At 36.8% G+C, this 144,179-nt stretch overlaps 1 non-coding gene across 1 annotated transcript; it reads left to right on the top strand.

The window, feature by feature from the left end:
- Nucleotides 1-9,861: 9,861 nt before the first annotated feature.
- On the top strand, nucleotides 9,862-9,968 carry LOC141716256 (small nucleolar RNA R71). The gene has a single exon (XR_012572973.1). It is a non-coding gene; the product is annotated as a small nucleolar RNA R71 (small nucleolar RNA).
- Nucleotides 9,969-144,179: the final 134,211 nt, after the last annotated feature.

Below are 144,179 nucleotides of genomic sequence, written 5' to 3'. Positions count from 1 at the left end.
ACACTTCAGAATCTCTTCTAAGAGACAAAACTGCTGTTAATAGCCTGCCTTCTCAAGCTGGTGAGCCATCTGAAGAATTTGGAGCAAATTCTAATGATGATGACTCTAATTCTTTGGATGGGAGCATGAACTTAGGGGGAGATGCAGGCCCAAGTTTTGTTCCAAATCTACCTGAATGGGCATGGGCAAAGGAATCTACACCAGGGCAGTTTGGTGTAGCTTTGGTCAAGTAAGTAATGAGTATTCACAAGGCCCTTCAGGAGACTACAGATGCTGGTACAAAGGCTATTCTTTAAGCTCATCTAGACTCTCTGCATCTCTTGCAGTTGCAGCATATCAGACAAAATTTAAGTGTGGATGAACTCAAGCAGGATATTGCTGATCTGAAATCCTACAATGCTGAGAAGCTGGATTCAGTTATGCCTTATGGTACTATGCAAGATTTGTTGGTGAGATTGAGGAGAGAATCTGATGCTGACAAGAGGCTGGCCAGGTTGGAAAACAGAGTTCAAATTATTGAAGACTCTATGGTCACCATTCTTCAGAATCAACAATCTCAAACAAATCTACTAATGCAGCTGGCAAAAGCACAAGGCTTGACCCCTATCCTTGATGATACCAAAAAGGGGGAGAATAAAAGGGAAGGGGAAGGAGAGCCATCAACAACAGTTCAAATATCTAAAGTGCTAGTTCCTGCCATCACCACTTCTCCAACTCTTCAAATCAAAGGAAAGCTTGATGGAATTGATCTAATCCAGATAGCAGCAGCTGAGATGAAAGTCAAAGAGCAAAGGAAGAAAATTGATGAAAGGATGCAACAAATCTTTGGTTCTACAACTTTTAAATCACAATCTGTGAAGCATATCACAAAGGTGGAGCCAATCATTATAGAGCTCAAGCCAGTTAGGAGGAATAAGGATGGAGAAACTTCTTCCAAGAATCTGAAACCTATGGTTATCAAGCCCAACAACAGATCCAATAAGGACTCTACAAAGAACCCTCTAATCCTTGCTCAGCTGAAAGAAGTGGATTTTCCTCTTCCAAAGCCTGATGAAGACAAGATTTTGGGTGATAATATCATGAAGCACAAGGAGACCAAGGATGTGGTTGAAAGGATGAACATGGCTATTATCTTTAGAGAGGGAAAGAGTATATGTGTGATACAAGGACATCCTAAATTCTCAATAGCCAAGAGGGAAGAAGCCAGAAGGTTGAAGGAAGAAGCTAAAAAGCTAAAGGCTGACAAAAGAGCACAAGCAAAGCTTGAAAAACAGCTAAAGTCAAGTCAAGTTGAAGAAAAGAAAGAAATTGAAGACAAGAGTGAAGATGTGGGTATGGGGGACATGATTAGTGATGATGTGGAAGAAAGAAGTAAGGAAAGAAAGGAATGGCAGAAAGGGAATAGAAAGAAGGCCAATGCAAAAAGAAAGATGATGGTAGATGAGACTGAAGAAACCCAATCAAAATCCAAACCACTACCTTCTATTCCTGAACCCATTGTGCCTGACCCCTTCATAAACATCCATGGTGAAACAATCACTCCTAAGGAGGAACCAATTGATTGGGACACCATCAAATTGCCCACTTTCTTAACCACTTCTCCACCATCAAAGAAACAGAAAAGGAAAATTAAATCAACACCTCCTCTAACCTCAATCAAATTCACTCAGAAACCTAAGCCTAAGCCACAAGCCTCAAAGGATGATTATGTTCACATTTGTGACATAAAGGAATTTTCAGACATTGAACTCTATCTGGATGAGCTGGAGGAAGTAAGGGGAATAGATGCCTACAGACAGCTTCCAGAAAGACTAGTGTTCAAATATAAAGGAAGTGGGGAAAGGACTTGACCTCTCTACAGGATTTTGAATGAAGGCTACTCTACCTTGGTTAGAGTTTACTCAGCCATAAAAAGGGATTCTGGCTTTATCAGGACTGCCAAGACTGAGATTCTCAACAAGATTGCCAGCATAAGGAAGAATTGGTGGGAGCCCAATGCCTTGCCTAGAACATTACTCATCCAAGAAAGAGGAATTACAGTTCATAAATCACCTCACTGATTGATGGAGTTTAGAGACAATAAAGGAGTCAGAAGATTTTTCAGACTTGAAGATCAGCTCAAGATTGCCAGTAATGAAACTCTCAAGGATATGCAATCTAAGTTGGACATCAATGAAGAAGATGAAGCTGAGTTCTACAGACAACTCTAACTCCAAATGGAGGAGAATGACAGGAGGCTAGGAAAGAAAACAAGGGGTCAAAGGAAAAGAAATTAATCTGCTCAAGTTAAAGGAGCACCCTTGGAAATAATGTAATTCTTCAATTCCATCTCAGCATACACATTTTTGCAGCACTTTTGAATTTATGCTTTATTACAGTTCATATGCTTATTAAGTGTTTTATTATCATCAAGTTAAACCCAAATTTATGCCTACAATTCTAGTAGACATAAATAGGGGGAGATTGTTAGGAATATGTGTATTAGTTTGATGATAAGTTAAATAAAACACTTAAGTAGAAATCTAGTGTTTGTAGCCTCAACGGATAAGACCATCTTGGCTATCCGTTGAAGGAGTAGCTTTACTTAGAAATGAGTTTAGTATTGTAGCACATTTCAGTCTCTGTATTTATGTTGTACTTCTTAGATGTTGTGGGAAATTATCAGTCATGTTGACTACTAGTGGATATACAAATAGGAGGGCTAATTGTAAATATTTCATGCCTTGTAATTTTGTATAAGTGAAATAGCATCAACTGATATTAAAGGCCTTCAACGGATGAGAAACAAAGCTTCAACGGATGTCTCTAAAGCTTCAACGGATAACATCCATCAACGGATGAGTGTTTCAACGGATAATGCTTCAACTGCTAATGCATCAACGGATAAAAGTTTCAACGGATGCCTATTTCAAATAGCAGTTGATAGTGACAATTCATAAGCTGACAGAGGCACATGGGTTGACAGAGACAAACTGGAATGTGGAAGCCTTTAGGAGGAATCAAGAAAATGCAGCATTTCCATTCTGGTGCAAACAAGGAAGTATTCAAAGATTCACAGTCAAACCTAAATTGCATTGGATAGAGAAATGAAGAAGAAATATGTGAAGAACCTTTTAATTGTATTTTACAGTTTTGTCTTCACTTGTAAACTTGGTGATATATAAACCAAGTAGCAGCTAGTAATTAGATGTGAATTTTCCAGAGCTGTTTAGAAAAATCCAGAGAGAAAATCATCTAGTTTGTACTAGGAAGCAGCTGTGATTTGATTCTTTGAATCACAGATTTTTTGAAATAACACATCTCTGGTGGAACAACAAATCCACCAGAAAAGTTTTTAAGTCTGTTGTGTTCTTTACATTTGTGTTTGAATATATATATGTCTGTATTAGCTCAAAGTAATTCACACACACTTGCTCATCAAAACACATAGACTAGAAACTGCTCAAAACTTGAAAAAGTTTTGAGTTTTACATTTAACCCCCCTTCTGTAAAACTCATTGTTAGTTCACTGGGAATAACAGACGCCTATACTGCGCCATGCTCATACCAACTCCAACATCTGCTCCTACTTCCTCCTGCTCCTGTTGCGATGGACCGACCTCTTTACCCAACTGAGATCTCCAAACTGTTCTGCTCGTCTGAGCTGCCCCAGCAGCTAGTCTCTCACCAGGCAGATGGTCAAAAGAATACCCAAGTTCCTTCAAATCAAGCTTGCCTCCATCCCACTCTTGCATCATCAATAAAGTGGTGATATCAATCGGAGCACTCAAAATATAGAGTTGCTCGTGTGCTAGCTAATGAACACCAACTGCCACACACAACTTCGTCATAATGGACGCATAGGGTATAGAACCCGTAGTACTCCCTGGAAAAAATCTCAGAATCCCTAGGTGAATTACCATACCAAGGTCCACATAGCCCCCCTGCAGAATACCCCACAACAACCGTGCACGCTCCACAGTAACATCATGCACGTGAGAAGATGGCATGATGTTAGCACAAATAAAAGAATTTCGTGTTCATGCACGAAGCAGGGATCGTGGAGTAATCAGTTATGCCCCTCTTGAACTTCCAGTGAGTCTCAGGCACACACAGAGTAGCAACTATCAAATCCAAATTAAACTCCTCTGGAGTCTTCTCGTTCCAAATATCCTGCCCGAGCTTCCTCGCGGGCTGATCAATCACCCTCTTTATCGCCTCTGTACTGTACTCCACTGTCATCCCCTAACCACAGTGAAACCATTCTTCTCTGGCTTCGCATTAACATAAAACTCACGAACCACACTCATGGGCACAACAATGGGTGCCTCGCAAAAAATAACCCAGCCCATCTCCAAGATCATCTCCAACAACTTATCATATTTCCCTGATGGCAGAAAACCACGCTCATTGGCTATAGGCTTCGAGAGAAGCCTCCTATACTCCTCTTCATCCTCGGGAGTTGAAAACCTTGGCCTCACACCACCTGCACTCGAAGAATCAGTGGTGCTGCCATTTACTTATGTTCGCTGTCTTTTGGGTACCATTGAGATTGAATAAGAGAGAATAAAAGATAAGTGTTTGAGAGAGAATTGCGTTTGAGAATTTGAGAAGTGATGGAGAAGTTTATGTATAAGTGTATGTATATATAGGAGGTTGGGAGAGAATTAGATTTAGAATAGAAGTGGGAATTGATTATGGGAATAGTGGGAATAATGGGTTTGATTTGGAGAGGGAATAATGGGTTTGATTTGGAGAGGGAATTTTGAGATGTGGAAGAGTAAAATTCGGGTAGAAATTGATTTTTGGAATAGGTCCCCGATTTTCTCTTTTCCCAATTTTTTTTTCAGAATCAGAGAGTAGTGCAGTCGCGCGCTACCTCAGCGCGGCCGAGCCGTGCTTCTGCCTTTTCAGCGCGGTCGCCCCGTTAGGCAGCGCGGGCGCGCTCTGTTTCTGGAAAAATGGCGCGACCGCCCCGCTTCCTCAGCGCGGGCGCGCCGTACTCCTGTAGTTGGCCTCAATTTTTTTTTGATTTTTTTATGCTTTTCTCCTTTCTTTCTTCTTCCTCTATCTACTAATGTAAAACAAACTTGGGTTGCCTCCCAAGAAGCGCTTGTTTTACGTCATTAGCTTGGCATAGAAATGCAAGATCAAACGGACAATAAAACGGTACTAACCACCTCGCGGTTTACCGTGTCACCATAGTAATGCTTCAACCTCTGATCATTTACCTTGAATGCTTGGCCCAGATCATTCTCAAAAATCTCCACCGCTCCATGTGGAAACACAGTTTTGACAACAAACGACCCTGACCTCCTTGACTTCAACTTTCCAGGAAAAAGATGGAGACGAGAGTTAAACAAAAGAACTTATTGCCCCGACACAAATGATTTGAGCACTAGACCCCTATCGTGCCACCTCTTGACTTTCTCCTTATACATTTTGTTGTTTTCATACGCTTAAAGTCAAAACTCGTCGAGTTCATTCAATTGAAGCATTCTCTTCTTACCAGCTGCATCCAAATCAAGATTCAACTTTTTCAAAGCCCAATACGCTTTATGCTCGAGCTCCACCAGCAAATGACACCCCTTACCATAAACCAACTGAAATGGTGACATTCCCAACGGAGTCTTGTATGCTATTCTGTACGCCCAAACAGCTTCATCAAGCTTCAAAGACCAATCTTTTCTCGACGGACTCACAACTTTCTCTAAGATGCGCTTGATCTCTCTGTTAGATACCTTAGTTTGACCATTTTTCTGAGGATGATAAGCCGTAGCAATGCTATGATTCACATTATACCTTTGCATCATGGCAGTGAATTTGTGATTGTAAAAATGCGACCCCTTATCACTGATTATGACTCTTGGAGTTCCAAATCTTGTGAATATCTACTTGTGAAGAAAATTAAGCACTACCATCGCATCGTTCTTTGGCAACGCCTTGACTTCAACCCATTTCGAAACATAATCAACCGCCAAAAAGATATACTGATTGTTACAAGATGAAATAAATGGCCCCATGAAGTCAATTCCCCAAACATCGAAGACTTCAACCCTGAGAAACACATTAAGAGGCATCTCATCCCTCTTGGACATATTACCCACACGTTGACATCGATCACATTTCAAAATAAACTGATGAGCATCTTTAAACAAAGTCGGCCAAACGAAACCTGTTTGAAGAATACGAGATGTTGTCTTTTCTCCACCATAATGTCCTCCATAAGCTGTTGAGTGGCAATCTCAGAAGATCCCCCCCGTTTCACTGTAAGGTACATCTCCTGATGATTTGGCCAGCTCCTTATCGAAAATGAAACTGGCTCATCCCATATATATAACTTCACTTCATGCAGAAACTTCTTCCTTTGAGTGGAATTCAAATCTGGAGGCATAACGTTACTCACAAGGTACTTCACAATGTCGGTGAACCATGATTTTTCTGCTTGCACTCCAAATAATTGCTCATCGAGAAAAGATTCGTTAATCAAAGGCTTATCTTGTGAAGTAGCCATTGGGTCCACTAAACGTGAGAGATGATCGGTGACTTGATTTTCAGTCCCTATTCTGTCCTTGATTTCTAATTTAAACTCCTGAAGTAAAAGAACCCATCGAATCAATCTAGGTTTCGAGTCCTTCTTCAAAATGAGATAAAGGATGGCAGCGTGTTCAGTGAAAACCGTCACCTTCATCCCAAGCAGATAAGATTGAAATTTCTCAAAACCATAAATAATAGTCAAAAGTTCTTTCTCAGTAGTGGTGTAGTTCAGTTGAGCACCATTAAGAGTCTTACTAGCATAGTAGACTACATGAAATATGTTGTTCTTTCTTTGCCCAAGAACTGCTCCAACTGTATAGTCACTTGCATCACACATCATTTCAAACGGTTCAGACCAATCATGTACAATTATGATAGGTGCCATAATTAAACTCTTCTTTAATGTCTCAAATACGGCAAGGCACTCGTCATTAAACTTGAAAGGAACATCTTTCTCTAGAAAATTGCACAATGGCTTCGAAATCTTAGAGCAGTCCTTGATAAAATGCCTATAGAAACCCGCATGACCAAGAAAACTGCGAATTCCCTTTACAGAAATTGGTGGAGGAAGTTTTTCAATAACCCCCACCTTGGCTTTGTCCACCTCAAGACCCTTACTAGAAACCTTGTGACCCAGAATGATGCCTTGGCGCGCCATAAAATGACATTTATTCCAATTGAGAACCAAATTGGTCTCAACGCACCTTTTCAGCACTAACCCGAGATTGTGCAAGCATTCATCATAAGAAGTTCCAAAGACCGAGAAATCGTCCATGAACACTTCTACATTATTTTCAATCATATCATAGAAGATAGCCATCATATCTCTAAAAAGTAGTTGATGCTCCACATAGTCCAAAAGAAACTCTTCGGAATGCAAAAGTACCAAAAGGACATGTGAATGTAGTCTTCTCTTGATCTTCTGGAGCGATACAAATCTAATTATATCCCGAATAGCCATCCAGAAGACAGTAGTACTCATGCCCAGCCAATCTATCAAGCATCTGATCAATGAAAGGAAGAGGGAAGTGATCCTTCCTTGTGGCCTTGTTCAGCTTCCTATAATCCATGCAAACTCTCCACCCCGTGACTGTTCGTGTAGGAATAAGCTCATTCTTCTCATTTGCTACCACAGTGATACTAACTTTCTTTGGCACACACTGAACTGGGCTCACCCATGAACTGTCAGAAATAGGATAGATGATCCCTGCATCTAGCCACTTGAGGATTTCCTTCTTCATGACCTCTTTTATGATCAGATTTAGCCTTCTCCGTTGCTCAACAGTAGGCTTGCTTCCTTCCTCTAGCAGAATTTTGTGCATGCAATAAGAAGGGTTGATTCCCTTGATATCTGCTATAGTCCAACCAATTTCCGATTTGAATTCTCTAAGAATTCTCAAAAGTTTCTCCTCATCGCTACCTGAAAGGTCAGATGCAATAATAACGATAAAAGTAGATGCATCACCTAAAAATGCATATCTCAAATGTTCAGGTAAAGGCTTAAGCTCAAGATTAGGAGCTTCCTCAATAGATGGCTTGAGGCGCTTTGGAGAACTTTTCAGCACCTCCAATCCAAGAGATTCAAAAGGCATATCCATCTTTCGTTTCCAGGGAGAAGCATTCAAATATTGCAAGTGCTCTTCACCTTCGTCATCTTCACTATCAGAATTCCCCAACAAGGCCTTTTCTAATTCATCGGACCTTAGCAATCGATCAAGTTCAGAATTAATCACATAATCGACCAACTCCACCTTAAAACACTCCTCATTTTCCGTAGGGAATTTCATAGCATTGAACACATTAAAAGTTACATCCCGATCCAGTGCTCGCATGGTGAGCTCACCTTTCTGCACATCTATCAAGGTTCGGCCAGTAGCCAAGAAAGGTCTTCCCAAGATTATGGGAATCTTCTTATCCTCCTCGAAATCAAGAATTACAAAATCAGCAGGAAAGATGAGTTTGTCCACCTTGATCAAAACATCCTCCACAATACCTCGTGGATATCTAATAGAATAATCGGCCAACTGCAAGATCATATAAGTAGGCTTTGAATCCGGTAAGTCCAACTTCTTGAAGATTAACAGGGGCATCAGATTGATGCTAGCTCCCAAGTCACATAAGCATTTGTCAAATGACAATTTTCCAATGGTGCAAGGAATAGTGAAGCTTCCAGGATCTTTAAGCTTCAAAGGCAATTTCTGTTGCAGCACAGCACTGCATTCCTCCGTGAGAGCAATAATCTCTAAGTCATCATGCTTCACCTTCTTAGAGAGAATACCTTTCATGAACTTCACGTAGCTAGGCATTTGTTCAAGAGCTTCAGCGAAAGGTATGTTGATATGAAGTTTCTTGAACACCTCCAGAAACTTCTCAAATTGCTTATCCAGCTTTTTCTTCTTCAGCCTCTTAGGAAAAGGAGGTGGAGGATAGATCTGTTTATCCCCTGTATTACCCTCAGGAGGAGTGTGCTCAACAATAGTTTTCCTTGGTTCCAATTCTGCTTCCTTCTGCACTTCTTCTTCTTCAGCCTCAACTTCAGATTCTGGAGTCTTAGTTTTTTCAGGATTTGCAACCTTACCAGACCTCAATGTAATTTCCTTAACATGATCCTTAGCTTCCTTCTTGCCTGACACTTCAGTTTCGCTAGGAAGCATGCCAGGTTGACGATTCAGTAATGCATTAGCAATCTTCCCAATCTGATTCTTCAAGGTCTTGATAGAAACAACTTTGCTTTTGCACATGAGCCTCAACTCCTCCAATTCAAATTTTTCATTAGCTTACGGTAGCTGCTGAAGTTGAAGTTGTTTCGTAGGGGCATATTGCGATTGTTAAAAATCAGGAAGATTATACTACTTTGCTGTGTATGGTTGATAAGATTGTTGTACCGCATTCTGATTGTTGCTCCAGCTGAAGTTAGGATGATTGCAGTTATTGGGATGATAAATGGCTGGAGCTTGCTGCTGTGATCTCTAAAAGTTGCTTACAAATTGAGCTAATTCGCTAGAAATAGCACACTGCTTAGTTTCATGTTCCCCCGCACAAAGTTCACAAACACTAGTGATTTGATTAACTCCATAATTAGCCAAAGAGTCCACTTTCATCGTCAAAGCTTGAAGTTGAGCAGCTATAGCAGTAGCTGTATCCACTTCCAGAATTCCTGCTACCTTGCCTTGCAACATTCTTTATGTAGGATTCTGGTATTCATTAGCTGCCATTAGCTCAATCAACTCATAAGCTTTATTATAGCTTTTGGTCCATAAGGCTCCACCAGACGCTATATCGAGCATAGGTCTAGACTGTGCGCCCAAACCATTATAGAAACAGTTTATAATCATCCAATCAGGCATGCCATGTTGTGGGAACTTTCTTAGCATCTCCTTATATCGATCCCAAGCCTCACACAGAGATTCTCTAGTTTGCTGTGCAAACTGAGTAAGAGCATTCCTGATTGCAGTAGTCTTCGCCATAGGAAAGAATTTAGTGATAAACTTTTGAGCAAGATCCTCCTATTTGGTGATAGAACCTGGTGGTAGAGAATGTAACCAACACTTTGCTTTATCCCTTAGAGAGAATGGGAAGAATCGCAACTTGATAGCATCTTCAGTCACCCCATTAAACTTGAAAGTGTCACAGATCTCGATGAAATCCCTGATGTGCATGTTGGGGTCTTCTGTAGGAGAATCCCCAAACTGAAATGATTCTGTATCATCTGAATCGTTCTTGACTTGATCTCAAAAGTGTTAGCCGAGATGGCTGATCTGATAATGCTTGACTAAATATCATTGATCTTAGGCTGAAAATAGTCCATCAAAGCCTTATGAATTTCTGCTTGATCTCCCATCACTACTAACACTGGTTCCTCGATTTTCTTCTTCTTCTTCTTCTTCTTCTTCTTCTTCTTCTTCTTCTTCTTCTTCTTCTTCTTCTTCTTCTTCTTCTTCTTCTTCTTCTTCTTCTTCTTCTTCTTCTTCTTCTTCTTCTTCTTCTTCTTCTTCTTCTTCTTCTTCTTCTTCTTCTTCTTCTTCTTCTTCTTCTTCTTCTTCTTCTTCTTCTTCTTCTTCTTCTTCTTCTTCTTCTTCTTCTTCTTCTTCTTCTTCTTCTTCTTCTTCTTCTTCTTCTTCTTCTTCTTCTTCTTCTTCTTCTTCTTCTTCTTCTTCTTCTTCTTCTTCTTCTTCTTCTTCTTCTTCTTCTTCTTCTACTTTCTCTTCGTACTCAAAAACTTCCCTTCGAATCACTACAGCTTTTTCCTCGGCTTGATCCAGAGTTCTCTTACGAGCCCGCGAACGCGTATGCATACACGCTCTCTAGAGTACTTGAAACACGACAAGAAAAAGAGTGGTAAGTAACAATGTCCGAGTCAATGAACTTTAACGATCACTGATGACAAACATATAAACTAAAAGTTAACACCGAATCCCCGACAGCGGCGCCAAAAACTTGTTAGTCGCTAAACACGCGCTCATAATTCACGCAAGTATACGCGTTCGCAAGTAATATAGAATTATTTTTAGTTCGTTCCCACAGAGACTGGTTTAGGTTAACTTTGTGATTTATGAACTTATGCAACAATGATATGGCTATTATTCAATGCTAAGACGAATAACAATTTGAGTTTTGATTATACTACGATTAACTATTGAGAATTATACTAGAGAACTTTAACCAAAAAGTTTAAAGAGAGTTGAATAATATATAACACAAACATGGGATTCTAAATTCATTAAATACTTCATTCAATAGCCTTTTTGTTCTTAACCTTAGCATGTAGTGGTGATGACACTAATTAGATAACACGAAACTGCTAAATGCCAACTTTCGTTGCATGAATAACATACTACCAGACATCCACAAAAGAGATAGAAGCTGAATAGACACCAATTATATTGAGACCCTATATGTCTATAGAATTTGACAACATAATGGCTTAATGCACAAGTTATCTATCGTGATTACATAGGGCAAGTAAGATGGTTAAAATTACCTATGAATCATGCATAATAATAACACATGAACCTATGCTAGCATGGCAAGTTCTAAATCCTTAAATTCACTATCGCTTCATTAAAGATTAACACACTATCTTATAAGTTCGCGACGCTCAGAAGACGAATAAGCACAACCAATACTAAGTTATCATACAATCACCACACACTAAGGCATCAAAATAATTTTACTAAAGAAATCCATAAATAAATCCGCTAGAACCCCACGATAACGATTAGCCCATATTTGGACTCATCATCAACGTGGGTTTCGATGAAAGCATGGTTTAACAAACGTAGTCTTTATACTAAATAAATAATAAACCTAGTACAAAACAAGAGTATAGGTTCACGAATAAGAAAACTAGCATCCAAAGTTACAACTTAGAACAAAAAATCACAAGTATAAAACTAGATCTTCTTAGCCTTCGTCGGATTGTGCTATACGGTCTTCTTACGCCTTCTCCTTAGCTTTGGTACGTCTCTCCTTGAAAAATGACCTTTATTTATCTATATATAAAAGCCCATGCATAGTAGAAGTCCATCCAATTAAAAGCCTACAAGAATCAGGATTTTGAATTTACGACCTGGCGCGGGCGCGTGCTTGACCAGCGCGGGCGTGCTGTGTCTCTGTTCCTCGGGCGCGGGCGCGCGCTATGACATCGCGGGTGCGCCAGCCTTCTATAAAAAACTTCTTTTCTTCTTTTCTTGCTGCAATGAGTTGGTATTCACGATCATTTATTCCTTGGACACCATCCTAACACCATATTAGCATCAAATCAATGCTAATTCACCTGAATTCTGAATTAATGCCTGAAATACAAAAACAATCGAAAACTTGTTAAAACAGCAATAACTTGAGCACAAAAACACCAATTCAAAGCTTAATGGAGCGTTATAAAGTGTCATAAATGCCACTCAACAGCTACCAACTGAGAAAATGAAGAATTTAGCTCTGCACTCTTCAGTTAGCAAGCTGAAATCAGATGAGGACTCATAATCAGATGAATAAGTGGCTCTCACATCCAGGAAAATCAAGAAGCTGACTGAAAAGAAGAACATAATGAAGAGAGATAAGGGAAAAGCTTTTGGTGTAAAGAAAGATTCAAAGGTAAACATAGGTTATGAATACGGCAAGAAATGGCACTTCAAAAGAGATTGTTACAAGCTGAAAAACAAGTCAAAGCAGCCTAAACAACAAGCTGATTTCAGAGACAAGACAAAATCTAAGGCACTTCTGACTTGGAGTGTTGATGAAGATTCAGATTCTGACAAGTTAAGTGAAGAGATGCTTAACTTAGCTCTTGTTGGACTTGAAGAATCATGTGAAACCGATTACAATGGCTAAGACTCAAGTAGTGAGGTAAACTCTATTAGTTCTAAAATATATAATGATAATTTTTCTTTAAATGAACTAACCATGCAGGATAAAGCTAGTCAATCAATGGACATGATTAGGATGTTGGAGGGAAAATGGATTCATGCGGACATCCAACCCACCTTCCCGGATGCTAATGGAGGCGTCAATGCCATGGCAAACCACTTCATTGGTGCAGATGGAGGGATTGTAATAACCCAATTTTTGAAATTTTTTGAAACCCTGATAAATAGTAACTTTTTGCTGATTGTGCTGATTAAGGAAAATTGCCAGACCATAATATATAGGAGTACTGTTATGGAAATTCTGAGATCGTATTAGTATTTTATAAAGTAAATAAGTGTATGTAAAGGTCGTCAGAATTCGAATTCGAACACTTTGATTTTTCCAGAAAATCCACCAGATGCCGAAGAATTAAGTATAAGGTAACATGATTAAAAAGAATTCAATTCAAGGATTATAAAAGAGGATTATTAAAGGAATATAAGATATTAAGAAAGGTTCAGGAAAGCCCAAGTAATAAGATCGTGGATATGATCCCTCAAACGATCAACGAGAACGAGAGTTAAGCGAACCGTAAAACAAATAAGCGACAAAGATTCAAGCTTGTACAAGAAGCAAGGGAATTAAACAAGTGGACTAGAAATAAGGTGACATCATCAAACCACTACATAATGACAAGTGGCAAGGGAATGAAGTAAGCATGATGATGTAAGCGAGTTAAGTAGATATTTTGCAAGGATCATTTGCGGCCAAGTAATTTAACCTTGATTAAACCAAGGTCAAGGTTAACCAAGGCCAAATCACCACATAATTAATAAAGTAAGAACAAGAAGCGTTTACCTCCCCCATTTCTTCAAGCAAAGCTCTCGGCTTCTTTTTAGCAAAAATGAAGTCCAAGCTCCACTCCTTGTTATTTATCAAGGTAATTATCCTAGCTTCTTGATGGTTAGATACATACTCCATAGGATTTTGAGCTTCTAATTATATTCCTAGATTTTTCTATAATTCATCCCAAAAGATGATGAATAGTAACTTTTAAGAACTAATTTTGATTTCTTGATTTTATTTGGAAGTTTAAGGTTGTATAAGCAAAGATCAAGGTTCTCCTAAGCATTCCAAGCCCTTGTATTGTGTTACTAGGATCCAAGAAGGTATAACAAAGCTTCCAACCTTTAGTTTAAGTCATAAACTTTTATGATATTAGATTGTAATTGGATGATGTGTTAAATGGTGTACTTTGGAGGAGTTGTTTTGATTATTAGCATGAATTGATCGTCTGATTATGATTAGTATTAAAAGTTATGAGTCTTGAATGTTTTGACTTTGAAAATTGGTGGATTAGGTTATGGTATGATATTGGTGGATGAATGGGTTTATTGGTTTTGTTGGATGGTTGAATGGTTGTTTAGTGAGGTTGAAAATTTGTAAATCGTTAGGTTATAGCCGTCGTAATGCCCGATTTTCTTTAAACTATTTTGTGATTAACTTTCGGTAAAGAACACCCACTGTTATAACCTCACCACTTCCATGATAAGATAGTTTATAATTTAAGCTTTGTTTTGATATGTGGCTTGTTTTGATCCGATTTACGGTTCAGGAGAAATAATTGTTTTAAGTAACGACGTTTAGCGAACGAACCCTTATCCCTCGAGTAACTTTGAGACCATGTTTAAGGCCATTAAAAGACTAATAGAACATGAAACAATTATGTAAAATTGATTAGATAGTTTCTAAAGTCCTCGCGAAAGAGTCGCCTTAAAACGTTTAACGGTTAATTTTACAAAAATGGTGGAGCCGAGGGTACGCGAGCGACTTATATGAATCCTCAAGCGTAGAAGCGAGCGTTAGGGTATGCATGAGTAAAGTTTAGTTTCTTAAGTGACCGAGGATTCATTCCGGCTTATGTTGTTGTTCATAGGTTACCAAACCCACTCTAAGCTTAAGTCTACTCAGGAACGCTCATGCAAGTTTTCTAACCGTATTACTGTTATTGTGACGTATTATATATGCGCGTTATCTTGCGATAATTGCATGAATATTGTTAGTAAAATCTTGTGATATATATATATATATATATATGCATGTATGTTTTTCAAAGCATGATATATATATGCATGAATGTTTTAAAATCTTGATATTTCATTATCAATACAATTGCTTATACACTGCATAATACCTATGATAGAGAGAGGCAAAAATTGCGTATACCCTTAGTATAGGGGACCCAAAGTTGAACATTTTTCTAAACTGGGATTTCTGAGTATATTATATATATAGTTTTCTATAACTATTAATCAAATAAGGTTTATTCGATGTTTTGAATAATAATCAAACATTATTTTCGATTATCCAGATAAAGATTTTACTTATCTTTTGTCAATTAATATTCATTTCAAGTATTAGTTTCAAAACTTTTACTTCATTTATTTTTATAAAATCTATTCTTTATTGGAATATTATTAAAAGAATAATATTTAGATATTTTTATAATATTTTGGAACTGATTTATTTTATTAATCATCCTTACTTCAAATATTTTCAAAAATGTTTTTGAGTCTTCAAAATGATTTTAAAAGTTAGAGCGGATCCCAAAACCCGTTTTCAAATTTAAGATCCTCCTTTTGAAGGGGACTTAAATACTCGCTCAGAAATTTCAGGGATTCGGCTCTGTGATATATTTTTATATTCGTAACAGAGTTGCTGATTTGATAATAGTGTCTTTGATTACTTGCCCAGCGTTCGGGAAGTAAGCCCGATCAAAATGCGTCGACATAAGTTAAATGGGCTCAGGGGCAGTCCATCAATGCGTAAGAGGCCGGGTGACGGTCCAGCATAAGGTCCTAATGTGGCCAGGGTGATGACCAAAGGAGAATTCATCCATTTACTAGTAGAGAAGTAACATGATTAATATCTTTACCTGATCAACAAGGTATTGTGATTTATGCCAAGGTTTTCCTCCTCTCAAAATTATTGGGTAATACAACTCTGTTTATACTTTTCATAACAGAGGTTTTCAAGGAGTGTATGAAAGATATATATATATATATATATATATATATATATGCACACACATATATATATATGGACATAATGAAGTATCTCGTAATTTCATTTGTTTTAAATGATATTTCAAAGATTGATTCTATACAAGTCTTATTTTATATCTTCGTCTATGTGAAGAACTTTAGGAACTAATTATACTCTGAACAGTGGTAGTTCAAGTAGTATTCAGGAAAGATATAAGTATATTGGAGTATTTTGTAACTTCATCTTTTAAACTTATATCTAGTAAATGATTATCATATGCATAAAAAGATTTTCAGAAAATTATCAATAAAAATACTTTGCACTAGCGAACAAACTATATATACATATTTTGAAAGTATATATATTGAGTATTTTGCGACTTCGTTGCGTTAAGATATAAACTTGGTTCATTTTTGCTTGACCAAGACTTTCATAAATACTATGAGTATTCTCATATATTTTAATCTTAGTATACATGTTATTTTGGTGAGTTGTTTTGCTCACCCTTGCTTCATTTTTCATCACACAACAACAACTAGGCGAGATGAACATGATCAAGCTCTCAATTCACAAACAGATTGGAAATATTCCGCAGCTTGATGTAGGCGTTGATGCCGCTATGGCCGAGGTAGGAGCTACCAATAGGCTAGGCTTTCAACTTTGATGTACCAGATTCATGTATATCTATGAATTTTGAGGTGTAATTTATGTATATCTGTGAATCTGGTACATAGATATTTGTGTATATCTATGTACCAGATTTATGTATATCTATGAATTTATGTACCAATAGGCTAGGCTTTCAACTTTAATGGTAAAAAACATGGGAATTTATTCAGAAACCCTTTTTAGGTGTAATAACTTATGATTTGTGAATTATATGATTTGTACTATTTTCGAATTTCATCTTTGAGACTATAATGTGTTGTGGAGTGAGTATTACATTGGGGTCACAGTATGTACTTGTTTATTTAATTAAAGTAAAGTGTTATGCATGGAAATAAAGATCGTGATAACACGGATCCCCGACCCCGGATTTGGGGTGGTTACAGAAATGGTATCAGAACTAAGCATTGTAAACCTTAGAGATGATGCGACGTTATACTAATAAGTTCACTAAGATAATAAGAACTCTTGCCAAGTTCATAGTTGGACTACCTAACATAGTACTGACGGTTAAAACCCTTACGGGAACCCTTATAAATATCATGATAGTAACATAGTTTGTTATCATATACGGTAGCGGAGCACTGAACCTTGAGGTTGGGGAGAAACACCATGATGATGTTTTATTACATATTCGAGATCATATAGTGGATCCGATGGAGTATGTGACGCCCTCCAAACCCGGGTCAGAATTTTGGGGTTCATAACCCACATATAATATATAAACCTGTATATAAAATATTAGAAGCAATGACCCTGCTTTACACAACCACGGATCGCAATAGGTTAAAGTATGAAAATAAGCCACAACCTTAACTTTTATTACATCGTACCAAATCCCAAATAGTTTAACTTACAACTTATAGTGAAACTATTCTTACAATCTCGCATTACTCAACTAAAATATAAAGCTCCTACTAGCTCGATCCAACTCAACCTGGAATCCTAGCTCACACACTGGACTGGGAATCCTCGCTACCAACAACTTCCTTTTTAACTATAAAATCATATAAAAGATTAGCAAGAGTGAGCTAACTAGCTCAGCAAGTCATGATAGCAATAATTGAGGTTAAACAGTGATCAAATGAAATGATTCAGGGGAATCAAGTTTCTTGTTAAACAACCATTAGAATTGGATATTCATTTTAAATTTTAAAACCAAGGTTATGCTGCTGTGCAGTCACGCACTAACCCCGAGCAAGGCACATGGCTCTGCTCTATAAACTGGATCCAAGGCACACATTGGCCTAATTCGACCACGAATCTGGTCTGACCACGAATCTGGTCATATAAAGAAAACTTTCCAATTCTAAAACAATTCAATATGATAAACATCGTAACTCAATAGAACAGAATCATGATTAACATTGATAAAACATTTATCTCAGAATATAAAGCAATTCATGAGTATCACCAGGGTTTATCAAGGTATATATAAAGAATGGCTTCAAGCCAGTTGAAGAATCAGGTATAAGATGAACAATGGTTCAATGATTATACAAGGTGTGGATCTTTGATGTCATAAGGTATTATAGGGTATATAAATTTCTGTATGTTCAAGTAATTCTGTTTCAGTGTTTGGTATATGGTGTATATGTATTTGTGGGGTGGCATCATATTTGTATGGTTTAATCTCTAGGAAATCAATAATCGATGGTTTACAAAGAATAAGGCTTACATCTCAAAGATCAATTGATGTGATTAGGGTTCAAAGTTGAATGTTTTGAAACACTTGCTGTATAAAACAGAATTATTTTGTATACTAGCAACATGTTACGAGAAAGTTCAGAAATACTTGAAATATATCTCGAGAAAGGTTAAAAGTACTTGCCTTATCACAAATGATTTCCAATTTCACTTGCACTTGTCTAACAATTTTATTCAACCACCACTTGTCTACCTTTTCTATTTCTCGCTTCTATTCACTGATCACTTGCTTCCTTTTCTACGCATCGGTTCTATTTTCTGATCACTTACTTCCTTTTTCTATGTCTCGCTTACTCTGCTAGGCATCATAATTATGTATCAATACTCAATCTCATATTACTCTAATCCTCACATAGACGTCATAAACTTTTATCTACCCTTCGTTTCACCCAAATCCGATTTATGGATTACAAGTTATGACTAAAATAATCAAATGATGAACAAATAGGCATCTCACACATATAATCACATCATGCACATCCACTGGCATGTACTCATATTTCCGTCTCAATCATTTTATTACAAAATATTAAAACAGACAATATAAGCTTCTAATCTCGTCTGAATCCGAATTACAAATTAGAAGATACGATTAAACCAGTCTTCTGACTCATTTATCAGCATATAATTCATATAACATGTAGACACTTATTCTACGTATCACATAACTCATATATCATATGACTCGATTTGTCATAACATTTGACTCTGTATGTTTAGAACTGAAATCGAGTCAAAACGCAACTCTTGGATATTTGTGCGACTCAGAATTGTTTACAAAATCAAGCGACCTTTCGATACGAAAGATTTTATGTCTCAAAAGTATTTTTAGTACAAGCAGAATATTTTTCTGAGTCTATACGCGTTCGTTTCGTATTAAACAGATAAATGGTCTATTTATTACAAATAAAATAAGAATAATTCAATTAATAATAATATTAATTAAATTTTATATACCTTTATATAATTTTTAAAAGCTAAAAATGATTTTTAATTCATTATTTGGCTTAATTATAAATAATTAAATTTTATTTAACCATTTACATATAAAATTAATTGATAAAATGAATTAATCAATTAATTAAATCAATAAATAATTAATTACAATAAATTATAAATAATTAAATCAAATTTTGAATTTTTGGAAATAATAAAGAAAATAATTTTCTGAATTTAAAATAATTGAGTTAATTATTTAAAAATAATTAACCAAATTATTTTGAATTAAAAATAAATTTATGGAATATAAAATAAATTTTTAATTTATTTTCTGAAAATAAATCACAGAAACATAATTCAGAAAATGAAACTGGGTTGTTATGGATCAAAGCTGGGTCAAATCCCGGGTTGTGAAGAACACAACCGGGTCTGAAGATCCGGCCGCCCTTCCCAGTTTCCGGCGAGACGGTTTATCACCGATCAGCCTTAATCGAGGCCAACATGGATTGTCTGACCTGATTTCTGTTGCTAGAACCATTTCAATTCTTCCCAGAACAGCATACTAACAATCCAACATACTAATCAGGCATAGACTCTCGATTTCCGGCCAAGAACAAAACAAAACCGGTCAAACTCCGGTGAACTTCGATTCGACAGAGATAGACACCAACTCGTATGATTAATATGGAAAAATGAATCTGGAATCCTCTACAATCTATTAGAACCATTAACTTCATCAAACAATTAATAGAAATTCAAATCCCAAATTCAATTAAGAACATTCAAACCCTAATTTCTAATTTCGAAAATCAAACACAGATTTCTCTATGCTATGGAGCTCAAAAATCAACATACAATATACCAAATTGACTAGAAATGAATTCTCTACAACATGCAATCATCAAATCACATAAACATCATCAAAATCAAAAATCCCTAATTTAAACCAATTAAATTCGAATTTAATAAAATACATAGAGAATTACTTGATGTTTTTCACTTGTATAGATTGTAGAACTTGATTGTACTCGTCAAGAGCTTCGATTCGACTACTTGCACGCCAAAATCGGAGTCCGATAACGCCTTCAAATCCTTGTTCGATTATGACGAATGCGGCGAATAATACTATTTTCTCTGGATAATTATCTAATTCTACTGTTTGTTTATGATTATCTGTACAAAATAAGATACTGTATTGGCTATTTATATTTACGGAATATTGGTACCTCGTTGGATCATATTGGATATAAAAATAGAATACTTAATCATTAAGTATTAATAATACTGATCAAATTCATTATCGGTTTTAGGATGATTATCAAAACCAAGCTTTTTGTAAATACAGTCTTGGTCTCAGCGCTTTGGTTACACAAATTACGAGAAGATAATATAATAGTTTAATAAAAAATATCCCGTTTCTCGAAAATACGGGTTTTATCGATTTACCGAAACGAATATTGTATCGAAATTTTGCGCCGGGACCCGCACGGGTAAAACCGTACTTCGGATCGAAAAAGTTAAAACACGGAAAATGCTCGAAATAATCAAAATAGGTTAGAAAAGAGTTTTTCCGATACTTCCGGGTTGTAAAAACGTAAAAATGATTGAAGTCGGTCGAAACCTTCTATACAAAATAATTTATAAATACTCAGAAAATAATTTATTAAATCCATAAATCCTTTATAAAATCATATAACAACATAAAAATTAATATAAAAATATCAAAATTATCTATACTTTATTTTGAACATATAAAAATTAAAATACTCAAATTTTATCACATTTAACATCCAAACACAAATACCAATAAACAGATAATTCACCAAAATTCACATAATAATCACAACATATTTATTTATTGATTAAAAATAATTACACGATATATCCCGGATATTACAGAGTACTCTAACGAGGGACCAAATGAGATTCATATTGAGAATGGGGCACAACGGATAGTGAGGGCAGATAGAGTGGGGCCTTCCATGACACCAATTATTCCAGTATCAGACCCTCTCCAGGAGGTTCCCGTAGACATCCATAAGGTTCCACCAGTTCCTATTCCCTCCCCTGTACAGAGCCCAACACCTACCGAGGAAATGCCTCCTTTATCTCCTACACCGTCGTCACCTGATATTATGCTCGGTTATCCAGTTGAATCTCCCGGGTCTGCACCACCTGTACCCCATGGACTTCTAAATCCAACCATTCAGGGTTCTCTTATTGCCTATTATCATATGACTTTGGGTGGCCTGTCTGAGGCCTATAATGTTAGAAGTGATCTGTTGGATTGACTTACTGCACCAAGGAGTGAGGGCGGGGTACTTCCGTCAGGCTTAGATTATAGCATGGACAGGATTGAGGCTACCGCCCGAATTACAGATAGAGGCCATCTTGAAGGTCATATCGACCCAACTCTACTTGAGACTATCCTAAACCCCATCACCTCTTTGATGGAACAGGTTAAGGATTTTGTTCATGCCCGCATTCCTTGATCCACAGAAGTGTGCAGAGTCAAGGAGATCAGACAAGCATTTTCATTCAGCACAGTAGTGTACAGAGTTAAAGAGATCAGATAAGGATTTTCATTCGGCACCACTTTTGGAGGATTAGCCTAGTTATGAATGATTAGTCTAGATTCACTAGATGATTTCCAGAAGTAGTACTTTTGGGGTAGATCATATCTGATGATGTAATTCTCTTCTATGCATTTAGTTGTTGTACTCTCGAACCAATGGTTATGTATATAATTGTTTTTTTCAGTTCAGATCAGTTTTTTTGCGATAAGATCGCAAGTTTATTCATAATGTTGATTGCACTGTTAACACTCAAGAGTGTCTAGAAGTATATAAAAACTGGGGAATTCATATATTCCCGACTATGTAAGGATTGTACGAGAGAAAGACTTAAGAAAAGTAAGTAAAACCAATATAAAGAGATTCTCAAAATTTTCCAAGCATTATGCCCCCACAAGGAATGAGTTTAGTGAAAGAGATATATCCTAAGTCCAATCATGTATGAGGATTTAGGAATAACTTTTATGTAATATGTTTTGATTTCATTGATATTAATAAAAGGCTTATTTTGTTTTTATTGCGGGCTCTATCTATTTAAATATTTAAATAAGATATATCACAGTTTAGAGTAAAGCTTTTTATGGATTGTGATGAGATCATAATAATGAGACCTAAAAGATGATAACTCTAAACTTAAATAGTTCCTGGTCGTAGGATTACTAACTGGTAATTAATAATCCGCAAAGATCGGTACATACTATGCTTGCTTCATTATGAAGGATGTCTGTTCTCATAGACATTTGTGTGGTGATACTATAGCTAGTATGTAGGTGCTTATTATAGAATAAGTTCACTGAACATGACTCACACAGCTGAACAACTGATGGAGTTCACTCACGTGTCAGCAGTTGTTCACATAGTGATAGTTGTACAAGTATCCTTAGACTTGAGGTCATCATAGTCATCTTGTGTACACTGAACTATGCTTTGGTTTAGTTCTTAGTCTCAAGGGACAATTATAAGGGCTCTACTGGGTATAGAAATTTATACACGAAGATAGTGTATGATCAATAAAGGATTTACCCCTTCCAGTGTAGGAAGAGAATGTTCAATGCTGATCCACTTATGTTAGTTCAGGAATCTCTGGCCAGAGTGAATGAAATTAGAAAGGAGTTTCTAATTTACATTAAATAGAACTAAGCATAGTGAATGGGAAAGCAAGTGATTAAATAAGATAGGCTTGATACAAGTTCCATGCCTTGTATTTAATCGTGACATTGCAGGGTAGAAGGAATTAATTGTAAGGTAACTACTCACTGAATAGGTTCTTGGTATTCTAAGCAGTGAATTCGTATTATCCGGATAGTCGCGATATGCTGAGAAGTATCCCTCATGATGTAGAATAAATATGATTAATTAATTAATCATATTTAATGAATTAGAGAATTTATATAAATAATGATAAAATAGTTTTATTATTATTTATTTCTACTACCGGCTTAATATTGAACCTACAGGGTCACACCATAAAAGAGAATGATTTAATGGTGGAGGAATTAATTAATAATGGCTGATAATTATTTATTTCCAAATTTAATAATTGATTAAATGAGATTTAATTGATTATAAATTAATTAAGAAAAGGTTCTTAATATTATTAATTAAGAATTTAATTTTTGGAAATTAAATCAAGTGAGAGAATTATTTCTAAAGAGTTTAGAAAAAGGATTAATAAATAAAAGGTGTTTTAATTATTAGTGAGAATAATAAAGGGTTAATAATAATAATATTTTATGGGAAAATTTTCAACTGAAAATTTTGCCTATAAATATACTATTATAAACCCTATTTTTGCCTAAACCAAAAAGATTTACAAAACCCTAATTCTCTCCATCTCCTCCTCATTCATTACATCATTTTCTTGGTGGATACCGGTGGAGTACTTCACACTTGAGGAGTAGCTGCTAAGGATCTCCGTTCATCGTTCTTGGATAGCTATTAAAGACCTCCATATTTCCATTAACGTAAAGCTTCTTAAGGTAAACACACTGAACTACGAATTAAATATTATTTTTCGCATGGATCCTGCGGAGGGTTTCGGGTTTTAAGATAAATTTACGTTTTCGCTGCGTTTATGTGCTAAAAACCCTTCAATGGCATCAGAGCTACTTGCGAAAAGTTTTTAATTCGTTTATGTGTTTAACTGTTTTCGATATATGAGCATGTACGTGATTCGCCATGATTTGATGTTGATATAATATGCTTATATATGTAAGGTTTTGAATATATGATATTCATGTGAGTTGTATAATCATAAGATGATTATGTTGTGGCCCCCTCCAAACCCGGGTCAGAAGTTTGGGGTCCACACACATACCTTATTTATAACCTGCTTATAACAATACTAAAGATAATAATAATATGCAATGACCCTACTTACCAACTACCACGGATCGCAACAGGTTAAAGTATGCACACAAGCCAAACACACTAATATAATACATACCGATTAAATCCCAACCATTCAAACTCAAACTGAGTATTAAACATATTACAAACTTTTACAAATTTACATTATTCCAAAAGAAGCCTACTAGCTCAGCTTCAACAGCCTTAATCCCTAGCTCTCGCACTGGACTGGGGATCCTTGCTACCAACTGGTTCCTTCTTAACTGGAAAGAGTATAAACAACATCGCACAAATGAGCTAACTAGCTCAGCAAGTCACAATGACAAAATTGAGAATAATGATCATCAAGTGAATATGGTTATGATATCAAGTGAATAATGGATTATGATTTAGAATTGGATACTATATTTTTATTTTAAAACCAAGGTTAGGCTGCTGATCAGTCACGCACTAACCCCGAGCAAAGCACACAACATTGCTCTAACTACTGGATCCAAGGCACACATTGGCCTAACTTGACCATTATATGGCCTGACCACGAATCTGGTCCACAATTTTATAAAAACAATCCAATTCTAATATAATAACAAAATTAAACAATAATAAACAATAATCAGAATCATTAACAACAGTGAGTGTTTAACAATGAAAGGGTTTCAACCCTTGTGTGGATCAACAAGGTACTTTCAAGACTTGGATGTTGGGTAATGAAAGAATTGGATAACAAAGGAATCAATGTTTCAGGGTTTCAAGAATTTGGTCTTTAAAAGCATAAGATACCATGGGTTGAGTATATAATAATTCAGCTCAGTGTCTGGTATTTAGTTTGTATGTATTTGTGGAGTAGTATCGTAGATTTGTGGTTCGTGTTTGGGTATACAATAATCAATGGCTTAGAAAAAATATGGTTCATGGCTCAAGAACAATAACTGAAATCAGGGTTTAGGTTTCTGTGCTTCAAAGCACTTGCAATGTCAACAAGACTATCAAGTACTACAATATCTCGAGAAAGTTCAGAACACTTTCCTGGTATTAGCTTACTATCCTGCACTCGCTTCCAATCACAATCGTCTTACTTTTCAACTACCTGTTTCCCTTTCCTAAGTCTTGCCTCTTCTGCTCACATATGATAAACATCTATCAATCATCAACTCACAGAATTCTATTCAACACATACTTCTATCTACCCTTCGTTTCACCCAAATCCGATTAACGGATTGAAAGTTATGCAATAACCAAGTAAACACCGAATAAATAGACCGATAGTCAATCAACAAGTCACGTATAACACATAATACATCACGTAATCAATGACATATCATTTATAAAGAAGTCTCGGGTCATAAATATGCTTTCAGGTATTTAAAATGATTTTTAAAGTATATTTCAGAATTAATACGGGTCGCTTGGATCAAATTCGGGTTAATAAACAGGGTTCGGTTGGCCAATTCTGGCTCCGAAACAATTTTGTAATAATTATCGAGCCTTGGAAATAATTTAGAATAATATTTTAAAGCTCGAAACTATTTTTTGGAATTTTTAAATCATTTTTAAATAATTAAATCTAATTAAATATTTAATTAAAATCAATTAATAATTAATTAAATCAATTAATCAATTACTTTTTGAATTATTGACCAATTAATCAATTAAAAATCAACTGAAATTAATTAACTAATTAATTCAGATTTATTTTTGAATTAAAAATAATTTTCGGAATTAAAATACTAATTTTTAGAATTTCCAGAAATTAAAAATGAATTTTTATAATAAAAATAAATAGGAAATATTATTTATAAACATTTTATAAACAGGAATTTTATAAACATTTTTTAGAATTTTCAGAAATTAATACGGTTTCCGGCGAACATCGAAAACTTTCAAAACACAACTCCCTTCGATCCATTAATCCTCTGTTAACGAGCTATATACCAATCGATTGCAAATTTCATAAGGAACAAAACCCACTATAAATTAACAGCTAATAACCCTTGAATCAAAAACCCCCAAATTTCAATTGAAAACATTCATACGGGCTATAAACCCTAATTTTGAGATTCGAAAATTAAACCTACTTTTGAGCATGTTATTGAACTCCAAATCAGACGTATAATATATCAAAATCATCATGAAAACAAGCTCTACCACATGCAATCATCAAATCATACAAACAATCATCCGAACAAATATTCATATTTTTCATAAAATAATTCAAAAATAATTAAATTTATATAAAATCAACCTTTGATTCTGCAGTAAAACAGGTCCTGGAATCTGATAGTACTCCTTGAGACCTTCAAATTGGTTACTCCAACTTTTCAAACGGATTTCACTAACACCTTGAATTTGTGGTTTGATTCTCAGAAAGGTTTATGAATATATGATTTTTCTCTGTAAAATTATATAATTATCTGTCTGCAAATGATTTTGAAACGAAATAAAATACGGTAAAAGGCTATTTATATTTACGGGAAATTAGTATCCCGTTGGATCATTCCGGATATAAAACGGTACGTTTATTTGTAAAAACTGATCCAAACGGTATCGGTTTTCGGGATAATTATCCAAATCAGTACAATTTGTACTGCGGTCTTGGTCTCAGCGCCTGGTTACACGTATTACGAAGTGATAATTGTGATAGTTTAATAAAAAGCTCCCGTTTATCGAAAATACGGGTTTTATTGATTTACCGAAACGAATATTGTATCGAAAATATTGCGCTGGGACCCGCGCAGGACAAACCGTACACCGGATCGAAAAAGTCGAAACATGGAAAATGTTCGGAATATTACAATTAGGTTAGGAAGGAGTTCTCAGAAGAGTTTCGGGTTCCAAAAACGTAACAACGGTTGACGTTGGTTGGTTCTCGTTTTTATAAAATAGATTTTAAATACTCGGAAAAAGATTTTATAAATTTCATATGATTCATATAAATTCATAAATCAACATAATAATAATTAGGAAGATATGACAATTATCTATATTTTATTTTGGACATATAAAAATTGAAATACTCAATTAATACTATTTTTGAATATTCAAATACAAATAACACTTAACAATTAATTCACAGAATAGATACTGAACACACATAATAATTATTTAATAGCAAAAATAATTACACGATATATCCCGAATATTACATCCTTCCCCCCTTAAAAGGACTCTGTCCTCAGAATCTCTTAAGAAAACAGATGAGGGTACTTTTCTCTCATATCACTTTCTAACTCCCAGGTTGACTCTTCAACCTTTGGGTTTCTCCACAATACTCTTACTAACTTTACCACTTTATTCCTCAATACCTTCTCTCGCTCCTCTAGAATCTCTATCGGACTCTCTACATATGACAAATCTGCCTGAAGCTCTATTGGCTCATATTCTATTACATGCCTGGAGTCTGGATTATATTTCTTGAACATCGATACGTGAAAAATATTGTGAATGTGCTCCATGTGCGTTGGTAACGCCAACTCATAAGCTACTTTGCCAATGCGCTTTAAAATCTCAAAAGGTCCGACATATCTTGGGCTTAGCTTCCCTTTCTTCCCAAACCTCGTTAGTCCTTTCCATGGTGATACTTTCAATAATACCAAGCTCCCTTCTTCAAATTCCATGTCCTTCCTTGACTGGTCTGCATACTTTCTCTGACGATTTTGTGCGGCTAATAATCTCTTCTGGATAATTTCAACAACTTCCTTTGTCTGCTGCACCAATTCAGGTCCGAGTATTTTGCGTTCTCCTACTTCGTCCCAATATACTGGAGATCTACATTTGCGTCCATAAAGGGCTTCATAGGGTGGCATCCCAATGCTGGCGTGATAACTGTTGTTATAAGCAAACTCTACCAGGGATAAATGCTCGTCCCAACTTCCTTTGAAATCAATAGCACAAACACGTAACATGTCCTCGATTGTCTGGATCGTTCTTTCACTTTGGCCGTACTCATATTCAATCTTGTTCCCAAACATTCTTGAAAACTCTTCCAGAATCTTGAGTTAAACCTTGGATCTCGATCAGATACGATAGACACTGGAACTCCATGACGAACTACAATTTCTTTTAGGTACATATGGACCAACTTGTCGAACGAAAATCTTTCATTTATAGGCAGAAAATGAGCTGACTTGGTAAGTCTATCCACTATAACCCAAATGGCATCATGATTAGCCCTTGTCCTTGGTAATCCAACTATAAAATCCATGGTAATGTGTTCCCACTTCCATTCTAGAATCTCCAATGGCTGTAGCAATCCGCTTGGTCTCTGATGCTCTGCTTTAACCCTCTGACAGGTATAACATTTGCTAACCCATTCCTCAATTTCCCTCTTCATGTCTGGCCACCAATAATTCTTCTTTAAATCTCTAGACATCTTGGTACTTCCTGGATGGATGGAATACCTTGAATTATGTACCTCCTATAGAATTTCATTCTTTAACTCCGTCACCGGTGGAATCCAAATTCTAGATGAAAACCTCAGAATACCTTGGTCATCTTGTTGCGTGCATAATTCTTCACCTACCAAATGATTTATATCTTGATCCATTACCTCTTTCTGGCATTTCTTTATTTTCTCCCATAACTCCGGTTGGAAAATCATACTGTACACTTTTGCTTCCTCAGGCTTACAAATTCTAATCTCCAATTCTAATTTCTGAAATTCTTTATATATCTCTTCAGGTACGGATAACACATTTAACCTTTCCTTCCGACTTAACGCGTCTGCTACAACGTTCGCCTTACCGGGATGATAATTAATCGAGCAATCATAATCCTTGATCAATTCTAACCATCTCCTTTGCCTCATATTAAGTTCCTACTGGGTAAATATATACTTCAAACTTTTGTGATCCGTATAAATCTCACATTTCTCTCCATACAGATAATGTCTCCAAATCTTCAAAGCAAATACTATGGCTGCTAACTCCAAATCATGAGTAGGGTACTTCTGTTCGTGTGGTTTCAATTGCCTTGATGCATACGCAATCACCTTGTCGTGCTGCATAAGAACACATCCTAATCCTTTGTGAGAAGCATCACTATAAATTACGAAATTCCCTTGATCGCCTGGAAGTGACAAAACAGGTGCCGTGATTAATCATCGCTTCAATTCCTGAAAACTTTTCTCGCATTTGTTGTTCCATATAAACTTCTCATTCTTTCGTGTAAGCTTTGTTAATGGTGTGGCAATCCTTGAGAAATTTTGAACAAATCGACGATAATATCCCGCCAATCCTAGGAAACTTCTTACCTCGGTGGGTGTTCTCGGTCTTTCCCAATTCATAATTGTCTCGATCTTTGCCGGGTCCACTTTGATCCCTTCATTAGTAACTATGTGTCCTAAGAACTGAACCTCTTGTAACCAAAATTCACACTTCGAGAATTTAGCATACAACTTCTTTTTCCTTAAAATCTCCAAAGCTGTCCTTAAATGTTCCGCATGATCCTATTCTGTCTTTGAATAGATCAAAATATCGTCTATAAATACAATAACGAACTTGTCCAAATATTCCTTGAAAATTCTGTTCATCAGGTCCATAAATGCTGCTGGGGCGTTGGTCAATCCAAAAGACATTACTAGAAATTCATAATGTCCATACCTTGTTCAAAAAGCTGTCTTTGGTATATCTTCTGGCTTGATTTTCAGTTGATGATATCCCGATCTTAAATCGATCTTGGAGAAATACTTGGCTCCCTTCAATTGGTCAAACAAATCATCAATTCTAGGTAACAGATACTTATTCTTGATTGTAAGCTTGTTGAGCTCCCTATAGTCGATACATAGTCTCATGCTTCCATCTTTCTTCTTGACAAATAATATCGGTGCTCCCCACGGGGATACACTGGGTCTGATTACTCCTTTCTCTAACAACTCCTGCAACTGCTTCGCTAGCTCTTTCATCTTAACAGGCGCCATTCTGTACGGGGCCTTGGATACTGGTTCTGTTCCAGGTGTTAAGTTGATCGCAAATTCAATTTCCCTATCTGGAGGAAGTCTTGGAAATTCGTCGGGAAACACGTCTGGAAATTCATTCACAACTGGAATATCTTCAAGTTTTGCTAGCTCCTGACTCTTGTCAATCACGTATGCTATAAAATGCTTGCATCCTTACCGTAATAACTTCTTAGCTTGAATTATTGTTAAGAACTTCTTTACTTGCTTCTGTCCCTTGAACGTTACTATCTTTTCGTCAGGCGTCTTCACCATTACCTTCTTGTTTCGACAATCTATCTGGGCATCATGCCTAGATAACCAATCCATCCCTAATAAAATGTCAAATTCTCCTAACTTAAATGGTATCAAATCTACACAAAACTTACTACCAGAAATCTCAACCTCACAATTCCCACAAACTTGATTCACAGTTACACGTTCTTGATTTGCTAATTCCACAGTCATTATTTCATTTAAATACTCTACTGGATAATTTAACTTGCTAACAAAATCTTGTGAAACAAACGATCGAGTTGCTCCCGAATCTATTAACACTTTGGCACATAAAGAATTCACATTGAGCGTACCTGCCATGACATCTGTATCCTGGATAGCATCCTTCACTGACATGTCAAAAACTCTAGCCCTTGGAGCCTCATTTACTGCTGAGGTAGATCCCATAATCCTCAATGCATTACTGACTGTGGCTGATATCTTGCAATCCCTGGCCATATGTCCTGGCTTTCCATATTTGAAGCACGTAAATCCAATGGCTGGAACCTTTACTGCTGGATTTCGGATAGGCTGATCCTTATTTGCTGGCTCTCTAGCTGGCTGATTTCGGCACTCCCTCGAATAGTGCCCTTTCTGGTTGCATTTGAAACATACCACATTCAACTTGTTACAAACTCCTCCATGCTTCTTTACACAAACTTGACAATCTGGAAAAGTTAATCTCAACTGATTCGGCTGATTCACATTAGCTGGACGGTTGCCCTGGCCTCCGTCTCCTGCATTTTGTCTCCTGAAATTAAAATTTCTCCCTGGCTGGAACTTGCACTTCTTAAAGTTTGGAAACTTCCCTGGGTGTAACTGACCCTCACTTCCCTCAACCTTCCTTTTCTTGCTCTCTTTTTCCTTCTGTGACATCTCACTTTCGGTCTCCGCAATCATAGCCTTCTGTACAACCCCTGCATAGGTCTCCAACTCAAAAATAGCTACCTTCCCTCTGATCCATGGCTTCAAGCCTTGCTGGAATCTCTTAGCTTTCTTTCTATCAGTATCAACATACGACGGCACATACCTTGACAAATTTTCAAATTTACTCTCATAATCTGCCACCGACATAGTTGCTTACTTTAACTCTAAAAACTTCAGCTCCATCTGATCTTGAACAAACTGAGGAAAATACTTTTCTAGAAATAATTCCTTAAACCTCTCCCAAGTAATAACATCTGTACCTTCCAATGTCTTCACCATCTCCCACCAGTAGGTGGCCTCATTCTTCAAATAGTAACTTACAAACTCAACCTTCTGCTCCTCTTTCACTTTTACCAAGGCAAATGCCTTCTCTATTTCCTTTAACCACACATTTGCTTCAATTTGCTCTAAGGAACCCTTGAATTCTGGTGGGTTTACTGCCTGAAAAGTTTTGAAAGTTACCTAGGGATTGGTTTGTCTTTGTTGTTGTTGTGCCAGGTGAACTGTTTATTGGGCCAAGATTTGGAGAATCTGGGCTATTGCTGGGTCTATGGGTCCTGGGTTCATATTCTGGTTTGTCTCATCTTGGTTGTTATTGTTGTTGTTGGTTTCTTCATTCTGGGTGTGGGTGCGGGTATTTCTTCTGGGAGGCATTTTCTGTAAAGAATCAATCAATTTATTTAGCTTTTGAATCAAATCTTTGCATAAAGGAAAAGTTTTGTAAAACAGGAATATCTCTTTTTGAAAACAGTTGTAACTAAGTAAATTGCATGCTTCTTTACAGAATATAAACAGTTATGGAAAACAGGGTACATGGTATCACACGGTATACTGGTGCAATAAATAAGGTAAAGTAAAACAGGTGCGATAAAGTAAATGACAGTGCTGGAAAAGAAAAGGTACTGATATATAGATCAAAAGTTTTAGGTAGTACAAATGTAAAAACGCTTCGGAAGTAAAAGCAAAAGGGTACAACAACCTACTCACTAGTCAGTATCGCTAGTCTATAAATACAACTCAAAAGTCTACTGATACACACTACACACTACTGTACATACTATGCAACCATAACAACACTGCTTAACATCTCCGTCTCTGAGTTTCTGTCTCAACTCCAAGGAAACTCTGGTCCTACCAGCCTCTCAAAGTCCTCCATCAACTCAGTAGCCCAGCCCATCAGTGCATCAGGGCCTCTGCCATGTAGTGTAGCTCCATGTAGCCTAGCCTCAAGGACCCTCCGTGTCATATGAATCTCCTCTCGAAGCTCCCTCACACCACGATCCACATCTGTAGTCCTGATGATATGCTGTAACTCTCTGATCTGAGCCAACAAGGAATCACGCTCCAATAGAAGGGCCTCATACCGGTAATAAGGAACTGGGAGCAATGTAGTCTGGAAGGGGGCACTCGCAACTGAATACCTAATGGAATTTGAATCAGCTGGTGGGGGTCCTCTAACAGGTGGCCTCATGCCTGGAGGTGGAATAGCCTGCAGTGGTACGGGCTGCAACACCGGTGGAGGTAGAATAGCCAATGCTGGTGGAATAACAGGACGTGGATCCGATGCTGGTGCTCTAACTGAAGGCTCTGAGTGATCAGCTGATATAGGAATAAAAGACTCGGCCATCGCTGCTATATGAAATTATATCGCAATATAAGAATCTCAAACCACGACGCGAACTATACTAATACCGGTTATACCATAACACTCAACCTCTCGACGTTCTATCATCCTATGCCTTACTTCTAATCCTAACCCCCTACCCCGTCAACCTAGGCTTGTGTCAGTGACTTATAACCTGTAGCTCTGATACCAAAACTGTGGCGCCCTCCAAACCCGGGTCAGAAGTTTGGGGTCCACACACATACCTTATTTATAACCTGCTTATAACAATACTAAAGATAATAATAATATGCAATGATCCTACTTACCAACTACCACGGATCGCAATAGGTTAAAGTATGCACACAAGCCAAACACACTAATATAATACATACCGATTAAATCCCAACCATTTAAACTCAAACTGAGTATTAAACATATTACAAACTTTTACAAATTTACATTATTCCAAAAGAAGCCTACTAGCTCAGCTTCAACAGCCTTAATCCCTAGCTCTCGCACTGGACTGGGGATCCTTGCTACCAACTGGTTCCTTCTTAACTGGAAAGAGTATAAACAACATCGCACAAATGAGCTAACTAGCTCAGCAAGTCACAATGACAAAACTGAGAATAATGATCATCAAGTGAATATGGTTATGATATCAAGTGAACAATGGATTATGATTTAGAATTGGATACTATATTTTTATTTTAAAACCAAGGTTAGGCTGCTGATCAGTCACGCACTAACCCCGAGCAAAGCACACAACATTGCTCTAACTACTGGATCCAAGGCACACATTGGCCTAACTTGACCATTATATGGTCTGACCACAAATCTGGTCCACAATTTTATAAAAACAATCCAATTCTAACATAATAACAAAATTAAACAATAATAAACAATAATCAGAATCATTAACAACAGTGAGTGTTTAACAATGAAAGGGTTTCAACCCTTGTATGGATCAACAAGGTACTTTCAAGGCTTGGATGTTGGGTAATGAAAGAATTGGATAACAAAGGAATCAATGTTTCAGGTTTTCAAGAATTTGGTCTTTCAAAGCATAAGATACCATGGGTTGAGTATATAATAATTCAGCTCAGTGTCTGGTATTTAGTTTGTATGTATTTGTGGAGTAGTATCATAGATTTGTGGTTCGTGTTTGGGTATACAATAATCAATGGCTTAGAAAGAATATGGTTCATGGCTCAAGAACAATAACTGAAATCACGGTTTAGGTTTCTGTGCTTCAAAGCACTTGCAATGTCAACAAGACTATCAAGTACTACAATATCTCGAGAAAGTTCAGAACACTTGCCTGGTATTAGCTTACTATCCTGCACTCGCTTCCAATCACAATCGTCTTACTTCTCAACTACCTGTTTCCCTTTCCTACGTCTTGCCTCTTCTGCTCACATATGATAAACATCTATCAATCATCAACTCACAGGATTCTATTCAACACATACTTCTATCTACCCTTCGTTTCACCCAAATCCGATTAACGGATTGAAAATTATGCAATAACCAAGTAAATACCGAATATATAGACCGATAGTCAATCAACAAGTCACGTATAACACATAATACATCATGTAATCAATGACATATCATTTATAAAGAAGTCTTGGGTCATAAATATGCTTTCGGGTATTTAAAATTATTTTTAAAGTATTTTTCAGAATTAATACGGGCCATTGGATCAATTTTGGGTTAATAAACAGGGTTCGGTTGACCAATTCTGGCTTCGAAACAATTTTGTAATAATTATCGAGCCTGGGAAATAATTTAGAATAATATTTTAAAGCTCGAAACTATTTTTCGGAATTTTTAAATCATTTTTAAATAATTAAATCTAATTAAATAATAAATTAAAATCAATTAATAATTAATTAAATCAATTAATCAATTACTTTTTGAATTAATTGACCAATTAATCAATTAAAAATCAACTGAAATTAATTAACTAATTAATTCAGATTTATTTTTGAATTAAAAATAATTTTCGGAATTAAAATACTAATTTTTAGAAATTTCAGAAATTAAAAATGAATTTTTATAATAAAAATAAATAGGAAATATGATTTTTAAACATTTTATAAACATGAATCCTATTTTTGAAAACTTTACAACTACAGGGACTAAACTTCATCATCTACAAAACTACAGGGGCCTGTTTGGAATTTTGCCAGCCCAGCCGTCGACTCGCCGGAGTGTGGCCGGAGAACACGATTCCGGCCACCTCAGGCCACCAAACTGTCCAGATTAAATCTATAGGTTACCAACAACTTATTCATGCAATCAAAACTCAATAATCATATCTGTTCTGGCCGGAAATTGGCCAAGAACATCGCCGGTTTCCGGCGAACATCGAAAACTTTCAAAACACAACTCCCTTCGATCCATTAATCCTCTATTAACGAGCTATATACCAATCGATTGCAAATTTTATAAGGAACACAACCCACTATAAATTAACAGCTAATAACCCTTGAATCAAAAACCCCCAAATTTCAATTGAAAACATTCATACGGGCTATAAACCCTAATTTTGAGATTTGAAAATTAAACCTACTTTTGAGCATGTTATTGAACTCCAAATCAGACGTATAATATATCAAAATCATCAGGAAAACAAGCTCTACCACATGCAATCATCAAATCATACAAACAATCATCCGAACAAAAATTCATATTTTTCATAAAAATAATTCAAAAATAATTAAATTTATATAAAATCAACCTTTGATTCTGCAGTAAAACAGGTCCTGGAATCTGATAGTACTCCTTGAGACCTTCAAATTGGTTACTCCAACTTTCCAAACGGATTTCACTAACACCTTGAATTTGTGGTTTGATTCTCAGAAAGGTTTATGAATATATGATTTTTCTCTGTAAAATTATATAATTATCTGTCTGCAAATGATTTTGATACGAAATAAAATACGGTAAAAGGCTATTTATATTTACGGGAAATTAGTATCCCGTTGGATCATTCCGGATATAAAACGGTACGTTTATTTGTAAAAACTGATCCAAACGGTATCGGTTTTCGGGATAATTATCCAAATCAGTACAATTTGTACTGCGGTCTTGGTCTCAGCGCCTGGTTACACGTATTACGAAGTGATAATTGTGATAGTTTAATAAAAAGCTCCCGTTTATAAAAAATACGGGTTTTATTGATTTACCAAAACGAATATTGTATCGAAAATGTGCGCCGGGACCCGCGCAGGACAAACCCTACACCGGATCGAAAAAGTCGAAACATGGAAAATATTCGGAATATTACAATTAGGTTAGGAAGGAGTTCTCGGAAGAGTTTCGGGTTCCAAAAACCTAACAACGGTTGACGTCGGTTGGTTCCCGTTTTTATAAAATACATTTTAAATACTCGGAAAAAGATTTTATAAATTTCATATGATTCATATAAATTCATAAATCAAAATAATAATAATTAGGAAGATATGACAATTATCTATATTTTATTTTGGACATATAAAAATTGAAATACTCAATTAATACTATTTTTGAATATTCAAATACAAATAACACTTAACAATTAATTCACAGAATAGATACTGAACACACATAATAATTATTTAATAGCAAAAATAATTACACGATATATCCCGGATATTACATATGTAATCTGTATATATACTGATATATACATGATTTATGTTTGTTCTAATTATGAGAATCATATTAGATACGGATTCTGAATTGGCTGCTGCAGATTTGCTGAAATCTGGGTCTGGTGTCCGATTTACGCAAACGTATACACTATTCCATAGGTAAACGAGCGTCTGAACAAAACTAATAGTTAAAGCTATCAACGACTCGTCTGTAAGGCGTTTGACATCGTTTACTGCCCGTAAACAGTGATTCTTGTTTTTTTCTGATTTGATTCTGATTTTTCTGATTTTTGTCATATTTTCTTTTTATGATTAGATCATGGATAATATGATATGTTAAGATCAGATGATGTGTTTTAACATGCTTTTATGTGGTGTATGAGCATGGTGGATGGTTATGGCCTTTCGACCTTAGTGTAATGGTTTTGGTTTTGGTTTTAAATACGACTTGCATGTCGTCAATCTTTGTAATCATAAATCTCGGATGTAACTCGAGTTATTCTTGTAAGTTCATTAGATTAGTTTTACTTTCAATCATGTAATGTAATTGAAGACTCAAGAAGGCTATCCAATGGAGGTGATACAAAGAAGAAGACGAGACATACAAGAAGTCTAAACAAAGAAGAAGACTTATGTAATAAGTAGTTGTATTTATTTTCATCACCATATTAGATTGACCTTGATCTTTATCATGAGCTTGATAAAGATCACATAGGATAGGGCCATAACTAAACACATTTACTTTATTGCACTTTACATTTACTTGTTTATTTAAATATATATATGAGATATATGCCTATGTTTACCATGCGATGATAGATTTAGGTAAACTTAAATCAATATAAGGCGTGTTCTAGAAAATCTAGAATAGGAATCGTTTCTTGCCTTAACAATAAATATTATGAATACGATCATGAGATTCTTGTGTTTATGAAACACGTAATTGAATATGAATTTTCAATATTGAGAGAAAGGATGATTCTGTCAACAACAGATTTCTATCTGTAAAAAAGGGTTATTAAGTGACGCCTCTTGACAATGCTCCACCCGATCTGGGAATCATCTGATTATCGATTATTTATTTGAAATATTTAATTTAAAAGGAAGAATCTCTTTATAATATTATTATGATTGTAACATAATATAATCCCTCTAAAATTAAATAATATCAAGTAGTAATTGGCCAATGACACAACGGGCTTGTGTCGGTCAAAGCCTTCCAACATGGTAGAAAGTAGTTCTTATTTTTGAATCATTGTCGTTTCGTGCTACAGCCGAGGGCTTTGATTTCGAAATAAGAAATACTTGTCTATTACATAGAGATGTGTACATTGAATTAGAATCTAAAGGTCGGTACGTGCAACGGCCGTGGGCCGTTGGAGACTGATTCAATTGTACGAAATGTTGGGTTAGTGTAATAACCCCAAAATTTTTCAACTTTTTGTAACCCTTGTGAATAGTGTTTTAGCTGAATGAGAAAACTTTTCACGCCACACTATGTAGGGGTTCTGTTATGGATATTCTGGGATATTATTAGTACTCTATGAAGTATATAAGTGTATGTAAAGATCGTCAGAATCCAATTCCGAACACTTTGGTTTTTCCCGGAAATCCACAAGATACGGAGAGAATTGAGTATAAGGTAACAGGATAAAAAGGATTTAAATTAAAGGATTATAATAGAGGATCATAAAAAGGAATATAATGTATTGAGAAAGGTTAAGGGAACCTAAGTAATAAGATCCCGGGTGTGATCCTTCAAACGATAAACGAGAACGAAAGTTAAGCGAACCGTATAACAGATCAGCGGTCATTAGGCAAACGATTAGGAAGTTAATCAAAGGGATTAGCGGGAAGGATGTCATCCAACCAATAGAAAGAGGACAAGGAAGGAAGGATGACATCATGAGGATGAGGTAAGCATGACATGGGAAGGAAGGAGGTGTGGTTGAATAAGGACCACACAAATTCAAGGGCAAGGTAGTAATTTACTAAATCAAATACAAATCAAGCCAACCAAGCTAGCAAAATCATTTCATCAAAAAATCAAAAATAACCAAGGCATTTGTTCTTAGGAGCTCTCGGCTTTTTACATTTTAAAGGCATAGATTTTTCAAAAATCAAGATCCAAGCATCCTAAATTGGTAAGAAAATTCCCTAATCATCTTTATGCTTAGTTATGGCTATATCATGAGTTTAAGCCATTAATTCTTTCTCTAACTTCTTCATTTAATCAAGGAAGAAGACAATGAATAGTGTTTTCAAGTTTTTAACTTGAACTTTTTCTTGTTTTTCTTGAAGATCCAAGCTTTCCTAAGGCTTCTCAAAGCTTCTTAAGGCTTCTTAGCTCCACCCACCACTTCAAGGAAGGTATACCATTTCCAAACCCTAGGTTCATATATATTATAAGGTGATTTTGAGTAGTGGGTTGATATTGTATCTTGTTGTTATGATTTAGAGTTTGAGATTTGGTATGGTAGTGAATGGAATGGTAATTATTGTGGTTTTGATTTAAAAGAACTTAAGAATGATTAAAGTTAAGTTTAAGCATAAGTATGAAAGATTAAATTGAATTGGTTGGGGTGGTTATGATGTGATAAGGATGGAGGATGGTTGTATGTTGGATTTGAGGTTGATTTGGGTTGATTGTGGATGGTTTAAAAAATGGGAAATCGCGTAAACATAGCCGTCGTAACGTCCGATTTTCTTTGGACTGTTTTTGTGCATAGCATTAGGACCCGAGAACCCCCTGCTAGATTGTGACCACTGCCATGTTTAGATAGCTCATGTTACGAGCTTCGTTTTGATATGTAGTTCGTTCGATTCCGATTTACGGTTTAGGAGAAACGACCGTTTCAAGTAACGGCGTTTCGCGAACGAAACTTTTTCCCTCGCCTTACTTTGGAATGTAGGTTAAAGACCAAAAAGGGTTAATTAATGTGTGAAACATTTATGGTAAGTGTGTTAGGCAGTTGGTAAGTCATTCGCGAGGGAATCGCTTTAAAACTCGTAAAGGTTAAATTATTAAAAATGGTGGAGCCGAGGGTACCCGAGTGACTTAAGCAAATCGGTGAGCGCAAAACTAGCATTAGAGTCTAAGTTAGTTAAAGCATAGATAAGTGATTTTGGTTTAATTCCAACTTACTTGTTGTTTATAGGTTATCAGACTCGTCCCGAGCCTTTCTCACCCCCAAGTCGCTCAGGCAAGTATTCTATCCGATATACTGTTGTTGTGATGTATACATTTGTATATGCATGATCTTGCGATAAATGCCTATTGGTTATTTAGCAAACATTTGCGATATATTGTAGCATGTGATATGGTATATATGCATGCCTGTTTCATATTCTTGAAATATATATCTGTTGGTTCATTTGATAATACCTATGCTAGAGGATAGCGGTAACTTGCATATACCCTTAGTATAGGGACCCAAAGGTGAAAATATTTTCAAAAACCGGGAGTCGAGGATCCCGAGTAGATTTTATATATATGGATATGGATATATATATATATATTTATATATTTATATATATATGGTTATAGTTTTCCAAACTATTAATCGAATAAGGTTTATTCGATAACTTGAAACTTTATTTTATTATTGAATATTATTTCGAATATTATTCGAGGGCTTATGACTCTTTTATTTATTTATCTGAATATTATTTGAATATTCATTCGAGGACTTATGACTCTTTTATATTATTATGAATATTATTTGAATATTCATTTGAGGATCTATGACTCCGATTATGTGCTGTAATATATTCTTTATTTTATTAAAGAGTAAGGTGTTAATAATCAAACTTATTTTCGATTATTCAAATAAAGATAATACTTTCATATAAGTATATCTTTGGTTATTTAATGTTTATTTCAAGTATAAGTTTTAATACTTCTACTTCAATTATTTTTATAAAGATTATTCTTTATGGGAATATTATATTAAATAATAATATTCAGTCATTTTCTAAATATTTTGGGGACTGATTTACTTCATTAAATCAGCTTTACTCCAAACACTCTTTAAAGTGTTTTCGAGTCTTCAAAATGATTTTTAAAAGTCAGAGTGGATCCCAAAACTCTTTTTTTTATATTTAAGATCTTCCTTTTAAGGGGATTTAAATACTCGCTCAAAACCTGGGGAATCCGGCTCTGTGGTGTATTTTATATTCGCAATGAGGTTGCAGTTTTGGTAAATGAATTGATTACTTGCCCAACGTTCGGGAAGTAAGCCCATCTAATTGAGTCGGCATAAGCGACAGGACGGGGTACGGTCTATTATTGTGTATGTGGCTGGGTGGCAGTCCATCAACGCGTGAGGGGCCGGGTAACGGTCTAGCGCGAGGTCCTAATGCGGCCAGGGTGATGACCGGTGAGGAATTCATCCATCTACAGTAGAAAAGGTTACTTATTGGTATCTTTGCCTGATCAGCAAGATATCTGGTTTATGCCAAAGGTTTTCTTTTCCTTCCAAATTTATTGGATATTGCAACTCTGTTCATACTTTACATAACAGAGGTTCCAGGAAATGTTTTAGAGATATATATATGTGGATATATATATATATCGGGACTAAATAAAGTATCTCATAACTTTTTTTTCATTCAATAATATTTCAAAGATTGAATCTATTCAAGTCTCAACTTGTGGTCTCATCTATGGGATGTTTTTCTTAAAACTTATAATACTTTGAACGGTGGTAGTTTAAGTAGCTTTATAAATGATATAAGTGTGGTGAAGTATTGGTAACTTCATTCCTTGTTTTTACATTATATCTAGTAAGTAATTATCTTACACACGATAAAGATTCTAGTGAGTATCCATTTAGATACTTATATTATTGTTATCACTATGTATTATCTTGCGAGCTGTAAGGACTCACTCTTGCTTTATTTCTTCATCACACAACAACAGTTAGGAGAGATGGCCAGACTCCAGCAGACCCAGCGCAAGCGCGTGGGAAGCGCCCCGCGTCTTCCCGATGATGTTGTGGCTGCTATAGCTGCAGAGGTAGATCCATTGTAGTTCAGACCATCTACTTTTGAGAATCAAATTATGTATAATTATAACTTGTGGCAGATAATGGCAATTAACTGTAAATTATCAAGTAATCATTTTGGGTTGTAATAATTTTAAATTTTGGATTCAAAGACTTGTACTTATTTCAATTTCATCTCTGAGACTATAACGGGTTGTGGTGTGTGTTAGTGTGGGGTCACAGCATGAGGTTATTTATTATTAATTAAGTGAAGTGATATTGTGGAAAGAAAGACCGTGACAACCCGGATCCCCGACCCCGGATCTGGGGTTGTTACAGAAATGGTATCAGAGCCAAGCGTTATAAACCTCAGAGATGATGCGACGATATAATAATAAACTCACAAAGATAATAAGAACTCTTGCCAAGTTCATGGTCGGACTACTTAAAGTAGTGCTGACAGTTAAAACCCTTACGGGAACCCTTATAAGTATCATGATAGTAACTTAGCTCGTTTAATGTGTAGGCGCCTGAGATGGAGGACCCTGAGATGTTCGAGCGTGAGCATGATGAGGCACTGCTAGATGTTGAGGATCAGGAGGAGCCTGAGATGGAGGAGGATGAGGAGGACCCCTCAGAGGAGTCAGAGACGGAGGTCATTGCTATTTCAGATGAGGAGGACCCGGATGAGGTCCCAGTAGCTGAGGAGCGTGTTGGACCTATGGTAGTGTATGCTGGTATCCCTTTACCCACACTTCCGGTGGTCAGAGCCCCTACCCCTCCACCACTATCTTGGATTCCTGATGATGACAGCTCAGAGACCCATACTTCCGAGCCTAGGCAGACCGAGGAGGCACCCTCAGCGGCTCCGGATTCACCACCTCTTGACCCTGCCCACAGGCAGTCTTCGTTAGCTCATGGATATGTTCAGGATGTTTTGAGGACCCGAGTGGCCGTTGCCGAGGCCCGACTGGATGAGGCTAGGAGGGAGTTGGATGCAGAGAGGGCGGGTAGGCGTACCCGAGCTTATGAGACCAGGGCTTCTATACCCCGATCCTTGAGGAGGGAGCTTACGGGGATAGAGCTCACGTCCCGAGCGAGACTCAGATCTCTCCAGGGGGACAGGCATGGTAGGATCTCCAGGCGGCAGGCTGACTATATCTTCCGTCGTGCGATGGAAAGGGTTTGGGAGCTGACCCGCTCCGGTGTGTGATTCAGGATTGATGATGGAATAGTCTAGTTGTCTAGTTAGCCGAGGCCTTAGTAAGAGCCAATTTTCCGGGATAGTTGACTTGTATATAGCATCCCTTTTTCTGACTAGACAGATAGACTCTTGTGTATCACTTTTGGGATAGATGACTGTAGCACTGTTGTACTTTTGACCAGATCAAACTATGTATTCTCGCATTATGTATATATTTGTTTCCTTTCGGTTCAGTTCCATAGTGACGGGATCACTGTTTTATTATTATTATTACTGCACTTCGTATTAGAACTTTCTTAAAATAATAGAATTGTGATATACGTTCTCCCCATTATAAGAGCTGTGCAAGGCACAATGTTGTATATGATTGTGACCTAACGTTGAATTTTCCCAATAATTGTTTTTATTATTATCAGAATCATGCCGCCAAGAAAGATTGGAACTAGGGCGAACCCTGGGTCTGAGGACCAGGGAAGCCATAATCAGGACAATAGAAACCAAGAACACAGTGAAGAGGAAGATGAGGATTATGTGGAACAGGATGACTCCCTGTATGAAGAAGAAGAGGAAACATATGATGTTGAGGGATTTGAGATAGAGGCTGAAGAAGGAGAAACCGAGGTTGAGCAACCAGTACCAAACCCAGGCATGGATCCCATGGGTCAGTTTATGCAACTCCTAAGACAGAATTTGGAACGTCAACCCAACCCACCCCCTCAAGGAAGTAACAATGCAGTGGCAAACTCTTTCAGGGCTTTTAAGTCCCTTAAGCCCCCTGAGTTCCACGGATCAGCCGACCCAGTTGAGGCAAGGGCATGGTTAAAGGAAATGGAGAAATCTTTTGAGATTTTGAGTATCGATGAGGCACAGAAAACTGTATTTGCTACCTACCTTCTGAAAGGAGAAGCTAACTACTGGTGGGAGGCCAAGAAAAACATGGAGACAGATGCTATAATAACCTGGGAGAGATTTAGTCAGTTGTTTCTGGGAAAGTATTTCCCGAGGTTTATGGAAAACCAGATGGAGCTCAAGTTCTTGGAGCTAAAGCAGAATAACTTGTCTGTAGCAGAGTACGAAGCGAAATTTACTGAATTATCAAGGTTTGTGCCGGAGTTTGTAAGCACTGAGGAAAAGAAAGCTAGGAGGTTTCAGCAGGGACTGAAACCATGGATTCAGAATAGGGTGGCAATCCTTGAGCTTACGGACTATGCCACTCTGGTGCAAAAGGCAACGATTGTAGAAGTCGGAAGTGAACAGATGCAGAAGGAAAGAGAGAAGAAAGGAATAAAGAGGAAAAGTATGAGCATGGGTGGAGGTTCCGCAGGAAGGAGCTTCCCAACTAGATTTAATCGAGGAGCAGTGTCCCTACCAGGAAGGAACACTGGGTTTAAGCGACCAATGAGTGTGAGTGTGAGCCAGGGCGGTCAGAAGTCAAGAACGTCCTATTCCAACCAGTCTCGGCCCCCATTGCCAGCCTGTAACATATGTGGAAAGAATCACACTGGGGAGTGTAAGGAAAGGCCAGTAACCTGTTTTAAGTGCGGTCGGGAGGGCCACTATGCAAATAAGTGCCCATCATCAACCCCTACCGTCGTTCCAACCACCAATTGTCATCAGTGTGGACGCCCGGGTCATTGGAAGAAGGAATGCCCAATGAACAAACCAGCAGCTTCGGGAGCAAGCAGGGCTGCTTCTAATAAGCCACCTACTGCGAGGACTTTCAACATGACAGTCCAGGATGCTATGAAAGATTCAGATGTGATAGCAGGTACCCTTTCTCTAAATTCAGTCAGTGCAAATGTTTTATTTGATTCGGGAGCAACTAAATCTTTTATATCAAAGGACTTTGCGCGTAAGTTAAGACTTAAGGCTAAACCCTTGATAGAACCCTTACAAGTAGAAATAGCCAATCATGAAATTATTCCTGTTAACCAAATTCACCTCGCCTGTGAGATAGGCATAGGGGAGCAATCTTTCAGTGTTGATCTGATTCCTTTTAAATTAGGGGAGTTTGATGTGATTTTGGGGATGGACTGGCTATCTAGCAACGATGCTCAGATAGACTGTAAAGGGAAGAAAGTTAAGTTAAATATCCCCGGGAAGAAAGAAGTTATATTTAGAGGAAAGAGGCAGACGCAGAAATTTTTGACCATGGCTCAGGCCAAAAGGATGCTACGAAAAGGAAGTGAGGCCTACCTAGCCTATGTGGTGGACACGCAGAAGGAGGTGCCCAACTTACAAGATATTCCAGTAGTCAACGAATTTGAAGATGTATTCCCCCAAGACCTTCCGGGATTACCACCCGATAGAGTGATTGAATTTGCTATTGAGTTGGCCCCAGGGACGGCGCCAGTTTCAAAAGCACCTTACCGGTTAGCCCCGTTAGAAATGAAGGAATTAGCTATCCAATTGCAGGAACTCTTGGATAAGGGTATGATAAGACCCAGTGTGTCTCCGTGGGGAGCACCAGTTTTATTTGTTAAGAAGAAAGATGGGAGCATGAGGTTGTGCATAGACTATCGAGAGTTGAACAAGCTAACCATAAAGAACAGGTACCCATTACCTAGAATAGACGATCTGTTCGACCAGCTAAAGGATGCTGTTTATTTTTCCAAGATCGACCTGAGAACTGGATATCACCAACTAAAGATTAAACCTGAAGATATTTCCAAGACAGCGTTCCGTACCAGGTATGGGCATTATGAGTTCTTGGTAATGTCCTTTGGACTAACCAACGCCCCAGCGGCTTTCATGGATTTAATGAATAGAGTATTTAAGAAGTACTTGGACAAGTGTGTGATAGTTTTTATCGATGATATTTTGATCTACTCAAGGACTGAGGCAGAACATGCAGAGCATTTGAGGATAGCTCTAGGAATACTCAGAGAGGAGCAGTTATATGCCAAATTCTCGAAGTGTGAATTCTGGCGGAATGAAGTACAGTTTTTAGGACATGTGATCAATAAAGAAGGAGTATTGGTCGACCCCTCCAAGATAGAGGCGGTCTCAAATTGGGAAAGGCCAACCACACCCACAGAGGTGAGGAGTTTCATAGGATTAGCCGGCTACTATCGTAGATTTGTACAGGACTTTGCGAAGATCGCAGCCCCTTTGACACGATTTACTCGTAAGACAGAGAAGTTTGAATGGACAGAGAAATGCGAGAACAGTTTTCAGGAATTAAAGAAAAGGTTGATAACGGCTCCGGTATTGGCATTGCCGGATGGAAAAGGAGATTTTGTGATATATAGTGACGCGTCGCACAAAGGATTAGGATGTGTGCTTATGCAGCACGGTAAAGTTATCGCGTATGCATCGAGACAACTGAAGGAATACGAGATTAGATATCCTACTCATGACCTTGAGCTCGCGGCAATAGTATTTGCTTTAAAAATTTGGAGGCACTACTTGTATGGAGAGAAGTGCGAGATTTTCACAGACCATAAGAGCCTCAAGTACATATTTACGCAGAAAGAGCTCAACATGCGCCAGAGGAGATGGCTAGAACTAATCAAGGACTATGATTGTGAGATTCTCTATCATCCAGGGAAAGCCAATGTGGTGGCTGATGCCCTTAGTAGAAAGGAAAGACTCAGAATGATAACGACTTCGGAAGAGTTGATAAGGGATTTTGAGAAAATGGAAATAGAAGTAAAGGTAACCGGAACCGAAACTGAAAAGCTTTTTGAGATCTCAATGCAGCCAGAATTATTGGAAAAGATCAGATTATGCCAGGAGAAAACAATGAATGAAGACAGAGAGTCAATGACTGGAGAGGAGATCCATACTGAGAAAGATGATAAAGGGATAATGAGGTACTCCTACCGAATTTGGGTTCCGAATGTTCAAGAACTTAAAAATGAGATTTTGGATGAAAGCCATAGTTCAAGGTATTCCATTCACCCGGGAAGTACCAAGATGTATAGGGATTTGAAGGAATATTACTGGTGGCCCAACATGAAGAGGGACGTAGCAGAATGGGTAAACAAGTGTTTGACTTGCCAAAGAGTAAAGGCAGAGCACCAGAGACCCAGTGGACTTTTGCGACCCCTGGAGATTCCCGAATGGAAATGGGAACAGATAGCGATGGATTTTGTTGTAGGCTTGCCAAGGACGAAAGCCAATCACGACGCCATTTGGGTAATTATAGACCGACTGACAAAGTCAGCTCATTTCATTCCTATCAATGAGAGATACACAGTCAATAGACTGGTGGACATTTACCTTAAGGAAATAGTGACACGACATGGAGTCCCAGCGTCCATTGTCTCAGACCGAGACCCTAGGTTCAACTCCAGATTTTGGAGGAGCTTTCAGGAGTGTGCGGGGACTAAGTTAAATATGAGTACCGCGTACCATCCCCAAACGGATGGACAGAGTGAAAGGACCATCCAGACACTAGAGGATATGTTGAGAGTCTGTGCAATAGACCTTAAAGGAAGTTGGGATGATCACTTGCCGTTGATCGAGTTTTCTTATAACAATAGCTTTCATGCTAGCATCGGAATGCCGCCTTATGAGGCCCTGTATGGAAGAAGGTGTCGATCTCCCTTATACTGGGATGAAGTAGGAGAGCGGAAGATGCTCGGACCCGAAGTGGTCCAAAGGACCAAAGATATAGTGGATCTTATCAGAGGGCGACTTGTAGCAGCCCAAGACAGACAAAAGAAATATGCAGACCTAGCCCGAAAGGACAAGGAATATGAAGTAGGGGACTTAGTACTGTTGAAAGTATCCCCTTGGAAGGGATTAATGAGGTTCGGAAAGAAAAGAAAACTAAGCCCAAGATACATTGGACCTTTTGAGATATTAAGACGGATTGGAAAGTTAGCTTACGATCTAGCCCTACCCCCTAATTTGCAACAAGTTCATAATGTGTTCCATGTGTCAATGCTAAGGAGGTATCATCGGGATGCCAGGCACATAGTGGAGTATGAGCAGGTGGATATGCAGCCAGATCTAACTTACGTGGAGAAGCCAGTAAGGATTATGGATAAGAAGGAGCAGGTGCTTCGGAACAAAGTGATCAAGCTAGTCAGAGTACTATGGCAGAATCATAATGTGGAAGAATCAACTTGGGAACTAGAGAGCACAATGCTAGAAAAGTACCCCCATTTGTTTTCTGTTTGATTCCGGGACGGAATCCTTTTAAGGAGGGGAGACTGTAATAACCCCAAAAATTTTCAACTTTTTGTAACCCTTGTGAATAGTGTTTTAGCTGAATGAGAAAACTTTTCACGCCACACTATGTAGGGGTTCTGTTATGGATATTCTGGGATATTATTAGTACTCTATGAAGTATATAAGTGTATGTAAAGATCGTCAGAATCCAATTCCGAACACTTTGGTTTTTCCCGGAAATCCACAAGATACGGAGAGAATTGAGTATAAGGTAACAGGATAAAAAGGATTTAAATTAAAGGATTATAATAGAGGATCATAAAAAGGAATATAATGTATTGAGAAAGGTTAAGGGAACCTAAGTAATAAGATCCCGGGTGTGATCCTTCAAACGATAAACGAGAACGAAAGTTAAGCGAACCGTATAACAGATCAGCGGTCATTAGGCAAACGATTAGGAAGTTAATCAAAGGGATTAGCGGGAAGGATGTCATCCAACCAATAGAAAGAGGACAAGGAAGGAAGGATGACATCATGAGGATGAGGTAAGCATGACATGGGAAGGAAGGAGGTGTGGTTGAATAAGGACCACACAAATTCAAGGGCAAGGTAGTAATTTACTAAATCAAATACAAATCAAGCCAACCAAGCTAGCAAAATCATTTCATCAAAAAATCAAAAACAACCAAGGCATTTGTTCTTAGGAGCTCTCGGCTTTTTACATTTTAAAGGCATAGATTTTTCAAAAATCAAGATCCAAGCATCCTAAATTGGTAAGAAAATTCCCTAATCATCTTTATGCTTAGTTATGGCTATATCATGAGTTTAAGCCATTAATTCTTTCTCTAACTTCTTCATTTAATCAAGGAAGAAGACAATGAATAGTGTTTTCAAGTTTTTAACTTGAACTTTTTCTTGTTTTTCTTGAAGATCCAAGCTTTCCTAAGGCTTCTCAAAGCTTCTTAAGGCTTCTTAGCTCCACCCACCACTTCAAGGAAGGTATACCATTTCCAAACCCTAGGTTCATATATATTATAAGGTGATTTTGAGTAGTGGGTTGATATTGTATCTTGTTGTTATGATTTAGAGTTTGAGATTTGGTATGGTAGTGAATGGAATGGTAATTATTGTGGTTTTGATTTAAAAGAACTTAAGAATGATTAAAGTTAAGTTTAAGCATAAGTATGAAAGATTAAATTGAATTGGTTGGGGTGGTTATGATGTGATAAGGATGGAGGATGGTTGTATGTTGGATTTGAGGTTGATTTGGGTTGATTGTGGATGGTTTAAAAAATGGGAAATCGCGTAAACATAGCCGTCGTAACGTCCGATTTTCTTTGGACTGTTTTTGTGCATAGCATTAGGACCCGAGAACCCCCTGCTAGATTGTGACCACTGCCATGTTTAGATAGCTCATGTTACGAGCTTCGTTTTGATATGTAGTTCGTTCGATTCCGATTTACGGTTTAGGAGAAACGACCGTTTCAAGTAACGGCGTTTCGCGAACGAAACTTTTTCCCTCGCCGTACTTTGGAATGTAGGTTAAAGACCAAAAAGGGTTAATTAATGTGTGAAACATTTATGGTAAGTGTGTTAGGCAGTTGGTAAGTCATTCGCGAGGGAATCGCTTTAAAACTCGTAAAGGTTAAATTATTAAAAATGGTGGAGCCGAGGGTACCCGAGTGACTTAAGCAAATCGGTGAGCGCAAAACTAGCATTAGAGTCTAAGTTAGTTAAAGCATAGATTTACAAGTGATTTTGGTTTAATTCCAACTTACTTGTTGTTTATAGGTTATCAGACTCGTCCCGAGCCTTTCTCACCCCCAAGTCGCTCAGGCAAGTATTCTATCCGATATACTGTTGTTGTGATGTATACATTTGTATATGCATGATCTTGCGATAAATGCCTATTGGTTATTTAGCAAACTTTTGCGATATATTGTAGCATGTGATATGGTATATATGCATGCCTGTTTCATATTCTTGAAATATATATCTGTTGGTTCATTTGATAATACCTATGCTAGAGGATAGCGGTAACTTGCATATACCCTTAGTATAGGGACCCAAAGGTGAAAATATTTTCAAAAACCGGGAGTCGAGGATCCCGAGTAGATTTTATATATATGGATATGGATATATATATATATATATTTATATATTTATATATATATAGTTATAGTTTTCCAAACTATTAATCGAATAAGATTTATTCGATAACTTGAAACTTTATTTTATTATTGAATATTATTTCGAATATTATTCGAGGGCTTATGACTCTTTTATTTATTTATCTGAATATTATTTGAATATTCATTCGAGGACTTATGACTCTTTTATATTATTATGAATATTATTTGAATATTCATTTGAGGATCTATGACTCCGATTATGTGCTGTAATATATTCTTTATTTTATTAAAGAGTAAGATGTTAATAATCAAACTTATTTTCGATTATTCAAATAAAGATAATACTTTCATATAAGTATATCTTTGGTTATTTAATGTTTATTTCAAGTATAAGTTTTAATACTTCTACTTCAATTATTTTTATAAAGATTATTCTTTATGGGAATATTATATTAAATAATAATATTCAGTCATTTTCTAAATATTTTGGGGACTGATTTACTTCATTAAATCAGCTTTACTCCAAACACTCTTTAAAGTGTTTTCGAGTCTTCAAAATGATTTTTAAAAGTCAGAGTGGATCCCAAAACTCTTTTTTTTATATTTAAGATCTTCCTTTTAAGGGGATTTAAATACTCGCTCAAAACCTGGGGAATCCGGCTCTGTGGTGTATTTTATATTCGCAACGAGGTTGCAGTTTTGGTAAATGAATTGATTACTTGCCCAACGTTCAGGAAGTAAGCCCATCTAATTGAGTCGGCATAAGCGACAGGCCGGGGTACGGTCTATTATTGTGTAAGTGGCTGGGTGGCAGTCCATCAACGCGTGAGGGGCCGGGTAACGGTCTAGCGCGAGGTCCTAATGCGGCCAGGGTGATGACCGGTGAGGAATTCATCCATCTACAGTAGAAAAGGTTACTTATTGGTATCTTTGCCTGATCAGCAAGATATCTGGTTTATGCCAAAGGTTTTCTTTTCCTTCCAAATTTATTGGATATTGCAACTCTGTTCATACTTTACATAACAGAGGTTCCAGGAAATGTTTTAGAGATATATATATGTGGATATATATATCGGGACTAAATAAAGTATCTCATAACTTTTTTTTCATTCAATAATATTTCAAAGATTGAATCTATTCAAGTCTCAACTTGTGGTCTCATCTATGGGATGTTTTTCTTAAAACTTATAATACTTTGAACGGTGGTAGTTCAAGTAGCTTTATAAATGATATAAGTGTGGTGAAGTATTGGTAACTTCATTCCTTGTTTTTACATTATATCTAGTAAGTAATTATCTTACACACGATAAAGATTCTAGTGAGTATCCATTTAGATACTTATATTATTGTTATCACTATGTATTATCTTGCGAGCTGTAAGGCTCACTCTTGCTTTATTTCTTCATCACACAACAACAGTTAGGAGAGATGGCCAGACTCCAGCAGACCCAGCGCAAGCGCGTGGGAAGCGCCCCGCGTCTTCCCGATGATGTTGTGGCTGCTATAGCTGCAGAGGTAGATCCATTGTAGTTCAGACCATCTACTTTTGAGAATCAAATTATGTATAATTATAACTTGTGGCAGATAATGGCAATTAACTGTAAATTATCAAGTAATCATTTTGGGTTGTAATAATTTTAAATTTTGGATTCAAAGACTTGTACTTATTTCAATTTCATCTCTGAGACTATAACGGGTTGTGGTGTGTGTTAGTGTGGGGTCACATCATGAGGTTATTTATTATTAATTAAGTGAAGTGATATTGTGGAAAGAAAGACCGTGACAACCCGGATCCCCGACCCCGGATCTGGGGGTGTTACAGTTAGACTTGACTTAGAATATTGAGTTTGTCGTGCCACAGCCGTGACTTAATTTTTCAAGAGTCTAAAGTTATATTAGGGAATAACATAAGATGTAATTGATAAGAGTTATCTGCCTATTGAACATCACATGACGTTTCGTGCCACAGCCGAGGTTGTGTGATGGAATGTAGGATCCCTATTCCCACTAGCATTATGAATGCTTAATTTTCACTTAGGGGTTGAATAAATTAGATAAACTAGTGGGAGACACTTATGAATAAAGACCCGATTCATATAATGTTTTGAAATGAAATTGAATATTTGCTAAGTGTTGTTATGTGTTTATCATTTACAGATTTACTATATTCGTCATGTCTTCTGCACTATCACTCCGAAGCATACTAGATGCTCACAAGTTGACTGATCCTAATTTAGCTGTTTGTTTTCACTGTAACAAGTTGGGGCACTGGAAGAGGAACTGCAAGGTTTACCTTGCAGAATTGAAGAAGAAGAAGGGTAGTAAGACTACCGCTTCTGATTCAGGCATGTTCATGATCGAAGTTAATATGTCACTAGGTCAAATTTCTACTTGGGTATTAGATACCGCCTGTCGTTCTCATACTTGCAATTCGTTACAAGGACTAAAGGGAAGTAGGACTCTTAAAAAAGATGAGGTGATTCTACGAATGGGCAATGGAGCAAGGGTTGCGGCCATATCTGTAGGATCATTTAGTTTACATATGCCTACGGGCAAGACTATTATTTTGAATAATTGTTATTACGTTCCCTCTATTATGAGGAATATTGTTTCTATCCCTATGTTGGATTTGGATGGTTTTTCATTTATTATTAAGAATAATGAATGTTCTATCCTTAGAGATAATGTTCTTTATGGACGTGGTATTATAAATAATGGTATGTATGTGACGTAGAACATGATTTACTTCAGATTGAACAAACTAATAAAAGAAAACAAGATGATGAAAATCTGACCTATTTAAGGCACTGTAGGCTAGGTCATATTAGTGAAAATAGACTGCGGACATTGCATAAGGAAGGGTTACTTGACCCCTTTGATTTTGAATCATATCCTACATATGAGTCTTGTCTATTGGGTAAAATGACCAAATCTCCATTTAGTGGACATGGAGAGAGGGCAGATTTGCTAGGATTGATACACACAGATGTATGTGGACCAATGTCTACGCAAGCCATGGGTGGATTTTCGTACTTCATTACTTTCATAGATGATAGATCTAGATTCGGATATGTGTATTTGATGAAACACAAGTCTGAAGCCTTTGAAAAGTTCAAAGAATATAAACATGAAGTGGAGAAACAAACCAAACACAATATTATAGCTCTTCGATCAGATCGAGGTGGTGAATACTTGAATGGAGAGTTTCTAGATTATCTCAAAGAAAATGGTATAGTCTCCCAGTGGACTCCTCCATATACTCCACAGTTGAATGGGGTATCTGAAAGGAGAAATCGAATTTGTTAGACATGGTCCGGTCCATGATGAGCTATGTGAATCTTCCAGTATTCCTATGGGGTTATGCATTGGAAACCTCAACATATTTACTGAATAAGGTGCCTTCCAAATTTGTTCCTCAAACACCATATGAGATATGGAAAGAAAGGAAACCGAGTCTTAAACACGTTAAGATTTGGGGATGTCCAGCTTATGTCAAGAAAGTTGACCCAGATAAGCTGGAATCTCGATCCGTAAAATGTAATTTTATGGGATATCCTAAAGAGACTTTGGGGTATTACTTTTACACCGATCATCGGGTGTTTGTCTCCAGACATGCTACCTTCTTGGAAAAGGAGTTTATCCTTGAAGGAAACAGTGGGAGCAAAATTGAACTTGATGAAGTTCAAGAAGCACAAACTACTATGGATCAAGTGGAAACACCTGTTCAGACTGAACAACCTTCTGTAGAACAGCCCATTCGTAGGACAGGGAGAGTGTCTCGCCAACCTGAGAGGTATTATGGCCTTGTCATTGAGAATGACAATGAGTTGTCAATCATTGATGATGACAACCCAGTGACCTATAATGAGGCTATGAGTAGTGTTGACTCAGAGAAATGGCATAGTGCCATGAAATTCGAAATGGAATCTATGTATACCAACCAAGTATGGACTCTGGTTGAGGCGCCTGAAGGTGTTAAGCCTATTGGGTGCAAGTGGGTATACAAAAGAAAGATTGGAGCAGATGGCCAGGTGGAGACCTATAAGGCCAGGCTCGTGGCAAAAAGATTCAAACAAAGGCAAGGGATTGACTTTGATGAAACTTTTTTCGCCTGTAGCCCTGTTAAAATCATTTCGGATTTTGCTTGCGATTGCTGCTTACTACGACTATGAGATCTGGAAAATGGATGTGAAAACGGCCTTCCTCAATGGGGAACTTGAGGAGGAAGTGTATATGACACAGCAAGAGGGTTTTCTTTCCAAGGGAAATGAACACCTAGTGTGTAAGCTGCTGCGAACCATATATGGTTTAAGGCAAGATTCTCGTAGATGGAACATCCATTTTGATGAGACAATCAAAGAGTTTGGTTTTATCAAAAACATAGATGAACCATGTGTCTACAAGAAGGTTAGTGGGAGTGCGGTAATATTTCTTGTATTGTATGTGGATGACATACTTCTTATAGGAAATGATATACCGATGCTACAATCAGTCAAAGTATGGCTATCAAAGAACTTCACCATGAAGGACTTGGGAGAAGCATCCTACATTCTTGGTATGAAGATCTATAGAGATAGATCTAGAAGAATGATAGGTCTTACCCAGGGTACATACATCCAGAAAGTGCTTAAAAGGTTTAGCATGGAAAACTCCAAAAGAGATCTCATACCGATGAGCCATGGAGTGTCCCTTTCCGAAAAAATGTCTCCTAAGAACCTGAGGAAAGAGAGCGTATGAGTAAGATTCCTTATGCTTCAGCAATAGGATCTATCATGTACGCGATGTTGTGTACAAGGCCTGATGTTGCTTATTCAATTAGTGTGACGAGCAAATATCAGTCCAATCCAGGTGAAGACAACTGGAAAGCAGTGAAAAACATCCTTAAGTACTTGCGAAGGACTCAAGACACTTTTCTTGTTTTTGGTGGTGAATCTGAGTTGAAAATAGAGGGTTATACTAACTCTAGTTTTCAATCAAAAAGTGATAGCAAATCCATGTCAGGGTACGTGTTTACTCTGAATGGTGGTGTAATTCAGATTGTTGAAAGAGGAGATGTCAACATCGAGAGAGTTGACACACATAACAACATAGCAGACCCACTCACAAAGCCACTTTCTCAGAGTCATTTTGATCGTCATAAAGACAAGATGGGTATTAGATACCAGAGTGATTGGCTTTAGCACAAGTGGGAGATTGAAAGAGATATGTCCTAAGTCCAATCATGTATGAGGATTTAGGAATAACTTTTATGTAATCTGTTTTGATTTCATTGATATTAATAAAAGGCTTGTTTTGTTTTTATTGCGGGCTCTATCTATTTAAATGTTTAAATAAGATATACCACAGTTTAGAGTAAAGCTTTTTATGGATTGTGATGAGATCATAATAATGAGACCTAAAAGATGATAACTCTAAACTTAAATAGTTCCTGGTCATAGGATTACTAACTGGTAATTAATAATCCGCAGAGATCGGTACATACTATGCTTGCTTCATTATGAAGGATGTCTGTTCTCATAGACATTTGTGTGGTGACACTATAACTAGTATGTAGGTGCTTTTTATAGAATAAGTTCACTGAACATGACTCACACAGCCGAACAACTGATGGAGTTCACTCACGTGTCAGCAGTTGTTCATATAGTGATAGTTGTACAAGTATCCTTAGACTTGAGGTCATCATAGTCATCTTGTGTACACTGAACTATGCTTTAGTTTAGTTCTTAGTCTCAAGGGACAATTATAAGGGCTCTACTGGGTATAGGAATTTATACACGAAGATAGTGTATGATAAATAAAGGATTTACCCCTTCCATTGTAGGAAGAGAATGTTCAATGCTGATCCACTTATGTTAGTTCAAGAATCTTTGGCCAGAGTGAATGAAATTAGAAAGGAGTTTCTAATTTACATTAAATAGAACTAAGCATAGTGAATGGGAAAGTAAGTGATTAAATAAGATAGGCTTGACACAAGTTCCATGCCTTGTATTTAATCGTGACATTGCAGAGTAGAAGGAATTAATTGTACGGTAACTACTCACTGAATAGGTTCTTGGTATTCTAAGCAGTGAATTCATATTATCCGGATAGTCGCGATATGCTGAGAAGTATCCCTCACGATGTAGAATAAATATGATTAATTAATTAATCATATTTAATGAATTAGAGAATTTATATAAATAATGATAAAATAGTTTTATTATTATTTATTTCTACTACCAGCTTAATATTGAACCTACAGGGTCACACCATAAAAGATAATGATTTAATGGTGGAGGAATTAATTAATAATGTCTGATAATTATTTATTTATAAAATAAATAATTAATTGGCAAATTTAATAATTGATTAAATGAGATTTAATTGATTATAAATTAATTAAGAAAAGGTTCTTAATATTATTAATTAAGAATTTAATTTTTGGAAATTAAATCAAGTGAGAGAATTATTTCAAAAGAGTTTAGAAAAAGGATTAATAATTAAAAAGTGTTTTAATTATTAGTGAGAATAATAAAGGGTTAATAATAATAATATTTTATGGGAAAATTTTCAATTGGAAATTTTGCCTATAAATATACTATTATAAACCCTATTTTTGCCTCAACCAAAAAGATTTACAAAACCCTAATTCTCTCCATCTCCTCCTCATTCATTACATCATTTTCTTGGTGGATACCGGTGGAGTGCTTCACACTTGAGGAGCAGCTGCTAAGGATCTCCGTTCATCGTTCTTGGATAGCTATTTAAGACCTCCATCTTTCCATTAACGTAAAGCTTCTTAAGGTAAACACACTGAACTACGAATTAAATATTATTTTTCGTATGGATCCTGCGTAGGGTTTCAGTTTTTTAAGATAAATTTACGTTTTCGCTGCGTTTATGTGCTAAAAACCCTTCAATTAGGGCAAATCCTGAGTTTGATAATCAAGGAGGTCACAATCAAGATATAAGGAACCCAGAACCTTATGAAGTGGAAAAAGAGGATTTAAAACATATAGGACGACCCCGATTATGGGGAGAAGGATGGAACGTTTCATACGGAGAAAACAGAAGCTGGGTAAGGAAATGAGACCCAGGATGGTAATCCTATGGGGAAATTCATGGACCTGCCTAAACAGAACTTATACTATTATCCCCAATCACCATCACTACTAGAAATTTGTTAATGGACATCGCCCATTAGACATCAGTTGCTTATGCCACCGATGTAAGAAAATACTATCAACATCGATTGAAATAAAACTGATGTGTATGGCTATTCAGACATCACTTTCTAATACAACCGATGTCTAATATAATCTTTAAAAAATAAACATGCGCACAACTCTTTCATTTTTCCCCGCATATGTTTTAAGTCATATATGTTTTCCCCCTTTACCAAATATTTCCCCCCTTACACAAATTTTATTTCCCCCAAATCAACACACCCCCTCTAAATTTAAAAGCATAAGCTAAAAAATAAAAAAAAATCCAAAAATAAACACATAATCTCTCATCTACTCTCATTATCTCATTCTCATCCTGACTTTCTCAGCCTGACTCTCTCACCTCAGCCCCTCTTCGACGAACCCAACCCCCTCTCACTCTCCCCTCATCTCTCTTTCTCTCTCACTCTCCCCCCTCTCTCAATGGAATATGCAATCCTTAGGCTAAGCTTAAAATTGAATCAAAGCTATTTGAAACTCAATTGAATCTCGGAGCTCTCAACTCTGACTACTTTGTTTGAACTGAAGTGGGTAATGCTTTGTTCAAAGTGAAGTGGGTAAGAATGTAAACTTATTTTCCCTTTTTACGCTCGGTTTTTTGATTGTGCAGGTTATTCAGAAGATTTTTTGGGATTTGCCGTTAAGTGGAATTAATTAGGTCATTAGACAGAATATTGCGATATGTCATCACGAGTCAATATGATCATGGTAAATCGAGCGTAAATCTTTTTATAAGGGAAAGCTGTGCAAGCATTTGACCACGAAGATTGTTGTAAATCAATTAGTAGATCTTTGTAATTAATGCTAATATGTAAGTTTTTAGTATAAAAAGTCCCCCTTAGTCTCATTGTATAGAACATCTTACATCTCATATATCACTTACCTTTCTCTTGTATCTCTCTTCATCTTTTTCCTTTGTAAATATTAGTTTATTATTCAATAAAAGCTTAAAGTTCGTCTCGATTCTTGGTATGAATTCTTTTTCTAATATCATGATGGTCTCGATAATGTCCAAATAATCCTTTTTAAGGGGCAGATGTAGTTGGCTAAAGAGACCCGATATCATGGTATATGCGTTTTAATTGTTACATGTTTGTTTTATTGGTTATCTCCAATTCATCTCTATGTGAGTTATTTCAAACATTCCACACAAGTAAAGCTACGAGTTCATATAGTTAGGATCCATATGATTTTGAGAGTTGATTTAATTGATAAAATGAATGTGAAATATTTTTATGATTGTGAATGTAACTTGATTTGGAGTCATTGGTTGTCTTTACTATGAATACTTGTGAGTTTATTTACTATTAAAAATATATGTTTATGCCATGATGTTCATGTTTAGCCAATAAATCTGTTCCTTGGATCTTTAAAAGGTGATATCTTAAGTGCTAGTATAATTATTTCATTAGTTTATTAAATTGAAAACTTGATTCTTGTTCTCCGTGGTTTGACCCGTACTTTCCCCTACTCGCGTACACACGTGCACTTGCGTGTTTTATTAGCTTCTGATTTTTTTCCCAACAAGTTTTTGGTGCCGTTTTTGGGGAACGCGATTATAAGTTTTAGGTTAGGAATTTTAATCAATTATTTTTTTCTACTTTTGTCAAAAGCAGTCCCCAAAAAAAATTATTACTTTTGTTGCATGCACGACCAACTTGTCTGTCTTGTTAGCCGCTGTTATGGATAAAAAACTAAGGTTATTATTTGCTGTATTTATTACTAAGGTTCGGGAGCTCACGGCCTTTAATGGCTGCTCTCGTATTTCGTAGCTTAACTCTGCCTTTACGAGATGCCTACGTATCTCTGTGAATTAGAGAATCAAGCCAAAAAATGTAGTTCTGATTGATGGGGTGAGTCCCTTTATATAGATGTTAAGAGTCCTTGAATTGGACTAGGGATAATAGACTTATTGATCAAGTTCTCAGACTTTAGATAGACTTTGAAGTCCTAAAATAAAGGAATCAGATTCCTTGTTGGTGTAGGTGCCCTTGGGGCTATCTTTTTTAGATTTATATCACTGATTGGACTCATTTAATGAGCTGTTAATCTCCATTATTTATTAATTACGAAATTAATAAATAATCAGAGCTTCGGGCCTCGTAATTGGGCTTCGTTACTGGACCATACCAGGTCTAATTAATTCAACATTAATTATATTTCTAGGCTAATTTTAGGCCCATATCATTTGCCCCCCAACTTCTAGGAAACCATAAAAGATTTCGCAGAAGTTAAGTTCATTTGTTCCCTTACAGGATGTCGTCTTTGCGTAAAGTGTGGAGCGACCAACACATTTACAACAATTTGCCTTGCACACGGCTTCAGGTTTATTTTAGAACCTCTTTATTGTTTTCCTTACCTTATTCCTTTTTTTTAGGAATTTTCTGGCATTTTTCAGGAATTTTCTCTTAACTTCCGAGATTTTTTCCTAATTTACAGGAATTTTCCCTTAATTTCGGGAATTTTTCCTTAATTTACAGGAATTTTCCCTTAATTTCGGGGATTTTTTTCTTAATATTTTACCATAAATAATTTTTGAAAATTATTTTCTAATTTTCCCTAATTTTTCGGGATTTTATGCTTATTTTCCCTATTTATTGGGAATTATTAGCAATTTTCCTGATTTTAGCCCATTTTCTAATTAATTAAATAATCAGAAAAAATGGGATTTTAATGCACAAGGTATTCTAGGCGTTGTTGATCCACGCCTAGGAAACAATCTCCTAACAACGGCTAGAAAATGTGCATCCTGGGTGTTTTTGAAGGCCAATACTTCCTGGGCGTCGTTGATCCGCGCCTAGGAGACACACTTCTAACAACGTCTAGGAAACTTGCGTCCTGGGCGTTGTTGAAGGCCAATACTTCCTGGGCGTCGTTGATCCGCGCCTAGGAGACACACTTCTAACAACGTCTAGGAAACTTGTGCCCTGGGCGTTGTTGAAGGCCAATGCTTCCTGGGAGTCGTTGATCCGCGCCTAGGAGCCACACTTCTAACAACGTCTAGGAAACTTGCGTCCTGGGTGTTGTTGAAGGCCAATGCTTCCTGGGCGTCGTTGATCCGTGCCTAGGAGCCACACTTCTAACAACGTCTAGGAAACTTGCGTCCGGGGCGTTGTTGAAGGCCAATCCGTTCATAAATCCTAGGCGTTGTGTACCCACGCCTAGGAGACATCCTTCTAACAGCGTCTAGGAAACTTGCGTCCTTGGCGTTGTTGGAGGTTAATTCGTTCATAAATCCTAGGCGTTGTGTACCCACGCCTAGGAGACATCCTTCCAACAACGTCTAGGAAACTTGCGTCATGGGCGTTGTTGGAGGTTAATTCGTTCATAATTTCTAGGCGTTGTATACCCATGCCTAGGAGACATATTTGGCACCATGCCTAGTAATCATGTCCTCTAGGCGTGGTTGGGCTTTAAAGCCTTGATTTATTCAGTGAATTTTGGTTTTTTGGTTTAGAACATTCTAGATCTTTTTAAAATTCAAACTTTATGGGCTTTGTAATATCCGGGATATATCGTGTAATTATTTTGCTATTAAATAATTATTATATGTGTTCAGTATCTATTCTGTGAATTAATTGTTAAGTGTTATATGTATTTGGATATTCAAAAATAATATTAATTGAGTATTTTAATTTTTATATGTCCAAAATAAAATATAGATAATTGTCATATCTTCCTAATTATTTTTATATTGATTTATGAATTTATAAGAATCATATGAAATTTATAAAATCTTTTTCCGGGTATTTAAAATCTATTTTATTAAAACGGGAACCAACCGACGTCATCCGTTGTTACGTTTTTGGAACCCGAAACTCTTCCGAGAACTCCTTCCTAACCTAATTGTAATATTCCGAGCATATTCCATGTTTCGACTTTTTCGATCCGGCGTACGGTTTGTTCTGCGCGGGTCCCGACGCAACATTTTTGATATATTATTCGTTTCGGTAAATCAATAAAACCCGTATTTTCGATAAACGGGAGCTTTTGATTAAACTATCACAATTATCACCTCGTAATATGTGTAACCAGGCGCTGAGACCAAGACCGCAGTACAAATTATACTGATTTGGATAATTATCCCGAAAACCGATACCGATTGGATCCGTTTTTATAAATAAACGTATCGTTTTATATCCGGAATGATCCAACGGGATACTAATTTTCCGTAATTATAAATAGCCTTTTCCCGTATTTTATTTCGTATCAAAATCATTTACAGACAGATAATTATATAATTTTCAGAGAAAAACCTTAATTTCATAAACTGTTCTAAGAATCAAACAGCAAAACGAAGGCGTTACCGATCTCTGTTTTCAAAGCTCGAGTACTCAATCCAAAGGATTTGAAGTGTTCTATCAGATTCTGAGCTTCGTTTTACTGCAGAAATCAAGGTTTATTTTCTATATTTTTATTTATTTTTGAATTAATTTTATTAAAAATTTGAAATTTTGTTCGGATGATTGTTTGTATGATTTGATGATTGCATGTTGTAGAGCTTGTTTTCCTGATGATTTTGATATATTATACGTCTGATTTGGAGTTCAATAACATGTTCAAATTTAAGTTTAATTTTCGAATTTCAAAATTAGGGTTTATAACCCGTATGAATGTTCTTAATTGAAATTTGGGGGTTTCTTATTCTGGAATAGATAGATGTTGTGGTATAGTGGATTGTGTTCTCTGTGAAATTTGTAATCCAGTCGTATAAGTTTCATGAATCAACGAGGTCTGTAGAGAAGGGAGTTGTGTTTTGAATATTTTCGAAGTTCGCCGGAAACTGGCAAACTTCACGGCCAAATTCCGGCCAAATCAGGGATTGTTAGGTTGTTTTGATTGCATGGTTGTGTTCATGGTAGTTTGTAGATGTGATCTGGAGCTTGTGGTAGGGTGAGGAGGCCGGAATCGTGTTCTCCGGCAACCCCTGCATTTTCCGGCGACAGGGGTGTAAAATTGCAGTTTGATACCTGAACTTTTGGGGACGATGCAATTTGGTCTTTGAAGTTTCCAGACTTTGCAAATTTTGGATTCCTGTTTTAAAAATGTTTAAAAATCATATTTCCTATTTATTTTTATTATAAAAATTTGATTTTAATTTCTGAAAATTCTAAAAATTATTATTTTAATTCCAAAAATTATTTTTAATTCGAAAATAAATCTGAATTAATTAATTAATTAATTTCAGTTAATTTTAATTGATTAATTAGTCAATTAATTTGAAAATTAATTGATTAATTGATTTAATTAATTATTAATTGATTTTAATTAATTATTTAATTAGATTTAATTATTTAAAAATGATTTAAAAATTCCGAAAAATAGTTTCGAGCTTTAAAATATTATTCTAAATTATTTCCAAGGCTCGATAATTATTATAAAATTGTTTCAAAGCGAGAATTGGCCAACCGAACCCTGTTTATTGCCCCGAAATTGATCCAACGACCCGTTTTAATTCCGAAAAATGTTTTAAAAATCATTTTAAATACCAGAAAGCCTATTTATGACCCGAAACTTCTTTTTAAATGATATATCATTGATTATGTGATGTATTATGTGTTATATATGACTTGTAGGTTGATTGTCGATCTGTATATTCGATATTTACTTGTTCATTACATAACTTTCAATCCGTTAATCGGATTTGGGTAAAACGAAGGGTAGATAGAAGTATGTGTTGAATAGAATCATATGAGTTGAATATTGATAGATGTTTTTGATATGTGAGCAGAAGAGGCAAGACGTAGGAAAGGGAAACAGGTAGTTGAGGAGTGAGACGGTTGAGATTGGAAGCAAGTACAGTATAGTAAGCTAACACCAGGCAAGTGTTCTGAACTTTCTTGAGATATTATAGTACTTAGTAGTCCTGTTGATATTACAAGTGCTTTGAAGCACTGAAACCCAAACCCTGATTCCAGTTATTGCTCTTGAGCCGTAAACTCTATTCTTTCTAAGCCATTGATTATTGCATACCCAAATATGAACCTCAAGTATACGATACTACTCCACAAATACATAAAAACTAAATATCGAACACTGAATCGAATTACCCACACACTCCAACCATTATATCCTATGCTTTGAAAGACAAACTCCTTGAAACCTTGAAACACCGATTTCTTTGCTATCCAATTCTTTCATTACCCAACAACTAAGCTTTGAAAATGCCATATTGATCCTCATGAACTCTGAAACCATTTCATTATGAAACATCCAATGTTGTTAATGATTCTGTTTATTGTTTATTATTGCTTATTCTGTTATTATGCTAGAATTGGATTGTTTTTATAAAATTGTGGACCAGATTCATGGTGAGACCATATAATGGTCAAGTTAGGCCAATGTGTGCCTTGGATCCAGTAGTTAGAGCAATGCTGTGTGCTTTGCTCGGGGTTCGTGCGTGACTGATCAGCAGCCTAACCTTGGTTTTTAAAATAAAAATATAATATCCAGTTCTAAATTAAAATCCATTGTTCACTTAATCATAACCATATTTACATGATGATCATTATTCTCAGTTTTGTCATGGTGACTTGCTGAGCTAGTTAGCTCATTTGTGCGATGTTGTTTATATTCTTTCCAGTTAAAAAGGAACAAGTTGGTAGCGAGGAACCCCAGTCCAGCGCGAGAGCTAGGGGTTCAGGTTGATCGAGTTAAGCTAGCAGGCTTCTTTTGGAATAATTTAAGTTTATAAAAATTTGTAATAATGCTTAATACTCAGTTTGAGTTTGAATGGTTGGGATTTGAACGGTTTGTAATGTAAGTAGATGTGTTTGGCTTGCGTGCATACTTTAACCTGTTGCGATCCTTGGTAGTTGGTAAGTAGGGTCACTGCATATTATTATTATCTTTAGTATTGTCATAAGCAGGTTATCATTAAGGTGTGTGTGTGGACCCCAAACGAGCTACAAATTATAAGTCACTGACACAAGCCTAGGTTGACGGGAATGGGTAGAGGGTTAGGATTAGAAGTAAGGAATAGAATGATAGAACGTCGAGGGGTTGAGTGTTATGGTATAACCGGTATTAGTATAATTCACGTCGTGGTTCGAGATTCTTATATGGCGATATGATTTTAGATAGCAGCGATGGCCGACTCTTTTATTCCCATATCAGCTGATCACTCAAAGCCTTCAGTTAGAGCGCCATCATCGGATCCACGTCCTGTTATTCCACCAGCATTGGCTATTCTACCTCCACCTGTGTTGCAGCCCGTACCATTGCAGGCTATTCCACCCCCAGGCATGAGGCCACCTATCAGAGGACCCCCACCAGCTGATTCAGATTCCACTGGGCATTCAGTTGCGAGTGCCCCATTTCAGTCCACATTGCCCCCAGTTCCTTACTACCGATATGAGGCTCTTCTATTGGAGTGTGATTCCTTGTTGGCTCAGATCAGAAAGTTACAGCATATCATCAGGACCACAGATGTTGATCGTGGTGTGAGGGAGCTTCGAGAGGAGATTTATGTGACACCAAGGGTTCTTGAGGCTAGGCTACATGAAGCTACACTACCTGGAAGAGGCCCTGATGCACTGATGGGCTGGGCTACTGAGGTGATGGAGGACTTTGAGAGGCTGGCAGGACCAGAGTTTCCTTGGAGCTGAGTCAGAGATCCAGAGATAGAAATGCGGAGCGGTGTTGTTGTGGTTATAGAGTATGTACAGTAGTTTGTAGTGTATATCAGTAGACTTTTGAGTTTTATTTGTAGACTAGCTATGCTGACTAGTGAGTAGGTTGTTGTACCCTTTTGCTTTTACTTTCGAAGCGTCTTTACACTTGTACTACCCTAAACTTTTGATCTATATATATATCAGTACCTTTTTCTTTCCATTACTGTCATTTACTTTATTACACATGTTTTACTCTACCTTATTTATTGCACCAGTTATACCTTGTGATACCATGTACCCTGCTTTCCATAACTGTTTATATTCTGTAAAGAAGCATGCAATTTACTTAGTTACAACTGCTTTCAAAAAGAGATATTTCTGTTTTACAAAACTTTTCTTTTATGGAAAGGATTTGATTCAAAAGCTAAATAAGTTGTTTGATTCTTTACAGAAAAATACCTCCTAGAAGAAATACCCGCACCAACACCCAGAATGAAGAAACCAACAACAACAACAATAACAACCAAGATGATACACACCCGAATGTGAACCCAGGACCCATAGACCCATCAATAGCCCAAATTCTTCAAATCTTGGCCCAACAAACAGTTCACCTGGCACAACAACAACAAAGGCAGACCAATCCCCAGGTAACCTTCAAAACTTTTCAGGCGATAAACCTACCAGAATTCAAGGGTTCCCTAGAGCCGATTGAAGCAAATGTTTGGTTAAAGGAAATAGAGAAGGCATTTGCCTTAGTAAAAGTAAAGGAAGAACAGAAGGTTGAGTTTGCAAGTTACTATCTGAAGAACGAGGCCACTTATTGGTGGGAGATGGTGAAGATATTGGAAGATACATATGCTATTACTTGGGAAAGGTTTAAGGAATTGCTTCTAGAAAAGTATTTTCCTCAGTTTGTCCAAGATCAGATGGAGCTGAGGTTTTTAGAATTGAAGCAAGGGAATATGTCAGTGGCAGATTATGAAAGTAAGTTTGAAGAATTGTCAAGGTATGTGCCGTCGTATGTGGATACTGACAGGAAGAAATCTAAGAGATTCCAACAAGGCTTGAAGCCATGGATCAGAGGGAAGGTAGCTATATTTGAATTGGAGACCTATGCAGGAGTGGTACAGAAGGCCATGATCGCGGAAACAGAAAGTGAGATGTCACAGAAGGAGAAGGAAAGTAAGAAAAGGAGATTTGAAGGGAATGAAGGTCAGTCACAACCAGGGAAGTTTCCAAATGTTAAGAAAGGCAAGTTTCAGCCAGGGAGAAATTTTAATTTCAAGAGACAAAATGCAAGCGACGGAGGCCAGGGCAACCGTCCAGTTAATGCAAATCAGCCGAATCAGTTGAGACTAACTTTTCCAGATTGTCAAGTATGTGGAAAGAAGCATGGAGGAGTTTGTAATAAGTTGAATGTGGTATGTTTCAAATGCAACCAGAAAGGGCACTATTCGAGGGAGTGCCGAAATCAGCCAGCAAGAGAGCCAACAAATAAGGATCAGCCTATCCGGAATCCAGCAGTGAAGGTTCCAGCCATTGGATTTACGTGCTTCAAATGTGGAAAGCCAGGACATATGGCCAGGGATTGCAAGACACCAACCCCCGTCAGTAATGCATTGAGGATTATGGGATCTACCCCAACAGTGAATGAGACTCCAAGGGCTAGAGTTTTTGACATGTCTGTGAAGGATGCTATCCAGGATATGGATGTCGTGGCAGGTACGCTTAATATGAATTCTTTATGTACTAAAGTGTTAATAGATTCGGGAGCCGCTCGATCGTTTATTTCACAAGATTTTGTTAGTAAGTTAAATTGTCCAGCTGAGTATTTAAATGAAATAATGAAGGTGGAATTAGCAAATCAAGAACGTATATCTTTTAATCAAGTTTGTGGGAATTGTGAAATTGAGATCTCTGGTAGTAAGTTTTGTGTAGATTTGATACCATTTAAGTTAGGAGAATTTGACGTTAAATTAGGAATGGATTGATTATCTAAGCATGATGCCAAGATAGATTGTCGAAATAAGAAGGTAACGGTGAAAACGCCAGATAAAAGGATAGTAACGTTCAAGGGCCAGAAGCAAGTAAAGAAGTTCTTAACAATGATTCAAGCCAAGAAGTTATTACGGCAAGGATGCGAGCATTTCGTAGCATATGTGATTGACAAAAGTCAGGAGCCAGCAAAATTTGAAGATATTCCAGTAGTGAATGAATTTCCAAACGTATTTCCCGATGAATTGCCAGGACTTCCTCCAGATAGAGAAATTGAATTTGCAATCGACTTAGCACCTGGAACAGAACCAGTATCCAAGGCCCCGTATAGAATGGCGCCCGTTGAGATGAAAGAGTTAGCGAAGCAATTGCAAGAGCTGTTGGAGAAAGGAGTAATCAGACCCAGTATGTCCCCGTGGGGTGCACCGGTATTATTTGTCAAGAAGAAAGATGGAAGCATGAGACTGTGTATCGACTATAGGGAGCTCAACAAGCTTACAATCAAGAACAAGTATCCGTTACCTAGAATTGATGATTTGTTTGACCAATTGAAGGGAGCCAAGTACTTCTCCAAAATTGATTTAAGATCGGGATATCATCAACTAAAGATCAAGCCAGAAGATATACCAAAAACAACTTTCAGAACGAGGTATGGACATTATGAATTTTTAGTAATGTCTTTTGGATTGACCAATGCCCCGGCAGCGTTTATGGACCTGATGAACAGAATTTTCAAGGAGTATTTGGATAAGTTCGTTATTGTGTTTATAGATGATATCTTAATTTATTCGAAGATGGAAGAGGATCATGCGGAACATTTGAGGACAGCTTTAGAGATTTTAAGGAAAAAGAAGTTATATGCTAAATTCTCGAAGTGTGAATTTTGGCTACAAAAAGTTCAGTTTTTAGGACACATAGTCAGTAACGAAGGGATCAAAGTGGACCCGGCAAAGAACGAAGCAATTACGAATTGGGAGAGACCGAGAACACCCACCGAGGTAAGAAGTTTCTTGGGATTAGCGGGATATTATCGTCGATTTGTCCAGAATTTCTCAAGGATTGCGACACCATTGACAAAGCTTACCCGAAAGAACGAAAAGTTTATATGGAACGATAAGTGTGAGGGAAGTTTTCAGGAGTTGAAGCGAAGATTAATCACGACACCTATTTTGTCACTTCCAGACGATCAAGGGAATTTCGTAATTTATAGTGATGCTTCTCACAAATGATTAGGATGTGTTCTAATGCAGCACGACAAGGTGATTGCGTATGCGTCAAGGCAATTGAAACCACACGAACAAAAGTATCATACTCATGATTTGGAGCTAGCTGCCATAGTGTTTGCTTTAAAGATTTGGAGACATTACCTTTACGGAGAAAAGTGTGAGATTTATACAGATCACAAAAGTTTGAAGTATATATTCACCCAAAAGGAACTTAATATGACGCAAAGGAGATGGTTAGAATTGATCAAAGATTATAATTGCTCGATTAATTATCATCCCGGTAAAGCGAACGTTGTAGTAGACGCGTTAAGTCGAAAGGAAAGGTTGAATGTGCTATCAGTACCTGAAGAGATATATAAGGAATTTCAGAAATTGGAATTGGAGATTAGAGTTTGCAAGCCTGAGGAAGCTAAAGTGTACAGCATGACTTTTCGGCCGGAATTGTTGGAGAAAATAAAGAAATGTCAGGAAGATATAATGGATCAAGACATAAATCATTTGGTAGGTGAAGAATTATGCACACAAAAAGATGATCAAGGTATTTTGAGGTTTTCTTCTAGAATTTGGATTCCACCAGTAACGGAGCTGAAGAATGAAATTTTACAGGAAGCGCATAGTTCAAGATATTCCATCCATCCGGGGAGTACCAAAATGTACAGGGATTTAAAGGAAAATAGTTGGTGGCCAGATATGAAGAGGGAAATTGCGGAATGGGTTAGCAAATGTTATACCTGTCAGAGAGTTAAAACAGAGCACCAGAGACCAAGCGGATTGCTATAGCCATTGGAGATTCTAGAGTGGAAGTGGGAACATATCGCCATGGATTTTATAGTTGGATTACCAAGGACAAGGGCTAATTATGATGCCATTTGGGTTATAGTGGATAGACTTACCAAGTCAGCTCATTTTCTGCCTATAAATGAAAGATTTTCGCTCGACAAGTTGGTCCATATGTACCTAAAGAAAATTGTAGTTCGTCATGGAGTTCCTGTGTCTATCGTATCTGATCGAGATCCAAGATTTAATTCAAGATTTTGAAGGAGTTTTCAAGAATGTTTAGGAACAAGACTGAATATGAGTACGGCCTATCACCCTCAGACAGACGGCCAAAGTGAAAGAACGATCCAGACAATCGAGGATATGTTATGTGTTTGTGCTATTAATTTCAAAGGAAGTTGGGACGAGCATTTACCTCTGGTAGAGTTTGCTTATAACAATAGTTATCACGCCAGTATTGGGATGCCACCCTATGAAGCCCTTTATGGACGTAAATGTAGATCTCCAGTGTACTGGGACGAAGTAGGAGAACGCAAGATACTTGGACCTGAACTGGTACAGCAGACAAAGGAAATTGTTAAAATTATCCAGAAGAGATTGATAGCCGCACAAGATCGTCAGAGGAAATATGCAGACCAGTCAAGGAAAGACATAGAATTTGAAGAAGGAAGCTTGGTATTACTGAAAGTATCACCATGGAAAGGACTAACGAGGTTTGGAAAGAAAGGGAAGCTAAGCCCAAGATATGTCGGACCTTTTGAGATCCTAAAGCGCGTTGGGAAAGTAGCTTACGAATTGGCGTTACCACCGTACGTGGAGCACATTCACAATGTTTTTCACGTATCGATGCTTAAGAAGTACAATCCAGACTCCAAGCATGTAATAGAATATGAGCCATTAGAGCTTCAGGCGGATTTGTCATATGTAGAGAGCCCGATAGAGATTCTAGAGGAAAGAGAGAAAGTATTGAGGAATAAAGTAATAAAGTTAGTAAGAGTATTGTGGAAAAAGCCAAAGGTTGAAGAGTCAACTTGGGAGTTAGAAAGTAATATGAGAGAAAAGTACCCTCACTTGTTTTCTTAGGAGATTCTGAGGACAGAATCCTTTTAAGGGGGGAAGGATGTAATATCCGGGATATATTGTGTAATTATTTTGCTATTAAATAATTATTATATGTGTTCAGTATCTATTCTGTGAATTAATTGTTAAGTGTTATCTGTATTTGGATATTCAAAAATAATATTAATTGAGTATTTTAATTTTTATATGTCCAAAATAAAATATAGATAATTGTCATATCTTCCTAATTATTTTTATATTGATTTATGAATTTATAAGAATCATATGAAATTTATAAAATCTTTTTCCGGGTATTTAAAATCTATTTTATTAAAACGGGAACCAACCGACGTCATCCGTTGTTACGTTTTTGGAACCCGAAACTCTTCTGAGAACTCCTTCCTAACGTAATTATAATATTCCGAGCATATTCCATGTTTCGACTTTTTCGATCCGGCGTACGGTTTGTTCTGCGCGGGTCCCGGCGCAACATTTTCGATACATTATTCGTTTCGGTAAATCAATAAAACCCATATTTTCGATAAACGGGAGCTTTTGATTAAACTATCACAATTATCACCTCGTAATACGTGTAACCAGGCGCTGAGACCAAGACCGCAGTACAAATTGTACTGACTTGGATAATTATCCCGAAAACCGATACCGATTGGATCCGTTTTTATAAATAAACGTACAGTTTTATATCCGGAATGATCCAACGGGATACTAATTTTTCGTAATTATAAATAGCCTTTTCCCGTATTTTATTTCGTATCAAAATCATTTGCAGACAGATAATTATATAATTTTCAAAGAAAAACCCTAATTTCATAAACTGTTCTAAGAATCAAACAGCAAAACGAAGGCGTTACCGATCTTTGTTTTCAAAGCTCGAGTACTCAATCCAAAGGATTTGAAGTGTTCTATCAGATTCTGAGCTTCGTTTTACTACAGAAATAAATGTTTATTTTCTATATTTTTATTTATTTTCGAATTAATTTTATTAAAAATTTGAAATTTTGTTCGGATGATTGTTTGTATGATTTGATGATTGCATGTTGTAGAGCTTGTTTTCCTGATGATTTTGATATATTATACGTCTGATTTGGAGTTCAATAACATGTTCAAATTTAAGTTTAATTTTCGAATTTCAAAATTAGGGTTTATAACCCGTATGAATGTTCTTAATTGAAATTTGAGGGTTTCTTATTCTGGAATAGATAGATGTTGTGGTATTGTGGATTGTGTTCTCTGTGAAATTTGTAATCCAGTCGTATAAGTTTCATGAATCAACGAGGTCTGTAGAGAAGGGAGTTGTGTTTTGAATATTTTCGAAGTTCGCCGGAAACTGGCAAACTTCACGGCCAAATTCCGGCCAACTCAGGGATTGTTAGGTTGTTTTGATTGCATGGTTGTGTTCCTGGTAGTTTGTAGATGTGATCTGGAGCTTGTGGTAGGGTGAGGAGGCCGGAATCGTGTTCTCCGACAACCTCTGCATTTTCCGGCGACAGGGGTGTAAAATTGCAGTTTGATACCTGAACTTTTGGGGACGATGCAGTTTGGTCCCTGAAATTTCTAGACTTTGCAAATTTAGGATTCCTATTTTAAAAATGTTTAAAAATCATATTTCCTATTTATTTTTATTATAAAAATTCGTTTTTAATTTTTGAAAATTCTAAAAATTATTATTTTAATTCCGAAAATTATTTTTAATTCGAAAATAAATCTGAATTAATTAGTTAATTAATTTCAGTTAATTTTAATTGATTAATTGGTCAATTAATTTGAAAATTAATTGATTAATTGATTTAATTAATTATTAATGGATTTTAATTAATTATTTAATTAGATTTAATTATTTAAAAATGATTTAAAAATTTTGAAAAATAGTTTTGAGCTTTAAAATATTATTCTAAATTATTTCCAAGGCTCGATAATTATTATAAAATTGTTTCGAAGCTAGAATTGGCCAACCGAACCCTGTTTATTACCCCAAAATTGATCCAACGACCCGTTTTAATTCCGAAAAATGTTTTAAAAATCATTTTAAATACCAGAAAGCCTATCTATGACCCGAAACTTCTTTATAAATGATATATCATTGATTATGTGACGTATTATGTGTTATATGTGACTTGGAGGTTGACTGTCGGTCTGTATATTCGATGTTTACTTGTTTATTACATAACTTTCAATCCGTTAATCAGATTTGGGTAAAACGAAGGGTAGATAGAAGTATGTGTTGAATAGAATCATATGAGTTGAATATTGATAGATGTTTTTGATATGTGAGCAGAAGAGGCAAGACGTAGGAAAGGGAAACAGGTAGTTGAGGAGTGAGACGGTTGAGATTGGAAGCAAGTAAAGTGTAGTAAGCTAACACCAGGCAAGTGTTCTGAACTTTCTCGAGATATTATAGTACTTAGTAGTCCTGTTGATATTACAAGTGCTTTGAAGCACTGAAACCCAAACCCTGATTCCAGTTATTGCTCTTGAGCCGTAAACTCTATTCTTTCTAAGCCATTGATTATTGCATACCCAAATACGAACCTCAAGTATACGATACTACTCCACAAATACATACAAACTAAATACCGAACACTGAATCGAATTACCCACACACTCCAACCATTGTATCCTATGCTTTGAAAGACAAACTCCTTGAAACCTTGAAACACTGATTCCTTTGCTATCCAATTCTTTCATTACCCAACAACTAAGCTTTGAAAATGCCATATTGATCCTCATGAACTCTGAAACCATTTCATTATAAAACATCCAATGTTGTTAATGATTCTGTTTATTGTTTATTATTTCTTATTCTGTTATTATGCTAGAATTGGATTGTTTTTATAAAATTGTGGACCAGATTCATGATCAGACCATATAATGGTCAAGTTAGGCCAATGTGTGCCTTAGATCTAGTAGTTAGAGCAATATTGTGTGCTTTGCTCGGGGTTAGTGCGTGACTGATCAGCAGCCTAACCTTGGTTTTTAAAATAAAAATATAATATCCAGTTCTAAATCAAAATCCATTGTTCACTTGATATCATAACCATATTTACCTGATGATCATTATTCTCAGTTTTGTCATGGTGACTTGCTGAGCTAGTTAGCTCATTTGTGCGATGTTGTTTATATTCTTTCCAGTTAAAAAGGAACAAGTTGGTAGCGCGGATCCCCAGTCCAGCGCGAGAGCTAGGGGTTCAGGTTGATCGAGTTAAGCTAGCAGGCTTCTTTTAGAATAATTTAAGTTTGTAAAAATTTGTAATAATGCTTAATACTCAGTTTGAGTTTGAATGGTTGGGATTTGAACGGTTTGTAATGTAAGTAGATGTGTTTGGCTTGTGTGCATACTTTAACCTGTTGCGATCCTTGGTAGTTGGTAAGTAGGGTCACTGCATATTATTATTATCTTTAGTATTGTCATAAGCAGGTTATAATTAAGGTGTGTGTGTGGACCCCAAACTTCTGACCCGGGTTTGGAGGGCGCCACAGGCTTCCCGCCTTTACTAGGCCCATTTCTTTTGGCCCAGACACGTTTGAGCTTCCACACGCTCATCTATATAAGGAGTGAAATGTGAGCTCATTTCTCACACTTTACTTCCACAAAATTTCTTCACGTCTAAATTTTTCTACTCTGCAAATATTCTCTCAAGAATAGCCACCACAAAGCGAATTCCGGCATTCTACACCACCGCTTTCTAGGCTCATTTTGAAGATTCCGTTTGAATCTTCATCTTCTTCGATTATTTTCAAGAGCTTTCTAGGTTTCAGTCTTCAACCATGGCGGATTCCGATTCATCTCACTCCCAAGTTCCCCAAGCTGTTCCCCGTCCATCTAGGGCCAGCCGAGGTAAAAAATCTCTTGTCCATTCCTCAATTATTTCTCTTAGGGATCTTTTAACCGAGTTCGGGCAAGCCTTCCCTAATATGTTACACTTAGATGCATATAATTACCCTTCTAGATTTGGTTCAGAACAAGTAGGTACCATAGCCCGCCTCTTTGGTATTTCTCACCCTTATAGAGCCGAGGCTCCAGGCCCAAATAATAGGGCCTGTTATCCAAAGCCTGGGGCCATTCGGGTCTATAAGGAAACCTTTTATGCTGGTTTTTGCCTTCCTCCTCATCCTTTCATTTTTCGCCTTTTGGCTGAAGCCCGAGTCTGTCCGACCCAACTCACACCCAATTCTTAGCGTTTCATTCACTGTTATATGGCCCAATCACGTAAACATGGTTTTGATCCCATTGTTTGTGTCTTTTGCTATTTATTTAAATTTGTAAATGCTTCTGAGGACCAAGGATGGATCAAAATAGTTCATAGATTTTTGGCCCGCTCCCGCTTTGTTTCTGGCACCAACCCTGACTCATATCCAACTTGGAAGAGCGAGTGGTTTTATGTGTTTCTGGATTCCGAGGAGGGTTGGGACAATTTTTTCAGGCCCAACTTCTCAAAAAGTATACACGGGTCTTTAAGAGACCTAAAATTGGGGATAGATGAGGATGCGGCCATCAAGGCCATCACAACTGATAACTTGCATCATTGCGCTCTCATCCTTTCAGAGGGTAATTTGCAAAATTTAGGTCTAAGTGACCTAGGTCCCGAGGGTATTTCTTTCCCCTTTTATTCCATTTTCTTAATTTCTTATTTTGTCCTTCTTCTTACGTTCCTATATCTTTTCGCAGCTAGGGCATCTCTGGACACGATTTTCAAGAAGCGAGAGGCCCATGCTGCCAAGGGCTCTGCTGTTGAGACCCACCGCGACAAGCGGGTTAGGATTGGTGACGGCCCTTCAGTCACGGTTAAGGAGGCCGTCCCTACATTTTTATCACAGAGGCCCCTTAGCCTTGATGACGATACCTCTCCTTTCACCGTCACTTGGGGCCTTCAGAAGAGGGACACTGTGGTAGGGAGTTCCGAGGCTGCCGCTGTTTGGTCCGAGAGTGTGATTACGCCTCGTGACAGGGCTGAGATAGTAGAGTCTTCTGATGACCTACTGATTGAGCGTCTGGGTGCTCAGGCCATGGCTTCTGTAAGCCTCTTCTCGTCTCCTTTTTGACTGTTTTTTAATTCTTTCATACTTACTTACTATATTTGGATATGCTCGTGCAGATGAATACCTATCTCCAGGCTGCCCTTCACAATCTGAAGGATGTGAGGACTAGCCTGACTATTGCTGAGAGAGATAGGGACAGGTACCTCAAGGCTTCCGAGGCCAACTTCACTCGTTTCCGTGAGGTAGAGAAGGAGCTGGCGGACGAAAAGGAGAAAGTTCGTAAGCTGGAGCTGGATGCTCAGAGGGCCCGAGCTGAGGTGATAGCTGAGTATAAGGCATCTCAGGACTTTCAAGATGTCCTGAATGCTGAGTAAGATGCTAACTTCCCGGAGACCTTTTCTAGCTGCTGGGAGCAGATAGTGGAGGAGATTGGGAAGAAGATCCCGGAGGTGACTCTCGCAGCCTATCCAGTCCCTGCTGTTCCTGGGCAAGAGCCTCTTCTCGAGGATATTCCTCTCTCTCCTACTCTCACTACTTCCGTTGAGGCCACAGCTGCTTCTCCTCGAGATGCTGATCCTATGGGAGATAAGCCCGTTCCCCCTTCTACTGCTGCCGATGAGGGAAACATTGATGATGACTTTTTCAAGGATCTTGAGTAGTTTGTTTTTCTTATTTGGCCCATCGTGGCTTTTTATTGACTTATTCGTATTGGGAACTTATTACCCTTCGGGGTTTATTATGTTATTTTAAGCTATTTGTTTGCTTTTCTACTATCCATTTCAAGTACTTGTACTATTAGTTTGCTAGCTTTTTAAAAGCTGTCCCTTATTTTCCTCGTGCTTGTACTAAAATAGATAAACAAACTCATCCATATATAGTATGCACCAAACAGTTCTATGATAAGATGAACTAAACAATTGTAAAACAAGTTTATGGCAACTCTTGGGATTCATCCCTTATACAACTCCTAATAATCTTCAAAAATAAAGCTAAAACATATAAATCCTAAGCAAGCAAAGCTTCAAGGTACTTTTCAACCTACTTGTCATCTTGACAAGTGAGAATCATGTTTAATGGCTTCATACATAGTAAACCTACAGATTTTGTGCATGCCAAGTTCTCGGGACTTCAATACCATCCATAGTCTTCAGCTTGTAGGTTCCTCTACCCTATACACTCTTGATCTTGTATGGCCCTTCCCAATTTGGGGCAAGCTTCCCTTTCTGCCCTACACCAGAAGCTTCCACCTTTCTCAAGACTAAGTCACCCTGTTTGAAGAACCTTTCTTTATCCCTTAGGTTGTAGTAGAACGAAGCCTTTTTCTGATACTCCACTATCTTCGCATGTGCCTCGTCTCGTACTTCATCAATTAGATCCAGGGCTAATCTCTGCCCTTCCTCATTCTCCTCAGGATTGAAAGCTTGAATCCTGGGAGAGGAATGTGATATCTCTATGGGAACAACTGCTTCTACCCCATATGCTAACATGAAGGGAGTTGCTCCAGTCGTGACTCTACAGGTAGTCCTATAGGCCCATAGTATTGGGAGTATTTCATCTACCCAGTTATTCCTCGACTTCTCGATCCTCTTCTTTAGTCCATCCAGGATTATTCAATTCGCAACTTCTGCTTGCCCATTGGCTTGCGGGTGAGCCACAGAGGTGAACCGTAACTCAATTTCATTTTCTTCACATTACTTCTTGAATTCCTCATTGTTGAATTGTGTTCCATTGTCAGTGACTAGGATGCGGGGAATTCCATACCGGCACATGATATTTTCCCACAGGAATTGTGCAACCTGCTTAGTTATGATTTTGGCCAAGGGCTTGGCTTCAATCCACTTGGTAAAATAATCAATGGCTACAATCAAAAACTTCCTTTGTGCCGTGGCCATGGGGAAAGGCCCCAGAATATCCATTCCCCACATAGCAAAGGGGATGGGTGAGTTGATGGAGGTCAGCATCTCGGGGGGTTGTCTAACAACTGGTGCGTGCTTCTGACAGCGGTCATACTTTTTCACATATTCTTTGGCATCAGCCATCATTTCTGGCCAATAGAAGCCTAAACGGGTTATTTTATGAGCTAAGGCCCTGCCCCCCAAGTGTTGTCCACATATGCCTTCATGTACTTCTTCAAGAGCCAAGCGTGCCTAATCGGGCCTGAGACACCTTAAGTAGGGAACCACGAAAGATCTTTTATACAGAATTCCATCTATCAAAGAGTATCTTAGTGCTCGAACAACCAATTTTTGTGCTTCAGTAGCATCGTTTGGCAACCAACCGGTTTGAATGTGAGCCTTAATGGGATCTATCCATGATGTCCCCAGGCCTATAGGAGCCACAAGCTTAACATCAATGCTCCGTGTTTTCAAAATGCGAAAGTATACACTTCCAGAACTTTTTTCTATCTCAGATGAAGCAAACTTTGACAATGCATCTGCCTTAGCATTTTCCTCCCTTGGAATGTGCTCAACATGGCATTCATCGAATTGGGTCATCACATCCCTTACTAGACGGACATACTTAACCATCGTATCATCTCTTGCCTCAAACTCTCCCTTTACCTGGGATATGACCAGCTTCGAGTCTCCACGGACTTTTAAGTTCTTGACTTTAAGTGTCCCTGCTAGGCCGAGGCCAGCTATCAGGGCTTCATATTCTCCCTCATTGTTTGTGGTCGGGAAGTCTAACTTCATGGCATACTCAATCAAGAACCCACCAGGGCTTTTTAAAACCAATCCTGCTCCACTTGAATTTATTTTTGATGCTCCATCAAAATAGAGAACCCAATATTCTTTCTTCTTATCATCCTTCTCTTTGTCCCCCTTATCAACTTCCTTGTATTCAGGTATGGTATCTTCATGCCCCCAACTTCTTGGTTGGGTATGGTACATTCCACCACGAAGTCAGCTAATGTCTGGCCTTTTATTGCTGTCCGTGGCTTGTACTCGATGTCGAACTCTCCCAGCTCTATTTCCCATTTGATCAACCTCCCACTAGCCTTGGGACTATGAATGATATTTCTCAGGGGCTGATTTGTTAGTACCTCAATTTGATGAGCCTGAAAGTAAGGACGTAACTTTCTTGAAACCATTACCAAGGCTAGAGTAAATTTCTCAATAGTTGAATAATTTAACTCAGCACCATGCAAAATTTTGCTGACATAGTATACGGGTTTCTGGATTTTCAGTTCCTCCTTAACCAACACAGCACTCAAAGCACTCTCTGAAACGACCAAGTACAAGTATAAAACTTCATTCAAAGCTGGGCCAACAACGGGGCCTGGGCCATATATTGCTTTAACTCCTCGAATGCCTTCTGGTTTACCTCACTCCATACAAAGTCCTTAATGTTCTTTAGTGACTTGAAGAATGACAAGCACTTGTCTCCTGACTTGGAGACGAATCGTCCCAGCGCAACAACCCTTCCTGTGAGCTTCTGAACATCCTTGACAGTTTTTGGTGGTTCCATGTCCAGGATTGCCTTTATCTTATCAGGGTTGGCCTCGATCCCTCTCTTGGAGACCATCAATCCTAAAAATTTTCTAGATCCTACTCTGAAAGCACACTTTGTAGGATTTAACATCATCTTGTGGTACCTCGGGACCTCAAAAGCTTCCCTCAAATGGGTTATATGTTCAGTCTTTACTAGACTCTTGACTAACATGTCATCAACATAGACTTTCATAGTCTTTCCAATAAGATCCTTAAAAAAATTTATTTACCAACCTTTGATAGGTGGCTCCTGTATTCTTAAGACCAAATACCATAATAAGATAACAATAAACACCAAAGTCAGTGATGAATGATACCTTTGGAATGTCATCCTTGTGCATCTTAATCTAATTGTATCCACTAAATTCATCCATGAAGCTCAGCATTTCATGCCCAGCAGTGGTATCTATCAAAGTATCGATCCTTGGTAACGGGAAGCAGTCCTTAGGACATGCATCATTTAGATCAGTGAAGTCCACACACATCCTCCATTTTCCATTGGCCTTCTTCACCATTACAGGGTTTGCTAACCACTCTGGAAATTGAATCTCCTCAATGAAACCAGCCTCTAAGAGCTTCTCCACTTCCTATTTTATAGCTTCTTGCCTTTCTAGAGCAAAACTTATTTTCTTTTGTTTCACTGTCTTCCGATTTGGGTCCACATTCAGCTTGTGAGTAATCAGTTCCGGGTCTATGCCTGACATATCAGCTGCTAACCATGTAAATACGTCACTATTTTCTTGCAAAAATTTCACCAACTTCCCTCTAAGGGGCTCCTCGAGCGTTACTCCAATAAAAGTCACCTTCTCAGGATCTTCGGGGCCTAAAGGAATTGAAACCAAGTCTTCTACTAGCTTTCCTCTTTTCTCATCATTCTCTCGGATATCCAGATCTTCAATAGGAAGAACCTGCCCCCCAACTCCATCTGCCCTCAAAGAGGCCACATAACAGCTTCTAGCCATTTTTTGGTCTCCGATCACATCCCGGGTAGGAAACTTCATAACTGAATGGTAGGAAGAAGGGACTGCCTTGAAGGCGTGTATCCATGTTCTTCCCATGATAGCGTTGTAAGTCGAACTAGCCTTCACCACCACGAAGTCCAACATCTGAGTTGCTTGCCTTGGTTCCTGTCCTATGGTTGTTGGAAACTTGATTATCCCTTCTACAGGGACTCCACTCCTGCAAACCCATATATTGGCATGTCGGTTGGGGTCAATTGGGAGTCATTATATCCCATCCTCAAGAAGGTGTCATGGAGCAAGATATCCACTGAAGCACCATTATCCACAAGGACCCTTCTCACTGGGTTGTTCCCTATTATCGGGGTTATAACCAACAAGTCGTCATGGGGAAATTTCACACCCTCCAGATCAGAATCATCAAAAGACATTGTTACTCCTGTCCTGGCCCTCTTCGAGGCTTCCCCAATAATATGCATAACTTCTCGGGCATACGCTTTCCTGGAGTTCTTGGATAACCCAGCAGCAGTTGGTCGTCCAAAAATTGTGTTTATCATAGGCCCTCGGGGTCGTGGTCCTCCGAAGACTGTATTTATAACCGGTCCTCTAGGCTGGGGATTCCACCCCTGATCGTCTTGGTCCCTCCTACGATCTTCAAATTTCTTTCTTCCATTGTTATTCCTATCCCCTCCTTCTCCAGTGTATTTGTTCAATCTTCCTTTTCGAATGAGAAACTCAATTTCATCTTTCAGCTGTCTACATTCATCAGTGTCATGACCAACATCTTTGTGAAATATGCAATACTTGCTCTTATCTAGCTTGGCAGGATCAGCCTTCAAGGGCTTAGGCCAACTAATATCTCGATCTTTCTCGATCTCCATCAAGATCTGGCTTCTAGGAGCATTCAGCTTAGCGTATTCAGTGAACTTTTGCCCAGGTCCTCCCTTCTTGGGGGCTGAATCAGGGTTTTGCTCGGTTCTAGGATATTTGTCCTTAGCGATATACTCTAGATCAGTTTTCCGCTTCTTGCCTCCAGTGGGCTCATTACTCACTACGGTCTTCCTCATGCTCTCTTCCACCTTGATGTACTTCCCTGCCCTATCCTGGAACTGCAACATGCTTTCAGGGGGGCGTTTGGCTAAGGACATCTTGAAAAACTCATCCCTAGTTCCTTGTTGCAGTGCTATCATGGCTACCTTATCATCACGGTCTGGGACTTTTAAAGCCTCCTTTGTGAAACGATTCAGGTAGTCTCTCAAGGATTCCTTTGTTCCCTGCACAATGCTCATAAGAGATGCTGAACTTTTCTCATGTACTCTCCCGCTGATGAATTACTTAATAAAAGCCTGACTTAATTCTCTGAACGACCTAATAGAGTTCGGGGGAAAACGACTATACCACCTTTGAGCCATACCCGGCAGGGTTTGAGGAAAAGCCCGACACTTAATAGCATCATTCACGGGCTGCAACATCAGTGCATTAGAGAATGTCCTAACATGATTAGCGGGATCTCCCGTGCCATCATAAGCTTTGATAGTTGGCATCTTGAACTTCCTTGAGATATGGGCATTCATTATTTCTTCAGTGAAGGGCGGAGTAGGATCATCAGGATTTCCAAGGGGAAGAAGATTGCTTGGATCAGCCCTTGGGACAACAACCCATCTCTGTACTGGACTATCCAGGTCTATGACAGGAGGAGGATTTATCCCCCTAGGAGGTACTGGGGGTCTGGGGGACTGGTGCGCCTTCAAGTCACGCCTCAGCCTTTGAATCTCAGCCTCGTGAGTCCTGATCCTTTCCTGCACTTCTTGGGGATTCGTCCCTTGGGTGCTCTTAGGATGTTGGCTACCATCAGCCATCGGCTCTTTGCCAGCACGTCTCCTTCTTGGGGCTACTTCATCATCCGAAGATTCGGAGTTTCTCTCAGTGTAAGGACCAGAAAATTCCTGATCCTCAGGGATAGGAGCCAAACCTCATTTGTAGGGGGGGATCGCCCTCGTGCTTCACTCCGTTCAGCATGTCCTCTTCCTCCAACCTCGGGATAAAGGGGCATCCCATAAGGGGGTTAGTAGTCACAACAGTTGAATACTCGTACCCAATGGGTCGAGAATTCACAGGTACATGTAGTTGTTGAACTTGGGGATTCGTACCTTGAGTAGCCGAGGGAATCGTCCCTTGTGGCTGAGGTTCAGTTGCCCCTATCTGGGCTTCTCCTTGTGTGGCTGCATAAGTCAAATGAGGAGGTACCTCCACAGTTGACGAAATCACTTGGGTTGTCCCCGTTGGTGTTCCTCCTTCAAGGGCTCTAACTATTCTCCGTGTTTTCGCCATGGTTATTGTTGTGCTTCCCACAGACGGCGCCAAATGTTATGGATAAAAAACTAAGGTTATTATTTGCTCTATTTATTAATAAGGTTCGGGAGCTCATGGCCTTTAATGGCTGCTCTCGTGTTTCGTAACTTAACTCTGCCTTTACGAGATGCCTACGTATCTCTGTGAATTAGAGAATCAAGCCAAAAAACGTAGTTCTGATTGATGGGGTGAGTCCCTTTATATAGATGTTGAGAGTCCTTGAATTGGACTAGGGATAGGAGACTTGTTGATCAAGTTCTCAGACTTTAGATAGACTTTGAAGTCCTAAAATAAAGGAATCAGATTCCTTGTTGGTGTAGATGCCCTTGGGGCTATCTTTTATAGATTTATATCACTGATTGGACTCATTTAATGAGCTGTTAATCTCCCTTATTTATTAATTACGAAATTAATAAATAATCACAGCTTGGGCCTCATAATTGGGCTTCGTTACTGGACCATACCAGGTCTAATTAATTCAACATTAATTATATTTTTAAGCTAATTTTAGGCCCATATCAGCCACTATAGTCCATTAACATACTAATCAGTCCATTAGTGTTGTGTGACGTAGGCCAGCTAGTTAACTAAAAAAACGTAAAAGAAAAAAAAATTATAAAAAAAAACTAACACAGGTTGTAGTAAATGTTAAAATCAACTATCTATACTAGTGACTTGTTCAGTTGTTTTCCTGTAGGGTCAGTTCCTATTAATTGCGTTAATTTGTTTTCTTTTATTATTATTATTTTTATTTTATTTTTAATTCTTTTACGTGCAAATGTTAAAGAAGAGAAAATAAAATAAAAATATTTTTGTAATTTAAATTGTTTCATTTAGAATTTTTAGGTACCAAATTGCGGCTTGAGTTAGTTCTTCGCGGAGTTAATTACAAAGCTATTTCAGGTACTATTTTTCTTCTCCTAGTTTTTAACATTAAAAAATAAAAAAAAATAATTTAGATTATTTCTAGATAAAAATTGTGTGCCGAAGAGCATATTTTATTTAAGATTTTTATTTTGATTTTTGCATTTTTTCATATAAATTGCGGTGATTGCTGGAGAACGCAAAAGTACGTAGCATATTAGTGTAACCATTCACATTAGTGTAAGCAATTTTTTGTGTTTATTTATTAACTCTTGGGTGCTGCATTTTTATCTAATTAATTTTAAGAGCAAAACCATAATATTAAGATGAGGTGAGGGATTTCATCACCCTTTCCCTAGAGCACAAACCATTTATTCGTCATCTTGCATTCCCTTCCACTCCTTTAAAATTTAATTAGACGTTGGCCCCTAGGTTCGAGCTCAATTAGGAAGGTACCTAAATGAGAAAATAAATTTATAATTATTTGAACTTTTGGTGACATGGCAAGTATATCACTTACCTGGACAATTTGGATTAGTGACCAGGCAAGCGGTTCTCTAATTCAGCGCCTTGTTTACAAGGAAGTGCCCCGCTTACCTGGCTAATAGGTTTGAATAAATCTAGATTGATGGACTTTTTGGTGATCCAAAAGTTAGGAGCTGTCGAGAAATTTTTAATCCAACCTATAATTAGATTTTTTTTCTATTTTCAATTTTTTGTATATTTTTTATGTGCTAATTGCTAGTTAATTTAGGAATCTTCCAAGTGTAGACTTAGGAAGCGAAGTACTAGCAGTCATTTAACTCATCCACCCGCTAGACTTTAACACACATTTTCATATACCATCATGGAAGAGACTTCACCTCCTCCTACTACCACTCTCCACCAAATATTATATCGCCAACAACCACAAATTGATGTAGGAAAAAATATTGACTCTCTTCACGAAGATGAGTTAAATAATGAACAAGATACTAATGAAGAATTTAGAGAGTTTTTTAGGGATATGTCATTTATAGAAATATTTGAGGAACTAAACGCCATTACTGCAAAGTGGGAGACCCACTATGAGGAGAGTATTAGGTAATGAATACAATACAGGGGGGGGCGTGAATGTGTTTTGGACAATTTTAATCTTTATGAACTGTTTTTACATGGTGAACAAAGTAATTCTAATTTGTAGAGATAATATGTTTCAACAAGAATAATAAAACATGCACAGGAACACACCATCTTTCAAAACTCACTTAATTTTATATTAAAATCAAGTATGTGTTTTGCTACAAATTTCTGGGCTCTTGTTATGTTAAGAACTCAGCTTCTCTCTTGAGAGTTACAAGATTTTTAGATATATTTTTTACAACTAAAACAAAGCATCCAGGGTTTACTTTATAGAACAGTAAACACTGGTTTTTACACAGCATGCAATAGCATGTACTAAAGCCTAATTTTGGATAACTAAATCTTTCTATTTCTGGATTAGTGTATCTTTGCAAATGGTGCATGTCTGTGACTTTACTTTGCTAGTTAATCTTGGCCTTTGATCTTGTACTCTTCAAGCTGCTTTTGTAGACTTTTCAAATCAGTGATTGATTTGTTTATTGATTGATAATCTTGGATATTTAACTGGTCTGCACTTTGTACTTTGAGTTTTACCTCGAGATCTCCAGTTTGATATATAGAGAACTCAACATCTCGATAAGTGTAATGACTTATCGAGATCTCTCATTACTCTATAATTGTTATGACTTATCGAAGTCTCTGAGTTCTCGAATGTGAAATTGACTTGTTGAGATCTCTGAGTTCTCGAGTATAATCTTGACTTATCGAGATCTCCGAGTCCTCGAATGAACTTGACTTATCGAGATCTCCATTTCTTTGCATGTAGGATTAAATTATCGATATCTCTGAGTTCTCTAGTGATGTTTTAACTTGTCGATATCTCAGAGTCCTCTAGTAAAGAAATGACTTGTCGATATCTATAATCTTCATGTCTTCAATTTGACTTGTCGATATCTCTGAGACATCTCTATAAGCTTTCCTTGACTTCTCGATAAGTTATTCTGGAGTTCTCGAATGACTTCTCTATAACACTTAATCCGTGACTTGTAGATTTCTTGACTTAGAATGTTTTTCCCAAAACAGATTTATTCAACTCCAAGCTTCTTCACACTTTCTCTGAGGCATGATCTTCATGATCTTCTTCCAGAGTTTTATTTTTAGGCTTGAGACTATTTACAGAAAAATACTCCAGTCTAATCTAATTACACTTTTATAGACTTAAGTATTACAATACAAAATGCAAACTTAGATTATCATACAACTTACTTAGGGTTGTCAATTTGACTTAGTCTTGTTATAGCACAAGCATGTCTTGTACAACAATCTCCCCCAATTTGTGAGAAGATTTCTTATCACAAATTTATGCCTGTTAACAAGACTAACCTCAAGCTACAATGAAAAATTAGACTATACATACAAGTTGACACAAACATAATATTGATACATTAGGTGATTTCTTTGAGTTCATCAAATACATACATCAGACAAATGTCTCATCTCCTGTTTCTTCTCTAATGAGGTCCTTTAGGTGTACAAGAATTTCCAGTTCCTCTATGATTGGTGTCCCTCTTAAAGCTTCTACAAGTTTGAGTTTGTCATGTATTGAATAACTACTCAGTAAATCAATCCTAAATCTTGAAAATATTCCAACTTTGACATTCAGAAATTTTCCATCTTGGTAACTCTACTCATCCCCTTTGCCTTGAGATCTTCAGATTTTTGAATGTACATTTCTATCTCCTCATCATACTTTCTCTTCCTCTCCTCACTTTCAGCCTTGTTCCTTGCTCTTCTTTCTTCCCTTTCCACCAACCATTCAGCCAAAACAGATCTCCATACCTTAGTTGCAGTATCCTTATCCTTCAGTAAGCTTATCACTCTCTTGATTTCTGTGGGAGAGAAGGTGTCCATTAAGTTGCTGCCAATAAATGTGAAGGACTCATCCTGATAGTAGATTCTTACTTCTCTTAATGTTACAACCCAAACTCTGACCATTTTTTCAGCTAATTATTAATAATAGTCCCCATCTGAGATGCACCAGTTTAGATGTAGAAAATCACTTTGATTATAACAATTCCAGATGGCCCTCTCAGTAACTTGCATTTTCTTAGGTTTTCTCCCAACAGACTTGTAGAGAATTTTGGTTGATGGCTTAACAAAAGTTAGGCTTGAGATTTTCTTGAGAAATGTTTGATTTGATGTGATTGGTATTTTCAGACAGGTGTTAGTTATTTGTTTATACAAGTATTTAGGCTTTGAAGTTTGAGGTGATTTAGTGTTTGAGTTTGTTGGCTTAGAGGGTTGAGTTTGGTTAATTTGGATTTTTAGAATTTGTTGTTGTGGTTCTGAGCCATCTTGTCTTTTCTTTCTCCTCATTTCATCCCCTTTCTTCTTTTCATCTTCCTTTTTCTCATCCTTCTTCTTATCCTTGCTTCCAGTTGCTTTTGAAGACTGACTTGGATTTGAGCCAGAAGGTTTTTTCTCATCATGCTTCTGCTCATCATCATCCTTGTCATCTTTTAAATTGAATTGAGTGGTTGGCAACATGGTGTCAACATTTAGTAGATATATGTCCAAGATCCTTATCATCTCCACATCTTCAGTCTTCCTGTTCTTTTTGTATTTTAGATCAGACTGAATAGTCATGACCAGCCTCATGTTTGATCTAACATAATTTTTAGGAACAGTAAGCTGTTTGCATTGCTTGGTTCTTGGACAGATGTAGGCCACCCCTTTGTTTAGATATAGACAGGCTTCTAGAAAAGCTGTCATTTGTGCATTTTTGAGCTCATAAAGAAGCTGGGTGTCTCTGTGATGACTACATGTACTTTATCAATCACAACATCCAGTTCAGATGCCCTTAGAGTTCTGAGATTTGAAATGGACACGTGAAGACATATGTCCACACAACCATCATTGATGTTGACAACAATCCTCTTCTATAAGTAATTCTCAACATTCACAACTACTGCCCTGATGGAGTTGATAGTCTTGTCCAATGCTCTTTTGTATGTGATGTAGTTGTTCTGAAGAGACATCTTCAAGACTACAAGAAGTTCACTGAATTCTTGATCTTGATTTGGTCCTTCTGCAGCCTTGATGAGTCTTTCTTTTCCCACATCTTGAAATTGTTGAGTTTGTGAAGAACTTCGACCAAGTTGAACTGAGGTGATAGGCTTTTTAGATTTAGATTTACCAGCATCCTTGGATTGTTGAATCCTAGCTTCAATCTCCCCCTTAGTCTGGGTGACAGGCATTGTAACGTCTGGGAAATTTACATCTGTATTATATCATATTTATAATAAATTATGTGTGTTAATGTGTCATTTATGTGTAATTAACTGTCAAACCCTAATTGTTATGTGTTACGTGCATTCTGTGTCATCCCGGTATTTTTAAGATATTTTTCAGATATTTTATTTTTCATTTATAGCTTGCATTTCACAAGTTTTACGACCCGAATCATGATTTCAAAGCAGGTATTTCAAATAAAATAATGGGCCTTATTTTCATCAAACGGTTTTTACCATCGCATTATTCTGAACATCTAGGTATTTTATAAAATTTCCCGTTTTGTGAAAAATGACTTTTCCGGGCCCCATTGGGTGTTAAAACCCCCACAAAAATCACATTTTTATTTTTATAATATTATAGGACTTTTATTTATACCATTTCTTTGTATTTTTGCATTATTAACAATTTTTGGGAAATTTTGGCATATATATTGTATATATAAAATATTTATAAATTAAATTTTAATACTCAAAAATTATAAAATTAGGGGTCTATTAATTTTAAAAAGTGTAGAATTAGGGCCTTAATTTTAGTTAGGAGTATTAATTTCACTACTATAAATTGCATAATTTTTATTTAATTATTAATAATTAAGTAATTAAAAATCAGAAAATTCCAAAATTCTCTGCAAATCGGGTCGGGAAGAACAGGGTCGGGGTGATTTCGAGCAGATTAAATCATCAAATCAAGTGATTCCAGTACCCAAATCGAAGGTTTTGATATGTTCTTTCTGTTTCTAGCATCAATTTCATGTTTTAATGCCTTGTTTTTGATTTTCGATTTCTAGGGTTTATGTTCGAATTAGGATTTTTTGATTCTAGGGTTAGTATGATGTTTTGATGGTTGATATAGCTTCCTGATGTTATTTGCAATCGATTCATGGTATTTAATTGAACAAACGATGCCTGGATAGTGATTCACGATTATTATGGTTTATGTTTAATTTTCAAAATATAGCTTCGTGATTTTGGTGAATGTTTGGTTCCTGAATTGTTAGGGCTTTAATTGTATGTATTCTTAGCTTTGATTTGCACTATAGAACGTTAAGTTTCATGTACAAATAAAGAAATTCGATGTTTGGCCGGAGTTTTAAGTCGGTTTGATCCGAGAATGATATCTAGGGATGATTCCGATGATTGAACGGTGTGGTTGTGTTGTGGAAGTGATTTGGAATGGTTTGGACTTAAAAACCGTACCAAACGATGTTGTTTTGGCCTGATTTTTGGTTGGCCGGAATCCTGGCCGGTGGCCGAATTCTGGATAATTTCCAGTCATGTTCTTCATGACCCGAAACCCAACCCGTTTGACCCGGACAGAAAACCTGGTTTTGATCCTAAATTGTCAGAGTTTATTTTCTGACATGTGTTTCTGGAATTTTGTTTTATTTTGTTTTATTTTAAAAATCAATTTTATTTATTTTATAAATTGATTAATTAATTATTTATTTAATTGATTTATATTATAAATAATTTTGAAATATTTTCTAAAAATCAGATTTAATTATTTTCTTAATTATTTATTAATTATTAATTAATTATTAATTATTTAAAAATGATTAATTATTTTGGTGATTAATCAAATAATTTTCAATAAATCGTAATAAATTTATTTTAATTCCAAAATTATAGAAACATCATTTTTTGTTCTGATTTTTTTTAAATAATTATTTAAAAATTACTTTAGGGTTTAAAAATTAGTAATAATTATTTATATTGAATAATAAATTGATTTATTCGTGTTTAATTGATAGTAATCAGACCGTTAGTCCGATTCGAGCGAAACGAAAGCCCTTTTACTCGAAAAAATGAATTCTTTTCATTAAAAATAAAATTAAAACCTAATTTCTTCTAGAAATTAATTTACCTTGTTAGTTGTTTGATTATCAGTCAAATTGCGTGCCGAAACGAGTCCGAAAAATTCCGAAAAATAGAAAACGAGTCAGATAATGATCAGTTGACCGATCAGCGAGTCGATTTTGATTCTAAAAATTATTTTAACTATGAAAATGAATTTGTGCTTATGTGCTTATGTGTATTATGTGGTTAATCGAGTCTTACTTGTTAATATATAATATACGAGTCAGTCATAAGCGCATGGGTAGACAATAGGAACGATATGAAGTCGGTTCAAGATGCAATTGAAGTACGAAATGACTAAACCAGTCTATTTCTCTAACAGAAGCTAAGCCAGCAAGGCAGGTTGAGTCGGTGATAGACGCATGTGACATATTTGCAGTGAGTCGTGCAGAAGGCAAGTTTTTCCCCTATTCTAATTTCAGAATAGTGACATTTCTTTAGATTCCTGTCACGTTTACACTCTTTTGATTCTTGTTCGTAAACACTGATACACACTTGTTATTCTCTTGTTCATATTTCATTTCGATTCTTGATTTCTCCTTTTTCCTTGAATTCCTTATTCATATTCCATTTGTTACTCACTTATATTGATATATTCTGGTGATTAGAATATATCAAAGCATACCGATTGTTCCGGTTGCTATGTTATGGACTGGATAGTGATATTTTGGGGATTAAGTTTTACTTGATCCTAAGGACCGGAACATGACCGGTGCCTTGAGATGGGCCGTAGAGCCTGGGTACCCGACTGGATCTATATAGAGAGATATAGATCTGTATTGTATCCTGGATGATCAGCAGGATATAGATGCGAACTTGTGTCCAATTTAGTTATTTTATACTCGCCAGCAATGGCCTTCTTTCTATTCTCACGGGGTTATATCTTTGCAGATACCCAGGTTACCGATTCATTTAAACTGCTTAAACATTGTTTATATTTTGCGGACTTGTTGAGCAATTTTTGGCTCACCCCTTTTTATTGTTATTCACCTTATTATTTTCAGTTAAGAAGGAATATGAAACCCATCAGGACTCGAGTGGTAAAGAAGCGGGTCAAGCCTCGGGATCCTCTCATACCCAAGGTGTTGATCCCAATCCAGGAAGAAAGCTTTGAGTTGCCCGAACAGGTGGAGTGTAGATAGTTAGTGTGTGTGTGTTTGAATAAAAGATGAAATTAGTTTAAAACTGGATAGACAATAGTTTGTAATAAAGAGAGTTTGTAAGATTTTGAATTTGGTTTGTAATAAAGTAGTTAGTGGTTCTTGTTTTCATACTTCAACCTAAAAAGATCCTGGTTAGTGTTAAAGGGATTTAGATTCATTTCTTTATTATTTGTTAATTAGATTTTACAGGTTTAGTAATTAGCTAGTAACCCCCAGACTTATACCCCGGGTCTGGAGGGCGTTACATGCATGAGTAGGAGGTTGGTAATTCTGGCCTTATAACTTCAGGTTATGAGGGCAGTGGTGTGTTGAGCTACCTCATAATGGCTCCCAAAGCAACATAATTCTGCATTTGGAGATGCTTGTGAGAATCCACTAGGGTTTTGATATCTGTATGTTGACTCTTCACCAAGGATGTGAGAGCTTGTACTTGTGCACTTAGTGAGTCATTAAAAGATTGGAGAGAAGACACTTGTTGTTAAAGTTCCTAAACTTGCAAGTGAGATGAGAATTGAGATGTGGATGAAGTAGATACCCTAAAGGTATCCTGCACAACCTTCTTAATTATTTCCATGAGCAAATCTGAAGGAGTGTATCTGCTACAGTGCATTTGATCCAGCTTCAGTCTTGAATCATTGGAGTTTGTGATGTGATTTTGAACTTGGTCATGCAGGGCTACAAATAAGGTTCTCATATTCTTGATACTAGTTTCCACCCCACTTAGATCATACTTAGACATTTGATCAGCAAAAGTGGAGAATTTGTTCTTCATCTCTATCTGTGAAGGAATAATTTGATCCATCTTCTCTCTAACCATCTTTATTATCTTGTCTTGATGCCCAGTGAGAGTAATCTGAAGTGTTTTTCCAAAATTATGGAAAGCTTTGATTTGAGCTTTATATACCTCATTCACTGCATCATATACCTCCTGTGGGGTTAAGGATCTAACATTGCTCCCCAAGATGGTTAGGTATTCTTTCCTGAATTGAGCTAGTACAACATCCATTTCAATAACAAACTCCTTGTCCAACCATTTATCACATTTTGCATCCTGACCAGCTTCATCAACAATTTTTGCCTGTTGTTCTTTCACATCATTCTGGTAGGATAGCATGATGGCTTGGTAAGCCTGATTTGATATATTGGATGTGAGAAGCTGTTGAGAGATTTGAACAAGCCCACCAAGTTGATCAACTAAGAGATCATCTACTGTGAAAGATGGAGGTGCAGCTTCTTGTAGCCATTTAGAGATGAGGTGAGGTTCTTGTGGTTGAGAAGTGGAAGGTTGGTTGGATGGGTGAGAAGGAGATAGGACAGAATCACCTGTGACAGGAGTCACAGTTTGACTCACAGATTGCTCTGTGGTTATGAAAAATTGTTGTTCTCCACTTGTGGTGGGAACCTCCAGTTGAATTGGAGGTTCCCATCTTTTCCACAGTCTCCTTATATGGACTAGCATTTAAATCAATAGTAATTAGTGATAAGTGGATTTTATATCCACTTGGAATGCTTCATATCGGCTTAAATTGGATGTTTTGGACTCAAGTATGTGGTGTTTTGATGTGTTTTGTGTAATTTCATTGTAGGGCACTAGTCAGGAGGAGGATTTGAGTTTTATAATGTTTTTACGCTAATAAGAGGTCGGGAATGGAGTTTCGGGAGATCACACGAAGAAAGGAGGCAAAACAACAAAATTCAGCATTTTTGTCAGAAGGCTGGCGCGCCCGCACTGGAAGCGGTGCGGCCGCACCAGTTGAAAATTGAAGGTAGCATGCCCGCGCTCAAGGCGGGGCGGACGCGCCGGGTTGTTTTTGCAGAATCCAGAGACTACTCTGATTTGAAGATTTGAAGTGCCAGATCTGCCAGTAGCCTGTATATAATGAAAGAAAGACATTTTTCAAAAGAAGGAAGTCAGGGAGAGCATAACAAAGACCTAGAGAGCACAAGCCGGCTATGAAGAAGAAGACCTAGTTTATTCTTGTGTATTCTTTGATTTAGTCGATACTTTGGATGCTTGTTTTTGCTTTGTTCTAAACCTTGATACTTCTATCTTTTATCATAATTTTCTGAACTTAATTACTATCATATTTTCAATGGAACCCATGGTGACGATGCATCCTATTATGAACTAATCGTTGTCATGAACAGATTTATTTATGGATTTTAATAGTTGATTATTGTTAGGAATATGTTATGAACTTGATGATAAGTTAAACAAAACACCTTAGTAGATTTGACTTATTGAATTTTGTAGCTCTCGACGGATATTCTAATATAGTCCCGACGTATGAACTTTATAGTCCCGATGAATGATAATTTGATATCCATCGAGAGTGTAGCTTATGTAGCAAATAAGTATTGTAGCACATTTCTGAAAACAACATATTTTAGTCTAGTAGATTCTGTAGGATTCTCTAAGTCATGTTGACTACTAGATTGATATGCAGAATAGGTTGGCTAATTGTAAATATGAGATGTCTTGTAATTATGTACAAGTGAAATAGAGTCAAGTGACAGATAGACTCCGACGGATGATCTACAAGGATCCCGACGGATGATCAACATATTCCCGACAGATGTTCAACATAATCCCAACGGATGATCATATTCAAAATAGCTGCTGATAGTGACAACATAATCACATGCGTCAGGTGTTTGCAAAAGGAATGCGGCAGTCTGTTAAGCAGGATTTTGAGAACAAAGAAGCATTACGATTTTCATGCAACTAAGAAGATGTTCAAAGATGCTGGAATAAAGTAATGAAGTAGCATGGAGTTATACTAGATTTTATTTTGTTTTATTATCTTGTCTTACTGTTATGTAACTTGGTGATATATAAACCAAGTGTAGCAAGTGAGAACAACTAACTAAACAAGCTTATTTTTTAGAGAAACATATCAAGCTGTATTCTGTAAGAATTTCTCTGTAGTTTTGTTTGTTCAACTTATAAAGCAGCTGTGAGCTATTCAAAGCTTCACAGAGTTCTCAATATGATATATATATATGTATATATCTGGTGGATACTTTTAAATCCACCAGAAAGTTTTAAAGCTCCTATTTTATTTCTTAGTGTTTTGATTTCTATTACTCTTTCATTCCGCACTATTGCAAATCAAACACTTATATATATTCAGTTAGAACAGTTTTTAAAATCTTGAAAAAATAGCCAGAATTACATTCAACCCCCATTCTGTAATTCTTCTTTTATTGTTAGGCAATAACATTTGGTATCAGAGCAAGCTCTTAAAGTACAAAGAGTGTAAAGATCACAACAAATAGCAAAATGAACAAGAAGGATGTTGGAGTCAAAATTCCATTTCTGGATAAAGATAATTATCACCACTAGAAGGTGAAGATGCACTTACATCTTCTTTCTCAAGATGAAGCTTATATGGATTGCATTGAAAGAGGTCCTCATGTCCCTATGAGAGTTTCTCTAGGGAATGAACCATCGGTTCCAAAACCTAGGAAAGATAAGAAGGCCATGAACATACTGTTTAATGGTGTTGATGGTGATATGTTTGATAACATCATTAACTGTAAAACAGCCAAAGAGGTTTGGGACACAATACAGATTATTTGTGATGGTACTGAGCAAGTAAGGGAGAATAAGATGCAACTCTTGATTCAGCAATATGAGCACTTTCACTGTAAAGAAAGTGAATCACTTACTGACATTTTTAGTAGGTTTCAGAAACAACTGAATGCTCTAAAACTGTATGGAAGAGTCTACCTGTTACAACCGGTATTTTCTTGTAATATTATTTGTGGATTTGGTATAATATTAAAGCCGAATGAAATATATTCAATGATTGTACGTTTGTGTGAGTGAAAATTTCTACATTATAAATTTGCTTTATATAGTATATGATTTTTCAAAGCAAGAGTTTATTTAATTGCTTTATTTTTGATTTATAAGGAATATTCTAAGCCTTGGAAATTTTTTCTTTTAAAAGGTATTTTATTCACAAATTTTGAAAATGATTTTATAAAGTCTCTAAAAATCCAAGTTATTTTATGGTATAAATTTTATAATTTTTGAACTTGTATTTTATTTTATAAAAAAAAATCATTATAAATTTTAGTTGTCATATTTAGCAAATTACAAGAAAGCCCTTGCATGCAAACCACCCTCTCATTCTTTTCAAGGACAAAGAGGACAATTCCAACCCCACTAACTCTTATTTTTCTAGCCAATTTCCTTCTTTACCCTTGCATGCAAAATGAACCAAGTATAAGTGGAGGGATAGTCTTGTCAATTCTCCTTTCCACTCAAATTTTGTCAAATCAAATACCATAAAACAAGCAAAGTGTCATGATCATTTTCATACTCCACCCACATCTCACTCTCTCCTCCCTCCCTTCTCCCTCCTCTCGGCCCTCCTTCCCCCCCTCACTCTCGGCTTTTAGCCGAGAACCACCCCTCCCCATTTTTCTTCATTCCTCAACCAAGCTTCTACTCTTTATACAAGTAAATGTTATTTCCCATACCATGATCATTCATATTTCAAAGAGTTTTGAATAGAAAGTTTAAGTTTTGAAGTTGCATATTAAGGTTCTAGTTGAAAATCAAAGTACAACCTTGATTCTTGTGAGTTTAGGGTTGTTTTTGAGAGGACTACAAGGAATGGAGAAGTGCCAAGTCTTGACAGGGAAACTCTTGATGATTAAATGGCCATTCCCATCCATTTCATTCGGCCATGACCATATGGGAGCCGAATGAATGGTCCTTAAGACTATTCTTGTTGCTTAAATCAATTTTTGCATGTTTATGTGATAATGACTTGAATTTTGTGGTGAAAATTTGATAAAACTCTTTGCATGCTAAGTGATCATCTAGGTATAGCTTATTCTAGGCTTGCATGTCAATTTTATGATAGAATATATGTAGAAAATGTGTTATTTTGGTTTGCAAAACCCGAAGACATGCATGCATGTGGATTTCTCTTAGAATGTTGTAAGATTTTGATCATTTGGAAAGATTTTGTTAGTGAGCCTTAATTTCAGTAGGAATAATGTGTTAATATTGATTTATTCTTCTTGTTTCATGGTAATAATTCATGGTTATCTTTTATAAAAATGCATATCTTGTTGTTTCAAAAGCATGAAGATTTGTGATTTGTGAAGTGTAATTTCTTTTGTTTTGCCATAATTGTACCTTATGTAAGGATGATCTCACCCAAGGTTATTTTGAGAATAAGGGAGTTAGTTCAGTAGATTACCATGTTTAAGTCTTGGTTTGAGTATTGGGATGTTGGTAGTTGAGTTTGTCAAGTCAAAACCTTGGAGAAAGGAGAGTTATAGTTTCTGCAGAAAATCAGTTTAGAACCCTGAGGTTTAGAGTGAGTTTTGATCATGTCATTGATGTGTAATTTGAGGCCCAAGCCACCAGAAGTTAGTATTGGGAGTATATAAAAGGTTTTAGGTGTTGGTTGGAGGTTTGCATGTCATTTGGTTAGGTGCACAAGTAGAATAACAAAATCTGTCCAGTAGGGGACAGTTTTGTTGCAACTTAGAAATAGGGAGATTTGACCATGTCATGGGTAGGCCCTCATTAGGCCCTGTTGGGCCTTAGTTAGAGGGAGTGTCAGAGAAGTTTTTCCAACCATAGTTCATAGGATATGAGTTAGAACCATGTGTCACAAGTTAATTCAAGTCAGGGCATTTTCTGCCCAGAAAAACAGGGGAACCTTGGACTTTTAGCTTATGCCCAAGAAGGCCCAAGCCAGGCCCTTGAGCCACATCAAGTTTGTGAGATGCCCTTAGGTCAGGAGAGTCTTTTGTAAAAGTTTTGAAGGAAAAATTGTAGTTTAAGAGTGTCTAATGCACTCAAGAAACCATAGTTGTCATTCTGAAATTTGCACCAGTGAGCACTTTCACTTATCACATAGTTTTAGAACACTTAGAAGTGAGTATTAGGTCGACCACCATAGTTGTAAGATAGTATAAGGTCAGTAGAGCAAAAGGCACAAGTTAGGGTCAATAGGTTTTGGTTAGTTTAGGAAAGGCACATCGAGTTAGGGAGTTAAAATTAGAAGACCTTGTCTAGTTTAGCGACCAAGTGACTTAAGTTGTGAGTCGAGATCATCCAAGCCTAGTGTTGCATTATGGTATATATGGTGTTATTGGTATTAATATATGATATGTGATTATGTGGCTATGTGTGTACTTTCGTAATTTAAAAGTGAATATAAAATTTGGTGCATATAGGCCTAAGTACCATCCGTGTTTAATTTTGGGTTGTAAATAGGTTAAGTTAGTGAGAATATATTATAATGAGGATTATTATTTATGTAGGATCTCGAGACGAGGGAAAACTTGCCATAAAGGTCGAGTGAAGCTCCAGTTGCTCCTACCCGTCAGACCAGACCAGCCTTTCTCAAGGCAAGTGATTCAACTTGACCTTCGTATTTACTGCTAATAATTCATACATTGCTACAACTATCCCTGTCATTTGATATATTAAATCAAGCGTATCTTATGTTTATCTTTGAATCATATAGAAATGCCATGAACCCTCGAGTACGTATTGCAAGTAGTTCAAAAGTCTTATTCATGATAGTATACTAAACTAATTTGAATGCCATGATAAAGGAAAGGGTAGTTACCACTCTTAGTTGATTCTCTTGATTAATATGCTGATGATTCCTAAGTATTGATATCTTATCCTGATACTTGAACCCATATAGAACCTTACCTTGATACCTGAAAGCCATATATTTATTAAAGTTGTCCCTAATTGATTGATACCCCTCTTTCTTATCCTAAAGCTTATCAATTCTGATATATCCTGAGCTAAAAATCATTTCTTCATACCTTAACACCCTTAGTATTCATGAAGCTTACATCCTTGAAGATCCAGCACTTGAACCTTGATGAGAAACCATTGCTTTAAGCCCAATTTGGCATTTCCCTTCATGATATCCAATAGCCTCACTAAATTCCCTTGTCCAAACTTTGATGTATGAAAACCATTCAGTTACTTTAATAGAGTATAGTTTTGTGAATCGTGGCCCTGAGATTTAATACCATATTTCCCGTATTTCGAGTTGATATATAATCCCTTGATAAAGATGTTTACTGTAAAAAGAGATTTTGTCTTAATTCGGCAGCAGTTTTTTTTTGAAATGAATAAAATGTGGGTTTTCAGTCCCAAAGGGGGATAAATGTTTTCTTTGAATGGTGGATCTTGACTGAGACGCGAGTCCTTTCCACACATATATTAGGCTTAAAAGTTGCCTAGGGATTCCCATTAATGTTTTAGAATCCAGCGAGGTTCGGGATTACTTCGCGGCTGATCACCGGCTGTAATCCGTAGCGTCCTAAAATGATTTTGATTAAGACATGATTTTTGAAATTTGTTTTGATACAAGTAAAAATGATGCCATTACCCAATGTTTTATCTCTCGTTATCTCAGATTATGTCTTCCCATTGACATTCTTTAATTTATATCTCGATTTATGTTTTGTATTGTACTGTTAGCACTTGTTGAGCATTTGGCTCACTTCTTGCTTTACCCTGATATTACAGCTAGCAGCTATGGTTAGATTCAAGCAGACTGCCCGTAAGACCTGTGATGCTGATGCTTATGTTCGAGCTCAGGTAGAATAAGTAATAATAGTTTGTGTGAGGACTCGGTATTTAAAATCAGATGTAATAGTTGGTAGTGTTGGGCTGTTCCAAACCCTAAACTGTAAGATCTTGGAGTTAGTTGTGTATTCTTCTTTTAAAAATGTTGTAATAGTTATATTTAATTTGCTGTTTAAGTTGGGGGCGTGACAGGTTTTGGTATCAGAGCTATGGTTTAGAGTCCCTGGACAACCCAAATAGGTTATAGGATATGTGTGTAGGTTATAGATAATATGCGAGAGAGTAGGATAAGTAAATTTATAATTAATACTCCTCTTATTGGTTGTCAGCAAAGGGCGCATTCCTCGTCGTCCTCTAGTTCGGACGACACTATTGCTTTTACGGTGTATGCTGAGTTGAGGCGCGAGTTCGACATGCTTCAGGGCAAGTATGATCGACTAATAGACCGACTGAAGAACGTGTATCCGGACAGCCGAAACTACGAAGGGAAGCCTAAGGAGCAGATGACTGCGAGACTTGAGACCTTGGTTCAGTACGTCAACACTAAGCTTGAGGAGATGCCAGCGCACCGGGATCGCACCAGCCAGTATGTCATTCAGATGGTGGCGGATGAGCTCCAGAGCATTGTGAAGACGTTTTGAGAGGAAAAGACTACCAAGCCCCGTTCAGATGGAGTGGAGCCTTAGTTCTTTCCATTTACCTTTCATGTTGTTGTACTATCAGACTCTGTGGAATCCCCAGTTGTTTCCGTTGTTTCCTTTAAATAAGCCTGTTATTCCTAGAATCAGACCTTGTCCTAATCCTATGTATTGTGACTTTTAAAATTTCAATAATTATGTGCTATTGTTCCATTTGCTCTCAACTGTTATTTTACGTTTTTATCATCATATCTGCTTAATTTGGAAACTTGACCCCATATGTAAATGAGAATGCCATGCGATACCCTCGAATCATTTTATCATTCATATCTGTTTTGACACAACTCTTATTTCAGGATCATGCCTCCCAAAAAGAAGAACCCAACAACCACATCCACCACATACCCAAACATTCTTCGATTACTGGAAACCTTGCAACAGCAGACCAATGCTATAGCTCAACAACAACAAACTCTTCAACAACAAATTGAAAACCAAGATAACCGTGAGCCACACCAACCACCTGAACCACCAGTACCACCTAGACAAATTGTCACTTTCAAGGCTTTTCAGAATGTGAATCCACCTGCATTTCATGATACCACTGATCCAGTGATAGCTAACACATGGATCAAGGAGATGGAAAGGGCTTTTGAGTTGGTACAGTTAGGAGACGATCAGAAGACGCCGTATGCTACTTACTTCTTGAAGGGAGAAGTCATCTATTGGTGGGAATCAGTAAAAGCTATGGAAGTCACTCAACAGGTTTCTTGGGAGAGATTTAAGAAGTTATTTCTGGACAAGTATTACCCTAAGTACATGCAGAATCAGATGAAGCTAAAATTTCTTGAGTTGAAGCAAGGGAACATGACTGTACTGGAGTATGAGAAGAAGTTTACTGAATTGTCAAGGTTTGTGACGAAGTATACCAGCACTGAGGAGGAAAAAGCAAAGAAATTTCAACAAGGATTGGAGCCTTGGATCAGAGATAGAGTGGCTATGTTTGAGCTTGAAACTTATGCGGGAGTAGTACAGAAAGCTGCTCTGATTGAGAATAATAGGATGCATTCAAGGAAGGAGAGGGATAACAAGAAGAGGAAGGTTCCATTTTATGGAGAAAAGTCTAAAGTGGGAAGTTCACAAGATCGGAATGTAAAGAGGATCAGATTCAAGAAGGGCGGAAATTTTCAAAAGAAAGAAAATTTGGGTAAAAGGCAAGAATCGAAGGGGAACAATCAGGCAAGCCAAGGGCAAGTTGGAGAAAACAGGTTCCAGAGGCCAGAATGCAAGCACTGCGGAAGAAGGCACCCCGGAGTGTGTAATAAGCTGAGCATGACATGCTACAGGTGCAATCAGAAGGGATATTTGGCGAATGAGTGCAAGATGCCGAAGCCAGGAGTTACGTGTTACAAGTATGGGAAGACTGGACACATAGCTAGGGAGTGCAAGGCAACCGGACCAGTCAAAGCTTTAATGAACGTGGCAAGTACCAGTGCAAGCGTGGCAGCTGAGGTATTGGCATTACCTCCACCACCCGCACCAACCCCGCAAGCAACAGCAAGGACATTGGATCTGAAGATGAAGGATGATGTTTAGAATTCTGAGGTGATAGCAGGTACACTTTTACTCAATAATGTCAAAGCTAAAGTATTGATTGATTCGGGAGCAACAAGATCTTTCATATCAGAATCTTTTGTTGATAAGCTTCAATGTGAGAAAATGATTATGAGTGAGGTAGTAAATGTGGTAATTGCGAACCAAGAGAAGATTTATGTGAATCAATTTTGTCCAAAGTGTGAGATTGATATTTCGGGGTATAAGTTTTCAGCCGACTTGATACTCTTCAAGTTGGGAGAGTTTAATATAATTTTAGGAATGGATTGGTTAGGAGAGAATAGCGCTCAGATTAATTGTAAGACCAAGAAAGTGTATTTAAAGACAAAGAGTGGAGAGAAGGTAGTATTTAAGGGGCAGAGGCAAGAGCAACTATTTCTTACAATTGTTCAGGCTAAGAAGCTACTAAGAAAAGGTTGTGAGTCGTTCCTAGCTTATGTAGTAGATTCGGAAAAAGGCAGCCCCAGCATGGAAGATATCCCTGTAGTTAACGAGTTCCCGGATGTGTTTCCCGACGAACTACCAGGCTTACCACCAGATCGACAAATCGAGTTCGAGATCAACCTTGCTCCAGGTACGAAACCAGTTTCAAAGGCCCCATATAGGATGACACCAGCAGAAATGAAAGAGTTGGCGAGCCAGCTGCAAGAATTGTTGGATAAAGGAGTGATACGACCAAGTACGTCGCCATGGGGATCACCTGTTCTGTTTGTAAAGAAGAAAGATGGGAGTATGCGACTATGCATAGATTATCGGGAGTTGAATAAGGTAACGATCAAGAACCGCTACCCGCTACCAAGAATAGATGACCTTTTTGACCAGTTGAAGGGAGCAAAATGCTTTTCGAAGATTGACTTGAGATCGGGATACCATCAATTAAAGATCAAAGAAGAAGATATTCCCAAGACCGCATTCAGGACTAGATATGGGCATTATGAATTCCTAGTAATGCCGTTTGGACTGACCAATGCTCCGGCCGCATTTATGGATCTGATGAATCGAGTATTTAAGAAGTATTTAGACAAATTTGTCGTGGTATTCATTGATGACATCCTTATTTATTCTAAGTCAGAAGAAGAACATAAGCAGCACCTCTGGATAGCATTGGAGATACTTCGGCAAGAGAAGTTGTATGCCAAGTTTACCAAATGTGAGTTTTGGTTAAAGGAAGTTCAATTTTTGGGGCATGTCATTGGAAATGAAGGAGTTAAAGTGGATCCGGCAAAGATTGAGGCAATTATTAGTTGGGAGAGGCCAAAGACTCCTACGGAAGTGCGAAGTTTTCTAGGATTGGCAGGATACTACAGAAGGTTTGTCAAGGATTTTTTTCGAAAATCGCCACGCCATTGACCAAGTTAACCAGAAAGAATCAAAAGTTTGAATGGAGTGCAGAATGTGAGGATAGCTTTCAAGAGTTGAAGCAGAAGTTGGTAACAGCTCCGGTGTTGGTACTTCCAGACGATCAAGGGAACTTTGTAATTTTTAGCGACGCTTCACATAAGGGTTTGGGTTGTGTGTTGATGCAACACAGTAAAGTGATCGCATATGCGTCAAGACAGTTAAAACCGCATGAGTTAAAGTACCCAACGCATGACTTGGACCTAGCCGCCATAGTGTTCGCACTTAAGATTTGGAGACATTACCTCTACGAAGAGAAGTGTGAAATCTACACGGATCACAAGAGTTTAAAGTACATTTTTACTCAGAAAGAGCTCAATATGAGGCAGAGGAGATGGCTGGAATTGATCAAGGACTATGACTATTCGATAAATTACCATCCTGGAAAGGCGAATGTAGTGGCCGATGCTCTGAGTAGGAAGGAGATACTGAATATGATGATAACATCAAAAGAGTTATCTGAAGAAATCGAGAGATTTGAACTGGAACTTTGTGCTTGCGGAAAAGTTGAGGAAGTTTGTCGTGCAATGACCTTTCAGCCAACACTAGAAGAAAAGATAAAGAAATGTCAAGAAGAAGTAATGGAGAAAGAGAAGAATCAGTTATCTGGAGAGGAGATTAATACTCAAAGGGATGAGCAAGGGATACTAAGGTTTTCATCCAGAATATGGATTCCTCATGTACCTGAATTAAAGAATGAGATCCTCCATGAAGCCCACAATTCGAAATTTTCAATCCACCCGGGAAGCACCAAGATGTATCGAGACTTAAAGAAGAACTTTTGGTGGCCAAATATGAAGCGAGACGTGGCAGAATGGGTTGCGAAGTGCTATACTTGTCAGAAAGTGAAGGCAGAACATCAACGACCAAGCGGATTAATTCAGCCCCTGAAGATTCCAGAATGGAAATGGGAAAATATTGCTATGGACTTCATAGTAGGACTACCGCGAACGAAATCTGGGCATGACGCAATATGGGTTATAATTGATCGTCTTACGAAGTCGGCGCATTTCCTTCCAATAAACGAGAAGTCGTCATTGGACAAGTTGGTTCATCTGTATGTGCGCGAAATCGTACTGAGGCATGGAGTATCCGTATCAATAGTTTCAGACAGAGATCCCCAATTTAACTCGAGATTCTGGAAGCAATTTCAGGAATGTCTTAGCACGGAGTTGAATATGAGCACGGCGTACCACCCGCAGACTGATGGCCAGAGTGAAAGGATAATTCAAACAATTGAAGACATGTTGCGCAGTTGTGCAATCGATTTTGCAGGAAGTTGGGACGACCATTTGCCGTTGATTGAATTCTCTTACAACAACAGCTATCATTCCAGTATCGGCATGCCACCATACAAAGCTTTGTACGGGCGAAAATGTAGATCACCAACAAGTTGGGATGAAGTAGGAGAAGGAAGAATTCTCGGCTCGGAATTGGTACAACAGTTGCATGACTCGGTCAAGTTAATTCAGAAAAGGTTGCTTGCTGCTCAAGATAGACAGAGGAAGTATGCGGATCCAGCGCGTAAGGATGTTCAATTCCAAATTGGCGAAGCTGTGTTGCTGAAGGTGTCACCTAGAAAAGGGTTGATGAGATTTGGCAAGAAAGGGAAGTTAGCACCTAGATACATAGGTCCTTTTGAGATTTTGAGTCAAGTAAGAAAGGTGGCCTACGAGTTGGCCTTACCACCTCAGTATCAGCATGTGCATAATGTGTTCCATGTGTCGTTGCTTAAGATGTACAATCCTGACGCTAGCCATGTGATAGAATATGAACCTGTAGAAATTCAGGCAGACCTGTCATTTGTGGAGCAACCGGTTAAAATACTCGACTGGCAAGAGAAAAGCCTTAGAAATAAGTCAGTAAAGTTAGTAAAAGTGCTTTGGAGGAACCCTAAGGTCGAAGAATCGACTTGGGAGTTAGAGTCTGTTATGCGTTCCCGGTATCCTCATCTGTTCTCTTAGATTCTGGGGACAGAATCCCTTAAGGGGGAGAGGATGTTACAACCGGTATTTTCGTGTAATATTATTTGTGGATTTGGTATAATATTAAAGCCGAATGAAATATATTCAATGATTGTACGTTTGTGTGAGTGAAAATTTCTGTATTATAAATTTGCTTTATGTAGTATATGATTTTTCAAAGCAAGAGTTTATTTAATTGCTTTATTTTTGATTTATAAGGAATATTCTAAGCCTTGGAAAAATTTTCTTTTAAAAGGTATTTTGTTCACAAATTTTGAAAATGATTTTATAAAGTCTCTAAAAATCCAAGTTATTTTATGGTATAAATTTTATAATTTTTGAACTTGTATTTTATTTTATAAAAATAAATCATTATAAATTTTAGTTGTCATATTTAGCAAATTACAAGAAAGCCCTTGCATGCAAACCACCCTCTCATTCTTTTCAAGGACAAAGAGGACAATTCCAACCCCACTAACTCTTATTTTTCTAGCCAATTTCCTTCTTTACCCTTGCATGCAAAATGAACCAAGTATAAGTGGAGGGATAGTCTTGTCAATTCTCCTTTCCACTCAAATTTTGTCAAATCAAATACCATAAAACAAGCAAAGTGTCATGATCATTTTCATACTCCACCCACACCTCACTTTCTCCTCCCTCCCTTCTCCCTCCTCTCGGCCCTCCTCCCCCCTCACTCTCGGCTTTTAGCCGAGAACCACCCCTCCCCATTTTTCTTCATTCCTCAACCAAGCTTCTACTCTTTATACAAATAAATGTTATTTCCCATACCATGATCATTCATATTTCAAAGAGTTTTGAATAGAAAGTTTAAGTTTTGAAGTTGCATGTTAAGGTTCTAGTTGAAACTCAAAGTACAACCTTGATTCTTGTGAGTTTAGGGTTGTTTTTGAGAGGACTACAAGGAATGGAGAAGTGACAAGTCTTGAGAGGGAAACTCTTGATGATTAAATGGCCATTCCCATCCATTTCATTCGGCCATGACCATATGGGAGTCGAATAAATGGTCCTTAAGACTATTCTTGTTGCTTAAATCAATTTTTGCATGTTTATGTGATAATGACTTGAATTTTGTGGTGAAAATTTGATAAAACTCTTTGCATGCTAAGTGATCATCTAGGTATAGCTTATGCTAGGCTTGCATGTCAATTTTATGATAGAATATATGTAGAAAATGTGTTGTTTTGGTTTGCAAAACCCGAAGACATGCATGCATGTGGATTTCTCTTAGAATGTTGTAAGATTTTGATCATTTGGAAAGATTTTGTTAGTGAGCCTTAATTTCAGTAGGAATAATGTGTTAATATTGATTTATGCTTCTTGTTGCATGGTAATAATTCATGGTTATCTTTTATAAAAACGCATATCTTGTTATTTCAAAAGCATGAAGATTTGTGATTTGTGAAGTATAGTTTCTTTTGTTTTTCCATAATTGTACCTTAGGTAAGGATGATCTCACCCAAGGTTATTTTGAGAATAAGGGAGTTAGTTCAGTAAATTACCATGTTTAAGTCTTGGTTTGAGTATTGGGATGTTGGTAGTTGAGTTTGTCAAGTCAAAACCTTGGAGAAAGGAGAGTTATAGTTTCTGCAGAAAAGCAGTTTAGAACCCTGAGGTTTAGAGTGAGTTTTGATCATGTCATTGATGTGTACTTTGAGGCCCAAGCCACCAAAAGTTAGTATTGGGAGTATATAAAAGGTTTTAGGTGTTGGTTGGAGGTTTGCATGTCATTTGGTTAGGTGCACAAGTAGAATAACAAAATCTGTCCAGTAGGGGACAGTTTTGTTGCAACTTATAAATAGGGAGATTTGACCATGTCATGGGTAGGCCCTAATTAGGCCCTGTCGGGCCTTAGTTAGAGGGAGTGGCAGAGAAGTTTTTCCAACCATAGTTCATAGGATATGAGTTAGAACCATGTGTCACAAGTTAATTCAAGTCAGGGCATTTTCTGCCCAGAAAAATAGGGGAACCTTGAACTTTTAGCTTAGGCCCAAGAAGGCCCAAGCCAGGACCTTGAGCCACATCAAGTTTGTGAGATGCCCTTAGGTCAGGAGCGTCTTGTGTAAAAGTTTTGAAGGAAAACTTGTAGTTTAAGAGTGTCTAATGCACTCAAGAAACCATAGTTGTCATTCTGAAATTTACACCAGTGAGCACTTTCACTTATCACATAGTTTTAGAACACTTAGAAGTGAGTATTAGGTAGACCACCATAGTTGTAAGATAGTATAAGGTCAGTAGAGCAAAAGGCACAAGTGAGAGTCAATAGGTTTTGGATAGTTTAGGAAAGGCACATCGAGTTAGGAAGCCAAAATTAGAAGACCTTATCTAGTTTAGCGACCAAGTGACTTAAGTTGTGAGTCGAGATCATCCAAGCCTAGTATTGCATTATGGTATATATGGTGTTATTGGTATTAATATATGATATGTGATTATGTGGCTATGTGTGTACTTTCGTAATTTAAAAGTGAATATAAAATTTGGTGCATATAGGCCTAAGTACCATCCGTGTTTAATTTTGGGTTGTAAATAGGTTAAGTTAGTGAGAATATATTATAATGAGGATTATTATTTATGTAGGATCTCGAGACGAGGGAAAACTTGCCATAAAGGTCGAGTGAAGCTCCAGTTGCTCCTACCCGTCAGACCAGACCAGCCTTTCTCAAGGCAAGTGATTCAACTTGACCTTCGTATTTACTGCTAATAATTCATACATTGCTACAACTATCCATGTCATTTGATATATTAAATCAAGCGTATCTTACGTTTATCTTTGAATCATATAGAAATGCCATGAACCCTCGAGTACGTATTGCAAGTAGTTCAAAAGTCTTATTCATGATAGTATACTAAACTAATTTGAATGCCATGATAAAGGAAAGGGTAGTTACCACTCTTAGTTGATTCTCTTGATTAACATGCTGATGATTCCTAAGTATTGATATCTCATCCTGATACTTGAACCCATATAGAACCTTACCTTGATACCTGAAAGCCATATATTTATTAAAGTTGTCCCTAATTGATTGATACCCCTCTTTCTTATCCTAAAGCTTATCAATTCTGATATATCCTGAGCTAAAAATCATTTCTTCATACCTTAACACCCTTAGTATTCATGAAGCTTACATCTTTGAAGATCCAGCACTTGAACCTTGATGAGAAACCATTGCTTTAAGCCCAATTTGGCATTTCCCTTCATGATATCCAATAGCCTCACTAAATTCCCTTGTCCAAACTTTGATATATGAAAACCATTCAGTTACTTTAATAGAGTATAGTTTTGTGAATCGTGGCCCTGAGATTTAATACCATATTTCCCGTATTTCGAGTTGATATATAATCCCTTGATAAAGATGTTTACTGTAAAAAGAGATTTTGTCTTAATTCGGCATCAGTTTTTTTTGAAATGAATAAAATGTGGGTTTTCAGTCCCAAAGGGGGATAAATGTTTTCTTTGAATGGTGGATCTGGACTGAGACGCGAGTCCTTTCCACACTTGTATTAGGCTTAAAAGTTGCCTAGGGATTCCCATTAATGTTTTAGAACCCAGCGATATTCGGGATTACTTCGCGGCTGATCACCGGCTGTAATCCGTAGCGTCCTAAAATGATTTTGATTAAGACATGATTTTTGAAATTTGTTTTGATACAAGTAAAAATGATGCCATTACCCAATGTTTTATCTCTCGTTATCTCAGATTATGTCTTCCCATTGACATTCTTTAATTTATATCTCGATTTTTGTTTTGTATCGTACTGTTAGCACTTGTTGAGCATTTGGCTCACTTCTTGCTTTATCCTGATATTACAGCTAGCAGCTATGGTTAGATTCAAGCAGACTGCCCGTAAGACCTGTGATGCTGATGCTTATGTTCGAGCTCAGGTAGAATAAGTAATAATAGTTTGTGTGAGGACTCGGTATTTAAAATCAGATGTAATAGTTGGTAGTGTTGGGCTGTTCCAAACCCTAAACTGTAAGATCTTGGAGTTGGTTGTGTATTTTTCTTTTAAAAATGTTGTAATAGTTATATTTAATTTGCTGTTTAAGTTGGGGGCGTGACACTACCGGACAAAAGACTCTAACCTCAAGTTCCTTAGATCTCTCCCAAAGGAGTGGAAGCCAATGACAGTCTCATTGAGAAATTCACAAGATTACAATGAGTTCACCTTGGAGAGACTGTATGGCATCCTTAAAACCTATGAGCTTGAAATAGAGCAAGATGAAAGGAAGGAGAAAGGAAGGAAGAAGGGAGGATCCATTGCACTTGTTGCTGAGTTGGAAAAGGAGAAAGAGATGAAGGTGGAAGCTGTTGAGTCTACATCAAAGGTCTGTGAAAGCAAGGGTAAATGACTGGTAACTAAAAATTATGAACAATTGAGCCAAGATGACGTGGATGATATTGATGAGCATCTAGCATTTTTATCCAGGAGATTTTCCAAGCTCAAATTCAAGAAGAATTTTGAAGCAACCAAGCCAAACAGAAATATGGTTGATAAGTCAAAATTCAAGTGTTTCAAATATGGCTTGCCATGCCATTTTGCTAATGAGTGTAGAAAGTCCTATTCCAACAAAAAGAAGTTTGAGCCTGTTGATTATAAGCAGAAATACTTTGAGTTGCTCAAGCAAAATGAAAGGGCTTTTATAACTCAGGAGAATGACTGGGCTGCAGATGGATTGGATGAAGATGAAGAAACCAACTATGTTAATCTAGCCCTAATGGCCAAGTCGGATGAAATAAAAACAAGTTCATCAAGCAATCAGGTAATCACAACCAATATAGCTCATTTGTCTAAAGCTGAGTGTAATGATGCAATAAATGACATGTCTACTGAATTATATCACCCGCGTGTTACACTTAAGTCCCTCACCAAGGAAAATGCTAAAATTAAAGAAAGTAATTTGTTTTTAAGTGAGAGAAATAGTGTGCTAGAGTCTCAATTTATTGAGTTTGAAAAATTGAAATTAGAATGCAAGGTTGCCAAGGATGAACTTACGGAATCCTTAAAAAAGAGGAGATTTTAAGGAAGCAATTTGAACATGAACATGAAGTAATTAAAGCATGGAAATCATCTAGAGATGTTCATGCTCAAATTACTAAAGTTCAAGGTATAGAATCCTTTTGTGATGCAGCCTGGAAAAAGATCAAAGAGAAGCTTGATTCCAATCTGGTTGAAATACTCTTTACAGATGCGGACTCGAATAATCAAAAAGATTATCCGTCGAGAGACAAGGAGCCACATCTATCGGCTATGAGTAAACTAGTTAGCAAAGCTAAGTTAGTTAAAATTGAATGAGAAATATGGATCAGTTTCTAAAAACTTTATTCCAGGAGAAACAATTCAAGTTAGAAAATATAAGAAAGTCAATGTTGGTCATATGTCTATCAAAGAATTTGAATGACAGGCTTGGAAAAATTGAGGTTAAAACAGAAGCTAAAAGGAAAATCAATAGAAATGGGAAGGTAGGTGTGACGGCCTCAACCCCGGGGTCAGGGGCTGATGTCACCAAAATATAACAAACTACAATTATAAACTACTAATTAAACTTTATTATATTAACACGACCCCAAACCAGGATCCAATACAGGTTCAAGTATTATTTAGGTTACAACACAACATCTAATTTATTCCACAACTCGACACTCTAACTTAGTACAGCAACTCATCAGACCTCAGGGTCTGATACAAACTACCTCAGAGGAGCCGGGACCGGAAGGGGATGACACTCTATTCTGCCCTGGCCTTCTAGACATCTGCAATAAATAGATACAAAACAAGCTGTAAGGGTGAGAAATCAATTGCTCAACAGTACCACTATATGAATAACAAGTAAAACAGTACATATAAAAATGGTATAGGAACATATATCATTACTCGTTTATGAAAAACAAGTAAATAATGTACAAACTGGATATCAAAACTAGCATGCTCTGAAAAAACAATATCATCTATAGTGTGCTGTGTAAAAATACCAGAGTCTAATTTTAGCATGCTATTTCCTTTCCAAAACTACTGTCCCATTACAGGAGCTATAAATCATCTGTTCCGTTACGGGGACCGCAAAATCATTTGTTCTGTTACGGGAACTGCTAAAGCAAAATCAGATATATAACTGGACGAATCCTAGGGACAGCTGATCAGTCTATCCCACCACAATACTGTTCCGGAACTCAGAGACTAGCTAGGTCTCTACCACGCTGGACTAAGCGGTCTAAATAGGATGCGCAACCGACTTAGCCTCTTACGCAAACCCGATGGGCCGTTATGGGCCTCTTACGCAACCATCAAATATCTGATCCGTTTTTATCCAATTTTCAAAATCAATTACACCTATATCTTTTTAAAGAATTGTCTCACAACACACATTCTAAAATCTTTCCAATTTAATCACAATCTAGAGATAGGCATTTTCAGAAGTTACTTTTTCCCCAAAACATCATTTAGTAAAACATATTTCAATACGGGGAATACGTAACTTAAAATGTTCTGTTCCAGTACATAATTTAAATCAACAATTATTCATATATACTGAACTGTAAAAGATTTGTTCGGAGGTACTTGCCTTGCGAAGCTTTACACTAACACTGACTTGGCTCTAAACCGACTTCAACTACTGGGTCCTTCGACTCGAACCTACATAATCGAAACAACCTGGGTTAAACGACCGGTTATGCTTGACTTATCCTCACTAGACTAATTACCCAATGATACAATTCCCGACTCGTACATATTCGCATAATAATATACACGTAATAATGGTACACATAACAATCAGGGTTTGATTTGTATTTATTTAGATATATACACTCGATTCATGTTTAAAAGTAATTTTTAGAAAAAATTGGACAGCGACTCCTCTATTTATAGACCTACCCATCGAAATATCAATCCCCAACAAATCCAACACGAATCGACACGTATATATTTATTTACTTCCGAAAATAATTTATACAAATAGTTTTATTTATTTGAAAATATTTGGGACTCAGATACAAGTCATCACCGTCCACTGTCCGCTCGTAAAAATTCATCGTGGACGGTGGTAAAATTTTCGGGGCACCCGATTATTTGGGTTCCAACACAAAAATTTCACCGATAATTTATAAATTAATCCCGCACAAAATCATTTATTTCACGAATATTCGATCAAAAATTTCTGCAAAAAGAATAAAAATTCATTTCCATCAGAAATTTCAGAGAAGTAAAAGGATAAGAAATTGCAAAAGAACACATGCACGCGGGTGAACCACCAACATAGCAAGCAACCGGAAAATGCCGCACACGGCCGGAAAAAGAAAGGCCGGAACAAGAAGCATACATATAGACTTCACTTACAACACCACACATATATATATACAATTGAACACACACATATTGTAGGCATACATATGCAGAACACACACAATTAACACCACCGACGGCTACTCACTGGAGCAACACGCGACGGCTACTCACTGGAGCAACACACGGCGGCGGCGACCGAGAAACAACCGAGAAAGAAGATAAACAGGGAGAAGAAGAAAGAAAAGAGAACAGGGGGAGAGAGAGAGGAAAAGATCGAAAGAGAGATAAGAAGAGATTGAAAGGAGAGATCGATTCGGGTGGGAGGAAGAAGAAAACCCGAGTGGAACCCGAGTGGTGCTAAGAGGCCATATAGCAAATGAAGTTTTGTGATGTTAACACGTATCAATTCTATTGCTGATAGATTAACACGTGTTTACCAGGATAAATACGAACCGTTTAAGGCCCGGTTTACTACGACACTCGCAATTATGAATCGAGAATAAATTCAAAAAATTACCAAAAATAGTCTTAATATGTTAGAAATATCCCGGAGTAAATAAATCGAAATTTTCAAAATTTTAAAATGATTTCTGAAATACAGATTATACCCGCTTTTAGCAATTAAACGAAACAACGCGCGGGTAAGATTAATCCCGAAAATTCCTAAAATAATTTTGAAATTTTCAGAATATTATGAACTTAATAAAATATGAGTTTCATGATTTTTGAAGAATCCTGGAATTAAATATGGATTTTACAAATAAACACAATCAAAAAATTATTTAAAAATAGATAATTAACAAAATATTGATATGTAAATTTTATAAAATCCCAAAAATAATTATTGAAATTATAAATTCATAAAATCGATTTTAGAGACTACTTAAATATTTTTTTGAAAATAAACTTGCCATAAAATCACTTTTAAAAGTGAAACAAAAATAATATGGTGCACAAATAATCATACAAACAAGCCACGCAACCCAACAACCGCATATAAATAATAATAAATAAAACACAGAGATCAAAATTAATATGCAATTCTTTATTTACTTAATTATACAATAATTATATTTTTAAATATTACAAAAATATACGAGTCGTTATAGTAGGGATTAACAAACATAACAACTACACACCTGATAAGTATGCACCAAGAAAAATCTGTGTTAAGTGTGGTAGTGTTAATCACTTGTCTGTTAATTGCAAGATTGCTATGCCTATTCCCAAGTCTGCACCTTCTTCTTTTTCCAACATGACTGCCATGTCTACAATGCCTATGAATGCTATGCCTGCTCATAATATGAATGCACAATTTGCTAACATGCCATTTGCACCTAATCCTTATTATGCTGCATTTAATATACCTCAAATGCCATTTAGCATACCTGTAACGTCTGGGAAATATTATGTAATTATTGTTCTCAATAAATAATTATTATGTGATTTGTATGTGAATTTTGGTGAATTATTTGATGATGGATAAAAATATTTGAATGTTTAATTTTGATAAAATTTAGATATTTTAATTTCCAATTGTCCAGAATTAAATCCAGATAATTTTGGTATTTTTTTGGTAATTTTTTGATTATTATATGATTTTATGGGAATTTATAGGATTAATAATGATTATTTTTACATGAATATAAAATTACTTTTTAGAATCAGAAATCGTCCCACTTCAATCGTTTTTGCATTTTTACAACCCGAAACTCTTCCGAAAACTCTTTTATAACCGAATCTGATAATTCTGAACACTTTCTGTGTTTTGACTTTTTCGATCCGGGGTACGGTTTTACCTGTACGAGTCCCGGTGTGAAATTTTCGATACACAGATCATTTTATATATCGATAAGGATCCATATTCTTAAAAGACGAGACATTATTATCTTATTTTCGTATAAATTATTTTATAGGAAGCTCTGTTTTGATAATTATCCAAATTTGGTATTAAAATCGTATCGTCTTGTAGTTACTTAGCGGCTAAGTAACTTATTTTCGGATCCGGTATGTAAGTGTAATTATTGAATTATTCAATAAATAAAATATGTGATGGACCTGTCGGCTATGTGTTGCTGTATTATTAATTGTTTGTGATTTGTTGGACACGAAGATTAATTTTATAATTAATTATCGAGCTGTATGAATTTAATTCATTTTAAAATGATTTTATTAAATATTTATTCTCATAAATGCTAAAATTGCTCCTAAAAATTATTTTTGTTGTTTTATAATTTTATCTATTATTTTTAGGAGTTTTTAAAATTAAGAAATCAATATTTTATTTATTAATTATTTTAAGTGATTTTCTGAATTGCACTTAATTGTAAAATCAGTATTTAATCCTAGAATATTTCAAAAATTATGAAAATTTTATTTCATTAACTTTTAAATATTTTAAGAATTTTAAAATTATTTCGACGGTTCTTTTATTTAACCCAACGTTTGTTCGTTAAATTGTAAAATGCGGGTACATAACGCGTTTTAAAAATACTTTAAAAATTTCGAAAACTTTGTTTTAGTAGTATTAAATTGTCCCGAAAATTTTAGAAACTATTTTAATAAATTTTAGGGTTATTTTACTCGTTAATTGTTCGTTAAAATGTTAATTGCAGTGTCGTATTCGGATTAATAAAGAAAAAAAGGGGGGCGCAGGGTTTAAAATCGGGTTCAACCCGTCTCATTTTTCAGCCCTGTCTCTCTCATCGACCTCTAATCTTTCTCTCCCTCTCTTCAATTTTCTCTCGCTCTCTCTCTCTCTTCTTCGCCTCCTGTCTCACTCTCGTCTCTATCTCTCTTCTTTCCTCTCGTTTTTTTATCTTTTTCATTGTTAATCTTTCTTTCTCTTTTCTCTGGTTACGGTCCATTGCTCTGTCTCCAGCCGCCTGATTTAATTCCGGTAATCACCTGCTTCTTGGTTGTCTTTCTGTGTTTGGCTTGTATATATATGTATATATATGTACTTCTGTGTGTTGATCGATTTTTCGGTTATTTTTCCGCCTGGTTCTCTGGTCATTTTCCGTTAAGGGCGCGTGCGTGTGTGATTCGCGTGTGTGTGTGCGTGTGTGAGTCAGGTGTGTGTGTGTTGGGAACGTGTGTGCGTGCGTGAGCTGTGTGTGTGGTGTGTATGGCGGCGCGTGGCCGTGATTGTGTCTGTGGTTCGGTGATTCGGTTTAACTGTTTCTGATGGAAATTTTATTGATTTAATTCTGCAGGAATTTATTGATTAATGATTCGTGAAATAAAATAAATTCGCGCGGAAAATTATTAATAATTAATCGGTGGGATTCGTGTTGGACGCCCGTTATAAACGGGAACCCACGAATTTTACCGCGGTCGGCGATGAGCCTCGGCGAGCCGACGGTGGGCGATGATGATTTTTATCTCAGTCCTACATTTATTAATTAAATAAATTAGTTCGTGATAATAATTATGAAACGAAAACGAATAAAATTAGTTTGTAAAATAAATTTCGAAATGAATAAAAAGAGTTAATAACTGAATTGTATTGGTGATTGGGATTGGCGTATGGATTGTGAATTGGATGATTGGTTGTTGTTATGTTGTGATTGACGTCGATTTGATTTCGACGGGTAGGCCGATAAACAAAGGAGACGCTGCCTGATTTTCGGGCAATTAATTCCGAAATTACGGGAATGTAACCTATAATTATCGGAGATGTCGAATAATCATATATAGTTATATTATATGAACTTAAGTGCAACTGAGACAAAATGATTTACAAATAATCGATTGCCCTGTTTTTCAAAACGACGAATATATGTATTTTCCGAAAATAAATACCGAACCGAGTTTCGAAGATGCAAGCCATAATTGCTATGTGTATTTCAATAAGACATATAAATATGAGTTGGGTTGTGAAACCGTATGGGTAGAAGTGATAGGGATGTGATGTTGAGCGAGATGATTATCTAAATTATGGTATTTTAATCCTGTAGGTCCTAGACGGTAAACCCGAGTATCGACATCGAACTAGGAATGATCTAGTGATTAGACATTGATATCAACGAAGTTCAATCGAAGGACATGAAGGATAGGATTGTACCCAGAATAGAATAGTGGTTTGACAATAAGGCCAAACGTTCAAGGCAATTCGAAAGCCAACCGATAATAGTGGTTAAAGCTTTTCGAGGCAAGTATTCTGGATTTTTCTTTTAAATACTGCAAGTATTCTGGATTTTCCTTTTTAAATACTGCAAGTATTCCTGATTTCTGCAAATATTTATTCGTTCCTATTCTAAGTTCAGAATAGTTAAATGTTTTACATTTCGCTGGAATTACTCATATTATGCATGTTCTTTTATTCTTGTTCCTGTAATTCGATTGCTCTATTGAGCAAATACCCATTCTTTCGGGTTGTTTGCGAACCCTGAAATATGGATGTTTTGAATTCAAAATGATTTGACATCAAAACACTCTACGGGCTGGATAATGATATTTTGGGGATTGAGTTTTACTTAATCCTGAGGACCGAGTTATGACTGGTGCCTCGAGATGGGCCGTAGTGCCTGGGGACCCGACTGGATCTATATATTGAGATATAGATCTGCATTATATTCTGACTGATCAGCAGAATATAGATGCGAACTAGTGTCTAGTCTAATTTGTTGATGATAGCCATTAACGACATTCTCTCTCGAAAGGTTCATGATTCCAAAACCGGACAAAACCCTAATTCAGGAAATGAATCAGGGATTCGCTTGTCACTTGAATTTATAATTAAAGGCTGGGGAGAACCATCGTTTATTCGCTCAAATCACTCAAAATAAATAGAATTGTTAAAATTGTTTTAAGATTTTGTCCGGAAGTTTTCTTTGAAATTAATGTTGAAACTCAAATTATATACTTGCTCGACATTTTTGGCTCACTCTTGCTCTGTAAATTCTTATTTCTGCCAGAAACAGATAAGGATAAAAGTGAATAGCTTTGATAGACAGCAGAAGCTAGAGAACTCTCTGTTGCGAGAGGTTGAAGAAGTTAAAAGAATATGACAAAAGCATTAGTTTAAAGGTATTTACACTTGTATTCTAGTTATTGTGAGTTGTAGAAGGTTAGATTCTTGTTTCATACCATAACCTGTAAACGATCCGGATTCAAGGGGTTATTTGTTTAATATTTTCTTTTATGTAAAGATTGTTTGGTGACACCAAATCTTGACCCCGGATTTGGGTTGTTACAAGTTGGTATCAGAGCTGCAGGTTATTGGTCACTGAAATAAGAATAGGTGAGAGTAAGATAGGAATGATAGGTCGTACAGGATAGGAAAGACCCTAGGCATACTCATGTTAAGTTGAGTTGAGAGTGAATTAGGGTTAACAGATCCGATACGGAATGGGTAAGCCAGGATTGGTGAGGGAAGTGTAAGGCGAATGTCGCATCGCTATGGGTATATTGAGTTCTCGGATCCTACAATAATGGGGAATCGACAGATCGATGGAGACGGGGTATGTTACCCTACTTTTCATGTGGTTTTAAAGACTATGCGATCGATTCTTGTGGGAATGTGTGTAAGAAAAGCTACGATTTAACTTAGAATTAGGTATTAGGATGAGTTCCACGTCGGGAACAACCAGTTTATGGAAGCTGATGAAGAACCAACGTTGCACGTTTTGAAGGCACCACCATTGCGAGAAGATCCTTATCACCCATTAGGAGCTGCACGAGGAATAATATTCACCTTCCTAGATATAGGTAAGATTAGCAAGAAGATGCGACCCTATCCACAGACAGAACGTCGAATCGCGTGCGTGGTTGTAAGCATAACGTCAAGGACGACGACAAGAATATGAAAGACAATGGCAGACGTCAGCGTTGGGTCCGAGTCAGGAATAAAATGGCATATAACGATGAATGGAGTTTCGTCGGCTAATAAGTGCATGTATAATCCAAGGAAAAGTGGAAGAAGTACCAAAGTGGAGAGACCTTATATTGGCATTCTTTTAATTAGACATTTCATTGGTAAACCATAAAAATAGCAAGTAATGTATATAGTAATGACGACCAAATATTTGATTTCCAAAACTTTAAAATGAGATTTCGGAAAAGATTTTCTTAATCAACTTTCAGAAGATTTTTGCATGAAATGAGTTTTACAAATTGGTTGTCAAATTACTATTTATGTTCTTGTTATTATAAACAGAAAATGATCTAAAAAGAAGAATGGAATTAGACTCAGTGTTGTTATTCGAAGGGCCAAGTAGACCCACCCGCAGGGAGAAGGTTAAAAGTTTTCTGTAAAAAATGAAAGTAAACGTTGTTTAATAAAATCAATAATTGAATCAACATATTATTTACCCAATTTATAAAATTATTAAAATTTAACGAAATTCGTGATTCGAATGGACGAAGAATGATTGAAGGAAATGGCAGAATCTTCTAGATGGTGGAAGAGGAATCATATTTTATCGACGGAATTGAGGCGTTGCGTAGTCGATGGATATTTTACACGGCATAGATGAAATCTGAAGTCGTGATTTTAAATTTCGGAACGACGCGATTAAGATCAAATTATTGAAGCATTTGGTGTGAAGGTATTTCCAGGCATCATTTCGAAGCAATGAGGTAACCTAAATCGTGAACCTATATCTGAACGATCCTGAAGGCAGATGTAGGCGAAGCATGGAAGGTGATCGACACTGACATCCTTTCTTCTAATACGATAGTATACGTTTTTCTTGATTCTTAAATGCGACTGGAAGCAATGATTGTAAATTTTATAAGGACGCGATATGATCGAATTGTTAAAGCTTTGGATATGGAGGCATTCCTAGAAGACATTCCGAAGCATGACCTAAACGGTGAATCTCTCATCCGAATGGTCCCTGGAGGCATACGTAAATGGAGCGTGGACGGTGATCAATGGTGATCTACAATGTTATTCTTTTTTTTAAATATGATATCATATGTTTTTCTCGAGTTTGAATACGTATGAGCTTCTTCTGTTGATAAATTATATGAGGCGAAAATGAAAGAAAATTTATTGTATTCCTTCTGAATTGTTTCTCTTCTCAAATCCTTGATTGAGACAACAGTGTTGTGATATGACGCTTTGTCAAAATGATGAAGAGTCGGGTGGGATGCCACCTAATCATGTGATGTATGCCATATAGTATGAAAGACTGGCCATCTTGAGTACGAATATGGTTGTCTCATTCTTCACTCATTTTTCTTCCTCCAAATTTTTTGAGTTATAAATTCTTTCAATTGGTTGTTGCCTTTCTATTCCTTATTCTGTTTTTCAATCAAAATCATGTTCACAAACTCTCCCCTTGCATCGAGTCTATTCGTTGACGATTACAAAAGAATTAGAATAGTCCCGTGCGATAGGTAGAATCACGTGTCGAAGGAGAATAGGGTTGCAAGCTGATAAATGATGAACATTTACGAGCAAGGAAGAATGAACACACTGACAAAGCGGTCGTGGTGAAGATATCAAGTCAGACAGTTCTTCTTGCTACAGGGATCTCATCAGTACGGTAGATTATGTTAACAAGATGCACTTCGAATTGAAAGATTTTGATGAGAAAGGAATCGTTAGTGAACCGTAATAATTAGATCAATTACGAAATAAGGAAGTAAAGTTGTGTGCTTCAAACGAAGCAAACGAGTATCGGGACGACGATTAAAGACCAAGGAAATTCTGAACAATGACTCAGACATGCAATTACGACGTGAAACATCCCTTCGTCGCTGAAAGATACTTGTCGTGAAGATTCAAGATGGGAGAAATCTTAAAGGTAATCAAACTTTGAACGTGTTCTTCAAGAAATTGTGAAGTTCTCTAACTTGCATAAATAAGTGATTGTGAATTCAATGCTCATACCCGGGTCAGTGACGAAAGCTCGATGCGAAGCCATAAGTGGAGATGAAGCAATGGTGACACGATTGTGAAACTTTTCAAGAAATAATGATCTAACAATTGAGTTTCTACCAGATTATGACGGTAATAATGAAAACCGTGTGTGGTTATTAAAAGATAAACAGGTTAGTTAATAAAAATTGAATGTGTATCGTCCAAGATAAATGATTGTTGTGATTGGTGGAAGGATGCAGCTTAATTCTTAAAAGTAACTGTACACAATGGGTAATGACAAGAAATAAGTTAAAAGAATCGCGAAATAAAATACTTGAAAAACAACGAGATAAATTTATTAAGGACAATTCGTAATATTCTAAAAGAATTGAAAATGTATGGTTATATTAATCATTGTGGGTTTCAGACCCAATCCCAATTAAAGAGATATATGTTATGCCAGTCAGATGCTGATCAAAGGTGAATTGTGGGAATTGATGATTTTGGTTGATGAAAGTGGGTGGATATGATTATGGATGATTTGGTTGATTGATGGTGTCAGCCTGAGTCCGACTGGTAATCAATGGTGTAGGGGAAGTTCTGCCCAAATTTTCAGAAATTACCCTATAGTTAAGGACAAAGAAGTATATTGTCGTTCTCGTCAGTATTCCAAATAATTGCAATCTCGGTTCTTGAGAAAGTTGTTATGACCAAACCGACTTTATATAATTGGTCTTTGATTCCAGTTAGCTAGTCAGCATTTGGTTTAAGTGATCAGTTAAAGGAGTTAATTGATCAACTTTACCAACTAATGGTTAGTTAAATAGAGATCGATTCCAATTAGATTGAGTCAAGCTCTAACATGATTTCCAGCTCCAAAATCAAAGCAATGAGAAATTTGGAAAAAGTAATGGCGTTAACATAAATTGAAGGCTTAGTTCAATTAACGTGATGTTACTGTAATCAGGTGCAAGGTTTGATCCAGAAGAATACACTCTTTTCGATGAATAAGAGAAACAGGAAGTTATTGGTACACGCTAGTAAGAAGAATATTTTTTTTAGAACTGAAGGTTCAAGATAAAGTAAAGGGATTATATCATCTGTAATAGCGTTCTAGGAAGAACTTGGATGTATGCCCATATCGAATGATGAATTAATGAAATATTTGAATGTACACTTCTTTTGAACGGCGATTGAATGGAAGTTGCTGTAGAATAATGGAAAGCTCGCAAATTCAAGCACCCAATGAAAGACGGAGATTGATGAAGTCCGCACGTGAACTCCGGAAAAGAGATGATGGTCAATGAAGAGAAGTCAAACACGCGATATGTGATACGTCAAGCAAGGCTAAGGAAATAGCTACCGAGGAAATTCGATAACTCTGTTAGTAAAAATTTAAATAGTACAAATAAAAGCCTTCATTCCAGTGTGAACTTCAGAAATGACCTATCCAATAATAAACAGAGTAATATTACTAAGAAAAAGAAATTGGTTATGTATAAAAAGGATAATGAATAATGAGAATGAAGAACTAATCAAGACAAGAAGTGGAATCAAAAGGATGATAAAGAAATTTTATAAAATAATCCAGAAAATATGCAAGTTGGGAACGTCGGTTGTGCCAGAACTATTAGGAGAATGAGGTGAAACGTCAATAGTTGGAGATAGGAATTCGTTCCAAAAATACGTGTAAACAGGGATGATTAAACAAAGGTATTGATGGAGAACAACTAGAGAAGAACGTTGCAATGAATCTCATGTCGGAATTCTTTAAAATTAAAGTGAAGTCCCGGGGGTTCGAACGAATGATTTACCAAGGGTACCTCAAGGAATGAGGTAAGAATTTCTTGTCGGTTACTGCACAGAGTCAAGCTGGTGTCAAAAGCCCTGTATCGTCTAACTTAATAGGGATGAAATAATAAGTGAAGGAAAACTTCAGAAATGAGGAATGAAAGAATAATGAAATAAAGAATATTATGCGCTGTGCACAAAAGTGATTATGGGAAAAAAATGAGAATGGAGGTAGGAAGTTACGCTTCGATTATCAGAAATTGTAAGTTTGGGGATCAAGTGAACACAATGTACCAGGAGTATTGGGATGGTGTAATTGTATTTATTGATAACATCCTCATTCAAGGACTAAAGAAGACCAAGTTGAACGCCTGAAGATATGCTTGCGAAGAGTTAGAAAATAGCAGCTATATTCTTAGCTTCAAAGATATGAATTCTGGGTATAATTGATTATGAGCTCCAGTGTGTGGTTAACTACCAAACAAGAAAGGTCTATTTTGGAATAGATGTTTCAAATAGAAATAAAAAAGTGAATACCATTAAGATTGTTGAGAAATGGTTAAAAGAATTGGAAAAGTTAGAAATTGAAGAATAGGTTTTGATCCGTCTTCTGGGTTATGCTGATACTTACTTTGTTGTTGAATATCAAAGGTGGTATTAATGCAGATGATTGATGTTGACTTCAGTATGAAACGTTGTGAGCATCAAAGTTCGTATTGATATCTAATTTGATATGACAACCAAATGAGTATTAGCACCCAAGAGACCGGGTTTTGAATGAAGTTTTGGTTCATTCCGTTTCAAATTGATATATTTCCTTTCAGATAGTAACAGATTCTCGCTCAATGAATATACTTGACGGTGATTGAAAAAAAATAGAGGTATGCTACCAAGTGGTGAGTAAATGCAATTGCCGAGACTTTTCTTTTTAGCTTTTGAATAGATGTAGAACATTTCGAAGCATCAGACGTCATGAACTTAGGATATCGGGTGCAGATGAATAGAAAATGCAAGAGACCGATTAAAGATTCTCGAATACGATTAGAAACGATCATAGGTCAATTTAACCGAACAGAAAGAGACATGAAAAGTAGAGTAGAACAGTCAGTGAAAATAGAAATTTCATGAACATAAGCTATTAGAATTGGAAAGAAAAGAAGGTTAGTGTAAATTAAGTTAGTCCTATGAAACAGTGAGATAGATAAAACGATTGTGAATGAGTTGGTCTTTGTGTCACAGGTGTAACGAGTCTATAAGGCATTCATGTGTGTATGACTATGAAGAGTAATTTAGCTCCAAATATGTGAAATAAAAGATTGAGTTACGGGTTACATGAGCAACTGATAAATCTGATGACGGTAGGAGACCGTTGAAACATGATTAAAGTAGTGAGTCCTGAGAAATTTTAAGTAGATACTCGAAATGTATCAGTGTCTGTTCTTTAGCATGATTCTGAGGACAGAATCATTTTAAGGGGGGAAGGATGTAATGTCTGGGAAATATTATGTAATTATTGTTCTCAATAAATAATTATTATGTGATTTTATGTGAATTTTGGTGATTATTTGATGACGGATAAAAATATTTGGATGTTTATTTCTGATAAAATTTAGATATTTTAATTTCCAATTATCCAGAATTAAATCCAGATAATTTTGGTATTTTTATGGTAATTTTTGGATTATTATATGATTTTATGAGAATTTATATGATTAATAATGATTATTTTTACATGAATATAAAATTACTTTTTAGAATCAGAAATCGTCCCACTTCAATCGTTTTTGCGTTTTTACAACCCGAAACTCTTCCGAAAACTCCTTCCTAACCTAATTTGATAATTCTGAACACTTTCCGTGTTTTGACTTTTTTGATCCGGGGTACGGTTTGACCTGTACGAGTCCCGGTGTGAAATTTTCGATACGCAAATCATTTTATATATCGATAAGGATCCATATTCTCAAAAGACAAGACATTATTAACTTATTTTCGTATAAATTATTTTATAGGAAGCTCTGTTTTGATAATTATCCAAATTTGGTATTAAAATCGTATCGTCTTTTAGTTACTTAGCGGCTAAGTAACTTATTTTCGAATCCGGTATGTAAGTGTAATTAATGAATTATTCAATAAATAAAATATGTGATGGACCTGTCGGCTATGTGTTGCTGTATTATTAATTGTTTGTGATTTGTTGGACGCGAAGATTAATTTTATAATTAATTATCGAGCTGTATGAATTTAATTCATTTTAAAATTATTTTATTGAATATTTATTCTCATAAATGCTAAAATTGCTCCTAAAAATTATTTTTGTTATTTTATAATTTTAACTATTATTTTTAGGAGTTTATAAAATTAAGAAATCAATATTTTATTAATTAATTATTTTTAAGTGATTTTCTGAATTGCACTTAATTATAAAATCAGTATTTAATTCTAGAATGTTTCAAAAATTATGAAAATTTTATTTTATTAACCTTTAAATATTTTAAGAATTTTAAAATTATTTCGACGGTTTTCTGGCTTTTATTTAACCCAACGTTTGTTCGTTAAATTATAAAATGCGGGTACGTAACTCGTTTTAAAAATACTTTAAAAATTTCGAAAACTTTGTTTTAGTAGTTTTAAATTATCCCGAAAATTTTAGAAACTATTTTAATAAATTTTAGGGTTATTTTACTCGTTAATTGTTCGTTAAAATGTTAATTACAGTGTCGTATTCGGATTAATAAGGAAAAAAAGGGGGGCACAGGGTTTAAAATCGGGTTCAACCCGTCTCATTTTTAGCCCTGTCTCTCTCATCGACCTCTAATCTCTTCTCTCCCTCTCTTCAATTTTCTCTCGCTCTCTCTCTTTTCTTCGCCTCCTATCTCACTCTCGTCTCTATCTCTCTTCTTTCCTCTCGTTTTTTTCTTTTTCACTATTAATCTTTCTTTCTCTGGTTGCGGTTCCTTGCTCTGTCTCCAACCGCCTGATTTAATTCCGGTAATCGCCGGCTTCTTGGTTGTCTTTCTGTGTTTGGCTTGTATATATATGTATATATATGTGCTTCTGTGTGTTGTTCTGTGTGTTGATCGATTTTTTGGTTATTTTACCGACTGGTTCTCTGGTCATTTTCCGTTAAGGGCGCGTGCGTGTGTGATTCGCGTGTGTGTGTGCGTGTGTGAGTCAGGTGTGTGTGTATTGGGAGCGTGTGTGCGTGCGTGAGCTGTGTGTGTGGTGTGTATGGCAGCGCGTGGCCGCGATTGTGTCTGTGGTTCGGTGATTCGGTTAAACTGTTTCTGATGGAAATTTTATTGATTTAATTCTGCAGGAATTTATTGAATAATGATTCGTGCAATAAAATAAATTCGCGCGGAAAATTCTTAATAATTAATCGGTGGGATTCATGTTGGACGCCCGTTATAAACGGGAACCCACGAATTTTACCGCCGTCGGCGATGAGCCTCGGCGAGCCGACGGTGGGCGATGATGATTTTTATCTGAGTCCTACATTTATTAATTAAATAAATTAGTTCGTGATAATAATTATGAAACGAAAACGAATAAAATTAGTTTGTAAAATAAATTTCGAAATGAATAAAAATAGTTAATAACTGGATTGTATTGGTGATTGGGATTGGCGTATGGATTGTGAATTGGATGATTGGTTGTTGTTATGTTGTGATTGACGTCGATTTGATTTCGACGGGTAGGCCGATAAACGAAGGAGACGTTGCCCGATTTTTGGGAAATTAATTCCGAAATTACGGGAATGTAACCTATAATTATCGGAGACGTCGAATAATCATATATAGTTATATTATATGAACTTAAGTGCAACTGAGACAAAATGATTTACAAATAATCGATTGCCCTGTTTTTCAAAATGACAAATATATGTATTTTCCGAAAATAAATATCGAACCGAGTTTCGAAGATGCAAGCCATGATTGCTATGTGTATTTCAATAATACATATAAATATGAGTTGGGGTTTGAGACCGTATGGGTAGAAGTGATAGGGATGTGATGTTGAGCGAGGTGATTATCTAAATTATGGTATTTTAATCCTGTAGGTCCTAGACGGGAAACTCGAGTATCGACATCGAACTAGGAATGATCTAGTGATTAGACATTGAGATCAATGAAGTTCAATCGAAGGACATGAAGGATAGGATTGTACCCAGAATAGAATAATGGTTTGACAATAAGGCCAAACGTTCAAGGCAATTTGAAAGCCAACCGATAATAGTGGTTAAAGCTTTTCGAGGCAAGTATTCTGGATTTTTCTTTTAAATACTGCAAGTATTCTGGATTTTCCTTTTTAAATACTGCAAGTATTCCTGATTTTCTGCAAATATTTATTCGTTCTATTCTAAGTTCAGAATAGTTAAATGTTTTACATTCCGCTACAATTACTCATATTATGCATGTTCTTTTATTCTTGTTCCTGTAATTCGATTGCTCTCTTGAGCAAATACCCATTCTTTCGGGTTATTTGCGAACCCTGAATTGAGATGTTTTGAATTCAAAATGATTTGACATCAAAACACTCTACGGGCTGGATAGTGATATTTTGGGGATTGGGTTTTACTTAATCCTGAGGACCGAGTTATGACTGGTGCCTCGAGATGGGCCGTATTGCCTGGGGACCCGACTGGATCTATATATTGAGATATAGATCTGCATTATATTCTGACTGATCAGCAGAATATAGATGCGAACTAGTGTTCAGTCTAATTTGTTGTTGATCGCCATTAACGGCATTCTCTTTCAAAAGGTTCATGATTCCAAACCGGACAAAACCCTGATTCAGGAAATGAATCAGGGATTCGCTTGTCACTTTTGGATTTATAATTAAAGGCTGGGGACAACCATCGTTTATTCGCTCAACTCACTCAAAATATATAGAATTGTTAAAATTGTTTTAAGATTTTGTCCGGAAGTTTTCTTTGAAATTAATGTTGAAACTCAAATTATATACTTGCTGGGCATTTTTGGCTCACTCTTGCTTTGTAAATTCTTATTTCTTCCAGAAACAGATAAGGATAAAAGTGAATAGCTTTGATAGACAGCAGAAGCTAGAGAACTCTCCGCTGCGAGAGGTTGAAAAATTTAAAAGAATATGACAAGAGCATTAGTTCAAAGGTATTTACACTTGTATTCTAGTTATTGTGAGTTGTAGAAGGTTAGATTCTTGTTTCATACCATAACATGTAAACGATCCGGATTCAAGGGGTTATTTGTTTAATATTTTCTTTTATGTAGACTCAGTAACTTGTTTTCTCAGTAAAACAAGTCAAGATAAAAGTTGGCTATGGCACAAGAAGCTATCTCATCTAAACTTCAAGACCATGAATGAGATAGTCCAGAAAGAATTGGTCACAGGTATTCCTCAAGTGGAGTTTATTAAGGATGGACTGTGTGATTCCTGCCAGAAAGGAAAGCAGATTAAAGCATCATTCAGAAAGAAGTTTGATTCAACAATTGAAGAACCTTTGCAACTATTGCACATAGATTTATTTGGACCAGTCAATGTGTTGTCCACCTCAAGAAAAAGATATTGCCTAGTAATTGTAGATGATTTCTCAAAGTTCTCTTGGACATATTTTTCTAAAGTCCAAAGATGAAACTAGTGAAATCATCATCAATCACATAAGGCAAGTCAACAATCATCCTGACTTCAAAGTAAGAAGAATCAGGAGTGACAATGGAACTGAGTTCAATAATTCTGTGATGAGATCATTTTGTGAAGAAAATGGGATTATGCATGAGTTTTCTGCATCTAGAACTCCATAACAAAATGGAGTGGTGGAAAGGAAAAACAGATCTCTTATTGAAGCTACAAGAACAATGCTAGAAGAATCAAAGTTACCAACATATTTTTGGGTTGAAGCTGTGAATACTGCATGCTACACTCAGAATATTTCTTTGGTTAATCAAGCAAAATGCATGACACCCTACCAATTGTTCAAGAATAGGAAGCCAACTCTAAATTTTGTACATGTCTTTGGCTGCAAATGCTATATCTTAAGAAATCAAACAGATCAATATGGAAAGTTTGATGCCAAAGAAGATGGAGGAATTTTTGTTGGATATGTTGTGGGAAAAGCATATAGAGTCTACAAACTAAGAACCAACATTGTTATGGAATCTATACATGTTGTGTTTGATGATAAAAAGATTGAAGGACTGCAAGATGGAGATTTCCATGAAAGCCTCAAATTCGATAATGTTGAGATGGTTAGTGATTACAGTGATGATGAAAGTGATCAAGAAATAGTGGCTAAGGATAATACTGAAAAATCTACACCTAATGAAGCACATAACTCAACATCCATCGAGTTACATAATGCTTCATCCATCGATAGATAATTAGCTTCATCCGTCGAGATACAAAGTGCATCATCCGTCAGAATAATAAGAGAAGCTGAGAGTCAAAATAGATCACTTACTGAAAGAACCCCTTCTTTAAGTCAAAGATCCACAAACTCAGGGGGAGTTTCTTACAATCAAAACTCAGTCACACTTCAAGACAACAATGGGGCCTCTTCATCTAGAGCTAATCTACCACAATAGAGAAAATGGACTAGAGATCACCCTTTTGAGCTCATTATTGGTGATGCATCCTCTAGAGTTCAAACAAGGAAATAAACTCAAGAAGAATGTCTATATAACAAATTTCTTTTTAAGAAAGAACCAAAGAAGGTAGAAGAAGCTCTGTTGGATTCTGATTGGGTATTAGCTATGCATGAAGAGCTAAACTGTAACACCCCCACATCTGGGGTCGGGGATCTGGGTTGTCACGAGTTCCATTTCCCCTAACAATACTTAATCTAAATAAACAACCAATTACTGCAAACTATGACCCCACAATATACACACACACCACAAGTTATAGTCTCAGAGATGAATACCAAAATAACACAAGTCATTTTATTCCACAATTATAAGTCATTACACCTCAAAAGGGGTTTCTGAATAAATTTATATATTCTTTGCCATTATTACAATTCATAATATACATAAGTCTGGTACATCAACAGTTGAAAACCTAGCCTATTGGTAGTTCCTACCTCAGCTACATCAGCATCAACGCCTACGGGAAACTGCAGAATGTTTCCTATCCGCTTGCGAATTGGGAGCTTGGTCCTGTTCATCTTGTTTATCTGTTGTTGTGTGATGAAAGAAGAAAGCAAGGGTGAGCAACAAGCCCACCAAAATAATATGTATAATAATTAACAATATATGAGCATTCTCATAGTACTCATGAAAGTCTTGGTCAAGAAGTAATGAACTAAGTTTGATACCTTAATGCGACGAAGTCATAAAATATTCAGTATATATATACATATATACTTCTCAAAATCTTTGAAATCCTCTGACATGTATAATATACACAGAGTTCCAGTTTATAACTGTATAAAAATATCTAACCTTGTCTCAACGTTTTTTCTGAAAATCTTTGTCGTGCATAAGATAATCATTAACTAGATATAAGTTGAAAAGATGAAGTTACGAGATACTCCAATATACTTATATCTTTTTTGAATACTACTTGAACTAACATTGTTCAAGGTATAAATAGTTCATCCCATAGATGAAGCTATAAGACAAAACTTGTATAGAATCAATCTTTGAAATATCATAAAAATGAAATGAAGTTACGAGATACTTCATTTGATGAAAATATGATTTTGAAAACTCGACCCTGCCAACACTCAACAATCGCCCAACCGTAGCCTTTCTATCGAAGTGCTCTGGGTAGTGTTGCAGAAATATCCAACTAGATGATGAACTCATTACGGGAGTTTGCCGCGCCAGGAAGACCACTCACGATGATCAGTTGCAGTAGTGTAACCCCACAATTTTCTATATGTAGAGGAGAACGGTCGGATTTACTTGTCAACTGTACGCTGGACTCCTAAGAAATGGACCGTCTTAGCGGAACTTCCGGACCAGATGGGCCAATAAATAAGGTTGGGCCGACTCCATTCGACCACTTACGCCACTCCTAGTTCTGATGAAATCCATGACTCTGAAACGTAAAGCTCGTCTCCCGTTTCCCCAAGTAGGAACTTGTTGATACGACTCTACCAAGAAGTCGCATCTAGTTGGAAAGAAAAATTCACTGATATTTTCCAGGCGATGCCTGTTAATGGATTAACTTATTCCAAGAATTTTACTTCCCGAATGCTGGGTAAGTAATCAAAAACTCTTTTATCAAAACAGCAACCTTGTTGCGAATATACAGATACATCACGGAGCCGGATCCCTCAGATTTTTGAGCGAGTATTTAAATCCCCTTCGAAAGGAAGATCTTATATTTGAAAACAAGTTTTGGGATCCGCTTTAACCTTTGAAATTATTTTGAAGACTCAAAAATATTTTTAAAAACATCTGGGATAAGGATGATTTGATAGTATCAATTATTTTTCGAATACTTGGCAAATATCGAAACATTATTCTTTAATAAAATAAAGAATATTATTTAATAAAATAAGCGGAGTCATAAGTCCTTGAATGAATATTTAAAATAATATTCATTTAATAAAATAAGCGGAGTCATAAGTCCTCGAATGAATATTCAAACTAATATTCATTTAATAAAATAAAATAAGTTTCATAAGTAGAAACTCTATTTAAATAGTTAAAATAGTCTTTGATCGCGATAGGAATCTTAAATGAATATTAAAAAAATAATATTCACTTATAATATAATCAATGTCTTTTGAACGATCTCCAACTAAATTTTCTACCTCATTTTCAATCACTACTTGTGTGAAAATGCTCATCCTTAAGCTTTGGTGCGAAAAAAAAATATCACCATTTTTCCATAAGTTATTGCCTCGGTCTTTAGAGGCTCACATTGTCACGACTGACTCTCGATCATACTTAGGACGTCCTTTATCTTGGGTCCTTCTTGTTTTCACCAATATCGACCTTCATTGGGTCGATCTATACTTTCTTGTGGTTCAACACGTGCCCCACTTGACAATTATTATTATTACATCATATTTCCTTTACCAAAGTTTCTATTTGTAAAAAATTAAATATCACCACTATTTTTGTAACTTCTCCAAGGTTATTCATAAACCATTCCTCCTGTACTCCCTAGGTACAGGGCATATCAAGATATCATTTACTAATACTAGAACCATTGTCTATATAGTTCTGAAAAACTTTCTCCACTAATCTTTAAAGATTATTGTTACTTTAATTCTTCCCAATTCATACTTCGACACTCATACTGTCCTTATTATTGGTGTAATGCCAACCTTATGCATTCCCCTAGGTTCATCTCAAGTTATCGAGGTTCTATCCTTAATTCCACCTTTAAAAAGGTATGTGCATCCTTCCATGGATAAATCAAGTTATATATCCTTGATAGATTATCTTATTCAATCATTCTCACCTCGATAGTTTATACCGAATTTCACAATAGCATCCTTATTGAAGCTGGGGTCAATCCATATGGCCTCGAAAAGATAACAATGGTTATCCGCTTTTCTTTCCTGATTTGGTAATGATAATAGGCATGTTCTGGAAGATATTGGTCTTGTTCAATGTGAAATTTTTAGTTCTAGCTATTCATTTATCTCCATTATTTATCTCAACCGTCATCTCAATGTTGGGATATCTTTTATACCTGGCGTCTCCCTTTCTGGGTATCAAGCCACCGATCTTACCTACACTTCACATTCTTGAAGGTCACTTCCTTCATCCCATTTTCCTAATTCCTTGTTATCCTATGTCCTCAGTCCGTCCGTTTTTCCTTATTAATCCATCGGTCTATCTTAAAGTTTTATCGAATACTCTCAATTTAAAGGGGATTAATTATATGTATCACTTATGCCTTCAAACCTTGACTTTATCTCATGATCCGTCACCATCGCATTGATGATGACACACTTCTCTTTATTTATTGCTAGGGTTTCTTAGAGTTTCACATACCTAACTCCCTTATCGCTTCTCAACTCTATTTCCTTTATATCCCTTTATACTCCTTCCCCTTTCAGTCTTTTATTTTCGTTTCTATTACAACCAGTTCATGAACCAACACAACATAAGTATTGATTTCAAACATCCCGTCATTCTGGATTCGTGTCCTTCAGACGAATCTTGACAACTTTCACAACCTAGATTTATGATTCATCATACTCATCCGCCTTTGGTCTGGCTCTTAATCCTCTATACTATCTTCATTATTTATAAGCCTCTCACCAGCGTTGGCCTTTCTCTTTGGAATGTAAGTGGAAACAAATATTCTTTTGTGCTTTATCAATCATTTAGATCTCAAATGATTCCTCTATTTCCTTTAGCCAGGATCTTGCCTCGACTGGGTCAGCTTGTTTTTTGGAACTCTGAGAGCTTAGCGAGTTAAAGGTCCTGGGAAAAAAAATTCCCACTGCATTGTTTCCTCAGGGTGGTGTTTAGGGGGTAAAAGTATTAGTTTTGTTTAGGCAGGTCCATGAATTGCCTCATAGGAGTACCGTCTTGGTGCTCCCTTCCTTGCTCGAGTTCTATTTTCTCAGTCTAAATATTTCTTCCTACTCCCCATAATTGGGGTCATCTTATATTTTAAAATCCTCATTTTCCACTTCATTATGTTCTGGATTCCTTATATCTTGATTGCGACCTCCCTGATTATCACATTCAGGGTTTTCCCCAAATCTTATTCCTCGTGGGGGCATAATGCTTGGATTTTTTTTTGAGAATCTCTTTATATTTTTCTTACTTACTTTGCTTAAGTCTTTACCTCGTTCAGTCCTTACATGATTGTAAATTATGACTTCTCAAGTTCTATAAACTTCATGACACTCTTAAGTGTTAATAGTGCAATTAACAATATGAACTTATTCACAAACAAACTGATCTGAACTGAAAGGAATGAATATATACATAACCATTTGTTCGAGGGTACAACAACTAAACACATGAAAAAGAATTACATCATTTAATCTGATCGCTTCTATCCCAAAAGTACTACCACAGATAATCATCTAGTCATTAAAAACTAATCATTCATAACTTAGGCTAATCCTCCAAAAGCGGTGCTGCATGAAAATCCTTGTCTGATCGCTCTGACTCTGCACACTACCATGATTCAAGAAATGCGGGCACACACGACATCCCTAACCTGCTCCATTAAAGCGGTGATGAGGTCTAAGATAGTCGCAAGTAGAGCTGGATCAGTCTGACCCTCAAGATGGTCTCTAGCTGTAATTCGGGTCGTAGCCTCAATCATGTCCATGCTATAAGCTAATCCTGCTAGAAGTACCCCGACCTCAATCCTTGGAGCAGTAAGTCGATCCAACATATCACTTCTAACATTACGGGCCTCAGACAAGCCACCCAAAGTCATATGATAATCAGCGATAAGAGAATCCTGAATGGTAGCACCTAGCAGTCCATGGGGTGCAGGTGGTTCAGACCTAGGAGATCCAAATGGATAACCAAGCACAGCATCGGGTGACAATGGTACAGGAGATAAAGGTGACAGTTCCTTAGTAGGTGTTGGGCTCTGTAAAGGGGAGGGAACAGGAATTGGTGGAACCTCATGGATGTCTACAGGAGCCTCTGGGAGAGGGTCTGATTTAGGTATAATTGGTGCTATGTAAGGCCCCATTCCTTCTGCCCTCATTATCCTCTGTGCCCTTGGTAACTCTTCATCCTCTAGTGCCACCCTCGCGGCCATCCTAGCTCTGGTAGTCGCCCTTACTACGGTCATCAATTCCTCAGCGGTCCTCTCTTTATTCTCATCAGGATCCTCCACGAGATCCTCCTCAGTAACAATCCCTTCTGGGATAACATCCTCAACCGTAACATTCTCAGTATGAATCTCATCCGGTCCCTCGTTAGGGTACTCTATCGGATTCACAATCTGATCTCCAACATGTAATAAAACATCCTCATGCTGATGCTCCTGAACCTCAGGGTTCGGTGCCTTGCTGCCCTATACAATAATGAACTATGTTACTATCATGATATTTATAAGGGTTCCCATAAGGGTTTTAACTGTCAGTACTATGTTAGGTAGTTCGACTATGAACTTGGCAAGAGTTCTTATTATCTTAGTGAACTTATCATTTTAACGACGCATCATCTCTAAGGTTTATAACTCTGGGCTCTGATACCATTTCTGTAACATCCCCAAATCCGGGGTCGGGGATCTGGGTTGTCACGAGTTTCATTTCCCTTAACAATACTTAATCTAAATAAATAACCAATTACTGCGTACTGTGACCCCACAATATACACACACACCACAAGCTATAGTCTCAGAGATGTATATCAAAATAACACAAGTCATTTGATTCCACAATTATAAGTCATTACACCTCAAAAGGGGTTTCTGAATAAATTTACATATTCTTTTCCATTATTACAATTCATAATATACATAAGTCTGGTACATCAACAGTTGAAAACCTAGCCTATTGGTAGATCCTACCTCAGCTACAACGGCATCAACGCCTACGGGAAATTGCGGAACATTTCCTATCCGCTTGCGAATTGGGAGCTTGGTCCTGTTCATCTTGTCTATCTGTTATCATGTGATGAAAGAAGAAATCAAGGGTGAGCAACAAGCCCACCGAAATAATATGTATAATAATTAACAATATATGAGCGTTCTCATAGTACTCATGAAAGTCTTGGTCAAGAAGGAATGAACCAAGTTTGATATCTTAATGCGACGAACTCGCAAAATATTCAGTATATATATACATATACACTTCTCAAAATCTTTGAAATCCTCTGACATGTATAATATACACAGAGTTCCAGTTTATAACTGTATAAAAATATCGTTGCAAGGTGATCTAATATATCTAACCCTGTCTCAACGTTTTTCTGAAAATCTTTGTCGTGCATAAGATAATCATTAATTAGATATAAGTTGAAAAGATGAAGTTACGAGATACTCCAATATACTTATATCTTTTTTGAATACTACTTGAACTACCACTGTTCAAGGTATAAATAGTTCATCCCATAGATGAAGCTATAAGACAAAACTTGTATAGAATCAATCTTTGAAATATCATAAAAATGAAATGAAGTTACGAGATACTTCATTTGATGAAAATATGATTTTGAAAACTCGACCCTGCCAACACTCAACAATCGCCCAACCGTAGCCTTTCTATCGAAGTGCTCTGGGTAGTGTTGCAGAAATATCCAACTAGATGATGAACTCATTACGGGAGTTCGCCACGCCAGGAAGACCACTCACGATGATCAGTCGCAGTATTGCATCCCCACAATTTTCTACATGTAGAGGAGAACGGTCGGATTTACTTGTCGACCGAACGCTGGACTACTAAGGAATGGACCGTCTTAGCGGAACTTTCGGGCCATTTGGGCCAATAAATAAGGCTGGGCCGGCACCACTCGACCACTTACGCCACTCCTAGTTCTGATGAAATCCATGACTCTGAAACGTAAAGCTCGTCTCCCGTTTCCCCAAGTAGGAACTTGTTGATACGACTCTACCAAGAAGTCACATCTAGTTGGAAAGAAAAACTCACCGATATTTCCCAGGCGATGCCTGCTAATGGATTAACTTATTCCAAGAATTTTACTTCCTGAATGTTGGGTAGGCAATCAAAAACTCTTTTATCAAAACAGAAACCTTGTTGCGAATATACAAATACATCACGGAGCCGGATCATTCAGATTTTTGAGCGAGTATTTAAATCCCCTTCAAAAGGAAGATCTTATATTTGAAAACAAGTATTGGGATCCGCACTAACCTTTGAAATTATTTTGAAGACTCAAAAATATTTTTGAAAACATCTGGAATAAGGATGATTTGATAGTATCAATTATTTTCCGAATACTTGGTAAATATCGAAACATTATTCTTTATTAAAATAAAGAATATTATTTAATAAAATAATCGGAGTCATAAGTCCTCGAATGAATATTCAAAATAATATTCATTTAATAAAATAAGCGGAGTCATAAGTCCTTGAATGAATATTCAAACTAATATTCATTTAATAAAATAAAATAAGTTTCATAAGTAGAAACTCTATTTAAATAGTTAAAATAGTCTTTGATCGCGATAGGAATCTTAGATGAATATTAAAAAAAATATTATTCACTTATAATATAAAACTATCGAATAAACATTATTTGATTAATAATTTTGAAAACTATTGATATATATATATAATATACTCGGGAACATCGCCTCCCGGTTTAGAAAAATGTTCAACTCTAGGTCCCCTGGACTAAGGGTATACGCAAGTATTGCTTATCTCTAGCATAGGTATTATGCAGTTTATACTCAATTGAATCAACAATGAGATATCAAGATTACGAAACAGGCATCCACACACATATATATAGCTTATCAACATGCTCCAATATATCACAAGACTTGCTAATAACAATCATGCATTTATCTCAAGATAATGCATACATATATTTACATCACAACAACAGTATACAGGTAGAAAACTTGCCTGAGTGTTCCGAGATAGGCTTAAGCTTAGAGTGGGTCCGGTAACCTATGAACAACAACATAAGCTGGAATTAGACCACGGTCTCTTAAGAAACTAGTCAAAACTCACTCATACCCTAACAGTCGCTTAAGGTCGCTTATACGCTTAACGATTTGCGTTTATCGCTCGCGTTCCCTCGGCTCCACTAATTTTAATAAATTAACCATTACAAATTTTAAGGCGACTCTTTCGCGAGAATTTTACTAACTGCCTTATTCACTTTACATAATTCTCTCGTGTTTCTTTTAATCATTTAAGGGTCTCAATTATGGTCTCAAAGTTACTCGAGGTTTCGGGGTTCGCTCGCGAAACGCCGATACTTAAAATGGTCGTTTCTCATCGCTCGTAACTCAGATTTAGGCGAACGACATATCAAAACGAAGGTCGTAACATGAACTATCTAAACATGGCAAAGGTCAGAATCTTACAGTGAGTTCACGGGTCCTAAAGTTAAGAACAAAACAGTCTAAGATAAATAGGGCATGACGACGGCTATGTTTACGTGATTTCCCAAAATTTTACCAAATCAATTCAACACCAAACCACCATCAATCAATCCCAATACAACCATATGACAATGTCACTCATCAACAAACATTAAACCATTAAATTAAGGCCAAATCGTACAAAGAATCATCAAGAACAACTAGTGCTACTCTTAACTCCCAAAATCAACAAAAACACTTAACAACTAAGATCTCAACATGACAAAACAACTACTACACTTGATCTATCATTCAATCATCATAAACATTTATACCAAACAACTTAATACTAAGATCATGAAGAGTTATACCTTCCTTGAAGCTTTTAATCAATGAAAGATCCTTGGAAAGTATATGGGAGACTAGATCCACCTTTAAACAACCTTGATCTTTTAATTAAAATCAAGAAACACAAAGTTAGATCTTGAAGTTACTATTCACCCTAAACTTTTAGAAGTTGTTTAAATAGGTAAACCTTGGAATCTTGGATCCAAACTTATAGCATAACTAAGTTATGAATTATGAAAGCTAAGGAAACAAACCTTATAATTTTTGAAGGTGTGTAGCTCCAGTTTTGAAAAATCCCTCCTTGTTTTAAGAAGAAAGGCCGAAGCAAATGAAGGAGAAGAAGAAGAAAAAGCTTCTTTGATGCTTGCTTGGTTGAATTATGAGTTGAAATGAAATGCTTGGTTGAAAGTTAATCTTTCAAAATATCTTTGCTTTTGCTTTAATAAAGTGATGATCTCACCTTGATTACATCATCACAAGGACACTTGTTCAATCCTTATGGTTGGATGATGTCATCCTTCCCTAATCCCTTTGATTAGTGCTTAATTACTTGGCTAATGACCGCTTATTTGTTATACGGTTCGCTTAACTTTCGTTCTCGTTTGTCGTTTGAGGGATCATATCCCGGATCTTATTACTTGGGTTTCCCTAAACCTTTCTCAATATTTTATATTCCTTTTATGATTCTTACTTATAATCCTTGAATTTAAATCCTTTTAATCATGTTACCTTATACTCAATTCTTTCGGTATCTGGTAGATTTTTGAGAAAAATCAAAGTGTTTGAATTTCGATTCTGACGATTTTTACATACACTCATATATTCTATGGAGTACTAATAAGATCTCGGAATATCAATAAAAGAACCCCTACATAGTGTGGCATTAAAAAATTCCTTAATCAGCATAATCAGCAAATTTACTATTCATAAGAATTACAAAAAGTCTAATTTTTTCGGGGTTATTACATAAACCAATTTGAAGGGGAAAAGGTATGGAAGCTGGTACATAAACCTAAAGGAAAGAATCCAATTTCCACCAAGTGGGTATTCATAAACAAGATGGATGAAAATGGCATAGTTGTTAGGAACAAAGCTAGATTGGTTGCTAAAGGCTACTGTCAACAAGAAGGAATAGATTTTGATGAAACTTTTGCTCATGTTGCAAGACTTGAAGTCATCGGAATTTTCTTAGCCTATGCAGCCCATGCCAATTTCAAAGTCTATCAAATGCATGTCAAAAGTGCCTTTCTAAATGAAGATTTGGAGGAGGAATTCTATGTCAGTCAGCCTCCTAGTTTTGAAGATCCAAATTTTCCAGAATAATACTACTATCTTTACAAAGCACTTTATGGATTGAAGCAAGCACCTAGAGCCTGGTATGATACTTTGTCAAAGTTTCTCTTAGAAAATCACTTCACAAGAGGTATTGTTAACAAAACTTTATTCTTTAGAAATGTTAATGGCTCTAGTATACTTGTTCAAATTTATGTAGATGATATTATATTTGGCTCTATAGATGAAAAAGTTTGCAAAAAGTTTGCCAAATTGATGCAAAGTAAGTATGAAATGAGCATGATGGGAGAACTAACTTACTTTCTTGGCTTACAAGTCAAGCAAGTTAGTGATGGAATATTCATTTGTCAAACCAAATATATTTATGATGTTTTAAAGAAGTTTGATCTAATGGATTGCACATCTGCAAAAAGTCCCATGGCCACTGCAACTAAGCTTGAATTAAACACTACTGAAAAGTCTGTGGATATTTCAAGCTATAGAGGCATGGTTGGCTCACTTTTGTACTTAACAGCTAGTAGGCCATATATAATGTTTGCTACTTGTCTTTGTGCTAGATTTCAGGCTGATCCTAGAGAATCTCACTTAGTAGCCATTAAGAGAATTTTCAGATATCTCAAGGGAACACCAAAACTTGGCATTTGGTACCCTAGAGATTCTGGTTTCGATCTAACTGGGTATTTAGATGCAGATTATGCAGGTTGTAAAATAGATAAAAAAAGTACAGTAAGAACCTGTCAATTTCTAGGAAACAAGCTTATATCCTGGTTCAGTAAAAAGTAAAATTCAGTTTCTACTTCTACAGCTGAAGCTGAATATATTACTGCTGGTAGTTATTGTGCACAGATTTTATGGATGAAAAACCAACTGTTGGACTGTGGTCTACAAGTGGACAGAATTCCTATTTTCTGTGATAACAAAAGTGCAATTGCCATCACTGAAAATCCAGTACAACATTTAATAACAAAGCACATAGACATCAAGTATCACTTCATTAGGGAACATATGATGAATGGTACTGTGGAACTTCATTTTGTTCCAAGTGAAAAGCAGCTTGCAGATATCTTTACCAAGCCACTTGATGAATCCACCTTTTCTAGGTTGGTAAGTGAGTTACGTATGCTTAATTATTCTTGAATTCTTTCTGATAATTTTACAAGTTATGTTGCAGCCAGAAACTTAATTGATTATTCTGTTTTAGATGAAATTTTGGCTAAGTTAAAATTTACATCTCGACGGATGCTCATTATCCATCGAGTTTGATCATCCGTCGAAATAGAATATCTTAACAAAAATCAATTACTTTTCTGGATTATTTTATACCCGACGGATAACTGTTTTATTCTCATCCGTCGAATTATCTACATCTTAGCCGTTAAAAGTACTGAACATTATCCATCGGATATACTTACAGTCTGTAAGTATATCATGACGGATAATTGACAGAATTTTGACAGTTTATTTGATTTTAAACGGATATTTTAGGCTATTTCGATTGGTTACTTTATTTTACTTTATTACTTTTGACAGTTTATTTCTGAGATAGTATAAAAGCTTAATTCATTTCCATTCTTTTCTTTTATCATTCTCAAAGAAATTTCTTTAACTCTCTTCTTCTCCAAAGCAAATTCTCTCTCTATCTGTAAATTTCCTCACCTTAACAATGGCACCAGTAGTTAAAATCATGTCTCAGTCTGGATTCATCTACGAGAAAAACAATTTCGTAGCTCTTGTGAACAAGGAAATTCCGGCATCTGAAGATTTTCACAAAATGATGGACTTTATGAAGGGATGCAAACTCAGTTATACTATGCTGGAATCACCCATAATCTATTGTGAAGTTGTGGAGGAGATATGGACAACTGCTGTGTACCAGTCTACTGATAAAACCATAACTTTTACTCTCAAAGGTAAGCAATACTGCATTAACAGTGATATAATTCAAACATGCTTTAAGATTCCTGAGAACACTACTACTGAACCACAGATAGATGCTAATTTAGTTACCATGCTTATTCTATTGGCTATGTTCTTCCTACCACTAAGTTAAGTGAGATTAGAAGGCTAGGTCTTAGAAAAGAGTGGAGTTATTTGTGTGATATAGTTACCAAAGAGTTTTTTGGTAAAATAAGTAACTTTGATTCTGTCAACACTGTCATGCTTAACATGCTTTATATTTTAGTTACTGATAAGTACCATAACTTCAGTGACATGATCATGTTTGAGTTAGGTTACAAGTTAGGGGAAATTAAAAAAAGAACTAAAAATATCTATTATGTTATATTCTTTATGATTCTTGCTAACCATTTTGTTGAGAATATTATTGTTGAGAACCCAACCAACAAACTGGATTGTTGGGTTCAAGAAAGGAGAATGCTTGCAGATCTTAACAGAGCAAGTCATCACAATGAGGTGCCCCTTTTCTATTTTCCAATCATGGAGGGCCCTCAGGTAAGTGAGGTAAGCACCATTGTCCCTACTATTCCAACCTCTCAAATTTCTTTGCCTTTGAGTGTGGCCATGGCATCTGTGTCAATGACCAAACAGATGCCTACCCAAGCCACCAAACCAAAAATTTCAAAAACCAAATCAAAGAAGCTCTGGTCTCTCTCAAAAGAAACTAGTTGCAAAATCTACTAAACACCAAGAGGGGAGTGTGAAGGTGAGTGAGTTAGGTGAGGGACAGGGTGAACATCAAAGAAGTCCCAAGGATAAGGTTGGTGAGGTGAGTGTCTCCCAGCCTAGCCACACTGCAATTTCCCAACAAAATGTAGTGCTTAAAAAGGATTTAAGCTCATTGCTAGTTGCATCCTCTCAAAAGGATGTAACTATTGAACAAATCTCTCATCCAAGAGCACATACCAAGAGGGTAAGGGACACTAGCTCACCTCAAACATATGCCAGAAAGTAGAAATCCAAACCAACTGGGGATGCACAGGGAACACACACAGTGTATACTGAAGCTAAAGACTCAGTCACTGCACCATCACAAATTCAGATTGATGTGGCTTCAATAAATGTGGAGTCACTGCCAAAATCTTTAATTATAGAAGCACCACAAACACCAAACTCTCCCATAAATTCTCTGGATGTGGATATGATCAATACATCAATTCCTGATTCCCCTTCTTTAACTCTGTTGGGGAAGCCAAAATCTAGTGCAAGTGAGCATCATCTTTTGGATGATTTGTTGGCTCACTTGCCAATTCTTTCAGGAACTATTGAGACATCTGTGCCCAAATTTTCATCAATCTACACAGAGTCTACAATAGTCTCCACTCCAAACTCATTCATTTCTTCTATTCCGGTGGATATTGTTCATCCGTCGTTTAGTGATTGTATCCCGACGGATGTGCCTAACAGAAGTCATCCGTCGGCAATCCTAACTACTACCCCGATGGATGTTCCTCATCCGTTGGTACTCACTATACACACTGAAATATCAACAATTGTTACAAGTGTAGATGAGTTAGTAGTTGTACAATCACTCTTAGGACTGAGGGAATGTAGTGATTTGAGTGAGAGGATGGGTTGCTCCCAGGCAAAAGAAGAGGAAATGAGTGAACAGATGCAGGCTATTTCTTCCAGCCTGGAAAAAAAGAGTGAGAGGAGTACCACCTTAGTAGGTGAAGGTGAGGGTGTGAGGGTGGTGAGCCAAGGGGAGCCCTTGATGCAACAAAAGAGAGAAAATGAGAGAAATGCAGGTTCGGGAGATATAAGGGTGGAAACCATTGCTAGTGAGTCAATGGATATCAGTGAGGCAGAAAAAGAGAGACTATTCCAGCAAGAATATCAAGCTGTCATAGATTCTATCTCTTTGGATGCTGAGACATTTACTCATCATGTTCCAGCTTATCAAACTCTAGCTGGACAGGGCAATGAGGATGCTGAAAGAATGCTGAACCTGGTGCATACAACTGCCTCAATGCAAAGGGCAAAGGATGCCATCACTTCTATGCCATTTACAACTAGTAGTGAGTTTGAATTGACTGAAGAATCTTTTGGGGATGATGGTGAGGATGATGGGGATGATAGCATGAGCATAGGGGGAGATGCAGATATTCCTTCCTGGATGCTAACCAAAGAATGCTCATATTCACATCTCCAATCCACTTTATTCAAGCTTATTTATAACACCCAAACAGCTATTCAAGCATTCACAAGTGCCAGCACAAAAAGGTTACTCACAGCACATTTGGAAGCTCTACAGCTGTACAAAATTCAAGCTCTCCAACACAGTCAAAGTGTGGATGAAATTAAGCAAGAGGTTTCAGAAGTCAAACAAGATTTTACAGCAAGGTTGGATGCTAGACTTCCTGGAACCACTATGACTGAGATAACACCAAAATTGAGAAAAGAAGCTGATTTGAACAGGAAGGTTGAAGCCGTGGACTCTAGGCTGACAAATATAGAGAAGTCAGTAGCCAAAATTCTTGAAAATCAGGAGGCTCAAACCAGTTTGCTTCAACAGTTGGTGGCTGCACAACTCCCTACTTCTTATCAACTTGATGCTAACAAAAAGGGGAAAAAGACTCACTCATCCCAGTTAGTCAAGGAGACTCAACAAGTGAGGGGGATAAAGTGCTCAACATCCAAGTCAATAAAGTAATTGTTCCAGCAATTGCTTTCACTAAGCCACTAGCCATGGATAGCATTGATCTCATCAATCTAGCAACAGCAAAACTGAACTCAAATGATAAATTGAAAAAGATTGATGTAGCAGCAGTTGAGAAGGAGCTGGATGATAAATGGAAGAAGATTGATGAAGATATTCAAAAGAAATTTGGTCAGATACAGAAATTAGACAAGATCTTTCATCACCACTCACAAGTCAAGCAAATCTCAGTGAATGAAATGAGTCTAGGTAACTTGGAAAAAGGCCAAACTTCATTCATCAAATCTCCAAAAGCCAATCTGATTTTGAAGCCTAAAAAGAACTATTCAAAGTCATCAGACAAGAATCCCTTGGATCTCATGTTTGAGACTCCAAAACCATATGAAAAGAAGCTGTTGGCAAGGTCCATAGCATTTTACAAAGATCCATCTGATTCAGTATAAAAGAAGAGAATTGCAAAAATTTATAGGAATGGAAAAGAGATCTGTGTGGTGGCTGGACACCCTCAGTTTGCAGCAGCAAAAAGGGAAAAAAAGAAAAAATTAAGCAAGAAAAGAGGCAAGCTACTTTAGATGCTAAGAAGCTCAAACAGAAGAAAGAGCAAGCTGCTATAGTAGACGAGCTTCAAGTTGTGAAAGCTGCAACTGAAATCTCTGAAAAAACACCTGTGATTATTGAAGCTCAAAATCAGTAAATGCAAAATGAACCTCCACAGAAAAGAAAATTCAGATACAAGTTTCACTCCAAAAGAGAATTGGACTTTAGTGATGAGGAAATGGAAGACTATATTCCTAAATAGTCTACAACTTTAACTCAAACATCCAAGCCCTCGGTGGTACATGAGGAATTCAAGGTGGATCCAACAAAGAATTTTCATGGTGAGCCTATAATTCCCAAGGATGAGCCAATAGACTGGGAAAGTTTGCCAATTCCTGAACTCAAATTACCTATCTTCAACAAGCCAAAGAAGACAAAGATAAGAGCAACCAAGAAGGTCAAGCCTGTGACTCTCAGAACCAAGACCCTAACCAAATCTCAACCTACAGTCAACATGGGAAATCTTTTATATATCTGTGATATCAAGGAGTTTTCAGATTTAAACCTCTATTTGGATGAATTGGAAGAAGTAAGAGGGATTGATGCTCACAGACATCTTCCTGAAAGACTGGTGTTTAACTACAAGGGAGGGAGAGAAATCACATGGCCTCTCCACAGGATTCTTCAGGAAAGCTGCTCTGTACTGATAAAGATCTTCTCATCCTTCAAGAAAAAATTTGGTTTCAATGTAACTGCAAGGAAATTGGTCCTAAAGAAGATAGAATATTTAAGGAGTAATAAAGCCAAGAATGCACTTCCAAGAACTCTAACAATTCCCTTCACAGGAAGTAGAGTGCATTTAAGGCCTTATTGGCTGATGGAATTCATGGATGACAAGGGTGTTAGAAGATTCTTCAGACTGGATGACCAATTGAGTATCTCTAGCAATGAGACTCTATTGGAAATGCAAGAAAAGCTGGATCTATCTGAAGCTGATGAACTTAAATTCCACAGACAACTCCAAAATCAAATAGAAGAGAATAACAGGAAGCTTGGGAAAAAATCCAGACAATCAAGGAAATAGAAATCATCTGCTCAGAACTAGAGGAGCACCTTGATAATGATTGTGAGAACTCTTTGTACACTTTGCTTCATTCAATTTTCAATAAATTTATAGCACTTATCAGTTTTATCTACTATCTTTTAATCTGTATATTTGGGGTGTTTTGTTATCATCAAGTTTCTCTTAATTTATGGCTACAATTCCAGTAGACATAAATTGGGGGAGATTGTTAGGAATATGTTGTGAACTTGATGATAGGTTAAACAAAATATCTTAGTAGATTTGACTTAGTGAATTTTGTAGCTCTCGATGGGTATTCTAATATAGTCCCGACGGATGAACTTTATAGTCCCGACGGATGATAATTTGATATCCATCGAGAGTGTAGCTTATGTAGCAAATAAGTACTGTAGCACATTTCTGTAAACAACATGTTTTAGTCTAGTAGATTCTGTAGGATTCTCTAAGTCATGTTGACTACTAGATTGATATGCAGAATAGGTTGGTTAATTGTAAATATGAGATGTCTTGTAATTCTGTATAAATGAAATAGAGTCAAGTGACAGATAGGCTCCCGACGGATAATTTATAAGGCTCCCGATGGATGATCAACATATTCCCGACGGATGTTCAACATAATCCCAACGGATGATCATATTCAAAATAGCTATTGATAGTGACAACACAGTCACATGCATCGGGTGTTTGCAAAAGGAATATGGCAGACTGTTAAGGAGGATTTTGAGAACAAAGAAGCATTACCATTTTCATGCAACTAAGAAGATGTTCAAAGATGCTGGAATAAAGTAATGAAGTAGCATGGAGTTAGACTAGATTTTATTTTGTTTTATTATCTCGTCTTACTATTATGTAACTTGGTGATATATAAACCAAGTGTAGCAAGTGAGAAGAACTAACTAAGCAAGCTTATTTTTCAGAGAAACATATCAAGCTGTATTCTATAAGAATTTCTCGGTAGTTTTGTTTGTTCAACTTGTAAAGCAGCTGTGAGCTATTCAAAGCTTCACATAGTTCTCAATCTGATATATATATATATATATATATATATATATATATCTAGTGGATACTTACAAATCCACCAGAAAGTTTTAAAGCTCCTGTTTTATTTTTTAGTGTTTTGATTTTTATTACTCTTTTATTCCGCACTATTGCAAATCAAACACTGTTATATATATTAAGTTAGAACATTTTTAAAATCTCAAAAAGTAGCCAGAATTACATTCAACCCCCCTTCTGCAATTCTTGTTTTATTGTTAGGAAATAACAATTGTTCTAAGTCTTTAGTGTGTGGTGATTTATTATTTCCTAGTTTGGTTGTGCTTATTCGTCTTTGATGCGTAGCTAACATCTAAGATTATTTGTTAATCTCTATTGAAGCGAAAGTGAATATAG

Source organism: Apium graveolens, chromosome 3, assembly GCF_009905375.1.
Source record: "Apium graveolens cultivar Ventura chromosome 3, ASM990537v1, whole genome shotgun sequence".
Taxonomy (NCBI): Eukaryota; Viridiplantae; Streptophyta; class Magnoliopsida; order Apiales; family Apiaceae; genus Apium; species Apium graveolens.
This window is presented reverse-complemented; position numbering and strand designations above follow the sequence as displayed.